The 122,703-nt window shown below is 36.2% G+C and overlaps 12 protein-coding genes and 4 long non-coding RNA genes across 20 annotated transcripts; 9 read left to right on the top strand and 7 right to left on the bottom strand.

The window, feature by feature from the left end:
* The first annotated feature begins 13,131 nt into the window (after positions 1 to 13,131).
* On the top strand, positions 13,132 to 15,381 carry LOC118439055 (cytochrome P450 2E1-like). The gene is made up of 4 exons (XM_035860073.1): positions 13,132 to 13,222; positions 13,566 to 13,686; positions 14,176 to 14,294; positions 15,098 to 15,381. The coding sequence occupies exons 1-4, from the start codon at positions 13,132 to 13,134 to the stop codon at positions 15,379 to 15,381; spliced, it is 615 nt and encodes a 204-aa protein (XP_035715966.1).
* An 84-nt stretch (positions 15,382 to 15,465) lies between these two features.
* Positions 15,466 to 16,372, top strand: LOC118439110. Its single transcript, XR_004837241.1, has 3 exons — positions 15,466 to 15,776; positions 15,941 to 16,017; positions 16,104 to 16,372. It is a non-coding gene; the product is annotated as an uncharacterized LOC118439110 (long non-coding RNA).
* Positions 16,373 to 32,350: 15,978 nt separating this feature from the next.
* LOC118439052 lies at positions 32,351 to 41,830 on the top strand. Its single transcript, XR_004837208.1, has 3 exons — positions 32,351 to 32,365; positions 34,226 to 34,230; positions 41,202 to 41,830. It is a non-coding gene; the product is annotated as an uncharacterized LOC118439052 (long non-coding RNA).
* Positions 41,831 to 45,968: 4,138 nt separating this feature from the next.
* Positions 45,969 to 48,059, bottom strand: LOC110860197 (gramicidin S synthase 2). Its single transcript, XM_022109251.1, has one exon. It carries the CDS (start codon positions 48,057 to 48,059, stop codon positions 45,969 to 45,971), a length of 2,091 nt encoding a protein of 696 aa, XP_021964943.1.
* Positions 48,060 to 50,418: 2,359 nt separating this feature from the next.
* Positions 50,419 to 51,076, top strand: LOC118439106. The gene is made up of 2 exons (XR_004837239.1): positions 50,419 to 50,580; positions 50,659 to 51,076. It is a non-coding gene; the product is annotated as an uncharacterized LOC118439106 (long non-coding RNA).
* A 266-nt stretch (positions 51,077 to 51,342) lies between these two features.
* Positions 51,343 to 55,421, top strand: LOC110860196 (alpha-tocopherol transfer protein). 3 transcript variants are annotated; one of them, XM_035860063.1, is made up of 7 exons: positions 51,343 to 51,779; positions 51,936 to 52,011; positions 52,535 to 52,632; positions 52,695 to 52,848; positions 53,481 to 53,680; positions 54,366 to 54,476; positions 55,099 to 55,209. In XM_035860063.1, exons 2-7 carry the CDS (start codon positions 51,963 to 51,965, stop codon positions 55,105 to 55,107), a joined length of 621 nt encoding a protein of 206 aa, XP_035715956.1. In that variant the 5' UTR covers positions 51,343 to 51,779; positions 51,936 to 51,962; the 3' UTR covers positions 55,108 to 55,209. The 3 variants fall into 3 exon arrangements, with proteins under 3 accessions (XP_035715956.1, XP_035715955.1, XP_021964942.1); XM_035860062.1 differs by having other exon boundaries at positions 51,346 to 51,779; positions 55,073 to 55,421; XM_022109250.2 differs by having other exon boundaries at positions 51,346 to 52,011; positions 55,073 to 55,421.
* A 5,311-nt stretch (positions 55,422 to 60,732) lies between these two features.
* On the bottom strand, positions 60,733 to 61,125 carry LOC110860195 (actinohivin-like). Its single transcript, XM_022109249.1, has one exon. The coding sequence runs from the start codon at positions 61,123 to 61,125 to the stop codon at positions 60,733 to 60,735; it is 393 nt and encodes a 130-aa protein (XP_021964941.1).
* Positions 61,126 to 74,789: 13,664 nt separating this feature from the next.
* LOC118439089 (platelet-derived growth factor receptor alpha-like) lies at positions 74,790 to 83,356 on the bottom strand. Its single transcript, XM_035860119.1, has 6 exons — positions 82,709 to 83,356; positions 82,526 to 82,637; positions 82,354 to 82,453; positions 82,161 to 82,283; positions 81,867 to 82,090; positions 74,790 to 74,893 (listed from the first exon to the last, which is right to left on the bottom strand). The coding sequence occupies exons 1-5, from the start codon at positions 82,779 to 82,781 to the stop codon at positions 81,986 to 81,988; spliced, it is 513 nt and encodes a 170-aa protein (XP_035716012.1). The 5' UTR covers positions 82,782 to 83,356; the 3' UTR covers positions 74,790 to 74,893; positions 81,867 to 81,985.
* Positions 75,950 to 80,782, top strand: LOC110860193. Its single transcript, XM_022109248.1, has 2 exons — positions 75,950 to 80,501; positions 80,727 to 80,782. The coding sequence occupies exons 1-2, from the start codon at positions 75,950 to 75,952 to the stop codon at positions 80,780 to 80,782; spliced, it is 4,608 nt and encodes a 1,535-aa protein (XP_021964940.1).
* Positions 83,357 to 97,560: 14,204 nt separating the features above from the next.
* On the bottom strand, positions 97,561 to 101,326 carry LOC118439116 (serine/threonine-protein kinase 3-like). Of its 3 annotated transcripts, none has more exons than XM_035860153.1 (6): positions 101,012 to 101,326; positions 100,724 to 100,945; positions 100,263 to 100,442; positions 99,752 to 100,187; positions 99,190 to 99,360; positions 97,561 to 99,122 (listed from the first exon to the last, which is right to left on the bottom strand). In XM_035860153.1, exons 2-6 carry the CDS (start codon positions 100,894 to 100,896, stop codon positions 98,193 to 98,195), a joined length of 1,890 nt encoding a protein of 629 aa, XP_035716046.1. In that variant the 5' UTR covers positions 100,897 to 100,945; positions 101,012 to 101,326; the 3' UTR covers positions 97,561 to 98,192. The 3 variants fall into 3 exon arrangements, with proteins under 3 accessions (XP_035716046.1, XP_035716044.1, XP_035716045.1); XM_035860151.1 differs by having other exon boundaries at positions 101,023 to 101,326; XM_035860152.1 differs by having other exon boundaries at positions 100,724 to 101,326.
* A 548-nt stretch (positions 101,327 to 101,874) lies between these two features.
* Positions 101,875 to 102,930, bottom strand: LOC118439108. The gene is made up of 2 exons (XM_035860139.1): positions 102,729 to 102,930; positions 101,875 to 102,652 (listed from the first exon to the last, which is right to left on the bottom strand). Exons 1-2 carry the CDS (start codon positions 102,886 to 102,888, stop codon positions 102,234 to 102,236), a joined length of 579 nt encoding a protein of 192 aa, XP_035716032.1. The 5' UTR covers positions 102,889 to 102,930; the 3' UTR covers positions 101,875 to 102,233.
* Positions 102,931 to 103,597: 667 nt separating this feature from the next.
* Positions 103,598 to 104,367, top strand: LOC118439099. Its single transcript, XM_035860125.1, has 2 exons — positions 103,598 to 103,773; positions 103,831 to 104,367. Exons 1-2 carry the CDS (start codon positions 103,623 to 103,625, stop codon positions 104,217 to 104,219), a joined length of 540 nt encoding a protein of 179 aa, XP_035716018.1. The 5' UTR covers positions 103,598 to 103,622; the 3' UTR covers positions 104,220 to 104,367.
* A 564-nt stretch (positions 104,368 to 104,931) lies between these two features.
* On the bottom strand, positions 104,932 to 109,006 carry LOC110860192 (aminopeptidase N). The gene is made up of 13 exons (XM_035860072.1): positions 108,756 to 109,006; positions 108,527 to 108,685; positions 108,322 to 108,451; positions 108,113 to 108,263; positions 107,912 to 107,942; positions 107,775 to 107,835; positions 107,620 to 107,693; positions 106,897 to 107,543; positions 106,696 to 106,827; positions 106,155 to 106,595; positions 105,914 to 106,084; positions 105,605 to 105,830; positions 104,932 to 105,488 (listed from the first exon to the last, which is right to left on the bottom strand). Exons 1-10 carry the CDS (start codon positions 109,004 to 109,006, stop codon positions 106,444 to 106,446), a joined length of 1,788 nt encoding a protein of 595 aa, XP_035715965.1. The 3' UTR covers positions 104,932 to 105,488; positions 105,605 to 105,830; positions 105,914 to 106,084; positions 106,155 to 106,443.
* A 2,953-nt stretch (positions 109,007 to 111,959) lies between these two features.
* On the top strand, positions 111,960 to 112,609 carry LOC118439125. Its single transcript, XR_004837244.1, has 3 exons — positions 111,960 to 112,265; positions 112,344 to 112,427; positions 112,514 to 112,609. It is a non-coding gene; the product is annotated as an uncharacterized LOC118439125 (long non-coding RNA).
* Positions 112,610 to 116,025: 3,416 nt separating this feature from the next.
* On the bottom strand, positions 116,026 to 117,634 carry LOC118439079. The gene is made up of 3 exons (XM_035860107.1): positions 117,552 to 117,634; positions 116,886 to 117,440; positions 116,026 to 116,801 (listed from the first exon to the last, which is right to left on the bottom strand). The coding sequence occupies exons 2-3, from the start codon at positions 117,289 to 117,291 to the stop codon at positions 116,209 to 116,211; spliced, it is 999 nt and encodes a 332-aa protein (XP_035716000.1). The 5' UTR covers positions 117,292 to 117,440; positions 117,552 to 117,634; the 3' UTR covers positions 116,026 to 116,208.
* A 1,051-nt stretch (positions 117,635 to 118,685) lies between these two features.
* Positions 118,686 to 120,298, top strand: LOC118439094 (zinc finger protein 716-like). Its single transcript, XM_035860122.1, has 3 exons — positions 118,686 to 118,852; positions 119,028 to 119,789; positions 119,858 to 120,298. The coding sequence occupies exons 1-2, from the start codon at positions 118,686 to 118,688 to the stop codon at positions 119,773 to 119,775; spliced, it is 915 nt and encodes a 304-aa protein (XP_035716015.1). The 3' UTR covers positions 119,776 to 119,789; positions 119,858 to 120,298.
* Positions 120,299 to 122,703: the final 2,405 nt, after the last annotated feature.

The following is a 122,703-nucleotide window of genomic DNA, read 5'->3' as shown; positions in this document are numbered from 1 at the left end:
ATACTTATCTAAATATACGCTTACAAGGGGAAGGGCCAAGTGAATTTTCTAAAAATATTTGCTAGCGTAACTTGGACCAAGTCACGCTAGTACAAATATATTTTTGGAAAACAAACTAACCATTTACAACGGCATATATTCTAGCAAAGTGGTGTTAACGCTTACAGGTCCTAGGTAATTTGACACATAAATGTTTTCAAAACTGAAAATTTATTATTTGTATGCCAAGTGGAGCCGGCAAGTCAGTTATGGATAAATTCACTCAAATTTACAAATACAAAGCTTTAAAATCTTTCAGCGGACATAAATACGATTCTTTACAATTTATGTAAACTGCGATTTTTCCTGCGAATTAGCATGATGTACATCATTTCCAGATTTTTGTTGATGTCCTCATTACTGTCGTTGATAAATCCCTCTTGTCAAATTTCGAACAAAAATTCTGACTAAGTTATTATTCCTTCAGATTTACTCCACCACGTTAACAATGCCGATGTCCAAGTCCTTCATGATGGCATTTCTTCAAATTACTTTTCATTCCTTAAAAGAACAAATCTCCCAACCACAGTAGTATTTATGCCAGCCTTAAACAATATCTATATCCATTTATATCACGAAGCTAGCATTAGCCAAATACCGTATGCGCTCAATATTTTCGCAGGTCGGCCTGGACAAAACAAAATTATCCTCTGGGTATCGAACATTCTACTTTGTGAGCCAAATCCTAGAGCAAATCACACTAATTCTTATAGTTACTGGATAACTGTTTCCATTTTCCGCCATTACATCTTTCCATGTACACATTCGGAAGTCTTTGTTGGAAAAAAATGCTGGAAGTTTTTAACATCAACGAAACGAGTATACTCCATTATACTCTCCAAGTTGAAAATAGAAGACACATTAAAGGAATTTCTGCCCCAATTTAATGATGAATCCGAAAACATATTCATTGCGATAGTTCCTTCCACAAAGAATTCGGATTTTACAATGTGCGTCAAGAAACAGTCAGGTATTTTAACAATGGAAAATCTTATGTGCACAATTAAACATGATTTTTTCAAAGACAATCAAACTTTGACGCCGTCACCTTTAAACTTGGTGGCATATTATAATGTGGAAAATCAGAAAAGGATCACAAAACTTGAACTAGCACATTTGTGGAATCCATTCGCTATACAATACGCCCATGACATACCAGTTTACATGGCTGAGGTACTTACGTCCAGCACAAATGCCACGCTAACCATGACAGATGTGATTAGTAATATCAATATATTTATTGAGGTATCTGCTTCCAATCTGGAAATTTCGAACGCACTTCTGGAGTTGACTTCTACTTCTAGTTTTCAATTCCTTACCTGTTATACTAATCCATATATGACTTTCTATTTTTACAAGACCCCATTTAAACCTGAGCTTTGGCTTTGTTTAATTATAAGTGTAAGCTTGACTTGCGTAATTATGTCAGTGTACACGTACTATACTCGCAAATCACTTTCGTTTTCTGTTTGGTTATCATTAATTTCTCAATTGTTCGAAGACTGTGTACCAATTCCAAAATTTGTTGAGAATAAGCAATTTATTCGTCTCATATTTACAGTATGGGGCCTTGCAGCTGTTTTATTGACAAATTGTTACAGCGGACTGGTGATTTCTGAATTTAACGCGCCTATTCATAATGGGGGACCAGAATCTTTCGAGGACTTAATTTGTCGCAATGCCCACCTTCTTGGTGGAGGTGTGGGAGATGGTTTTTCCAAATTTCTGAAGAGTGCAGATTTTGTCAAATTTTACGAGTATTTTAGAATATTTGGTCCTTCACAAAACTGGGCAGGCCGTTTCACATTAAGTGATTGTTATGGCCTACTTTCTCCCCCAGTTAATGATAAAGCATTCCTTTGGAATTCATTTTGGAACAGCCACAGAGTATACCCGACAACATTTAATTCACTACTATTCGAAAAGGTAATCTTTCCAGGTTTTTCTAGAGAGGACCTACTATTCCTTCTTCTAATGAATCCTGGACATAAATTGTTTCCCATGGCTATCAATGGAAGAGTTGTAGACTATTCTATCCAGGAATTACAAGGTTTAGTGGAGAGGGATATTATAAATTGTGAGAAGAAGAGAGTATTTATCGCAATAGGAGAGGATATCCAGTACGAGAAAGACTATCTTTCCAAAAGTTACCCATCGAAACGGTTTCAAACTGGGCATACTCCTATAGGCAATTTCAGGTATGTGTGGCTGTTTATGGGCGGAGGGAGATACAAGGGTACGGATAGTATTTCTGCTGTGCAAAGAAATTTTCAAGCCTTGATCAATTCTGGGGTTTATTCAAGACTGAAGGAGGAAATGCGTGTTAAGAAGTATTTAAAGAGGGTTCCTGTTGAGAACGATACGGTTAGTACTAATAATTTTTATAAATACTGATATCTCCTAGCATTCTAATTTTATGTTGTCAATTTATCCATGTTTATCATGAACTCATCGGAAAATGCCGCCAACAACGACTGCAATTTTGCGAATGAAACAATAACCGTTCCGTATCCATAGAGAGGATAACAGGGTCCATGGAGCTCCCAAACGATTAAGGGAATTCAATTTGCTACGATTCATTAATTTGTAATCGCTGCAATAGCATAGAACCCGCCCTGGCTTTGTACCGTACCCAATCCCCCCTATGACACGATTCTGAAAAAGTCCTGTCTGTTATAACGAAGATTCTCGATAGTATATTCCTCCCGATCGCATTTACTGATGTTCAATCTCCTAATTTGTTTTCTGGAAATCTTCCATATCATGAAGGACCCAAGGTTAACGATAGCCTAGAATTTTTGACTCCTAGAAATAACTTAAAAAGCGTTCACATGACGATACCAATCCAACGAGTTAGTCCTATTTATCCATAGACTTACCATCACTACCTGTATGGTAGAGTTAACCAATCGTCCAGCACAAACCAAACCGAGAACTCGAAGTATTTCCATGTACGCTATCAAACCACGATAAAAAAAAAGAATGCCACTTAAGTAGTAGCAGAGTTACTCAAAGAATCCAGACCGACAAGACATTGGATCGGCTTGATGATCAGATTTGCTGGATCAATGCCAAACCGGACGTGGATAAAGACCCCGATTGGTGTGAAGTAATACAGAAATGGTTGAGAAACAATTGCCTATGGGCAGAGTAGATCTTTTTGCCGGTTTACTGCGCAAACCAAACATGCCCCCAAGTACGACAATCAATCCCAAGATGAGCGAAACCCTGTCAAGAAAATGTGAATGTGTCATTCTTAATAACAACTTTAAGCGTTCTGTCAGAATATTTTAAAATCAGTTTGGGTCACCCGACCTGGTGGTGCAATTGTACTATAGGTCACGGGTTCCCTAAGGGTCATCCTCGTCATTGCACCAATCCAGGATTATGACATTCATGACGAGATTCGCCTGTGTCACAATATTCTGTGGGCCAATCTATGGTACGTCCAAGAATAATAGGCGGCTGGAATTTCCCATAACTAATAACATTGAAAATTGAAATTGGTGTAACTTTTGTAATTTATAACCAATTTTTAAATTTTAAAATGTTTTGGAAACCTTAGGTCATGGTCATCAACATAAATTTCAAAATCTTTGAAATTTTGACCTAAGTGACCTAGAATCAAGGTCATAAGGTCAAAAAATGAATAAATTTTATTAATTTGTTAAGTAAGCAAATTCTTTGGAAAATTCAAAATTTCGAAACCTGAGGAGATTGCAGAAGTGTCCGTAGCCGCCCTAATTGGTCAATAGGTCACAGAGTCTAAATGGGAGTGGTTGGGGGTGTGGCTTTCAGCGACTTTTTGAATATGTTAGCATAATATGACATGCGACACAAATATTTTTTCAGGGAGAAAAGGCCGTTCCGATGGTGACCTCGAGCAAAGAAAACCACACCCCCAAGTGGGTGTGGCTTTCAGCGCTTTTGATGTTAATCATGTAAACCATGTCATGCGACACGAATTGTTTTTCAGTGAAGAAAGGCCATCTCGATGGTCGCCTCTAATTTTGTAAAACCACACCCCCAGGTGGGTGTGGTTTTCAGCGCTTTAGTCATTATCAAAGTAAACCATGGCATGCGATACGAATTATTTATCGGGAGGGAAAGCCCATTCCGATGGTGACCTGAAACAACGGAAAACCACACCCCCAGGTGGGTGCGGTCTTTCGCGCTTTTCACATTATTCAAGTAAATCATGTCATGCGACACAAAATTATTTTTTGGTGAGGAAAGGCCATCGCGACGGTCATCTCAAATTTTAAAAAAACCACTCCCCCAGGTGGGTGTGGTTTTCAGCGCTTTAACTTTTTTTAAAATGTAAACAATGTTATCTGCGAGTCATGAACAATCTATAAACCAAATTTCAGCGCAAAAGGAGGGTTTTGAAAAATCAGTATGGATTATCCATTAGGGTGCCTCCGGATGAAAATATTTTCAATTTCACTTGACATTATTTTATTATAAGCCATCATAGACCAATGTGTAAAATTTCAAGCTTCTAGGACAAAATTTCAAAATCGGTAGTCGTCCACACATACGGTACCCCTCGGTGAAAACTTTCCAAATTTAAGTTCACATTAGAGGCGCCAACCAGCTGAGTTGAACTCAACTCAGCTTGTCAGAGCAAGCTGAGCGGGAAGCAAGCTGAGTTGAGTTGAGGGTCAGAAAAGCTGAGTTGGAGGCAAGCTGAGCTTAGCTGAAAGCAAGCTGAGCTGAGCTGAAAGCAAGCTGAGCTGAGTTGTGTTGGGAACAGAGCACAACAAGCCAGCTCAGCTTGCCTCCAATTCAGATTGTCGGACCCTCAGCTCAACTCAGCTTGCCTTCAAATCAGCTTGTCTGCCCCTCAGCTTGCGTCCCACACAACCTAGCTTGATCCCAACTCAACTCGGCTTTTGGCACCTCTAGTTCACATTTTTTAATTAGAAGCCATTGATGAACTCTGCACCAAATTTCAGCTTTCTACGACCATTTTGAAATTTTGGTGCATAATACCCCCACCACCTATATGACCCCCACCGGTCAACCACTGGACCGATTTCGCTTATCTTCGAACTAGACTCGCACTTTAACCCCATAAACATATGGTGAATATTCAACCCGATCGGATAAGTTTGAAGAGAGTTATCGATAGACAGACAGACACACAGACATGACGGTTACATAAGCCCTGACTCGGGCTAAAAAGTATTTCAGATTTGAAATTCCAATGTTATTAGCCATTGCAAGATCGGCCACTTAATGATTTAGGAATATGGAAAACTTGGCTTTAATTTTAAAAATCCTACCATAGCCTTCATGGCCAAAGTTTCTAAAATTCCATATTTGTGACCTTCCTAAGAAAGGCTTTCTCCAATGAAGAATAATTTGTGTCGCATGACATTGTTTACATTTTAAAAAAAGTTAAAGCGCTGAAAACCACACCCACCTGGGGGAGTGGTTTTTTTAAAATTTGAGATGACCGTCGCGATGGCCTTTCCTCACCAAAAAATAATTTTGTGCCGCATGACATGATTTACTTGAATAATGTGAAAAGCGCGAAAGACCGCACCCACCTGGGGGTGTGGTTTTCCGTTGTTTCAGGTCACCATCGGAATGGGCTTTCCCTCCCGATAAATAATTCGTATCGCATGCCATGGTTTACTTTGATAATGACTAAAGCGCTGAAAACCACACCCACCTGGGGGTGTGGTTTTACAAAATTAGAGGCGACCATCGAGATGGCCTTTCTTCACTGAAAAACAATTCGTGTCGCATGACATGGTTTACATGATTAACATCAAAAGCGCTGAAAGCCACACCCACTTGGGGGTGTGGTTTTCTTTGCTCGAGGTCACCATCGGAACGGCCTTTTCTCCCTGAAAAAATATTTGTGTCGCATGTCATATTATGCTAACATATTCAAAAAGTCGCTGAAAGCCACACCCCCAACCACTCCCATTTAGACTCTGTGACCTATTGACCAATTAGGGCGGCTACGGACACTTCTGCAATCTCCTCAGGTTTCGAAATTTTGAATTTTCCAAAGAATTTGCTTACTTAACAAATTAATAAAATTTATTCATTTTTTGACCTTATGACCTTGATTCTAGGTCACTTAGGTCAAAATTTCAAAGATTTTGAAATTTATGTTGATGACCATGACCTAAGGTTTCCAAAACATTTTAAAATTTAAAAATTGGTTATAAATTACAAAAGTTACACCAATTTCAATTTTCAATGTTATTAGTTATGGGAAATTCCAGCCGCCTATTATTCTTGGACGTACCATAGTGGAATGGGAGTCCATATTCGGGAGATAATATTTTCCTCTTGCTGTGTTTTAAATGACACCAGAATTCAAGATTATACATTAATTGGAAAGGCTTAGGTTTGATAATAATTTTGAAAGTAATCCAGAACGGTCAGATTTGTTAGTGCATTTAAATCTCACCTTGACAACCCGTAAACCCACGTTGTATTTTGCTGACGTTTTACAAATTTTTCTTTAATTTTGTTTTTCGCTGAAATAATTATACCTCTCATAAAATAATATAATATATTACGCGTTTCCACCATGCAACAAAAACTAGCTACTAAAACCATCGTCCCGTAGAGAATAAAGAGTGTTACGATTGGTCCATGTAATCGGATTGGAGGAGCTAATTCTTCCATTTCCAGCTTATTTACAGGTTTTCGGCGTAAATTATTCAGATAGGTATCCCCCTTCCGTAGGTTGTGGTATATTCCCGCTCCAATCAAAGATTTGAAATACTTGGGCACTTTCGACCTCCCTTTATAATAAAATTTTATACTAAGGGTAAATCTCCCCAGGACTTCTTTCCCTTTGTAAAATTTTTTTCGCGGATAGTGCATAGCAAAGAAGTCTAACTGTGCCTGGATTGCGTTAGATTTAGCAACGTAGACCGATTTTCCGCATCCTAATAATTCACCCTCAACACTACTTTGTAATTGGGCGATCGTCTGGTTGGGGCTTAGGTATAGAAAACCCTTCATATGGTGGCCGTATAGCGGGTCGAGCAAATTAATAAATTTTTTTATGATTGTGTTCATATCTGGCATACCTTGATAAATTTCTGAGTATGCCTGGAGTAAATTATCCAAAAAATCTGGATGGTGTGGATACCCTGATATGTATCCATGTGGTAAAGAAAGTAAGTGAAAACACTCTTTTGAGACAAATGGGTTTTCAAATTCTCGAATACCCTTGAGGTAGTGGAATTCATCTGAATTTGGTGTATATGAACCTAAGGTAATTAAATACCACGCAATCCGAGTATATGCGTTTTTGAAGATTCCATCCGTTGGATCAATTAGAGCTAAATGGTTAGTACTTCCTTTTAGGAAGTATTCCTGACTGTCGAATGTTTTAAGTACATCGCTCTCAGTCATCCTTTCACAAACTAAGTGCTCAAATAGGGACAGACGGTGGGTAGGGAGGGGAGAGTTAAGTTCCGAGATCATAATTCCATTGTAGCAATTTGTAAGAATAACAGACACAAGGCACCACGACCCAAGGACAAAACGAAAAAAAATATTTCGTTCAATTTTCACAGGAAGGTGACCAGTCTCTTCAAATATGGTAGCCAGGATGAATAGCCAGGGGGGAAATGAAATACCACTCAAGTTCGAGTAATACTTATAGACTGTCGTAATTGCTATGATTAATGTCAAAGAGGAAACCACGGAAACCCACAACCCCGTCTTGAATGGTGTAATATAAAGTTCAAATGTAATGTATTCGGTTTTATAGCAGGTTAAAAACTCATAACCTGATGTCTCCAGAGTTTCTACCGGATAGTTATAGAATCCCCAAAATTCCTTGACGTCCGTAGCAATAGATAGCCATGATTGAACATTATCGCAGAAACCTCGGAAAATTACTGTCTCATTTGCTCCATCGATTGCGAGTAGAACAATATATTTTTCCACAGAACCGTCAACCGGAATGTCAAATCGGTTTAGCATATTCTTGTAAAACTTTAGCTCAGGGATGTTAGCTAGTCTATTCTTTATACTGCACCACGCCATCAAGGGAATAGGAATATTGTTGTAAAAATTAACAATATTATAATCAGAGCGTGAAATTATTTCCTCCCGACAGCATAATTCTTCGCTATGGTATTTCCATTTTGTACTCGTATCCCAATATTTACTTGACCACGCACATACTTCAAACCTCCCGTAATCCAAAACGAGGACAACGACAATTTTAGCATATACGTACCTAGAGAAACTTATCCGATCACTTATACTTAGATGAGATGGTGTAGCTACAAACATAATGAGAACGTCGTATCCTGTAACTTCCCATCGAGAATGTTCGTCCCAAAAAAACATGTTTGCGTCAAACACGGTCTGAATGTACTTATGTGAATCTGCCTCGGTACCGTATTCGTGTTTAAGTAAGTAAATATTAGAAATTGCAATGGCAAGCTGACACGGGTATGCGATCCTTGACCCGAATATGTTTATCTGTAGTGATTCCCTTTCTTCAAAGTCCGACACGATTTTAGTAGGCTGATTCATGTTGAACCAGTCAATATTAACTATTTGAATATCGTCGTGCAACACTTGGATATCGCAATGGTCTAGTTTGTGATATAAGATTTCAAATATTGGAAGGAAATCTAGTTCTAAACAGATATGGGGAGGACAATGTAGGATACAAAATAACAGTATGGTGCAAATATTGACAAGTTTTGGCATTTTAATTGTTTATATACGCCAATGTAGGAATATGTAGTATGCAAAATTTTTTGGTTACCTTTGCATAACTTGTGGGCAAGCCTTTTTACAGATTTGTATTGTCCGACTCATTTGAAGTTAGGTTTCAGCAAATTTTGGTTTTGTAACTACTGGTTCCCCGTGCAACAGACTGTACTTTATTTAATTCTCATCAAAAATTTGAATGATAAAGTAACTTGTAATCAATTTTTAATATCATTACTCATCTAAGAGAATTATTGCTTCTTGTCTTATCTAATATATTTGTCGTAGGGTTTTGATTAGTGGGTACATCACATTAAGATGGGTAATTGTGGATTTACATACTTAACTTATTGTATTCGATAGATCCTATGGCCCTGGGATTGATAACCAGATATTGGAAATTTGATAGTGATTTGCAAATATACCAGCATTCAATAACAACAAGGTTAATTTAGCGAACTAAATTTACGAAATTTTAGAAAAGGTTGAGGGCATCAAGATACTAGTTTAAGATGGAAACTTATGCTGACAGTTCTATCGGTAATTGATGATTTGAATATTTTAGCATCAAGTTTCTTCTTTCTTCCTTAGCATACGTAGCAATTTTTTTCTCAAAATCAATATTTATTGACAAAATTCATTATTCAAAAAGTTGTAGCATCCAAAGAGAACCCTGCTGCTATAGAAGCCCAAGGTCTCCCTAATACGCGGTATACGACCCAGCGACATTTTTGGTGTAATGACAAATTTAAATACTTGATTGATATGAACGCCATTTGTGGACGGATCCTGATTTTTGATTAGCTAAATAGTTGAATAAAATATTTACCTGGCATGTGTCTCTTTAGAACAGTTATGTTTGTCAAAATTTTTAGTATATATTTTTTGGTTGAAATTTTAATTAGCTTAATGGCTGAATTCAATAGGTAGTTTTATTTTGCCAGAGTCAACTTGATAAAATATTAAACCTCTACATAGATTAATGGACTTAATTTCTATGTATTGGTTGACGAGCTATGATTTTACAGTGGACAAAAAATGTGGATACTACATAGGAAATATTAGCCTCCGGCGCTCACGTATGGCACAGTTATGAAAGAATTGTTTCAATTTTTGCATGTTCCATATATTCGTTGTAATGTGCTAAAAGAAATGTCTAAAATTAATCCAAGAATTTGGGAGATCCAAAATTTGAATAAGGAACATATATCCATCTGTTGCCGATTTGTTAAAATGATGTCTATTTACATACATTTTACCGGCTGGTTATTTCTTGATATGATTTGTGATTAAGATATGATTTGTTATATTATAGAAAATAGACAGTAGCAGGGAATACGTGCAGAATTCAAGTGTATTCTGAACATCATTGCTCGCTATAATGTAGAAGGTGTGGTTCAATCAAATGAATAAGTCGTTTGTTTTTAGTTAATGAAAGAGCCCTGTTAAATTATTTCAAAACAAGCAAAAGTTAACCAAAATATGCCCCCCTTTGCTATAAATTATGCTGTTGATAATTTTTGCAAGACTGTTCATGAGTGAAACATTTTGTATGCATAATAATTAAGGCAATATTTTAGAGTCATCCACAAATAATCCTTGTAAAGCCTGTAATCGAAGATTAATTACATTTACGTAGAAAGTATCAAATTAATGGTCTGCTCCATCACGATTAATGGCACCGTCGTTTTGATCGACCTGCTCATGTAGCACAGTGTATAGTCGCTAACCGCTAGAGGAAGTCTCGTCTTTCTCAAGGGCTTGATCGCTTTCGTATAAAGTGCGGTGGCGAGCACTATTAACTTATATATTTACCCAGCTTTGTCTGTCTGTCAATCGGTTACGGATCCCTTCCATGCTTTATTTTACATTGAAGGGATATCAAAGTGGGGCATTCACATACTATGTCTCTTTATAGCTGTCACACACCATGTGGTATGTGGATGCACTTGCTTGACTAGAAAGAAGCCAAGTGAGGCGGACGCGGACACTATGCTGCCGCGTCCGCGTCCGCCTCACTGGCCGCCTATGGTTAGGTTAGGCTAGGCTAAGAAAACAACCCTACGTTCGCGGACGCGAACGCAGACACTATACTGCGTGTGCGCCACACTGGACGCCGTCCACTTTGGATGTTGTGTTAGGCTGAGTCGGATAGGATGGGTAGGGTAAGAAGGGGACCAAATGAGGCGAACGCGGCTTCATAGTGTCCGCCTGGCAGGTAGCATTAACTTACCCAGTTCTGCCCGTCTGTCGGGAAGCATCCTGCAATGCTATATCTTACATTGAAGGGATAGCAGAGTGGGGGCATTCATGCACTTCGCCGCTTTCTCATATACAGTCTTTGTGGCCTGTGTATGCAATATTGGCTGTCCAAGGCCAGATCGTCCGCGGCAGCCAGAATCTAGCCGGGGCTCTGGCCAGGCAGAGTTACAGCATTGGCCAGATAGTAAACTAGATCGGGCTAGGGAGCCAGTGTCGGGCAGGGGCTCTGGCCTGGCAAAGTTATACTGTAGTATGTATAGGTCGTTCGCGGGGGTCCAGGGGTACCACTATGTCACCTATAGGTAACGTTATATGTGGTGCCACGGGCAACACGATATCGCCTAGTCTAAAATAATATGGAAGACAACCATATTCTCCTTTGTAGAATATTTACGTGCGTCACTAGCTACATTCCGGTCTGCTTGCCATTCCTGTGCATTTTTCCATTTGTGGGTAATAATTGCGTCGTTGTTGTTTCATTTGGGATGGCACGACTCATTGAAATATTTAATAGTTTAGTTAAGGTAAAAATTTATTTTGGGTGTGTGGATGTAAAGCATGTCTTAAGTTACATATAATTCTGTACAATTAAATATAAGGGTTGCACTTGCAAAAAAAACAACCCTGTACTGGGTACTGTACAACGGGGTTTGGACACATTCGAAGCAAGACCCTGTAGGTAATGTTTTGTGAACGCACATAAATCCATATAGTAAATATCATTGTGTGACTTCATTTGCATATTTCGCAATTTATGAAGCCATGCAGAAAATAAAACGTAGATTGAAATTGAAAGGTGCCCAGGGATGGACGAATTAAGAAAGACCTTTGATCTTTTGGACTGCCATTCAATAGTTATAGAGCGAATTAAAAAATCACATTATACCTTATGCTATTGATCTTGTAACAAGGTAACTAACCTAACTTAACTAACTAACCTATGCTACCTAACCTAACCTTAGCAATAACAAAATTTTTGTAATTGTTAAGGTTAGGTTATCCTTGGTCTACGCAGTATCACGAAATCAGATTTTTTCATAGGGTTTTCCAGGCATGGTATTCCGACCCTGGGTTATATTGGGTTGTTGTGCTTCAATGGGTTACAAGTTAATAAAACCGAATGGGTTTTACCATGCTAAATGGGTTGTATTCGAATTTTGCATAGATTTGCTAGAAAAATGCATTTTCAGATTGGCAATTACTTAGACAAAGTGATTACAATGCAATTAAGCAACTTATTTCATTAATATTGTTCGGATGTAAAGCTTATGAAAATCAATGAAGAACGTTAACCTTAACAAAATTGATATTTAAAAAATTAAATTTTTAGACTAGACAAACTTCATATATGCTGAAGGAGGAATTAGATATGCTTGAATTTAATTTTTCAATAGACACAAAATACTTTCTGTTGGAATTGTATATGTATAAAACCCATTAAAACCCAAAAAACTCAACAAAACCCCAAAAAATTCATTAAAACCTTTGGGCCGTAATTTTTTGAATAAAACCCTGGGTGTTTTCGTACCCTGTTTCCAAGGGTCCAAGTAACGCATATATTTTTAATTTCTGGTACTATTAAAAATTAAGCAGGAATAATTTAATCTTTGAAGGGTAAACTGAGAACTCATTTATCTTGATTGATTAACTGGTATTGGTAGATTGTTCTGTGACTTTTTGTGTGATACATGTGATTCTCACAAATTTATTTCTCTGATTGGTGTGATTTTTAGGACTTTTGTGATTTATTGTGGTTTGACAGTCCCCATTTAGCGGTATATATATGAACTATGTAATTTCGCTAAATGGCGATTACTTAAATCACAATAAAGCACACTCCGCTATGATTTCGGGAACACTGCACAAATCCAGAATGTGAAAATTTATGGATGTACTATGTCTACAAAGAAACAGGTTTTTAATCTATGTAAGTAATGAGTTAATCGGACCACTTCTTATGATTTCTCAACTCATCAAGTTCACAATTACTTGAGCAGCTCTGCTTGGTTTTATGGTACTCGATTGTGTCCTTGAAATTTCTCTTTATTTTTGAGACAACACAAGAATTACTTTATGTGATCTACTAAGAAATCAGGAATAAAATATAGATTTCTTGAAATGGTTTGGTTCGAGAGTTTTCTAGTTGTTTTAGTGGTGGTACTTAGTTTGCGCTATTGGGGAAAGAAAAAATGGAAAAACTCACCTCCAGGTAATATCAAGAATAAAATAATTCTGATTTGTTACCTATATTCACAAATAAGAAAATAAACTCTCAAATAAATTGAAAATTTTTCTCTCAAATTTTAAATTTTCGCTGAGGTTTGAATCTTTGATCCAAAAGAATTTACATATTTAATAAAATGAGTAATTGCGCAGTTTATTTTCGTCATGGCAAAGTCAGAAGGGGGAACAATTATTTAACTGTGTTCTGCCCAGAATGTGTTATTTAAACCCTCAATGAAACACTGATTACGAAATAAATTCATAATTTATGCTAATTAAGTTTTAATTTAAAATAAGTTTCTTTAAAATAACTGTCTAAATTTATCCAGGTCCTTTCAGATTGCCCATTGTGGGGAACATTTTACAACTTGATAGTATGCCATTTCGAAGCTATGGTAAATGGGCAGACAAATACGGTCCAATTTGTCGGGTAGATTTAGCCAATACAAGGTACGTCACTGTGTTTCATACTTCTTACCCAAAATGCTTTATCTTAGGACAGATCGAGAAAATGGTGGCCCATGCATTTAATTATCTAAGTGTGGGCAAAGAAAATGTCGTTAAAATTGAACATTTTTGGAATCTACTTAATTTCAAAATTTTTACCTATTCTTGAATTTCAGCATATGTTTCAGCTTATGTACATAGAACTTGAAATATTTTCATGAACACTGTTATTTTCATTTTCACATTTAACAATGCTAGTTTTAAGATTATTAGATTTTAACCTCGTTACTAAGTTATTGTCTCCGAATTTGATATAAAACACGGGATTAGGTTAGATTTTCATAATATTAGTTATTAAACTGTTTAATAACTAATATTTAATTTAAACAAGTTTAATTTAAACAAGTTGTACCAGAGATAATTTTTTCTCAGCATATTAATTAGTAAGTCAAAAAGATTTTAGATTTGAACAAATTTGCTTTTTCCCACTAGATCCGTGATAATATCCGATTTCAAAATGCTGAAGGAAATTTACTCCCTTCCTGCGGCAACAGGGCGGATGCATTTTAGTCGTCTTCTTGATATCGTCCCTGGTGGCGACAGATCACACGGTAAAGTGCAATCTGAAATACAAATTATCTAGGAATGAAAATATCGGTAGTTCGGGTATAATACTAACAATGCGAAGGTGTCAGCGGCTACGCTCAGATTTTAATGCAACCACGTAAATTTGGTAGTGTAAGTCAACACAACCAACGTTTAGTTTTGCACTTGATTGAATGTGACGATTTAAATAAGTTATGAGCGATCAAAGTTTGAAAAAATGCACGATTTTCAGCGTGCGGGAGGTCAGAAATATTTTTTATTCCCTCTCCACCCGCTTTTACGCATTTCCTCCTTCGCCCACTTTCCAATATTTCTGACCTCTCGCACACTGAAAATCGTGCATTTTTTTTAAACTTTGATCGCTCACAACTTATTTAAGTCAACGCATTCAACAAAGTGCAAAACTAAACGTTGGTTGTGTTGACTTGGACGACAAAATTTACGTGGTTGCATTAAAATCGTAGCCGCTGACACCTTCGCATTGTAAGCAAATGTATTTTACCTTTGGGGTTATTTAAAATTAATTTCTGGGAAAAATTGGAATTTGGAATTATGAGCATTGGAATTATGAGCATTACTCGTAACTCCAGCGTATGTAGTGTAAAATGTTTTTGAGTAGCCAACAGCTAATGCAATCTAATGCAGTAAGATTTTCTGGCCTGGCACAAACTACATAATTTCTTTGTTAACAGCACGTTGGTCCATTTGCCTATTTAAAAGCACATTGCTCTTTTTTCGTTTTCCTAGCTATTTTAAAAATTAAGATACTGGGGCTCCATTACAATAAGTGCCACCCTTTATTTTCCAGGCATTGCCTTTAACGAAGGTCCAGACTGGGAAGAGTTGCGCCATTTCACGGCCCGTCAAATCCGACAAGAGGGATTAGCCAGGGACAAGACGGAGGACATGATAATGCAAGAAGTTATGCACTTTATCGATTCCCTCGTCTCCAATGGGGGCGCACCGGTCACCAACGTGAAAGGAAGACTACTTCTTATGACAGCCTGCATTGTGTCTGGATTCACGTCGGGGAGTCGTCGACGAGAAGTTGGGTTGGGTATTATCGAAATTATGCAATATGTGCAGAAGTGAGTGGTAAAAAATCTAAAAAATCATTTAGATGTCGGAGTAGACGAAAAGTTTTAGGTGATATTTATGTAGCAGTAAGAAAAATTTTGAAAAAGCAATGTGTAAAAAATTAGACTAGTCAGTCAGTTGCCCATTTATCTAATCATATTATTATGGCGGAGCTTTCATAATGATTAATTTTTATACTTCTTAATTGATCACATAAATAATTTCAATTTCAGAACATTTACAGAATTACATACGAATTTCCGAGTCCTGTTTTTTCTTCCAATTCTTGCCAAGCTGTTCCCCGTCCTTTCCGGGTATACAATTATTCGCGAGGTTCTCGGCCGATTCACGGCTTGCTTCAAAATTCCAATCGATGATCATTTAAACTCTTACTCACCAGATTTCGACAGGTATTGACAAACCAGCTAAAAATTTTATAAAAATACATTAAATAAGGATATATAGGAGTAAAGTTGTTTTTGTAATCTGTACAAATGGATTCTAAACGCGAAATTCAATGAGCCGTACCAGTGTGTTACCGTTTAAATTAAATTGTCTAAATATTGAAATTTAGAGATTTCACGGACGCCTTTATCACCCAGATGCGAAATACGACAGACAAACAGTCGCCATTTTATGGCAAAGTTGGAGGTATTTATATAACTTCTGAAAAATATACCGTCCTGTACCAATTTTCAACGAAATTAAGTTAATTAATTTACCCAAAAATTGTCTAGAGGATAACCTTCTTGCAACCCTGGCAGACATATACTTTGGTGGGACCGACACAACTTCGACAACTTTGACATGGTTGATTCTGTACGTTTCGAAGATGCCGGAGATTCAAAAAAAACTTCAAGATGAAATTGAGTCTATAACGGGAAATGTGACACCAATCGGTACCATGGATCGGGCAAGGTAAGTTTCTTGAAAGTTACCAGAATTCTTGAAATTTATTTTTTATTCCTCTATAATTTCAAAGCTGATATTTGTAGAGTAATGTATATACACCTTGTGATATGCATTCCGATTCGCAGAGAAATTTACATAAATAATTACACGTTGAAGCAGCGTTTGTTTTAAATTTCTTGTTTTATATTTTTTTAAATGTTACATACAAGTAATACATACACACATAATACATACAAGTAAATGTTACATTCATGTAATAGTCGTCAGCTAGGACTGTAAGTATACGTTACTAAATATGTAACACTGTGTAAGGATCCCGTCCCCATGTATGAGGTGGTTGAGCCCTAGGCTATATATGTATGGTGTATGCTAGGCTATGTATGTATGAGATGTATGAGAATGCGTCAGTCTGGAATAAACCTCCGAGTAGTACGGATCGTAGTCCACCTTCGTCCTGAGTTGTCCACCATCATTGGCATCATCATCATCATCCCCAGAGGCAGCAGCATCTCATCCTGTCTCCTCATCCTTGGCACACCCACTCAGCACCCGAGCATCCCTTCGGCATCCTTGGATCGGAGATCGGATCGACCAGACTCTCCGCCGACATCGACCCTGGTATCCGTGAGTAGTCAGATAGAGAGAGACGTTAGGGGTGGTCTCATAGGGCATTGCATCCCCCATGACCCACGACCCTCACAATTTGGCGACCTTGCTCAGTTTTGCGGAGTTATGAGTTTGTCCCTTTTCCTTTTCTATTCATTTTCAATAAAAGTAGAGTTCAAATTTGAGAAAGTCGAGTTAAATTGAAAAATCTCTATTCGCCCCAGTTCTCAATCAAATCCCCTCGAAACATATGTATGTGCTGAATTTAGTATTAAAGTTGATTATTTTCTCAGATTAAGAATTTCTCAACAATTCCCGAACAATTTAAGGCGAATTTGGACACGGTGTCGAGTCCAATAGCGAAGTCTGCATTTCCCGTGCCCTTGGAAATTTATTCCCCGGCTCCCCCATCGGTCACTGAAGTCGAGAGGACTTGTCCGAACACAAAATCAACGCAAAATCAACCAGCAATTCTACGAGTTATGAACAGGTACGGTAAATTTTTCAATTTTTGTGCGCTCTGTTCATCGTGAGGAAGAAATTTAAGAAAGTAGTACGATTTCAAGAGTAGTTGTCGAATTTTTGCAATCAATTTCCGTTTTGGAGTGTTGCTGGGTGGCGACGCACTCCTGTTTTACAAGTTTTAAAGTAATATTTTATGATTTTGATAATTATTTTTTCCACTGGAGTGTTACATATGTGACGCACTCCTGAGTACATATTCTATTCAAATTTTATTTTCAAGATTTCACATTTGCAACATAGTATAATAAGTTTTACAAGTTTCAAATTCACGTAGAATTTTCATGAAATTTTCACAAAGTAAATCCTCATAATTTCAAAGCGATTGATTTGGTGATACGCCCATAAAAGTTTCGTTCGTCAAAGCATTCACATGTAAATTAGCTGCCACATTCTATCCAGACAAACGAGATAAGGAGCCGACCAGTTTTATTCATTTGACTTCTATTCATTTTAACTTTTGACAAATATTTCTTTTACATTGGTCAGTCCTATTAGATAAGTTTTAAGTATTTACATGTCTGAAAAATTTTTCTTATCTTCATGAGTTTGAATAGTTCGTTGAAAGAGAACCAAAGATTAGAACGTGATCAAAGGTATAGGGATCGCGAAGAGAAAAGATTACAGAATATTATCAGGCCAAAGTCAAAGAGAGGTCGAGGCAAACATTCAGTAAATTTAAATATTTCTTCGAATTCATCCATTATGTCAGATCCAGATGCTAGTAGTCATGCTACAGGTAGCAAGAAGGTACTAGAAAAATTCTCGGATGCAGATAGGAAAGAGATTGAGCAGTATGTACAGCAATGCATCACCGCTTCCCAAGGTACAATTCGAGTCACAAATGTAAATACGTGCATTGAGGTACCCAAATTTGATAGTCGGAGAATGACCTCCAGTACATATTTAGGGAAATTGAAAACTTATTTCAAAGCTCAAGGTTATGAGAGAAGCCAGTATCATATTTTTGTGGCCACTGCTCTCAAAGGAGAATTTAAGTTGTGGTACGATGCACATAGTCAACGCATCAAGTCATGGGATGATTTTTGTGATTTATTCAAAGCAAGGTTTGATAGTAAGGTTGCAGATAGGCAACGAATTAAATATCTGCATACTAGGAAGCAAGGAATGAACGACCCTTGCGAACAGTTTATATATGAAATGGTTGCATTGTCACATCAGATAGATAGGAACGAAGATATGGAACAGACATTGCTTTAGTTCCTGAGATTGGGATAGCGATTGGAAATGAATGTCTGCAAGATTTATATACATTTTTGGATAATCAGCCAGCAAATATTCCTCCTCTCAAAGGTCTTAGAGATGATGGTAAGAATCAGTCCAATTTCAATCCACAAAATAGTCGAGGTCAGAGTTCGAGAGGAAGAGGCCAGTACAGAAATAGTTATGGCTCAAGTTTTCGCTCATATTCGAATGATCGCCGGCAACCACCTACTAATAATAATGGTTCACAACATCAGAATAGTAGTCATAATGCATTCAACAATGCTTCACGAGGTACATACTCGAATGCGAATCATAATTTTGAACGAGGTCGAGGAAATCGTGACTTTTCCAGTATAAAATGTAGAAAGTGTCAAGCGTTTGGGCACATTGAGAAATTTTGCACTAGTCAGGGTGTAGCCTTAACGCATGTAGGTCCCACACAAAATGGGCAGAATCTTTTTGAACAATCGAATAGTAATCAGAATCCATTTTTAGCTAGTAATTCTCAACAGCAGAATAATCAGAATTTAAACTATCAGGGGAGAACCTCGAGAAACTCCAATCGAGGCAGGTCCCGACTTTATTAATGGAGCCAATTCCATCAATTCAATGTTATACAGTGGGTCAATTTAATTCGGTTTTTCAAGGCACATTAGACCCAGGCTGTTCAACATCAATTATGCATATTTCAATGGCTAGAAAAATTAATCATGAACTCACATCATATGCTACAACTTCGCTCAAGTGTGGCAATGGTTCAGAGTTAAACACGATAGGTACCTTAAGTACAATATTTAAAATTGGTCATAAAGAGATAGATTGGACATTTCAAGTAGCAAACAATGTCATTTTTGAATTCATCATTGGTCTAGATATTATTAAGCACTTTGGTATTGTAGTGGATTATCAGGAAAACAGGTTTTATTTTAAAGATTCACCTCATTTACAGTATCCTCTCAACAAAGGCGGAAATCATTTACTTATGTCGCTAACTGAGAGAAATAGTCAGTTTCAGTCAGATTCACAGGAAAAACAGATTGAAGATTTAATTGAAAAATACCCAACAGTAGCTAGGAAAGATGGAAAAATAGGTCATACAGATTATGCAGTGCATAAAATTGAAGCACCAGATTCACCCGTGTTTGCAGAAACACCACGTCATTATTAACGACAAACTGGGGAGAATTATTTTTACTTTCACGAGAGACATAAATTGGGTTGGATGTTGCGGACATTTTAATTTTTTAATTTTGCTTTGGCAGGATGCACGTACACTCTACATACATATCCCTGAGGTGTACAAAAACAAGGGTTATTTACGTATGAGCTTACCGTGCATACGAGAATAAGGTAACAAAGGTACGATGATGTTCCTACATATAGTTATTTAGTCCCTTTGGTCATGCATGCAGCAACGAAATGGAGATAGCATCCTCCTCCTCCAACACATTTACAAATCACTCGTCTCCACTAATGTAATAACATGAATGAAATATTTTATTGCACGAACAAGTCTTAAATAACACAGAGGAGTGTCATCTGGTACTTGCTCGAGTGATGTGACACAACCACGATGCGACATGACAATCCATAGAAAATATTGTTTTACTGCTAGAAATACATTTACATAAGTGGACGACCAACAACTTGAGCCAACAACTGCCATGAAAATGTGCCGGCATGGTTTTGTTACTTTCCACTTTTTGGGGAACAGGTGCATGAGCCATCCAAGTTATTACAAGAGATTGATAAGCAGGTAGATGAATTACTCAAGCATAAACTAATTAGACCATCACGTTCACCTTATGGAGCTAATGTAGTATTGGCTAAAAAGTCTAATGGTTCATGGAGAATGGCAGTAAATTATAAAAAAATTAATTCTATTACTGTGAAAAATGCTCAACCCATTCCAAAGGCTGAGAACATTTTGAGATTACTTCCCACTGGTGGATATTTTAGTGTGATTGATGCGAAATCAGGTTTTTGGCAGATGGGTATGCATCCAGATTCCATTTCAAAGACAGCTTTTTATGCTAATGGTAAATTGTATGAATGGTTAGTTATGCCTTTTGGTTTGAAAAATTGTCCAATGACCAACGTTTCTTTAATGAATAGGGTACTTGAAGGGTACATAATGAAATTTTGCTATGTATATTTAGATGACATAATTATATTTTCACGTACTTTTGAGGAGCATATGAATCATTTAAATTTAATTTTTGAAAGATTGAGACAGGCAAATATTTCTATCAATCTTGAAAAATCTCATTTTGCTAGGCGTGAATTAGTATTTTTAGGACACATTGTCACGCAGAACGGTTTAAAGAAACAACCGGAGAAAATTAGGGCAATTGCTGATTTCAAGCAACCACGAACTGTAAAACAACTTTTACGATTTCATGGTATGTGTGCATGGTATGCAGCTTTCATAGAGAATTTTTCTACAATATCAGCCCCGTTACATAACTTATTACGTAAGGACACACCCTTCAGGTGGGGTCATGAGCAAGAGAAAGCATTTGTGAAGTTGAAGAAAGCTATGTGTGAGGATGTTTTACTTCACGGCATTGATTATAATCATCCTATTCAGATTAGAATCCGAACTGATGCGAGCGACATTGGTGTTGGAGGTATTTTAATTCAAAATATTGATGGCAAGGAAAGGCCAATCTATTTTGCGAGTAAGAAGTTAACTGATGGAGAGCAGAAATTGAATACTCATGAGAAAGAATGTTTAGCAATTGTATGGGCTATAAACAAGTTTAAAGATTACCTTTGGGGAGAAGAGTTCACGGTAATCACGGACAACGAAGCATTAAAATATTTGAAGGCAAATCATGACAAATCTCGGAGATTGACGAGATGGTCGCATGAAATTGAAGCATGGGCATGTAATATTGAGCATTGTAAAGGTATTCATAATGTAGTAGCAGATTGTTTGTCAAGAGCACCGGTTTCTCCAACATCTAGCGAGCCTGATCTCGATGGAGTGGAAAAATCATTCATCCCAATTTTTGGAATAGGTCTATTTGTAGATTTGTTGTCAAAAATTCGCATTGCTCAGTCTTCCGACGCGACAGTCTTAGCTATTAAGCATCAACTTGAGAAAACTCCGATGGCCACGGACAATCTCACTTCATCAAGCATTCACGAGCATTATCAACTTCATGACGGCATTGTTTACAGAATCATACTTCCATTTTCGCATCCGATTGAAGGTCCAGGATGGACAGATATTAATGATTTTAAGCTGTGTAGGGGACCATTGGGGACGCCCAATGAAGCGGGCCACAGCAGTAGAGCTCTCACGCTCAATAATCCGGCTCAGTCGCCGTTCAAAGTGTCGCAGGGTCCATCGTCAGAAAGATACGATGTAGCGGGCACAAATCTGGCTCTCACGCCTCATAAGCATATAAAAGGGTCGCAGGGTCCATCGTCAGAAAGATACGATGTAGCGGGCACAAATCTGGCTCTCACGCCTCATAAAATTGTGAAAGTGTCGCAGGGTCCATCGTCAGAGAGTCACGATGTAGCGGGCACAGAAAATTTGGCTCTCACGCCTCAGAGAAACATTTTGGTACCATTACTACCACGTTGCATGATTAATCATATTTTGAATGAATTTCATGATAGTCCACTTTCTGGACATATGGGTGTTAGGAAAACTAAAAATGCTGTTAAACAAAGATTTTATTGGGAAGGGATGAATAAGGATATTCATCATTATGTACAAAGTTGTGTTAAGTGTCAAGAATTCAAAGTAGAGCGTATGAAACCAAAGGGTTTGCTTGGTTCAGTTCCAGTTGCGAACACAGTTTTTGAGAATATTTTTATCGATTTCGTCGGGCCATACCCCGCAACTCGTCATAGGAGAAATAAGTATTGTTTGGTCATTGTCGATCAGTTGTCAAGTTGGGTAGAATTATTCCCAATGTCTGTAGCCACAGGTAAAAAGGTAGTTCAGGCTTTAGAGGATGGTATTTTTTGTCGATATGGTAGTCCTAAAACTATTACTAGTGATAACGGTTCTCATTTTGTCAATAAGGATGTAAAGAAATTGTGTGCTGAATGGAATGTCAGACACGTAACATTATCGGCGTATCACCCGAATCCAAATCGCGCAGAGCGTACAAATCAAGAATTGGTAAGAATGGTAGCAACTTATCTTGAAGGAGGTCACGGTAATTGGGATATCAATATCCAAAAAGTTGCATTCGTATTGAGAAGTATGGTGAATGACACGACGAAAGTGTCACCAGCATTGTTGAATTATGGGCGAGAAATTCCTCTGCCAATTGATAGAGCGTTACAAGTAGATTCAAATTCAAATCTCAATGTCTCTGATCTTGCAAAAAGTTTACCTCAAAAATTGAAAGAAGTTGTCTCGTTTGTTCAGAGTAATATTCAAAAAGTTCATGCACAAAACAAGAAGTATTTTGATAGTAAGAGGAGAGAAATCAGTTTTAATGTTGGAGACAAAGTTTGGGCGAAAAATCATGAGCAGTCTGATGGAGATGCTCATCGGACTAAGAAATTTCTTCCTAAGTGGATTGGTCCATTTTTTATTCTTAAAAAGTTTGCTGATACATATATTTTAGATATGGAGTCAAGATTAATTCCAAAGAGACATATTTCAGATCTTAAACGTTTCATTCAAAGGAAACAACAAGTTCAAAGTCAAAACTTAAGTTCGATTTCAAATTCTGTTCAAAATAGTTTAGCTAGCTCAAGTTCAAACACTTCTTGTCCAAATTTTCGAGTTCAAAGAGTGAAATCAAGGGTTGATTATTGTCAATTTTATAGGACTAACAAAAAACACTAACTCACATTATTAACCAAACTTTAACAATGAATTTGATCTAATATGATTTATTTTATTTTAATTAGAATTGTGGAGAATACTCCAGAAGGAGGGTACTCCTGCAAATGGACGAGTATTTGCTCTCCTGCAACAATGACCGTCGTCAAGAGAAACTCATAGAATACAAGAAATCGCAGAAAAATCTACCGAAATTCACACCACCACCGACAGATCCAGCTTACGTCCAATATCGTCAAATATTGAATAACTACGTTAAATTTCCAGATCGTATTAATCCAAATTATTTAGAAATATGTACATTTAATCTTAAAAATTTTGTAACTTATGAGAATGTTCTTAATTCAGAACTATTTTTTGTTTGTAATGAGAATCAAATGATTGAAATGGTTGCACATTTAAATTGTCAGAAAGAAATTGCCATAGATTGTGAATTCGATTGTAATAATTTTTTCCACGTGGCAACAGCTTTAATTCAAATTTCGACATACCAAAGAGATTTTGTAATTGATCCTTTTCTTATGTTTCCATGTATAAAAGTATTATTAGAACCAATATTTATGAACAGTAAGATTCTTAAGATTGTATTTTCGAATAATGATGTCAAGGCGTTTAGACGTGATTTTGATGTATTATTTTGCGGTGTTGTTGATGTACAAGATGTATATAAGAGAGTCAATAATGAACAAGAGTTACTAGGATTTGCAAATTTAGTCAAAGTTGTACTAGGTGTAGATTTAGACAAATCATTTCAAAATTATCAATGGTCAAATCGTCCGTTACCTGAAAACGTTCTTATGTATGCTAGAAATGATACTAAATACTTAATTCGATTGTATAATGAATTTAAAAAGTTGTATAATTTAGAAGATATAAATATGGTCATGTCACGACAATGTTGTTTAGAATCATATAATTTTCCGAAGGTAAAAGTCAACGTAGGTTCAGATTTCAAGTATGTATGTGAAAAATTATGTAAAAGTTCTGATGAGAGATTAGATATTGAGTCGAAACGAGATATTTTTGAAAGAGTTTGGAGTTGGAGGTTAGATTATGCAAAAATGTTGGATAGAAAACCGAATACAGTTATTTCACTATTACAATTTAAATTATTAATCAAAGTAAATCCAAAATCAATATCAGAATTAGAGTCTTGCTTAAAATCGTCGAAAAGTTGGAGTAATAATGCAAAAACGCAGTTAATTAATGTCATAAATGGTACAAAGTCAGTTGAGTATGAAGGTATGGATATTGAAGAAGTTATTAGTGATATTGTTTTCAATTCAGAGTCAAAATTTTGTTTCAAAGTAGTTGAAGGTGAAGAAATGTCAGAAATTCCAAGTGATTATTCAGTTGAATATGTATTAGATTGTGGAGAGTCACACGAAACTCCTGATATAGGCAAACGTGGAATACTAACAAGTACTCCTGATTCTTGTGGAGAATTATCCAGTACTCCTGTAGACAGTTTAGGACAAAGAGAACAAAATGAAATGAATTATATTGATGTATCTAATAATTTAATTGAAAATGTATGTAAAACTTTGGAACGTATAAAAATTGTGAATGAAGATGGTGTAAAAGTATTGACTCGAACAGAATTTAATCGTCGTCGTAGACTACGTAAAGCAAGTAGGAATAAGACAGATAATGATAGAAAGTTAAAAGGTTTAGCTCCAATTAGAAGGAAAATTCAGAAAGGTAAAAAGTGGAGAGAAAGACAATTGATGAGAAAAATGAAATTTGTATGAGTTAATGAAGTTCTTTTTTGTGGGGGTGAGTGTAAGGATCCCGTCCCCATGTATGAGGTGGTTGAGCCCTAGGCTATATATGTATGGTGTATGCTAGGCTATGTATGTATGAGATGTATGAGAATGCGTCAGTCTGGAATAAACCTCCGAGTAGTACGGATCGTAGTCCACCTTCGTCCTGAGTTGTCCACCATCATTGGCATCATCATCATCATCCCCAGAGGCAGCAGCATCTCATCCTGTCTCCTCATCCTTGGCACACCCACTCAGCACCCGAGCATCCCTTCGGCATCCTTGGATCGGAGATCGGATCGACCAGACTCTCCGCCGACATCGACCCTGGTATCCGTGAGTAGTCAGATAGAGAGAGACGTTAGGGGTGGTCTCATAGGGCATTGCATTCCCCATGACCCACGACCCTCACAACTGCTAGATGACGATTATAAAAATCACAATAAATCACACTGTGATTTATAACTATGATGAGTGTTACCTGATTTCAGGAACACTGGTTTTACTCAACTTCCCATAAATAGTAAAAAAATATCTGTTCTAAAGTTTCCTATTTTTTCTTGACACTTACAATGCGAAGGTGTCAGCGGCTACGCTCAGATTTTAATGTAACCACGTAAATATTGTGGTCCAAGTCAAAACAACCAACGTTTAGTTTTGCACTTGGTTGAATGCGACGTTTTAAATAAGTTATGAGCGGTCAAAATTTGAAAAAAGCACGATTTTCAGCGTGAGGGAGGTCAGAAATATTTTTATTCCCTCTCCACCCGCTTTCACGCATCTCCTCCTTTGCCCACTTTCCAATATTTCTGACCTCCCGCACGCTGAAAATCGTGCTTTTTTTCAAATTTTGACCGCTCATAACTTATTTAAAACGTCGCATTCAACCAAGTGCAAAACTAAACGTTGGTTGTTTTGACTTGGACCACCAAATTTACGTGGTTCATTAAAATCTGAGCGTAGCCGCTGACACCTTCGCATTGTTAGCAGCAACTTTGATATTATAAGTAGAAATATATGATATGTTTTTAAATACTTATCTTGTAATCTTGCGGAAAGTTCAGGATTGTTTTATTTCCTTCTCAGAACACTATACATAATTTGTACTAATACTTATTCCCCTTTTCCACATAGACTGCCGTATGCCCAAGCCGTGATTGCGGAGACTGAACGATTCGCTTCCGTCAATCCGCAAGGGGCCCCGCACAAGGCGCTGGCTGATTTTGAGTTTCACGGCTACACCATCCCTAAGGACACCGTTATCACATCAAATTTATATTATATTCACCACGACCCGAAAGTATGGCGTGATCCCGAGAACTTTTGTCCCGAGCGATTTCTAACCCAGGATAAAAAAACGTTTAAAATTCGGCCAGAGTTAATGCCCTTCTCCACCGGAAGGAGGCAATGTCCGGGAAAAGGTTTGGCTAAAGATGTCATGTTTCTCCTCGTGACAAATCTATTTCAAAGATTTTGGATCGAATTTGATAAAAATGGACCACCAAATGAGTTTGAGCCCAGGCCTTTGTTGCAATCTACAATAATACCGGGACCGTACGGCGTCATCCTTACGGAAAGACAGGCGTAAAATGGATTCAGAGAACTTATCAAGATTAGCTAACAAAGTAGATTAATATAGTGTTAAGAAAATTTCAATAATTAATTTCAAGATTGAAAATAACCAGTTTGAAATGTATTATAATTTTGAAATTTTTAGAACTAAAAATGCATTAGTTTATACGTAAAAATATCGTGAAATGCAAATTTGAAGCGCTATCGTACATGAGAATTACATATCTTGAGGAATGGAATTATCTAACTCTTGCATTATTGGGCATACAACGCTCCAGAGGACTAAAGCTGGTAGCCATAACCAAACTAGCAGTGCATGGACGTCGGAAGGTAATAAATGCCCCGTGTACGTTGGACAGTATTTACTTGGTTCCATCGTAGTTATGGTGCAGTTCTACAAGTGATCTGATATATGTACGTTTTAGTGTATCTCACACTTGTAGAATGCGTCTTCTCAAACTATCCATATTTAGTAGGTAGGAAATCAGCAGCATTTTCGGTGCTAAGAGATGGCAAAATAATATATAGAAAACTAAATAGATACACGATTTTCTACTTCATCGCACAAGCATAGATTTTTCTTGCAGTCAATAGTCACCCTCCCCAAGATTAATTCGTATTTATTTCGTTTGCAAAATGACGAAAGTTTTTCTCAACCTGTTTCTTACACTTGTTCTTTATCCCCTGTTCGCCTTCATTACAATAATAAACGAAATTATTCGCGGATTTGTCTCTAGTGTTTTAATCTTCTCCAGGTAAGCAAATGAATGAATTTCATTATTTTTGTATTAAGGAATCGTAGCTATGTATTCACACAGTGAAGAGATACTACAGTGACTCTGACCATGGATTTAATGCCGTGTTTCCGATTACAATTTGGAACAAAAAAAATTTTCAAAATTTAATACTGATTTTTTGATACCAATTCCAAACATTCTAAAAATTTTATCACGACATGAATTAAACCAGTGTAGTATGTCATAGCATTTTTCGCCTGCGCAACGTCTCACCTTGTTCGAATATTTACATTGGTATACTTGATAATTGAAGTTGATAAATTTTTTGAGGGATCACCAGTACCTTAAAAAATTGAAGTTCACGAGTTATTCATAAAGTGGCTTCAAAGTACAAACAAACACATATTTCGTCCCTGTTCAACTATGAAAAAATTTTAGGAGTACTTCGAGGGCAGAAGGCTTCGAGGTACAAATTACGAATTTATTGACCTGGATAATTAAGTATTCAAGGGATTCCCTTGAAGGGAACTGGAGGTGTAAATTATTTAAGTTATTTTAAAAAATTAGGAATTTCATTTTGTTTCAATTCACGAGCAATAATTATTACTTTAACAAATCATCCGTCTTTTAGTCCCAAGAGTATAATTCACTATTCTTCTTTTTTTTCTTTTCCTGGTATTAATAACGTATAAATTCATCAATAAGGTAAACATAATGACTGACACCACAGCAGTAGAGTCACACGCATAGGGATTATTTCCCATGTATTAATTCAAATTATTGAAGTGTACTCGCAACTGCTAAATTTACCATAGTCAAACGAAATGTAAACAAAATTAATTATTTCCTCCCGTAGAGAAACCCTTGTCCAAGATGGAATAGATAATATCTTCTATGCCAAACACTTAAATAATCGAGTCGTCCTCCTAGCCTTATATTCGAACAAATGTTTAAACTCCGCCGACTTAGCACACGACCGCGGTAAGTTTTATGACTGCATTTTCAACAAACGGGACGCAGAGGGCAAATTGATATACGGCAAGTTGACGCACACTGCAGTCATCAAATTTGGGTACGCATGTCTACGGGATGACTCTAAAATTTTTGAATTGAAAAACCATGTCAAGGTTTACGACGTCGTGACCCCATCTAACGGCGAATTCTTTACTGAGGTGGAACTTTTATTGGAAATTTGTAAGCAAGATCTAGAATGAATATAAGTATGTAAATTTATTTGGTACATATCAAAATTCAAAATTGTTCCTTGTATTTTCAATATCCCCATATTGCCGCGTGGCGGAACAAAATAGCTGTGTCTTGTAGAATTTTGCCGCAAATTACATAAATTAAAAACATGTTTTTCTAGAATTATTTCGTTCACAAAATAAAAATTCAATTTCGAATTATTTTGACCATTTCTGTTTTTAATAATTATTTAAGATATAAAAATCCTCGAGAAAAATCGAATTTACAAATTCGTTTAAACCGAATTATCTTATTTTAGAGTATGAATTTTTGAGCACAAGTATTTTTAGTTGTTTCAATTTGCGTCAAAAAAAGCAACAGCGATTTAAAAATTCAAGATTTTAGCTAGAAAAATAATTCAAAATGCCTCCACTTGATAAAATGAAAAAAAACAAAAACACGGCTCCTCTTATTTTTGATGGCGAACATACTAATGTTAGCTCTATCAAGATCTGACTTTTACATGAAAAAAATGTACATTTTTAGTCCCACTCCTGTCAAAAACGATGCCTTGTACGAAACCACAATGGGAATTTGTTATTTCCTCGCGTGCAAATGAAGGATGGAAAATTTGGGTCAATTCGTATCTTCCGATGGGATCATTCATACATGGACGGTGTCTCCGTGGGAATCCTATTGGCAGACCATGTATTCGATGCCTGGCCGTCGAAAGAGACTCCATGGATTGTGAATCTCGAAAAGTCATGCATAGACCCATGGAAATTTCTTTACATAAAACTATGGGCATGGTTCCATCTCCCCTTGATATTTGCGGGGGACTTGTACACAAAACTGAACTCGGCCAAGATTTGGGACCAGTGCGATAAGTTTCTTAAAGTGGAGGGATACACGGGAAAAAATAAGATATTCTCGACGCGGCGCTCAATTCAAATAAAAGATATACAACGAGAAGTTGCTAAAGATATGAAGTCTACGATTGCGACAGCACTTGGGAAAACGTTGCGTTCTTGGAATTATGAAGGAAAAGATAAGTATGGTGTCTTCTTAGATAAAATATAGCTCTAATTCTTGCGGAAGTTAACAAAAATATTTTTATACAAAATTTAATTTATGAAAAATATTAGCTTTGGAAGTTGGAAAAAAGTGGATAACTTAATTTTGAAGTTTTTATGCTTTAAGCATACTTAAGTTTACAAAACTAATATTATAAAATTAACTATAAAAACTTATATTTTTATCTTTTATTAGAGGTTTAATTATTCTTTCTGGGATTTGGATTGTGTGCTCTAAGCGGGATCATCTTTTGTCTGTTCTTTTAAGACTTGAATACATTAGATTAGGGGTTTTTCTTTTATTATTAGCATTATTGAGAAAAGGAGACTTTTTCTATTCTTTAGTTTATATTACTTTTACAGCATGTGAGGGTGCTTTAGGTCTTTCTATTTTAGTGACGATAAGACGGACTCATGGAGGCGATTATTTTAAGTCTTTTAATTTTTTTTAAAATTTATGATAGTAAATTTATTTTTTATTTTTTATTTATAGGGTTTTTAAAGAAGTTTAAATTAAATTTAATTTATGTATTAACATTTATTTCTGTTTATCTAGTAATTTACACATTAGTGGGTCAGCCAGAAACGTTTTACTTAGACTCTTTATTTTATTATGACGGGATTAGATTTATTTTAGTGTCTCTAAGAGCTTGGGTTAGAATTTTAATAATTTTTTCTAGATATAAAATTTTTCGTTTCAAGGAGCATACTTTTTATTTTTATAGTTTTGTTTTTTTGTTACTTTTTATTTTACTATTGACTTTTTTTTCGGGTAACTTAATATTTTTTTATTTTTTTTTTGAGGTTTCTTTAATCCCTACACTTTTAATTATTATGGGTTGGGGCTACCAACCTGAGCGTGTTCAAGCAGGAATATATTTTTTATTTTATACGCTCACAGCGTCGTTACCTTTACTTTTATTAATTATGTACTTATATATAATTGGAGGTAGTGTTTCTTTATTTTACAGGGAATTACTTTTTTATTCATTTTCAGGTTTTAATTTCTTTGTTATTACTGCTTTTATGGGTTCGATAGCCTTTTTAGTTAAACTCCCTATGTATTTTACACATTTGTGACTCCCTAAAGCTCATGTTGAGGCCCCCGTGGCAGGCTCGATAATTTTAGCTGGGGTTTTATTAAAGTTAGGGGGCTACGGTCTTATACGAGTTCTTAGCATCACAGGGGTTTCAGTTATAAAGTTTAGCCCTTACTTTATAGGGCTAAGATTAGCTAGAATAATGTTTACAGGGATCTTGTGTTGTCGTTTGAATGATTTTAAAGCTTTAGTAGCGTACTCTTCAGTAGCCCATATAGCTATGGTGATTGGGGGGTTAATAACTCTCTATTCATGGGGATTTATGGGGGCCTTAGTGATGATAGTAGCTCATGGAGTTTCCTCTTCAGGTTTATTTTGTATGGTTAACTTATACTATGAACGAACTGGGAGCCGAAGTTTTTTTATTAATAAAGGGCTTATTTTAAGTTTTCCTATTTTTTCTTTACTAATATTTTTTCTCTGTGCGTCGAATATTGCTGCCCCTCCGACTATTAATTTATTATCAGAGATTTTTTTGATAGCTAGAATTATGAGTTACGATTATATTATACTTTTATTCTTTCCCCTAGGCTCCTTTTTAGGGGCGGTTTTTACATTATTTATATTTTCGTTTTCACAACACGGGCCTTCTTATAACTCACTATATGGGTTTGTTCATTCTAATGTTCGTGAGATTCACACTATTAGACTTCACATTGTCCCAGTAAATTTTTTAGTTTTAGGGTCTAATTTTATTTTTACACTTTACTAAATAATTTCATTTAAATAGTTTAAGAAAAATTTTAGTTTGTGATTCTATAGATGGGGGAGCCCTTTAAGTAATATTTTATTTGGTTTTACCTTTTTATTTAGGGGTTTTATTATTAGTGGCTAGCTTAATCAGTATGCGGTTTGGTCTTTTATATTTTCTTTCTGCTGAAACTATATTTGTTGAATGAGAAATATTTTCTTTTAGATCAACTTCTATTATTATAATTCTTATTTTTGATTGAATAAGTTTGAGATTCACAGGGCTCGTAATATTTATTTCTTCTATGGTACTTTTCTATAGAATCATATATATAGAGGGGGACAAGTTTTTAACTCGGTTTATTTTTTTAGTATATTTCTTTGTCTTGAGTATGGTCTTTATAATTTTAAGCCCTAACATAATTAGAATCTTATTAGGGTGGGACGGACTCGGTCTTGTGTCGTATTGTTTAGTAATTTATTACCAAAATGTAAAAAGAGCAAATGCGGGTATAATTACAGTTCTCTCTAACCGTGTGGGTGACGTAGCTATTCTTTTATGCATTTCATGGCTACTGAATTTTGGTAGATGGAATTTTTTTTATTCGCAGTTTGTCTATTCGTACGAAGTAGTTTCTTTTATAGTTATCCTAGTAATTTTAGCAGCTATAACAAAAAGAGCTCAAATACCCTTTTCTGCTTGGCTACCTGCGGCTATGGCAGCCCCCACCCCAGTTTCGGCTCTTGTGCATTCATCTACTTTAGTTACAGCTGGGGTGTATCTATTAATTCGGTTTAATTACACTTTAGGTATTAATAATTTTTTATTATTTATTGGTATGTTGACTATATTTATATCAGGTTTAGGGGCTAATTTTGAGATAGATTTAAAAAAAATTATTGCCTTATCAACACTAAGTCAGCTCGGGTTAATAATAACATCTTTGGGGCTGGGCTTCTACGAGTATGCCTTTTTCCATCTTTTAACTCATGCTATATTTAAATCCCTATTATTTCTATGTGCTGGGGTGTTTATTCATTCTATAGGGGACACTCAGGATATTCGAGCGATAGGAGGGTTAATGATTTCTTGCCCAGTTACATCTTTGTACTTCATTATTTCTTCAATAGCTCTTTGTGGGTTTCCGTTTTTATCAGGATTTTTTTCTAGGGATATAATTATTGAATTTTTTTTTCAAGGGAAAATAAATTTAATTATGGGATGCTTAATAGTTTTATCTACATTGTTTACATTAACGTACTCCGTTCGCCTTTTGTATTTTTCTTTCTTTAATAACATGGGTAACCGGTATTTTTTAAGTTTAGCTGAGAGAATTAATATGCTAATTCCGATAACATTTTTAATTTTTATGTCAGTTTTGGCTGGCGGGTGGCTTAGAGTTTATCTATTTCCTATGAATTTTATTTTTCTACCCCTGTGGCTTAAATTATTGGTCGTTACTATAATTTTTAGTTTTTTCTTTATTTATTTTTTCTTAGTAGACTTTAAGGTCATAAAGAAAATTAGTTCTACCTCAGGTTTAGCCTATTTTTTAGGTTCTATGTGACTACTTCCTTTTATTTCTACTTTTGCTCTGACTCCTATTATTAAGTACGGCGTAAAAATTTTAAATCTTGTGGACCAAGGTTGAGTGGAATTTTTAGGGGGGCAAGGATTTATTGACAAATCTAAGTTTATTTCTTCCAAGGCAGATGTATTAAATTCCGTAAGAATGAAATTCTTCATATTTAGTTTCTTTATGGGTGTATTGGTTTTATTTTTAGCTTAGTTTATATTTTTATAGCTTATATAAAAGAGCACTACGTTGAAGTTGTAGGGGAAGACTGAGTCTTGAAAATGTATCCCATAAAAATATATTTATTTATTTAAACATTGAAAATGTTTTGTTTTTAATTAAACTAAAATAGAAAAAAGAAAATAACGGAGTTTAACCGTTAAAATTTTAAGTTAGCGGCTTAAATTTGGCTCCCTTTTCTTATTAAAGAGGCTGAGTGCCTAATAGCCATTAACAGTGGCTCGCCGCTTCTTTGGCTTCCTTTAAAATAAGGGGAGAACCCAAATTTTCAGGTCGAAACTGACCGCGATTTTTCGCTTCTTACTAGTGTAAGATAGACTTTTACAGTACTTTCTGAATGCAACCCAGATGTTATTTTTAACTACAATCCTTTATTTTATTGATATACAATATTATTTTCAGTCTAAGGCTCCTTGGTTCCATTCATGTAGAAGTCCCATTAAAAGAATTAAGATGAAGAATGTTAATAGAGTTAGAGTGTGGGCTCAATTTATTGATGTAAGAATAACTGGCAGGGGGATAATTAGAGTAATTTCTACATCAAAAATTAAAAATACCACTGCGATTAAATAGAACCGAAGAGAAAAAGGAAGTCGTGAGGATCTTTTGGGGTCGAATCCGCATTCGAATGCTGAAGGTTTTTCTCGTTCTTGTATATTTTTTTTTGCAATAAAAGAGTTTAATAAAATTAAAATTGTGGGTAGCCCGAATGAGATAGTAAATATTATTAAAATTATATTTATCTAACAAATTTGAACTTTCTAATTGGAAGTTAGGTGTACTTTTTATACTATAAATATACTCTAACCTCCCCATCAGTAGATACTTATGTAAAGAAAAAGTCACACCACGTCAACAAAATGTCAGTATCAAGCAGCTGCTTCAAAACCAAAATGGTGATTTCTTGAGAAGTGACTTTTTATATGTCGTGAGAGACACACAGTAAGAAATGTTGTGCCAATAATTACGTGGATCCCATGAAATCCTGTTGCTATAAAAAAAGTTGACCCATATGCTGAGTCTGAGATTGTAAAAGATGCTTCTCAGTATTCAAGAGCTTGAAGTGAAGTAAAATATACACCTAGGGTGACTGTTAATAGCAGCCCTAGGAATGCTTGGGAAAAATTATTTTCTATAATTCTGTGGTGGGCTCAAGTTACTGTTACGCCTGAACCAAGAAGAATAATAGTATTTAAGAGGGGGACTTGAAATGGGTTAAACGGGAGTACCCCCTTAGGGGGTCATATTAAACCGATTTCTATAGAAGGGGCAAGACTTCTATGGAAGAATGCTCAGAAAAACGAGAAAAAAAATAATACTTCAGATGTAATAAATAAAATTATACCTCAGCGTAATCCCTTGGCTACAATTGAAGTGTGGAGTCCCTGAAAGGTCCCCTCTCGTCTGATATCACGCCATCATTGAATGCAAGTTAGGGCTATAATTATTATGCCGAATAAAAATAAATTTATATTTATTTCTTGGAACCATTTTACAATGCCTGTAGTTAAAATGAAAGCGCCCGTGGCCCCAGTAAGGGGCCACGGACTTAGGTCTACTAAGTGGAATGAGTGGTCTCTTTTTATTATCATTACTTATTTAGTGGGGTGTAATTTCTCTAGCGTATAGCGTTGATAACACCGCAAAAACGTAAGATTGAATTATAGCTACAGCAGATTCTAGGGTTAATAAAAGAATTTGGGTTAAGATTAATCTAGCTAAGATTAAGTTAGAGGCGGCTGCTGTTTGGTTGCCCAAAAGAGTTATTAATAGGTGTCCTGCTACCATATTAGCTATAAGTCGGACTGCCAAAGTTAAAGGTCGGATTACATTTCTAATTGATTCGATTAACACTATAAATGGTATTAATAAATTTGGAGTGCTCTGTGGCACTAAATGGGCGAACATATGTTTGGTATAATTTAATCAGCCGTACATCATAAATGATAATCATAGAGGTAATCTTAAAGTTAAGGTCAAAACTATATGTCTTGAAGCTGTAAAAATGTATGGAAATAAACCCATAAAATTATTTATTAAAATAAATATCAATAAAGAGATAAATGGGATAGTTCTTCCTACTGATGAGTGGGGCCCTAGCAGTATTTTAAATTCATCATGAAGTTTTTTGCAAATTTTTAAGGTTGATAAAAAAAATTTATTAGGGGTGACTCAAAACATAGGGGTTAGAATCATTAAAACAATTAATGATCTAATTCAGTTTAAAGATACAAAAATTATAGATGAAGGATCAAACACTGAAAATAAATTAGTTATTATCATTTTCAATTTATATGGCCGGTTTCGTTGCCACTAAGTGGGGTATTAGTTTGACCAACGTTGGCATTCATATTAGTATTTTTAATATTAGAAATTTTAATTACAGATAGAAGGAATAGCCAAGAGAACAATAAAAAAAGAGGTAGCCATATAATGGGTGCTATTTGAGGAATAAAAAAATGTTTTTAAACCACTTAGTCTTGACAAAACTATATTATAAATAATGTTAACTAATTTTTTCATTAAAAACATTTGTTAAATTGTTATGAAACGGTTTAAGAGACCGACGCTTACTTTCAGCCACTTAATGAATAGTTTATTTAGATATATTTTTTACTCATTTAATGAAGTTTTTTCCTGGAATTGTTTCAATTACGATGGGCATAAATCTATGATTTGCTCCGCAAATTTCTGAGCATTGCCCGAAAAATAGTCCAGGGCGGTTTGTATAAAAATTAACTTGGTTTAGACGTCCTGGCACAGCGTCAGCTTTAATTCCCATTCTTGGGACTGTTCATGAGTGTAAAACATCAGCAGCTGTAATTAAAGTGCGGACTTGGGAGTTCAGAGGGGCTATTATTCGGTTATCAACGTCAATTAAACGAAATATATTTATTTCTATTTCATTTGACGGGATTATGTATGAGTCAAATTCTAAGTTAATAAAATCTGAATATTCGTAAGATCAATATCATTGATGTCCGATAGTTTTAATGGTGATTGCCGGGTTATAGACCTCATCTAATAAATATAATAAGCGAATAGAAGGAAGGCCGATAAAAATTAAAATAAAACTTGGGATAATAGTTCAAAATAATTCTAAACCTTGGGATTCTATTATATGTTGGTCAATATTTGTGTTGTGTATAGTTGAGAATAAATTAAATCCTACAATAGAAATAATTAAAATCAAAATTGTTAGGGTGTGGTCATGGAAAAAGATTAGTTGTTCTATTAAAGGTGAAGAAGCGTTTTGGAACCCTAAAGCCGCTCAAGTTGCAATTTTTAAAAGAATAAATTATTCATTTTTGAATTTTAAGTTACTGCACTAATCTGCCACATTAAAAATGTGTGACTAAGGATAGCTCCGAGTATGAGTGTTCGGATGGGGGTGTATTTTGAAGTCATTCAATTGATGAAGAGTAAATAAAGTTATGGACTCTAGGCGGGCAGTCGAAATAGATTCCCAAATAATAAAGCTGAATAGAATAACGGCAGCTACTGAGGTATACTTCCTAACGAAGATAATACGTTTCAAGTAGTAAATGCATCGGGGTAGTCTGAATAACGTCGAGGCATGCCGTTTAGTCCTAAAAAGTGTTGGGGGAAAAATGTTATATTAACCCCAATGAACATAGTATAAAATTGAATTTTTAGTCACTTAGGATTTAAATTTACTCCTGTAAATAAAGGAAATCAATGAATTAAGCCTCCTATAATTGCAAACACAGCCCCCTATAGATAAAACATAGTGAAAGTGGGCGACTACATAGTAAGTGTCGTGAAGTACGATGTCAAGTGAAGAGTTAGCTAAAATAATTCCTGTGAGACCCCCCACAGTAAATAAAAATACAAAGCCTATGGCTCATATTAAAGTTGGGGTGATAATTAAAGCTCTTCCTTGAAGTGTCGCACTCAGCTAAAAATTTTCACTCCTGTGGGGATGGCAATAATTATAGTGGCGGCTGTAAAGTAAGCACGAGTGTCTACATCTATTCCCACAGTAAATATATGATGTGCTCAAACGATAAATCCTAGAAGACCGATTGCTATTATCGCGTAAATTATACCTATTGACCGAAAGTTTGTTTTTTACCTCTTTCAAATGTAATAATATGTGAAATTATGCCAAACCCGGAAGAATTAAAATATAAACTTCTGGGTGACCAAAAAATCAAAACAAGTGTTGGTACAAGATAGGGTCGCCGCCCCCGGCAGGGTCGAAAAATGAAGTATTTAGGTTACGATCTGTTAAAAGTATTGTAATGGCTCCAGCAAGAACTGGAAGGGAAAGCAGGAGAAGGATAGCGGTTAAAAAAACCGATCAAACAAATAAAGGAGTTCGATCCCAAGTCATACCCTCAACTCGTATGTTGATGATAGTTGTAATAAAATTTACTGCCCCCAAGATTGAACTTGCCCCAGCAAGGTGAAGTCTGAAAATTGATAAATCTACAGAAGCTCCAGCGTGGGCGATGCCTCTTGATAAAGGGGGGTATACAGTTCACCTGTGCCTGCTCCTCTTTCCACCAGTCCTCCTGATAAAAGTAAGATTAATGAAGGTGGAAGAAGTCAAAAACTTATATTATTTATTCGAGGGAACGCCATATCTGGGGCGCCGATTATTAGTGGAACTAGTCAGTTTCCAAACCCCCCAATTATGATAGGCATAACTATGAAGAAAATTATAATAAAAGCATGGGCTGTTACTATTACATTATAAATTTGGTCATCTCCAATAAAAGAACCTGGTTGACCTAATTCCAAGCGGATTAAAACTCTAAATGCGGTGCCGACCATAGCAGATCAAACTCCAAAAATTAAATACATAGTCCATATCTTTGTGGTTGGTTGAAAAAAGTCAACGTTTCAGAATAAAATGGCTGAGTTTAGGTGTTAAACTGTAAATTTAATTACGAGTGGTGTACTCTTTTATTATAATGTTATGTATTCAATTATGAGTTAGGATTGCAAATCTTAAAGTGGCGTTAAGCTCTTAACTTAAAGTTTAAGGCTCCCATCTTAATTAAAGCTTTGAAGGCTTTTAGTTTTATTAACTTAAAACTTTAAATTAATAAAACTAAATTTGATAAAATTAAATTTCCGGTTAGGGAGAAAATGATGAATTTATTAATTTTTTTTACTCGATGAGATTTTTTTTTCAGGGAGGCTAGCTGTTAAAGAATTAAAAAATATTTTAGTGTAAAAATAAAGTGAAACTAAAGAAGACGCAACCAATGTAATTATAATTACTATGGGGAAAGTTTTTACAGCTACTGTTAAGGCGATTAATTTTCTTAAAAACCCTAAGAACGGGGGGAGCCCCCCAAGTGATATAATTAGAGTTCTTAGTACTAATTTCGTTTTAAGATTAATTTTAGAGGAATTAATTTCTTTAATTTTTTTAAAATTTAAAAAATTTATAACGAAAATGATTGGTGATAAAACAAAAAAATAAATTAAAAAATAAAAAGTTCAAAATTTTAAAGACAAAGAGGCTACTATGAGTATTCATGCTGAGTGTGAAATCGAAGAATAGGTTAATAGAATTTTTCTACTTATTTGGTTTAGTCCTCCAAGTGCGCCAGCAGTTGCTGATATAATAATAATAAAATAAGTAAACACACTGATATTAAAATTAATAATTAATATGAATGGGGCAATTTTTTGTCAGGTGAAGATGATAAAACATTTAAATCAAGAGATGAATTCAGTAACTTGAGGAAATCAGATGTGAAAGGGGGCTAGGCCTGCTTTGATAGACAGGGCTGAAAATAAAAAAAAGTTTATTCTTTCTAAGTAATAATTTTTTATTTGAAGGGCTGTAAAGGATGCAGCTGTAATTAAAATGAAAGAAGCGACCGCCTGGGTTAAAAAATATTTGATTGCTGTCTCTGTAGATTTAAAATTAAGGTCTCTTAAAATTAAAGGGATAAATCTTATTAGGTTAATTTCTAGGCCGATTCAACAAAGAATTCATGAGTTAGACGATACTGCCATTAAAGTGCCTAAAAATGTAGTGGTTACAAATGTTAATTGATAATTTTTAAAGAACATTAAAAAGGAAGAGATTTCACTCTTATAGAAGGGGTATGAACCCTTTAGCTTATTTAGGTTACCTTTATATTAATTGTGTGTGTGGTTGGCTAGGTTCATAAAATTTATAAATTAGTTTAAATGAACATTAAATTTTGAATTTAACAGAAATAGTGCAATTCTATTATTTATAAATAAAGGTACAAATACATGATCTATTCTATCAAAATAGCCCTTTTTTCAGGCACATTATTAATTTTTTCTTAGTGCATTATAAGATGTTTTAATGTTTTTTTTTGCGTTAATGAGGTTATGTGTAGCATATGTATATATATATGTATATATATATATATGTATATATAATATATATAAATATTAATTATATGTATATGTATGGTTATTATATATATATATATATATTATTTATATATATTTATTTATATGAATATATTAGTATATACATATGCATAAATATATATATTTATTAATAAATAAAAATATCTATAAATATATATACATATTTTATATGTATAAAAAAAAAATAACGTAACCATCAATATACTTAAAATTAATAATAAAAATTAACGAATAAATAATCAAAGATTCATCTAAAATAATCAATCAATTAAGGCTATAATAATATGTTTAAATTTATTATATATATAAATCTACATATATATATATAAAATATTTAATATAATATTTTTTTAACTATTATGCTTAAAAAAATAGTTAAAAAAATATGGGGGTTTATACTTTGGGCAGAAAAGTTTGATTTTAGCTTAATGATTTATTTTATAAATTTTATACATGTAATAGGGCAGTATTTTATATTATGAAACTAATTTAGGCATAAAAATTTATGTAAATTCTGAATAAATTTTGTGCCAGCATTCGCGGTTATACCTTACGGTTTAATAAATCTTCTTAGAAAATTTAATATAAAAGTTATTTACAGTAAAAAATTAAGTGAAATTGAGTTTTATTTTATGTAAACCTATATTTTAATTAAAACTTTAATTAAAAGACCTGGATTAGATACCCAGTTATTTATTTTATAAAATATCTAAGGTAGTAATTTTTAAAACCTAAAGAATTTGGCGGTATTTTATTCTTATTAGAGGAACCTGTTAGTTAAAAGATACTACACTATAATTAACATTAAATTTTCTTATATACCGTTGTCTTAAGAATTAATTTGTAAGTTTTTTCTAAAATTTTTATATGATTTAAGTCAAATCAAGGTGTAGAATTTTAATGGCTCAATGGGTTACATTTATTTAAATAATGGTTTTATATTTGGTAATTATAGATAAATTGGATTTAAGAGTAATTTTATGTTAATAAAATTGAATTTAGCTCTAAAATATGTACATATCGCCCGTCGCTCTAGTTATAAAATTAGATAAGTCGTAACAAAGTATATTTTCCGGAAGGAGGATCTTGATTAATGTAATATAGCTTAAGTAAAGCATTTCATTTACACTGAGCTTATTTAGAATTGACTCTAATATTATGATTTTTAAAATTATAACTTTTTAATTTAATTAATTTTTTAGTATAGTAAAGAAAATTTAATTTTATATAGTCCGTAGGGGGAAGTTGAAATAACATTAAATATAAAAAATTTTAAAAGTACTCAAAAGGTACCTTTTGTATTAGTGTGAGTTTAATTAATTTTTTATAAAATTTTCTCGAAAAATAAAGAGTAATAAATTATTTTGTATTTGTTGTTGAATTAACATTAAAAATTATTTATAGAATTGAGATTTTAAGTTAAGTCACGATTGTTTAACAAAAACATTTCTTTTTTATAAAATAAAAAGTATAACCTGCCCACTGAAAATTTAAGGGCCGCGGTATTATGACCGTGCAAAGGTAGCATAATCACTAGCCTTTTAATTAGAGGATTGTATGAATGGTTGAACGTGGCTTTGTTTTATTTATTTAAATATATTGAAATAAAATTTTAAGTGAAAATGCTTAAATGACTAATTAGACGATAAGACCCTATAGAGCTTTATATATGTATTCTGTTAAGTATTAAAATTTTTATTAGTTAATAACCAGGTTGTATATTTTATTGGGGCAATAAAAGAATAAAATTAACTTCTTATTAATAAATTTTATTTAATTAATTAACTTCTAAGTATAAAATTTAATAGAAGTTACCTTAGGGATAACAGCGTTATTAAAGTTGAGAGTTCTTATCGACACTTTAGATTGCGACCTCGATGTTGAATTAAAAATTCTTTGAGGGGCAGCATTTTTATTAGATGGTCTGTTCGACCATTAAATTTTTACATGATTTGAGTTCAAACCGGTGTGAGCCAGGTTGGTTTCTATCTTTTAGTTTAATTTTAGTGTTTTAGTACGAAAGGATTAAGCATTAAATTATTTATTTACTAAGTTGGCAGATTAGTGCAATTGATTTAGAATCTTTATATAAAATTAAATTTTACTTAGTAGTGTTTTTAAATTTATTTATAATAATTTTTTCTTATTTATTTTTAGTGGTTGGGGTTTTGGTTAGAGTAGCATTTATAGTGTTATTTGAGCGTAAAATTTTAGGTTACATTCAGATTCGTAAGGGTCCTAATAAGGTTGGCTTCACTGGAATTTTACAATCTTTTGGGGATGCAATTAAATTATTTATTAAAGAGCAAACTATTCCTCTTCTTTCTAATTTAATTCCTTTTTATTTTGCCCCAGTTTTTTCTCTATTTATAGTTATTTTGCTTTGAAGAGTTGTTCCACTTAGTTCTTCTTTTATTAATTTTTATTTAGGGGGTTTATTTTTTTTGTTGTACTAGATTTGGTGTTTACACTTTAATGGCCAGAGGGTGGTCATCTAATAGAAATTATGCTTTACTTGGCGCAACCCGTGGAGTGGCGCAAACAATTTCATATGAAGTCAGAATAGCTTTAATTTTTTTGTCTTTTATTTTTGTGACTGGTTCTTTTAATTTGAATGAATTTCATTTATACCAAAGTTTAGTTTGATTTATTTTAGTGTCATTTCCTATTTTTTTATGTTGGCTAGGTTCTATTCTTGCGGAAACTAATCGCACTCCTTTTGATTTTGCTGAGGGAGAGTCTGAGTTAGTATCCGGCTTTAATATCGAGTACGGGAGTGGTGGGTTTGCTCTTTTATTTTTAGCTGAATATGGTAGAATCATTTTTATAAGTTATTTAGTTAGTTGTATATTTTTTGGAGGCGGTGTGAGAGGCTTATTTTTAGGACTCATTGGCTTTTTTTGTTATTGATTTATTTGAGTTCGGGGCACTTTACCTCGGTTTCGGTATGACAAATTAATATATTTAGCCTGAAAATCCTTTCTTCCTGTCTCTCTTAATTTAATAATTTTTTTTATTATTATAAAGTTAAGGTTTGCTAAAGCTAGGAGTTGATGCAGGTGTCCTAACATAATAGAGAACAATAAAAAATTAATGATTTTGGTATTTTTTGTTTTCTTTAAGATTTCATGGGCGTAATTCTTAACTTAAATTATTAGGAGGCTTAAACTCCTGTAAATTATTTTCAAGATAATTGTTTTATTTAAGCTAAATAATTATTTACATTATTTAAGAATTTTTTCTCAGGTTAAAGTGACTAAAGGTCTTGTCAAAAAATATAAAAAATATATTAAAGTTAAGATTTGCCCTACAAGAATATAAGGGTCTTCGGCCGGTCGGGCTCCAATTCAAGTTAATAAGATTACAATATTAATCATTAATCAAAAATTTATTTGATTAAAAGGATTAAATTGAGTTCTTTTTAATTTATTTTTTTGAGTAATAGGTAAAATTAATAAAATGGCAATAGACACTACTAGAGCAGCAGCCCCTCCTAATTTATTAGGGATCGACCGAAGGATAGCGTAAGCGAACAAAAAATATCATTCAGGTTGGATATGAACGGGGGTAACTAAAGGATTTGCAGGGATAAAATTTTCTGTGTCTCCTAGAAGATAGGGGTGTATTAAAGCTAGTGATACTAATCCTCATATAAGCATAATAAACCCAAATAAGTCTTTAAATGAATAATAAGGGTGAAAGGGGATCCTATCTGAGTTGGAATTAACTCCTAGGGGGTTATTTGATCCTGTTTGATGTAAAAATAGAAGGTGCACTAATGTTATTCCGGCGATAATGAATGGTAGAACAAAGTGGAATGTAAAAAATCGCGTGAGTGTAGCGTTATCTACCGCGAATCCCCCCCAAATTCACTGTACTAATATTAAACCTATATAAGGGATTGCTGACAATAAATTTGTAATTACTGTGGCGGCTCAAAATGACATTTGTCCTCAAATTAATACATACCCTATGAAAGCAGTTGCTATCACTAAAAATAAGATTAAGACTCCTATCGTTCAAGTCATTATATAAGTATACGATGAATAGTAGATCCCTCGTCCTACATGGAGGTACAGGGCAATGAAGAATATAGAGGCTCCATTGGCGTGTATGACTCGTAGAAGCCATCCGTAGCTTACGTCTCGGGTGATATGAGCTACTGTATTGAATGAGATGGTTACATCTGCTGTGTAATGTATACCCGTCCCTTGAAAAAGGACCTTCTCCCTCAAGTGGGCCTGTTTTTAAGGGCACGTCGTAATCCTGGCAAACCGCTCCTGTGGATATGTAGTTAATTTTCTTGTTAGGGTTCGATGCCAGAGCGAATTGGATGACATTCCTTGTTCCCTCAACATTTATGGATTTCATGGCGGCATAGCTTTTAAACATGTGGACATCGGCGGCACAGTGGAATATGGTGTGGACTTTTTCAACGAGATGACAATAGCTGGGATTGTCTTGGATGCCCAACATTGGGAGGGATACATCTCCAGAGAGTGGTGTAATTTTGATGGATTCGTTGTTTTTTAAAAGGTCTGATAAATTGGATTGGAATAACTCTGTCCATTTGAGGAATAGTCTTTCTTTGGCGGTATAATTTGAACCATTTAGTGTTCTTATGAGGCAGAATATTTCAAAGGAAGAGTTATTCACTTTGTTCGATAGCATGATTTCTAGAAGTAAAAATGTCGCCAAATTACCGGGCGTTCCTGTAATTAGAATTCCAATAGTTGATCCCTTAATTCCTTGAAGAGGTTGCTGTGGCAAATTGAGAAGAACTTTTCTCAATTCTGATTTTACTTCCTCACGCAAATAATTGCGTGGTAGTTCTTCGCCTTGTTGAATACTTGCTTCCGATTCGGTAAGAAAGGTGCAAAAATTTTGCAAACTTTGACATTCAAGGAACAAATTGAACGATATACTTTTAGAGTAAGGTGGCTCTTTAATTTTGTTGATAAGGGTAGTCGCAGAGATGGAATTGCCGCCGAGAGAGTAAAATGTGGAGGTCAGATTTATCCCAGACGTATTTGGGAGATGGAGAATTTTCGCCCATAAGGCTGCCATTTCGATTTGAATCGTAGTCCAGGGTGGGGTTTGTTCGACTTCTGAGGGATGCAGGTCGAGCAATCGTTTCCTATCGATCTTCCCACTGGTGGGTGTAATTGGAAACTCGTTCAGAATTGTGAGACTGACCGGAAGAGCGTACTGTGGAAGATAGTTCGCCAAGAAGCCCCGTACCCTGGAAACCTCGAAGTGGAGCGTAGAATCAACGTTGCGTTCAACTTTAGTGGTTGCATAGGCAAGAATTCTGTCAGGATTTTTTGCGCAGACTACGACCACTTGCTTGAATCCAGGATATTTTGCTAATGCAATTTCCACGTCGATTGCCTCCACGCGATTCCCCGCTATATGAGCGGCATGGACATCCCGTCCAATAATTTGCAGGTCGCCATCAGCCCTCCACATGGCGACGTCACGAGTTCTGAGCAAGCATCCTGGCCCGTATGGATTAGTAGTGAAGGCATCCTTCTCCATGTCTTGATTAACAAATTCCTTGGCGAGGCACACCCCACCAATAAATACTTGACCGAGTTCATCAACCTTACAAATTTGGAGAGAAGTTGGGTTCAGCACAAAGATCTGCGTGTTGGGTAACGGTTTTCCCACTGAGAGGGATAACGTTTGACCCGGCAAATATTTAGAACAGGCCTGAACGATAGTAGCTTCTGTTAGACCGTACCAATTTTCGACTGTGAAGGCGATATCCTTGGATAATTTCAGACCTTCGAATTGAGGATAAAGTTCACCAACGTAGATCAAGTGTCGCAGTGGTAGATCGTGCTTGGACTCGATCAGATGGTGCGCGATTGCTGGCGGAACCATGACAAAGTGGAGTTTTTCGGTTTTGATAAATGTTTCCAAGGCTGTAAGATCTGGTCGGATTTCCATCAGTGGGATTACAATGGTGCCGCAGGACGTGAGGAATGGCCACGTCTGCAAGAATGCGGCATCGAAAGAGGGGCTGCTGTAGAATAGGGCGCGGGTTTTGTTTTCCTTCAAGGAGTGGAACGTCCATTGGAAGGTGACACAGTTGATAAGGGCCTTGTTGGAGAGAATAACGCCTTTTGGGCTACCCGTACTTCCAGAGGTGTAATAGCATATGGTGGCCGTATCCGGTGCGGATTATATTTTGCCAGTAGTAGATGTTTCTTCAACAAAAAGGTAATTTTCGAAGTCGATATCCTGCAAGGTAATTACGTCATACTGTCCAACTAGTTGGACGATATTTTGTTCCCTTGCCACTATGATGAGAGGGTTTCCCAAATCGGTCAGTATAGCTTGTACCCTACTAATTGGAGCGGACGGGTCCAATGGCACAGTAATCAGCGAACATTTCAAAGTTGCAATTTGAGCAAGGACAAAATCCATGGATTGTGGAAGGAAGGATACTACGAAGCGATTTTTTTCCAAATTTCTCGCCGTGATCACACCTGCCAACACTTCGGCAGCACTGTTTAGTTCTTCGAACGTCATCTGGTGTTCCCCTTGCTCAACAGCTATCTCGTGCGGGGTACGTTGGGTCTGATCTTCAAATTCTTGAATTAATGAGGTATCAGGAATCCGTACGACAGGCCCGTTTGACCACTGGAGTATTTCATTAGCGGAAGTCTTATTTTCAAAGGTTCCACAGTGACGAGGAAGTCTGTCATCCCGGAATTGGAGCTTTTTCTTGTCAATTTTGCCGTTTAGGGTTATCGGCATGTTATCCAAGAGAATCAATTTGGTCGGAATAGCTGGCAAGGGAAGTATGTTTTTTAATAGTTTTGCAACCAATTCTAACGTTACTACGGCATGCGACGAGGCACCCTTCTGCCTGGTGTAGTAGGCAGTGATTGACATTGTCGTCTTGTCAAATATCGCTGCAGGATTAGAAATGCCAGGAATTTTTGCTAGTGCATCCTCTACAAATCCGAGTTTTACAGTATGCCCACAAATCTTGACTTGGTCATCGGTCCTACCAACTATTTGAATTGTGCCGTCGGCTCTCCATAAGCCTAAATCACGCGTTCTTAGCAGCTTTCCCATTTTGGACGGGACGAACATGGCTTTACTTTTTTCTGGATTTTTATAATACTCCCCAGCGACCCCAATTCCGCCAATGTAAATTTCCCCTTCCTCCCCAATCTCTGTAAATTTTACACCATCTTGTTTAACAATGAAGATGTTGGTATTCGCAATTGGACCTCCGACAGATGGCACAAGTGTTTCGCCTGGTAGAAAAATTTTTGCAGCCTGAACTACACATCCTTCCGTTAACCCGTACTGGTGGTCGATTTTAAACGTTAGTTTCTCCGACAGCTTGAACCCATCCATGCTGGAAATCCATTCACCTCCAAACCCCAGCCATTTTAAGTGGGTGAGGTCGCTCTTGTCCAGAAAGTGAAAGGCGACTGTGGGAGGGAAAAGGGCTACTGTGATGGCTTCCTGTTCAATAAATTTGTGCAAAGCAGCCATATCGGTTCGAATGTTGGGTGGTGGGATCACTACAGTTCCACCGGAAGTAAGAAATGGCCAAGTTTGATTGAATACGGGATCAAATCCCGTACTGAAATAGAAGATTGATCGTTCCAAGGTGTCCTGAAGATTGTAGGTTTCCCACGATAGATTAATTATATTTCGTAGGGCGGCGTTTGATAGGCGGACACCTTTCGGTTTTCCGGATGATCCAGACGTGAAAAGGAGCAGATTTGTATCGCGCGCGGTGGAAGCAGGACGGGGCACTCTAAGACTATCCTGTTGTAAAGTATTGTAGTTAAGATCGTCTAAATATAGCATGGTAGCCTCCCCGGGAACTTTAAACCTAAGTGGAATCGACTTCCTGGTTATCAGCACTGGTCTAGGTAATAAGGCTATGTTTCTGGCCATATTTTCAGAAGGAGTTGCAGGATCCATGGGCGCATGGATAAATCCAGATTTGAGGATGGCAATTTGACAAGTTAGGAAATCAATTGATGCGGGAAGCACGGTGACAACGAAGCTTTCGGTATTATCGAGTTTATCAAATAATTTGATAATCGCGTTGCATACAATTTCCGCCTTTGTGTTGATTTCTTCATACGAAATCCGTTCGCCTCCATATTCTTCGATGGCAATGAATTCACGGGATCTTAGCACCTGCTCCTCAAATAATTCGATGATCGGAGTTTCCCAAGAACATTCAAACTTCGGCCCGAAACTGACACCTGGAGCCTTATCGATTTCAATTTCCTCCATCTACAAGACAAACAAAGTTTATTCATTATCCCCGAAAATATATTCGATTTACGTTATAAATAATGTACAGAAGTAGGCAACGCATTTCCTCCTGTAGAGTAGATTAAAATGGATAAGTTAAAAAAATATTGGAATATTGGAATGGAAAGGTTTACGGCTTTTCCAGTCAGAAGAGAATTTTCTTTTTAATGTGCAACATTTTATTTAGTTTCAAATACGGACATTTTAGTGTACGATCGTTAAGATTTGTTAAATGATATGTGATTTTCACAATATCCCTTCAAGCACAATATACATATTCTTTCCATATTCAAAAAACTTATAACTGCAAACTCGAAAAAATAAAAAATTTACCAGACATAATGTTGCTAATTAATTTTCATTAAAACGACATAAAATTCTTTTATGATTATGCAAAGAGAGTGCAAACTGCACATGCGCGCATCCAAACCTAGAATTTTCAGCTGGAACTTCATTTAACTTTTCCCTAAATTCCTAAAGGAATCGTATCTATGGCTTCTATTTTTTTATGCCAGAGCGATAATTGGATGTAAAAAATTCTCGATTTAGTATACAGTCTATATGGTAGTTTATATAGTATAAATAATAACGTGTTTACTAAGCTATGTCAAAATATATTTATTAAACCCCACCTTTTTAGTAAAAAAAATGTGCCTTTCACTAGTTCTAAATTCCTCGACAGTAATCTGGAAATATACAGAAAATCTGTATCTGTATTCACTTGTTAAATATGGACTTGATGCGCATTAAAATTATAGCCGATTTTGGTTCATGTTGTAAATTTTGAAAATCTAAAACTAGGCTATTTATTGGCTAATGTTCAAAGTTTGACCTTTTTATGCAGAACTGATTCTTATCTATCGTAAAACAAGTGAATTTTAGAAATCGGTAAAGAAATAGCAGAGTTTGAGAATTTCAAAATTTTCTAGATAAACCAAAATTGGGTATAATTTTAACGCGATACCATAGGTTGCACGGACTTCTGATCGACTACCAACTAGTACCTGAATTTTTGGCTGATTTAACGACAGAGGAAGAAGAATGGAAGTAAGTACAGGCATGTTTTATTGTATAAAAATATCCTAAATCTTAAAAATGCTTAAAATATCCTCTGAGAAGACCAGGAAGACCTGCTCACGTAGATGTAAACTTATAGTTGAAACATAACAAAAAGTGGTCAGATTAATATCATTACATATTTAAACTAAGAACCAGTTTCTTATCAGGCAATGCACAGGCCTATGTCGTCGCATCCTGGATTTGTACAGTGCTCCAGGAATCACAGCGGAGTGTGATTTATTGTGATTTATTAATCGCAATTTAGCAAAATTACATAGTTCATGTATTTATACCGCCAAATTGAGACCATTAAAACCAAAATAAATCATAAAAATCTAAGTAGTCATAGAAATCATTTATTCTGATCATCACAAATATCACACAAAAAGTCACAGAACAATTTACCAAGACCAGCTAATCAATCATGATGAATAAATTCACAGTTTACACTTCTGAAATTAAATTATTGCTGCTGAATTTTCAATAATGCCAGAAATTTAAAATATTTGTCTAATTTCGACCCCTGGAAAAACCCTTGGAAAAAATATAATTTCGTGATACTGAACAGATCAGAGATAACCTGACCTTAAAATGACATCATTAGCACGAGGGTTAATGTGTTTTTTTAGGTGGTTGGCAATCAAAAAGAACAAAGGTCTTTCTTCTATCGTCCATCCTTGAGCACCTTTCAGTTTCCATCAAATTTTTATGCTCTGCACGGATTCATATATTGCGAAATATATATGAAAATGAAGTCAAACAAGGATATTTCTCACCTTAACTTTAAATATTTATTTATATACGTTCACAAAACAGAGTCTAGCTCCGCATGCGTCAAAACCCAATTTGGGCAGTGTCCCGGGCAGGGTTGTTTTTTTCAAGTGCAACCCCTATATTTAATTGTGCAGAATTATACGTACATTAATACATCTTTCACATCCATACACCCAAACTAATTTTTTCCTTAATCAAACTCATAAAAAAATTATTAGTCGTGCCATCCCAGTCGCACGTGATACCAGAACGACGCAATTATTGCCAACAAATGGACACATGCATGCACAGAAATGGCAAGCAGACGCGAAGTCATACAACATGTAGCTAGTGACGCAAGTAAATATTCAGCTAACGAGGATATGGTTGTCTTCCTTATTATTTTAGATAGTGCTCGCCGCCGCACTTTATGCAAGATCAAAGTGTTAAGGGGATAGTGTAACATGAGGAAACTGTGGAATAATGTCTCCACTCTTCCGCAGTCATTGATTTTGGGTATCGAATGTACCCGACTTCCATCCAGGGATTCAACCTTCGTTCATAGAAAGATTGCTCACGTCCCTGGCGACACATATGTTATAACAAAGGAATCAAATTAACGAGTTAAAACAAATTTTGTGTTATTGTGGAGGACGGAAAATCACGAATTGTTTTCGTATTTTTTTACGTAAGGTCTTCCCTTAATTGAGGCAGAAATCATACTAATCCGGTCAGCAATATCTGCTACATATCTTGTTTTTAATAGGGCTCACCACGGGACGGGACGAGCCGGGATTTGGTCATCCCGTCCCGTCCCGATATCTCTATCGGGACAAATAATCGGTACGGGACGGGACAAATCTTTACACCGTCCCGTCCCGAATCCCGTCCCGACCCGTCCCGATCGGGACGGGACATCCCGGTATAACAGCTTTGAAATGCAAATGATATGAATTAAAATATTTTGAGCAAATTAAATTAATTCATACAACAAAAAGCAAATTACGTAACATGTAACAAAGATAAAACATACATTGTGCTAATTAAAGCAGGTTAACCAAATATTTTGTTATAACACACGCTGAAATTTTAGTCATAAAATTAGAATTATTTTGATACCCAGGCTTTCAAACACAAGCAATCTTAAACAGTTTCGTCAAGCATTAATTTCCGGTTGCAATCCAGTAAGGATTTACATTGTCAGTGTCATCGGTTGAAATGTCATGTCATGACATAAATGTCAGAATTGTGTAATAAATGTCATAATTCTAAAAACATTGATATTTATGGCATGACAAATTGTCATAGAGAAAAATTTCTCCAAGGCTTTGCTTTAAATTTTTCAAATTGTCATTTAGCTTGTATTTTTTCACGATACCTACTACATAATTTACTTTGAACAAACAAATCCAGTAATAAATTACTTTTGTTGCTCAATTAGAAAATTTAAATTAGGAAATGAATTATAAAAGTCATATTTGTCAATTTTTCATAAATGTCAAAATATAGACATATATGACATAAAAATAAATGTCAGACATTTATGGCAAATATGACATATCAAATATCATGACAATGTAAATCCTAGTAAAATAATCTTTTCATCGAAATCCCATTGCCACTATTGTAAATTCCGGATACAAAAAAATATTCCGGGGTAAAATAGAACTTTCGGGATGTCCCGTCCCGGTCGGGACGAGCCGGGACGGGACGTCATTTATCCCGTCCCGAGACCCGACCCGTCCCGAAGTCAATCGGGACGAAAAATCCTATCCTGTCCCGTCCCGAAAGAGCCGTCCCGACGGGACGGTACGAGATCATCCCGTCCCGTGGTGAGCCCTAGTTTTTAAGCGTTGGTAGTAAATATTTTGCTGCGGTAAAAGTGAGGTAATATCCTTAATTAATGAAAATAATATCAATTGTTTCCTGCGGTTGAATTTTCATAACACGTCCGGCATTATTATTACAATTATTATTATTACTTTCCAATAAATTGGCGAGTGGAACCATATTAATTAACTTTAGAAGATTATCATTTTTCAGCCCAATTGTAAGAAGTTGGTTCAAGACATGGATCCTACAGCTATCGCCCTGTGTGATTTTAAAGGACAAATTGCCAGTATATAAGCAGACTTATGGTCTGTGCATTGTAACGAGATCAAATCCGGGTTACGTTTTTGTCGGACTTTGGGTATTTATGTATGTCGGACACCAGTATAAAGTCCGGAAGTCGGGCGGAACGATTTGAAACATCACTTCCATGTTATATTTTTATTTTTTATAATCAGTTTTTTTAACTGGAAGAAAAATCTGGCAGAAACAGATCCTCCGTTAAGATAATTAACATTTGTTGCAGTAAATACTTAATATAAAGGTATTATAAAGTCGCCGAAATTTTTTTTGCCACTTCCGGTCAAAAATGTTGGCGACATAAAGTGGAAAAAATCACTTTTTGCGAGCACTATTTTCCATTTATTTACCCTATTCCAGCGAAACCTTCTGTCGCACGAATTTATTGAGAACCTAAATAATTTCAGTATTAATTCGTACCTGCCGCGTCACCCTTTAAGCAGAATTTTATCTCATTTCAATGCACCGTGTGTAACATAATTATGTCCACTCTAACAATATTTTCTTGACAGAGCACGATTTGTCAAGATTTAAATGTATCTTTGATGACCAACTATTGCTCGGATTCCTTAACGGAAAAAAATTCGACGTTAGCTCAGCGCTGGGATGTGTCAGTACAAATAAAAAATACTTTTGTGCAATTTCAATTATAATGATTAAACTAACTTTTAGCTCAATGACTATGTCTACGTGAGGACAACAAAACATCAAACTTGGACAAAGACGAACCTACTCCCATCCGTTGTGACGTTCCCGTTAGGAAAAAGATTCAACATTTTGAAAAACAAGGATGTCAAAGGAAATCTTGTTGTTATAGATTCGGGCAGTAATTCTGATACAAATATTACTATGGTTGCTGCATTAAGACCAGATCAAAGTCTGCAATAGACATCACAGCTGGATAACCTCCCATGCATTTAAATAGAGATAACTGATTCGCTGGGGCAAATCCACCCTGAAAAGGAGACTTTCATAAAAGTGTTATGCTCTTCAAGTCTGAGGTGTCTAAAAATAGAAATGGGACAAAATGAAGCAAGGCCACTTATTTGTGACAAGTTAGGCTTCACGTTACACCCAGTGTATGAACAATGGTTGTATTGATATGGCTAAACGAAGAATTCCATGCTCTTAAGATACCCCTATTTCCGCACTATAGGTGTTCCCACGAATTTTTTTCATATCATATCATATAAACCTATAACATATCCAAAGGGGGTAGAATTTTGGAACATATATATGCCATAAGACGGCTTCCTTAGAAATATTATAAATTTAAAACATGCGGTCTCTTAAAAACCGCAGTGCACCTTTGGACAATTTATCGGGTTTTATTATCCATTTAATTCGCAATTTTCCCTTTAGGATTATAAAATTTATAGTGCAGACTTTGATCTTGTTTTAGTGCACAGACTATTAACCGTGGTTCATAATGCAATCAATTCATTTTATTACATTCAGATCTATGGCACACGACTAGTACAACTTACGATGAAATACTAACGGAAATGTTGTTCGTTGCGGATGAACTGATCAGAACATACTTGGTAGACTCGGAGAGCAATGAGGTCACCCTAATTTGTGACGGTGAAGGACTTAGTATTCGCCATTCCTTGATTAGGACTCCGTCCCGAGTAATGAAGATGATGGATTTATTATTGGTAAAATATGGCTTTGGCCTTATCGATCAAGTTTTTGTAAAAAAGTTTAGTAGCAGATACGAGTAATTGTTGTCCAGGCAGTGTTCCAACCGTGATTAGCACAATTTAAAAAATTAATATTCAATGTGATTTTTGTGGTTTGTGTCATTTTAATGGTCGCCATCCAGCAGGGTATATGGAAGCTATGTAGGGGATAGTTCATTAGTGGTGGCCTAACTTAGATAAGTAGATATACCTGTGCGAAAATTCAAATATTACCAAAGCCTCAAGCTATCCATACATACGAATGTATGACGCTCTAGATTGGCAGATTTAAAAAAACATACCAGGCCTCTCGGTATCACAATCTACACGCAAAGTGATTAGAATTATCTCCAGGATTTTCTAGAAGTAGTCCTCTATGTCAAAAATTCAAGAAGGACATATTTATTTATTATGATATCAAAAAGCAACTTTGCATTTGAAAGGCCGAATGAACAACGTCTTGAAATTGCTATTTGGTGACTATTAAAATAACGATATACAAATATCACTCCTATCTGATTGATATCACTGTAAACAGATTTCGGGAACACTGTATACGGCCATCAACTAACCTCAAATCAGAATTGCATCAATTTATTAAAAACTCATGGACTATTAATTATTTGATGATTTTTATATGCAATTGAAGGTTTATTTGCAGAAAAGTGTACCTATTCGACCTGCTGGGATTCATCTAATTAACGCTGGGCCAATTATATCCTTTTTATCCCGAATTGCGACAGGCTTTCTCCCCGAGAAAATCCGCCAAAGGGTATTTTGTCACAGCAACTTATTTAGAGAATAATAGACATGGGATGCAAAGGTGCCTGCACCGCCAGTCATATTAAAGTCACATCCGAAAGTAGTTTGTTCGTCATATAGTACCGTCAAGGCGACATAAAAACACTAAAAAAATTTTAGTACCATAAAAAACCTGCCTCTAACCATGGGCAGTTGCCTCAAAAATTTCGAAATTTGACAAAAACTTCCCATCTTCCTAGAGATATTTGTGGCCCTGGAAACCCTATCATAATCAAATTTCAGATATTAACCTCGCTTAAGGCTAAACCCCAAGTATTAAATTTATATTTAATCCCTCTTTTATATCTCTCTTCTCATGGTTCCAAATTTCCAAATAAAAATGATTTTTTTGATAACGCCGTGTTTGAGGAACCTGTTGAATCAGAGGGAGGTTTTTTTGGTTACCGTAATATGTAATAAAAAATTAAGGTTTTTAGGTCGTCTTCTCGAATAAAATAGCGAACAAACTAAATTCAGAAATAGCTTTGGTATATTGAGAAACCCGAGACGGTGCAGAAATCTTGACAAGTATCGCGTATAGAATACATTAATTGAGTATTATTACAGGTTTTCATTCATCCAAATTTGCACAGTCTGTATGAACATGTCCCAAAATCCATCCTGCCGGCTGGAATTGGTGGTGCCTTAAGCAATGAGGAAGCCATTGAAGAGGATTTGGGACAAAGGATTGAACACCGAGACGAATTTTATCGGCTGATGTTCAATATGTAAATATCATGGTGTATATCAAGAAAATATTTCCTTGCCTTGCAAAAAAAAACATCAATTTCATGTCATGTGCTCGAAGATATCATTTATAAAGTAATTTACACTTGTCAAATTGTAAGTATACAGAAGGGGTTACTTAAATACTTAATAAAAATTAATTAATTTTTGGCATTAAAGTCTTAATCAGTTTTTCGGGTGCCACTAGCCACGTTGTAAGAAGCGACTGCAATAGAGTGGATCATTTCTTTTTTAACTGCAAGAAACGCATGGGTGCAATAAAATCTTTCCATTACAGTGGTTAATAGAGCATGTTCCTACACGCCGTTTCGATTTCTTGCGCCTCTTGGGTTTCTTGCATCACAGGATTCTTGCCACGGGCACCAAAAATAGGTAAGTTAGTATACATTATACTATATTTAATAATAGTGAAGCGTATTAAATAGTTTCCTTTAAACGATCAACGCTATTTTCAAAAGGAAAGTATACTGGAAACTGATTGCATAGAGTGAATTTATGTATATGCTGAAGAATTTCAGTCTTTGTAACAAACACTTACCTCGAGATTTTGACCACCCATAAACACTTCGTGGTTAGGTTAGGATGAATTTGGCAACTTACAAATCCCTGTTTTGGCACAGGCACACCTACGGACTTCTGTCATCACTATCATCTATACGGTCATAACAAAGCTTCCGAAATTTCTTCTCCGTTATCATTGAGCAAGGTTTACATACATCAGGGTTTCAGATTCTAAAAAACCCCGGGGTTTTGGGGTTTTTTAGATTTCGGGGCTAAATGCAACAGTAGAAATTGTGAGGCTTATGTATTATAAAAGTATTTATAATCAAAATATATAATAGTTCTTTATGATAAAGTCCCTATAATTTCAAAGTTTCCATACTGTTATCTCCAGTTTGCAAATTTATAAATTGGATTAAGATTTGAAGGACAGTAATTTGGGAAAATTAAACGCATGTAGCACACAATACTCAAAATAGTAAAACAGGACAAATTTAATAAATCGAAATAAGTTTATCGACCTATTTGACTAAAAATTTGAATAGGATATATTCCATGTAACCAAGTTTCATTTCACCCCAACACATTTAAAAAACCCCGATACCCCCGATACCCCAAAAAACCCCGACAAAGCTTTTTTTTAAAAAAAACCTCGGGGTTTTCCAAACCCTGACATACATTTTAAAATTTAAATAAATTAGATATAATTTTTTTGCTTCAAGTTATACTATACTAATCGAACATATGCAACACAACAGCCCAAATGTAAAGTCTTTTGAAAATTATCTTGTGAACACTTTAAAGTTTATTCAGTTTTACTTATTTCTCATTTAAAATACATAAGCCGACAAACTCATAATTATTTTTAAAGCCGTGCAGTGTGAAAATTACCACAATTTTTTTTTCTGGTGAAAAACCAGAACACTGATTATTAAAGAAGTCAGAAGTTTCAATATTACCGTATTTTTATTAGGTGAGGCAAAGCCGGAAAGCTGGGCCCCGTCTCAAAAAGCATATGTGAATATGCTCAAGTGGGGCCCTGCGAAGCATAAGACTGCATTCGTGCTTGGTGCTGGAAAACTCTCACAAAGTTTCAGCCAAAACGATGCGTCTAATCTAAAAATGACAAGAGGCAAAATCTTTACATAATTCTCTAACTTAATTTCCTTTTTCTTCAAATTTTGAATTCTGTGCGTCTTTCTACTAGAAATTGAATTTTCAAATTTTCAAAATTCAAAAGTCTGATAAAAATTTAAACTTTTAAATTAGCATAATTTCACAAATTAATGTCCTGAATATAATCTATTTTTCATCCATAACATGAGTTGACCTAAAATAATTATTGAATACGTGATAGACCAATTAAAGATTTTATGCAGTGTACTGTCAGAAGTAATATGTAGCTAAATGAATACAGTTCACACATGGTGCTATGGTAGTCGAGTGGTGTTGGGGCAGCGGGCTATACCCATGGGGTCCGAGTTCGAATCTCCTCAGATCCCAGTTTTTTTTGCAACTTTTTTTCGCATTTAGATTATGATTTTTCTATAAATTTTTCATAATTTAAATTTTAAATTTAAAATGTACTAATTTTTAGACCGAGGCAGGGCTTATGTGACCGTTATGTCTGGCCATCTTACGATAACTGTTTAAATTTATCCGATTGGGTTGAAATTTTCACCATATCTTTATGGGGTGAAAAAGTTCGAAGATTAGCCAAATCGGCCTAGCGGTTAACCGGTGGGGGTCACACATACAGAAGTACAGGTATTATTACCAAAATTTTAAATTGGTCGTGGAAAGCTGAAATTTGGTACAGAGGTCATTAATGGTTTCTAATGAAAGAATATGGAGTAAAATTTGGAAAATATTCATCTGGAGGTACCCGATGGGGAATCCCCCCAACGATTTTCATATATTATCCTAGAACCTTGAAATTTGCCATATAGGTCTCTGATTGCTTCAAATTAAACAATATGAAATTAAATTTTAAAAAATCACCCTGGGTCAGCCATACTGATTTTTTTAAGTTCTCCGATTCAGTTTAAATTTGATTAGGAGATTGCCAGGGTAGAATGTAGGCTCTCATTACCTTTAGTCAGCCACTTTTGGTCATTGATTACTTTTAGCCAGTTTTCACCGGCCAGTGGTAAAAATGACTTTGGCCGGCTGAAACGGAACACTTGTTGGTGAAGTGATGTCTAAAAATTAAACCCGAATAAAAACTAGGAAATAAATACTTTTACAAAAAAAGGAATCTTAGGTTCGGCATCGCGATAAAAACAAGAAAACAAGTTTATTGTAGGATAATAACGTCGCCGAAATATTAACTATAGTTAGCGAGACTAGCAGTATTTGCTGAACCGCTGGCCAATTACGTTCCGTGGTTATATTATTTTAGTACGGAAAATTTCGTTATCCATTTTGTGCTTTATCCATACAACATTAATTTTTCGTGTTCGTTCCTTTTCCTTGTAAATCAATTTGCTTATCAGGACTCACGATTCGCCAGTAAAACTAAGAATCAAAGCTAAATTTTGAAAATAATATACTTGCACCCAAATAACATGCGTAATTTTAAAATTAAGTTATTTCTAAGGATCTTATGTATTTGTGTACATAATCCGAATGTATTGCATATCATCAAACATGGGCCATATATTTACGTGTGGAGTATGTGAATGGATGGTACATAAAGTTGCTATGATCAATTTTATAGTTAAATTTTATGAACTCGCCAATAAAATCCTACCGGAAGATTTGTAAAATATTTGAATATATGTAGAGTCGTCTAGATAAAAATAAATATGTCATTAAGAACTATGTAGAGAAATTGGCCCGCGGTTCAGCAAATACTGCTAGTCTCGCTAACTATAGTTAATATTTCGGCAACGTTATTATCCTACAATAAACTTGTTTTCGTGTTTTTATCGCGATGCCGAACCTAAGATTCCTTTTTTTGTAAAAGTATTTATGTGTAGTGTAGTCCACACGTCCCAAATCTCGGAGATTTATCTGATATAAAGTAGGGCAGAACATATTTGTGCATGTCCATATTCTGAGCGTCCCAAGCTAGACGGATACCTGACAATGATACATTCTCAACTTTATTGTAGCTGATAGATTTACAAGTCAGACATGGTATGAACAGGGGTAAGTTGAGACTGTTCTCAAACAGGATCAGTATCGCAGTTCCAATTAACTCGGCTGCCCGTCTAAAGCATGCAGCATCGCGGTGACGAACGATTTGACCAAATACGTAATCCTGTCGGAATTCCTTACTAGCTATTTCAGTCAGATTTTCACACTTCAACCATTTGTCAAACCGTATCGTCCCATCTAGCGGAATGAAAATTGCTTGAGGTCGTGTCAATTTTTCCAGGGCGCGAAACTTGATCCTTTTGAATGCAATTATTTCCGTCAAGTTTAGGGTTCTATATGGTGTACTACAAAGGACAAACTCACGCAGTGGTGTGTAAGCGTTGGCAACCCTGACTGCATCAAAATAAGAAAACTCAACGTCCACATGGAAAACCTTGCCACACTCTGGAGAGAATATAAAAGTTAGGTCGGCATTTTGAAATACATCGCCCCAAATGCTCGATGCTTTTGAGATATCATAACACACTACAAATTCTGCAAATAGGACCAGGAACCATTGACGCAACATTGCGAAACTTGGCGGATTTAAGATCAATTCAAAAATGTACGTTGAGACCGCAGTAGGTTGTCTGAGTTAAAAGGGAATGGTAGTTTTTGATGTCGTAATGTTAGTTGTCGTTTGTCTACATATTTCTAAATTTTTCAATGGATATTCTACCAGGTAACTGAAACGAGGCGATTTGACATTCGGCGTCCAAGCAGCATGAATTTATATCCAACGATGCCGACTTCGGTGTGGTTGTCATACTTATCTATTGGCTTCGCAGAAACGGGTCAATTAATTTCGCGATTACTGCGAATCGATCAATATTTATCCACTAGAGTATTTGTTGGTGCCGGTGGCACCAAACCCGTTCAAGTAGTGAGTGAGCCACCACCATGCGAGAGACTCTGTCTCTCGCATGGTGGTGGCCGCCCGACTGCCCGTCCACACATACTATCCTTCCAATGCTAAGCTCGCCAGCATTGCGGGATGCGTTTGGTACAGACAGACAGACAGACAGACAGACAGACAGACAGACAGACAGACAGACAGAACTTGCCTAACATATAAGTTAATTATTATAGACCTTGCAAGAAATTCTTTGACATCCATTTTACCACCATTATTTCGTGGCCGTTGTCACGTACATAGGCTACCTATTTACCTGACCACGACGATTACAGCAAGTAAGTAATTCGATTTCTTAATTATTTTGTTTTATAAACTATATATCGAGTTGATGCTCGTTATGTATTTCTCATTATGGATTTACATATACGCAGTTACTACTCTTCTCAGAAGTAGCGTGACAAAATACATTGGAAGCTGATGGCATCCAATTTAAGAATACTGACACAGCACAGAATGATCAAGCACAATTTTAAAATATATCAATTGCTTTCAGTCTTAAAGTGTTTATTACAATTTTTCCTAGAAATGCTATACATAATTGTTTATGCCTTAAAATTCCAAATTGTTTATTCAGCCGAGTATATTTAAGCTGGCGTTATAACAGTAATAAGTTTAGTAGTGTGTTCCAATTCTAGAATGTATTTTAAATTTTTTTAATGTTTACATTAGCCAAGAATAATTTTGGAATTTAGGATAACATGGTAGGATTAATGTTAGATAGTTATATATTTCTTGTGACTTTCCATGATCAGTGTACTGATTAACAAGATATAAATTATTCATTGACAATCATACGTAGAGTTTTCTAATAAATTAGGTCTATACTCAGCAGTTCGTGTAAACTGAAAAAATAAAGTTTTTTTCAATGAATCACAGAGATTTTAAAATTTCACTCATTTACCCACATATATGGTCCCATCTATCAATTCCATCTCTGATAAGCTCCTCCATTGCATTGGTGCGTGTAGACGTGTCCATCCCCATTGCTGTCTAGACATCCCAACGTGCCCCCACTTTTGAACTGGCCCCCGCTAATACTCCACCTTTGATATTTGCCCCCATTGCACTGCCCCGTGTAGACTTCCGTCTTCATGTTGCTGTCGAGGCACATCCCTGTCGCCACGTTGCGGACGGTACTATCCTTGTAGAGTTGCCATTGTTGAAAATTTCCGCCGTTGCAGGACATTGCGTTCACCCGACCGGTGGTGTCGCTATCGAGGCAGAATCCCGTCGCAGCGTTGGTAAGGCGGCGAGATTCTGCGGAGAAAATGGTCGCAGCGAGGAGCAGAAGGGTGGAGGGCAGGTGGAATTGCATGATTGTTTTTTTTAGAGTATTGTTAAATTTGGAGTGAATAACTAATTAGTCTGGGTTTCTCTTTAATATGAGAGGATTCTAGTTCACTGGACTGTTTGCGGTTCCAATGGAGAGCGTGAAGGCAATTAAATGTGATAAATTAATATTGTATAAATTTCTCCATAAATAAATAGCTACAAAGGTATAATTATAATAAAATGAATTTGAATGGGCCATATGTTAACCCAAGCATGGTTAAATAACTATTTCGTAGAATTTTTTAATGACATGTTACATATTCATCGTATCTGAGAATTAATGAATGTTCTAAATAATTACTAGGGTGTCGGTAGGAAATTCAATTAGGGTCACGTACAACGAGGTTAACGGTTGGGAACAGGTTTCTTTCTGGAGCTGTCGATTTAGATTTAGCTACAGTATTCCTTGCATCAATTAGTTGAGTTGTCCAATATAGGCGGGTTAAATATTTCGCGCGTTTGGGTATGTTCTTATTTAAATTTACATGCCAAATCTTGTACAAGTATTTACCAAGTTGATTACTGTTATTTCGCCTAAGTAATATAATCCTTCTTATATTTCGGCATACATACATATTATGAGTTTAGTCCTTTTACGCACCTTAAATTTCATATTTTTACCATATCGTATGAAAACTCTAACCATTAATGTATTAATTTCGTAGGGTGGATTATGTATACATCCAAATTTCAGTGCGACCACATTGGACTATTTGGTTGCGTTACGTCATGTTAATCATATACACGGGAATTTCCTTTATAAATATGCATGCTTGATATCAAATTTCTCCCAGAGTCCATCATTGCATTATTATCTACCAATATACTTACGCAGGTTGGGAATTTTTGCTAAATAAATAATTTCTTCATTGTATTTATGCAAGAGTGATCAATTTATTCCAATAATATTTTCTGGCTACGTGCACAATCCATCCTTCCCTGGGGAAAGTAGTAGTACTTACATACCCAAGATAATACATAAGTCGCAATTTGAAGTATTAAACTTTTGTCAGTTCGTAATAAGATTAAGGACTAATGCAATTTTATGCCGAACCAATGGCTAATATACCCGTGTTGTCTGTCCATCGGATCAAATGAACACGATGTAAACGTTGTATATTAATCTATATTGTATTAATTGTATTAATACCATCCAATAGACTTAAGCAGGTTGGGACTTTTTCTAAATAAATAATTTCTTCATTGCCTTTATGGAAAAATCATAAATTTATCCAAATAATATTTTCTGGCTATCTGCAAAATCGAACCTTAACCGAGGAAAGCGCTAGTAGTTACTTATCGTAAATAATAAATAAGTCAAAATTTGATGTCTTCAACTTTTGTCGATTCCTAATGAAATTAGGGATTAATGTAATAAGCCCTTATTAGCCCGAACCAAAGGCTAATGTACCCGTAGTGTCTGTCCGTGACAAGCCACTGGACGAACCAATGAACTGAGCTGACCAGTGTTACCTATTTCCCAGTTTATTTTGATATTTCCCATCCCACCTGGGAAATAGGTGGGAAATAGGGGAAATAGGTGGGAAATATGGGAAATAGATGGGAAATAGGAAAAAATGTAGAATATTTGAAATTGTTATATATGTAAGAACTAGTGGGAACAGGAATTACTACAATTAAATATATGCATTCACAAATAATTTAATCTTTGTAAACACTTATTTTTATCTTTATTTAACCGGTCTAACAAAAAATTTGGTATTATGTGATTAATATTGTTTAATCTTGTGAACTAAGTTTCTGTGAGTAATTTTCGTTTTCGAGTAAGTTTTGATTTGTCTTCAATTTCCTTTCTCAAACCTCGGAAACAAAATGCTAATTTCATAACTTTTTCTTGAGAGAGTCGATTGCGCTTACCTGTTTGAATAAATCCGTAAGTTGAAAAGACTCGTTCTACAGAAGCAGTGCTAGACGGGCAGTTGAACATGGACACTAAGAGTTGCACAAGTTCTTTAGGAATTGCCTCCTTGTGTTGTAAATTCGTCCACCAAGTGGCAGGATGAGATTCCTTCATTACAGTTTCATTTAAAGACGCTTTAGGGAATACAGTTTGATCCTTTGCCATGAAACTTTGAGCAGTGGTTACAAAGCTAGCCCCCTTAAATAGAAGGAAATCGGAGGCATCATCTCGCTGTTTAGCAGATCATAATTTCCCTGCATTAAAATATAATATTTAGTAAATTAAATACGGCATGATATTAAGATTGAATTTTAATTATCTTAGAATTTTAATTATTCATACCTTGATAACGAGGATGGAGCAAATAAGCTACGAAGAAGAATGGAGCAATGGCTAAGTTCATTCTAGAAATTACTTTGTTCTTATAATTCGAAAACGTTTGGCTGTTATAGAGTGTGAGCCAAGAATGGACGGCGTCAGCAATGTTTGAACTATCAGACTGGAGCTGTAAATAAATAAGAGATTTTAGGTACCGAAATTTGTTATTTAATACTAATTCGACTACTTTTAATAATTCCACTGATATTTCTTCCATTTATGCAAGGACGTCTGTAGCATTTCGGAAAACCGGTAAATTATTAACAATTTTGATTACATTAGCCGGACACACGCCAACATCCTGAGCTATTTCGATATATTTTGTCCTGTTACTCAGAAAAACTCGAATACATTCCAAATGACTTATCCAGCGAGTTGATGCTGGAAGTTGTGGCTTCAGTCCGTTTTTTTCTTCCAAAAGAGCTGACGGCGTGTGATGATCACGAAAAAATTTGGAAACCTACGAAATTTTAGAATCCTTTAATTAAATTAATTATTTAAAATAATGGTTAAGTTTGCCAATAGTTGATTATGCTTGCCTCGTTTATCTTGCCTACTAATTCTTTGGGTGTAACATCCTCACATAGCTTATTCAGCATGTGGGGAGAGCATCCGTAGAGCAGTAAATTTTCGTGTTTCATTAACAAAATTTCTCGCATTTTTATCATAGTGGAGCAATTATCTGTTGATCCAGCAACAACCGTAAGGCCCATCTCTTGAACTTCATTCATAGCCATTTCGAATTTGTCGGCGCAATATTCTGCTGTTTTCTTCTCAGCTTCACAGTCTATTGTGTTTATCAAATAAGCTTCTCCATTACATACAACAGTGTGCGAAAGTGTTGGAGAATTGTGTATGTCACTCCAAGTTGGAGTGACATACACAATTCAAGACGGTTGGAGTCTCCAACCGTCTTGAATAAGGGTCCCAATGTGTCCCTTAAAATCATTCTTCATGTTTTCACGCAACTCGTCATAAATGGTATCCAACAACGGCCCTTGAAGAATGTGCTCACTGGGTGGTTCGTATCCTGGTCGCATTGTGCTACATAATTCACGCCAAGTCCCCAGATTGGCTGCGTTGAAAGAAAGATTTGCCGAGTACCAAAATTTAGCAACTTTGAGGTCAATTTCTTGCTTCTCCAGTTTTGAATGTGTGGTTCTTGTCACAAATTTGGTGATCTTCTTTTGATTTTGCACAATGATTGCATTTTCACATTTATTTCGTGGCGCATCTACTGATTCGATCAACTCCGTTCCAGTTTCTTTACGGAAAAAATAAATGGGAGTTATATAGCGTGTTAAATAAATTTTGTTTGAATAATAATTGACACAAAATACCTAAATGGTCCTTTCGATGAGTACATTTTTCTACGTGATTCCTTAATCGGTCGCTTTTCCACTGACAATGTTTCCACATTCTTTGCACTTTTGTATAACTTTTTGGGATCCATCGGAAGTAATTGTGATTTCTGTAAACATTGACCAAATGTTGTCCTTCTTTTTTCCACCGAAACGATATTTTTTAGGGTCTTGTATTGATCTATCGGATCCATTATCTTCGCTAAATTCGTCATCTAAATCCAAAACTAGGTTGCCTGACAATCCACCAACGTCGTCACTCATAATTAGTCTAGTAATATTTAAAAAAATAATCTGGTAAATGAGAAATATTGTAGATAAATTTATTAAAAATCTAGAAGCAATAATGTAGCAGTAATTTTACCTGAAATTTGTCGTCAGTTATGCTCTTTCTCAATTTCATATATTACTTTCAAAACGGTGTTATCGTAAATAAAGAATTAAATAGTTTGAGAGAAGTTAAAACACAATCTGATGATGAGAAAAGGCAAGAAAATCAAAGCACTGCGCTCAGATTTACTGACGGGGTTACATTAGATGATTCAGTATATAATTATAGCTATTTCCCAGTATTTCCCATTGAAACCGATATTTCCCAGGACGGGAAATACCACCTATTTCCCACCTATTTCCCAGTGTGGGAAATACCAGTCCGGAACACTGGAGCTGACTTTAACCAACTCGGTCTTAAAATGACCTTTGATGCTCTCAAATAAATGAGTTAACTCGGTTGAGAGGCTGACTGCTGGGGGTCAGATAGGTGGTGGAGGTTTGATGCACAAAAATTTCAATGTAGTGCTAGCATTCTGAAATTTGGCATGCAGATTCCTGAAAGCTTCCAATAAAATAGTATGAAGCAAAGTTACAAAATTTTTCTCCTTGAAAATTTTCCCCTATGGGGTCTACCCCACCGATTTTAAAATATTGTCCTAGATGCTCTAAATTTAATAAAGGAATGTGAAGTGAAATAGTCAAATACAAATTATTGTGTGATCCAAAAAAAATTACCTTTATTAATCAGGAGAGTTGCACTTATTTATACAGTACGTATTTAAGTCGGACAATCAAAACTACACATTATGTAGTTGGTAAACTCTCATGGTTCGGGCTATGCAAAGCTGTACTGGGAGGTTTTTTATTCAAAATCAATAACATATAGATTGTGGATAGCACAGTTATTAAAAACCCCATTTCAGGATTTGCAAACACAGTTTGTTTGTCATTCTCTTACAAAGAAATAGATAAGAATGATCAGGAAAATTTATTTTATACCCTATGTTGTCCCCAAGATTAAGAAACTTTTCAAAGTTTTCGTACCTCTTAATTCCCTTCCATCTATTGAATATGATTTAGTTTCCACCGGATTATGGATAAATTTGGCCACGTACCAATCAGTGTTTAAATACATGCACCCCTACGGAATTCTGGTACAGGAAAGAAAAGTATTTTTAAGAAATTCATCCCATTTTAAGCGCATATTTTTGAAAGTGTCCACCGTTCTTATAATTATTTTCTGGTCATTTACGTCCTTCCAACTTCTTTGGAAATTCTTTCATTATCGTGAAGGAATGGGAAATAGTGACCTCGACGCGATAAGAATCTTTGTCATGTTTTACAACACTTTCATAATTCCCATATTTGTCCAGACTAGTGTGATTATTGGGTTTGGACCTGATTTATTTTGCCAAGTCTTAAATCCAATTGTGGAATTTGGGGTGAAAATAAGAGGTAAATACTGGCATTCATCCTAAAAAGGGTTGAGCCGCCACAAGAATTTGAGACACAGGAAATTACATTGCTTTTGGTTTAAATTTTGAATTTTTTCAATATTTAGGCATAAATTTAAATGTATGGAAAGCCGAGATACTTTAGGGGAGCACATATTTTTTGATAGTCTCAAATTTTTGTTATTGACCTCATATGGATGTATCTGTACAGTTAACAAATGTTTTATGATGTATTTACATAATTTTATTAATTTTTCAGCTTTAGGTAATATTGGACACCAAGTTCCCCAAAATAAAAAGTTGGAGACATTTTTCCAACGGGCTATTCAAGTTTCCCCCTTAATTCTTCCATTTATGATTACTATCTTAGTTTGGCTTAGCATTGATCCTTTCTATGTTTTCGAAAAGGCCTCGACTTACGAAGAATTTGAATTTATTATAATCCCTGCCAGAATCTTGACACTAATCTGGGTCACAGAGGCAATAGCCGCATCAATATGGTGTTTAACTACCGCAGCCCTGATAATTTTAGCGTCATCGACTCAAATACTGGCCCGGTGTGGGAAAATTTTGGAGAAGACGCCGAACTCGAAACGAAAGACCAGAATTATTAAAATTTACAAAGAATTGCAAATTTGGAATCGCTATATCAACCAGAACTTTGCCTATTACGCTATCCCACCGATAGTATTTTTTGGCTCGTGTACTTTAATTTGCACGAATTATTTTACTATGAAATTCCCAGGAAGGATTCCATGGATAGCGTATTGGATTGCCCCGTGGACGAGTATCTTTGGATTCTCCATGATGATGATGGTACTTCCGGAGGCGACGATGTTGTGGGACAGATCGGTTAGATTTCTGGGAATTTTGAAGGGCCGGTGCTACTCGAAATATGAGGTGAGGTTGTGCCACTCCTTGGCCAAGGTGGCGATGGAGGTTGGACCTTTCGGGCAATTTACGAAGTCATGGAAGATGGCGATCGTGTGGAATATTGCGAACTATACGATGAATGTATTATTGGCGTTTTAATTGATTCCATGCTAGTAAAGAATAATGATTTTTTTAACTGTTTCTAATATTTAGTTAATATGTTAAATACATGAACAATGTTTGGATTTTTATTATTTGTAATTAATTTTTTATTCATTTATTTTTTCATCACTCCATGGGTAACACAAAAGTATGTGATGAAGAAATGTTTGTGCATGATTATTCAGAACCAAGAAATTGTGCAGATAAAATATTATACGTATCGCTTAAATCGATTAGCTAAGCCATCCTGTGTGTGCAGATCGATTAATTTTTTTCAGAGTCTGGCTATTTAATAAAATTCAAAGCCTGTAATATTTATCAGGTTGTTGGCTGCCCTTTCGCTTAACGTAATATAATTCTCTTTAGATATTATTCAACATATTTTGTGTTTGTTATTTTGCTCACTTTACGTAAAGAATTATGTATATACTTGTATTGCAGGAAACGATAATAATTAATTAATCCACATTTCAGATAATGCTAGAATCTGTAGTTTATATATTTTGCAACCATTTGCGACGATTTAGATGGCCAATGATAGTCTTAGGTTCTTAACATAATGTTAATCGTCATATAGGGAACTTCCTTTACTCCTAAATATTCATATTTATGGTTAAAGGCCAGTATTGCATTATTATTGCATACTCTAAATAATGTACAATTGAGAGGGCTTGAGACGTTTCTGCATAAATAAATCCTTCTAAGTCTTCGTGTATACATATATTTAAGAATGCTCAATTAGATATTTTCCAACTTTCTGCAAAATCTAAGAACATCATAAATTTTTAACAACCTTCGTTGTTTCCAGGATTAGAAAACTTGTCAAAGTTTCCTATTAAATCGTGCAATATGAAAATTATCGCAATTTTTTTCTTCTAAAAAACCGTAACACTAATTCTTAAATGTCTATTTTTTAACTCTAACCGTTATATGGGTAACATGAAACACCTTATTTTTTAAGATCTCCGTACACAAATAAGCTTTACACATTTCACCAAAACGCCTAACCACCAGTATAACTCCAAAGACAACACGCTTCCCCAGAAGAACCACAGTTGTTCTATTTTCTATTAATAATCCCACCAGCCCGAGACCTATCATAACTCCACATACAACAAAGACCGGACCGATTAAATATATCGAGACGGGCGTCGACTCATGAAATGTCACTGGCTCCTTTACATTCCCCAAGTACTTCTGCACAGCTTCAAAATATTTATCTTTTCCAAAACGATACTTTATTCTCACAAGCGACTTACCAATCAGGATAATTTTATCCCACAGCTTCCTCAAACCAGATTCTTCTACACGCTGCCATTCCTTAACGAAGTAATGATATATAAAATTTTTACACCCGGCTATCGATTCTATCGTTCGAAATGGTGAGCCTTCCCTATTCACAACAACGTTACGGTTTCCCAGCAACCTTATGTGTTTTACAGAAAATTCAAACATGTTTTGAGGATATATTAAGGCGATCGGTTTGTAAGTTCGAGTAGAATTTTCCCAGATTATTTTTTGCACCATTGCGCTCACTGATTTACCTTTTCCGACAATAATATTTCTTTGCAATTTAATTAAAACTTGTTTGAATTTTTCACTGTAATATTCATTCGAGAGTAATTTTGGGATTATTCGTCTAACCAGGTAGGACTGTAGAGAACCTGTTTCTTCGTTGTAGTTAAAATCCATCCCGACGATAGGAATATTCCAGCTGACGAGCTCCTCAAACCCACGTGGGGTATTGGGTGGCCGAAGGACCGAAAAACATGAATAGATTGAGCCCTGATACAAATTCGCGGTTAGGACAAGATTTCCAAAAAGCCACAATATGATAATTAGTACACTGATTTTTCCTATACGATAAGCTTTTCCGGTACTATCGCCAACCTGACCAAGGAAAATGAACGTTATGGTGGTTAACTTTTCTACCGCTGTGGCAATCCAATCAGCCTCGGCGTGATTTGATTTCCGGTGTGCTAGCCAGGTCAAAAATCCCGCGATCGTAATTATGCTGACTAGGAGACATAACCAAGTCTCTTTATCGAACGGGGACACAAAGGTTGCTACGACGCTTTCTGGTGCGGCGGGGTTGGTAATAGTTACAAAGTTGAATAACCGGAAGTAAACTTGATAAACGGAAACTCCTGACATAATGTTCACATAAGTATCGGAGAACATGCGACCAAAGCTAATCTCAGAATAATATGTATCATTCATGAACTGATATGGTACTTGCAACATGGTCATATTATACTTTTCCACAATTTCTATCGCCGTGCACAAGTCAGAAGTTTCAATATTACCATATTTTCCGTAGTATAGTCCACACGGCCCACCTAACTGAACTGTATTGTATATAAAGTAATGCAGGAAATATTTGTGCATGTCCATATTCTGGGCGTCCCAAGCTAAGCGGATACCTGGCAATGATACGGTCACAAGTTTTTTGTAGCTGATTTGTTTGCAAGTCAGACATGGTATGGACAGGGGTAAGTTGAGACTCTTCTCAAACAAGACCAGTTTCGCAGTTCCAATCAACCCAGCTGCCCGTCTAAAGCATACAGCATCGCGATGACGAACGATTTGACCAAATATATAATCCTGTCGGAAATCGTTACTAGCTATGGCAATCAGGATTTCACACTTCAGCCACCATTTGTCAAACCGTATCGTCCCATCTAGCTGAATGAAGATTGCTTGAGGTCGTGTCAATTCTTCCGTGAAGTGAAACCGCATCATTTTGCGTTGAATACTTTTCGCAGGGTTGTGCATTCTATCTGGCATGCTACAACGGACAAACTCTCGTAAGGGTGTGTAGGCGTTGACAACCCTGACTGCATCAAAATAAGAAAAATCAACGTCCACATGGAAAACCTTGCCACACTCTGGAGAGAATATAAAAGTTAGATCAGCATTTTGAAAAACATTGCGCCAAATATTTGATGCCTTTGAGAAATCATAGCATATGGCAAATTCTGCAATGGCGATAACCAACCAGTAGCGAAGCATTACTAATTTTTGCGGATTTAAGATTTCAATTTAAACATATTGAGACTCGTTAGATTTTTCAAGTTAAATATGGATGTTTTTCATGTCCTAATGTTAAACAAGTATTCACTGAACGGGAAATTATTATCGTGTGTTATAGTTTTTAAATCTTTCTCATATAACACCAAGGTAGATACCAATATGTTCAATGTGTATTAATCGTACTAACTAGTAGTAATACTTATTTCCACATAAAAGTATTGTAAAACAGCCGTTAAAGAAGAATCAAAGTCTTCGGGGTTTCTTATTTCCTAGTAACTTGGTGAAGATGGTGGTTGTCTTACAGAGCTTGATTTTTTATTATAGGCAGTCAGTTTACCTTAATTTTGTGGACGAAGTTTACGTCGGTGAATGTTTTTGGTGTTTTTAACGTGTTCCCCATCCTTTGTTGATAAGGAAAGAAGTAGAAAATAGTTTTCAATTTTTGGAAACTATAAGCACATTTCATTTTCACTTTTGTCCCCTCGAAAAAAAAACTTTACAAAATGATTAAGTTAAATTTTTACACATATCTATGGAACAAATTACGTTATTCCCAGGTAGGTGGAAGAACAACCTACTTAGAGAACCAGTTAATTTCACAAGACCTAAACCTGTATTTGTCTGTAATTATCTTTAATGCTCTATACCCTTTGGTCGGGCATTCTCTATTTATGATAATTAAACTCCACCACATAACGTACTAATATAAATTTATCACGAATCGGTATGTATTTCGTTTAGACGATGAAATCTTATTACGACTATTAATTTCAATGTACACTTTAAGCATTCGGTAATTAATTTGCGACTCACAATGCGAGGTCCCCAACGGTCCCCCACCGATTTCAATGAAACCGGTCTTATTTGATAGACCAACTAATACGAATAGAAGTTGCCATAAGTACCCAGCATTAGTACTGGAGATACAGCGTGTCAAATGTCACAAAATTGAACGGCCGCCGAAGCGAGAGAGGGCCAGCCAACTCCGCTCGCTCACCCCAATTCCTCGCTTGTGCATACAATCTCGCTGAAGATTTCGTTCTTATTTATTTTTACGAAATTCCGGATTTTGACTATTTTTTAATATTTTATGGATTTGTTAAATTCTCTGTTCACGTTTAGCAAGATTTATTTTTCGCAATAAATAAATTTGTAATCATTAGATTAGAAATTTATTTAGAAAAAATTATTTTAGAAAATTTTAAAAATTTAAAAATAATTAATAATAATAATAATAATAATAATAATAATAGTAATAATTTAAAAAATTTTATTTAAAAAATTTATTTTGAAAAATAAAATTTGTTAAACGTGAACTGAGAAATTTACAAATCCACAAAAAATAAAAAATAATTAAAATCCTGAATTGCATGAAAATAAATAAGAACGAAATTTTCAGCGAGATTCGATGCAAAAGCGGGGAATTGGGGTGAGCGAGCGGAGTTCGCTGACCCTCTCGCTTCGGCCGCCGTGCAATTTTGTGACCTTTGACACGCTGTATCTCCAATACTTCTGTGCATTCAAAACAGGTCCCTTATGGGAACTCCTATTCATATTAGTTTATCTAAAGTATGAGTCCTATTGAACCGGACAAACCGAAAATGCCTGTAAAAAATAACCAGTGGTTATATTTTGACGAAAATTTGTGTCATAAGTCTTCATATACTCCACAAGACCCCTTAAGTCTCCAAAGGTCCATAAACTTCTCCCCTTCCAATCCGGAGCAACTTTTATCTGGCCGACGCCAAGAGTGCCCTGCCACTCGTTTTGGGCACTTTCATCGAGATGTTTGACCAGATCTGACGAAATGGAATTAAATTTTTTGCAGGATATCTTCGCTTACAGTATTCTTCTTTACACAAACTTCAAAATCTTTCAATTGATCCGGCCTGCGACAAGTTTGGGGCGTTATTCTGTTTCTTGAAAAAATCAATTTTTTCAGCTCCCAGATACTCGGCCACTTTGCATACATTATGACATGTTACCATATACGGCCAAAAAAGTGCATCATGTTTTTTGATGAAGGGGATTAACTTCTCTCCCAAACATTCTTTTAAGCATCGATCAGAGCTCATTGTACCTTTTTTGACCATACGTTTTGAAACATTCCCCAATGAGTCGACATCCTACCTCACTATGTGTTGTTGACGATATTTTCCGTTTGGCTGAACTTATAATTAGTTAGGACTGATTTTTTGCTAGTCCCTGAGTAAAACATTAATTCTGAAAAGTCTTTTTGGTTGGCCGGACAATATATCTCGTCATCCATGACGAGAATCCTGGAGGATGGTGGGTCGAGTCGTTTTTGATTTAGCTTGTGACAGTGGTTTTCGACCATTTTTCTTGATTTTCATTGAATTTTGATGCAGTTTTTGTCTTAATTAATCAAATCCCCGGTTTCCTGGAATTAATTCTGTGTAAAGATGATTGTGATGTTCCAAGCCCTTGTACAGAATTTCGCTCAGATATGGCCGAACTCTTGTTTCCTTCGAACCTACATTCGAACCTCGAACCTACATTTTCTCCACTTTCTTGATGACTTTATGTGTTGCTACGCCAGTAGGTCGACCTTTTATTTTTTTAAATTCAGTACTATCGGTTACTTCAAATCAAATTATAATACAAAAAATCATTGAATTTGAAATTCTTCCAGTTTTGAAATTTCTGTAGGTCAACTCCCGATCACGCGCAGTCACTTTTTCGTGGTAGTGGCAGGCACGTTTCGCGAGTTCCTCGGGTCTTTTTGACCTCATTTTTTTAATTTTAAAGATAATTAACTTTGGTTTTCAGATTTGAGATACTAGTTAAATTTCCCATAGTAGCTGTGGTAAAATTATTCGTATCGCTCATTATTTTAGTTTGGACAATACTTTGCATTTTATCCGGTTCATTAGGACTCATGCTTTATCAAATAAGATGAGTTTCGTTGAAATCGGTGGGGGACCGTGGGGGACCTCGCATTGTCAGTTTGTCTTTCTAGCATTAAAAACTCGCGGAATCTGGCGGAAATAAGAAATAAATATCGGCATCGAGAAACACATTGCCCAATATATTCCAACCCTTGGCGAAATCTGAACATTATGCGTATGCTTCCAACACGAGGACCAACTACCTGCGGGAGAACATTTCGAATTTCCAGAGATTGGTGAACTGAAATTAAATTAAATTTGCGATACAGAATAAAAAATTAAGTCTAAGCTTTTTTACCAAATTCTTGTATCACAGATCTTTTATTCGTTCGGTTCTATAAAGCGAATCTAAAACGAGTTGTAGAATTTCCGTGAATTTATATACTATGATGTTGCCTTAAGTATGATGGTCATTATTCTAATATATTCGCAGAAAAGGATCAATTAATTTCGCAATTGCTGCGAATAGATCAATTTTTGTTTGTTATTAGTATGGCCCATTCCAAGGAATTTGATATTTTAAATGCTTATTACCACCATTGCTCGGTCGTCGTTGTCACGTAGGCAGCTGCCTACGTGGATATGGTAGGCTAGTTATCCTATTTCTGAATTTTATTATTAAAATTATTTTATTATTAATGTATTGTACAATGAGAAATTCTCATTATGTGTTTATGTATTTCTCATTATGGATTTATACGCAATTGCTACTCTTCTTAGAAGTAGCATGACCAAATAAATTGGAAACTGGTTGCATAGAATTTAAGAATCCTGCAACGGCACAGCATGATTAAGCACAATTTTAGCCTTAAAGTTGTAATTCCAATTTTTTCAAGAAATCCTGGATACGTGCAATGACATTCTCTACAAAATATTATCTCATATTTTTTGTGGTATGGCAAATCTTTGCGTCTTCCAGATTTGGTTTCGTTGAAAAGCTGCATATACGTGTAGGATAAATATATTTATTAATTTAAATACATAACTTGAATAATTACAAATATGCACACTGACTACGGATCCATTCATGAAATGCTTACAAATATTGTTTCAAATCGTTAAAAGAGGTCATTAGCATTGACATGACGGGATTGCTTATTTTTACGGCATCATCACTACAACTTATAAAACAGGCGAGAGAGTCTCTGGTCCGAAGCCGATCTTAGTGCATGTGCACTGAGCAACCACCACCACCCAGTCCCAGTCCCACCGCCAGTCCCACCGCCAGTCCCACCGCCAGTCCCAGTCCCACCGCCAGTCCCACCGCCAGTCCCAGTCCCACCGCCAGTCCCACCGCCAGTCCCACCGCCAGTCCCAGTCCCACCGCCAGTCCCACCGCCAGACTGGGACTGGACTGCATATGGAGACTGGCTATTGAGAGTGCAGACTGGAGACAAATAAAAATACACAAAGAAATAAAATAAATTAACCAATTTTTCCTGGGAAAATTTACATCCTTTCGAAGAAATTGCATCCTTTCGAGGAAAATTTACATCCTTTCGAGGAAATTGCATCCTTTCGAGGAAAATTTACATCCTTTCGAGGAAATTGCAACCTTTCGAGGAAAATTTACATCCTTTCGAGGAAATTGCAACCTTTCGAGGAAAATTTACATCCTTTCGAGGAAATTGCAACCTTTCGAGGAATTTGCAACCTTTCGAGGAAAATTTACATCCTTTCGAGGAAATTGCAACCTTTCGAGGAATTTGCAACCTTTCGAGGAAAATTTACATCCTTTCGAAGAAATTGCAACCTTTCGAGGAAAATTTACATCCTTTCGAGGAATTTGCAACCTTTCGAGGAAAATTTACATCCTTTCGAGGAAATTGCAACCTTTCGAGGAATTTGCAACCTTTCGAGGAAAATTTACATCCTTTCGAGGAAATTGCAACCTTTCGAGGAATTTGCAACCTTTCGAGGAAAATTTACATCCTTTCGAGGAAATTGCAACCTTTCGAGGAAAATTTACATCCTTTCGAGGAAATTGCAACCTTTCGAAGAATTTGCAACCTTTCGAGGAAAATTTACATCCTTTCGAGGAATTTGCAACCTTTCGAGGAAAATTTACATCCTTTCGAGGAAATTGCAACCTTTCGAAGAATTTGCAACCTTTCGAGGAAATTTACATGCTTTCGAGGAACTTTCGAGGAAAATTTACTTCCTTTCAAGGAATTTGCATCCTTTCGAGTAATTTGAATCATTTTGAGGAAATTTGCATTTTTAGTTGGTATCATATATTATATTGTATGTATTGTATGTATGTATGTATGTACGTATGTACGTATGTATGTATGTACGTATGTATGTATGTATGTATTGTAAGAAGTAAATGGTAAATTATTTTATTTAGTTTTAAATTATCTGTGATTCCACAACGTGGCCGTTGTGGACTCAAAATCTGTTTATACGTTTAGTACTTGGCTATCCAAATTTTAAAGTAAAAATGGGCCCAAAAAGACAACAAACCGACGAAGAGCGGAATTTGCAGCAGGTCGAAGCAAAGAGACGTCGTGCTGAGGCGCAGCGTTTACGGCGAGCAAATTTGACTGATGAGCAAAGAAATCAGCATAGAGAACAAAATTCTCAAACAAAACGTAATCGTATTGCAAATATGTCAGATGAGGAAAGAAATCTGCATAGAAAACAAAATGCTCAATCAGAACGAAATCGAGTTGCAAATATGTCAGATGAGCAAAGACGCCAACGCCGAGAAAATGATGCACAAAATACAAGGAATACGCGGCAAAATATGACAGCTGAGCAGACAAGTTTATATCAAAATGTTCATAATATGCGGTTAAGTACCTCACGAACAAGAGTGCGACAACGGAGTTTAGCTGCAACAATAGCAACAGCACTAACTGATAATTTTGATGAGACTACTATTCCACTACATTCATGTGGGCAATTAAACTCAGTTTGTCAGTTCTGCCAAGCTAAGCATTTTGCAAGCGAACGACCAACAGATGGATATTTCAATATCTGTTGTAATAAAGGCAAAGTATTTCTTACACAAATACGTCAATCTGAATTTTTAAAAGACTTGCTAACAAATAATCATGAACATTCGAAAAACTTTATGGAAAATATTCGATCATTTAATAGTTCACTGGCATTCGCATCTATGGGAGCAAACATAGCTCCGCCACCTGGATATGGGCCATATGCTTTCAGGATTCATGGCCAAATTTACCACCGTGCTGGTGCATTAAATCCATGCAATGGAGGACAAAGAAAATTTGCACAGTTATACATTTTGGATCCATATGAGGCCAGTGAACAAAGATTAAGAATGTCTGAAAATTCAAAATGCAACCCTGATCTTATGAATGAACTTAGCCAATTTATGACTCAACAAAATCCATTTGCGGATGCATGCAAAATGCTGCATGAAGTTGAACAAGAAAGCATTGCAGATGCTCAATTACATGGTGTTGAACCTTCAACTGTTTCCATGGCAATAATTCAAGATCGCAATTCTGACTTAAGGCGCTATAACGCTCCTCGCACAAATGAGGTAGCCGTTATTTTTCAAAATGGAAATGGGGATCCGCCATTAGAAAGAGATTTAATTATCCATTGTAGGGTTACTGCCGACAATCCAGACCAACGAGCCTGTCAAAGGATAAATATCTTGGATCCTAATTTGGAACCAATGACTTATCCATTACTGTTTCCATATGGAGACCAAAGCTGGGGACTTAACATTCGTCTCCAAGATAGACCAGGTGTCTTGCGAAATAGACCTCAATCAGCTAACCCAAGGCAAAATGTTACTCAAATGCAGTTTTATGCATATCGATTTGCCATTAGAGATGCATTTAACCCTTTCTTAAGTGCTGGAAAACTTACTCAGCAATACATAGTTGATGCATATGTAAAGACTGAAGCAAATCGTCTTAACTACCTAAGACAGAACCAGAAAGCACTCATGGCCGAAAGTTATCAAGGTCTTATTGATCACATTGGTTCAGTTGCTGAGCAGCAAGGACTAAATCCTGGGAAACCTGTGATCCTTCCATCTTCTTGTCAAGGAAGTCCCAGGAATATGACTCAGAATTATTTAGATGCAATGGCAATAGTTAGAGAATATGGTACTCCTGATTTGTTTATAACAATGACGTGTAATCCCAAATGGAATGAAATAACTGAAAATCTGGGGCCTGGCCAAAGTGCTGAGTTTAGACCAGACTTGGTTGCCCGTGTTTTTAAAATTAAACTGAAAGAACTTTTGTCAGATATTTGTGATAAACATGTCTTAGGAATCCCTATTGCCCATGTGCATGTGATTGAATTTCAAAAAAGAGGCTTGCCTCATGCCCACATGTTGATAATTTTGAAAAAAGAGTTCAAACCTTCTGATTGTGATAAAATCGATAAATTAGTTTGTGCCGAAATTCCAAATATTGAGACTAATCCACGTCTTCATGAAATTGTTACCAAGCACATGATTCATGGACCGTGTGGAGTACACAATTTGAATTCTCCTTGCATGGACTCATTAACAAACGAATGTACAAAAAAATTTCCAAAGGCATTTCAAAATGCAACTGTCATCGAAGGAAACAAAGGTTATCCTTTGTACCGTAGAAGAAATAACGGCATATCCGTTATGATAAAAAATAAAAGAATTGACAATCGATGGATTGTACCATACAATCCATCGCTATCTTTAAAGTACAATTGCCATCTAAATGTCGAAGTATGCGCATCAATAAAGAGCGTGAAATATCTTTTTAAATATGTCTATAAAGGTCATGACTGTGCCAACGTCACCATACGTGAAGAAACCACTCTTCACCATTATGAAATACAAACCTACATGGACTCAAGATATGTTAGCGCCCCTGAGGGAGCTTGGCGACTTTTTGGCTTTGAAATGCACAAACAGTCACATACCATTATTAGACTTGCTGTGCATCTTCCTGGTAATCAAAGTATAGTATTTAATCCAAACGATGTTGCCCAAGCTGTTGCTAATAATGAACATCGCCATACTACCTTTACTGCATGGTTTGCTTTAAATAGTACTTTACCAAGTGATGAGCATTGTTTATATGCCGATACCCCAAAAAAATATTGGTTTCCTCCGAATTTGCGAGTCTGGCAAAAACGCAAGCAGGAAAAACGTGGGGAGAAAGTCATCGGACGTATGTATACAGTTAGTCTCCAAGATCATCCCGAAAGTTATTACTTGCGGCTTATGCTTTTGCATGTAAAGGGAGCAACATCTTTTGAAAATTTGCGTACTTTTAATGGTGTTCGTTGTGACACTTTTCTTGAAGCATCCAAAAGAATGGGGTTATTGTCAAATGACGAGACGTGGGACAACACCATGGCTGATGCTGTTATTAGCAGCATGCCCAGACAATTGCGTGAACTATTTGCCACAATTTGTGTATTTGCTTGCCCACCTAATATACTTCAGCTGTGGGATAAGTACAAAGAATATTTGATTGAAGACTATAGCCGTCACCCAAACCATGATGCAGATTGTATTCAATGTGAGAATCTCGCTTTACGGGATATACAAGATATTTTTATAATACATGGCAAAAGTTGTAATGAATTTGGTCTCAGAACTCCACCCACCAACATTCCCCGAAACATTGACGATTATTTTGATGTTGAAGCCGAAAGAGAACGTGGGGCTGAAATGTATGAGACCTTAAATGATGAACAAAAGGCAGCATTTAATACAATCATTGAATCTATAAATTGTAATATACCGCAATCTAGATGCTTTTTCTTGGACGGTCCCGGTGGGAGCGGAAAGACATACTTATACAAAACACTTTTAAGTACTGTACGAGGTATGGGAGAAGTTGCACTTCCTGTTGCATCAACTGGAATTGCAGCAAATTTGCTCAAAGGTGGAAGAACATACCATTCCCAGTTTAAATTAAAAGTGCCTTTGGATGAGACGTGCACATCCTCTATTAGACAGACTTCTTCTGAAGCTGAATTAATCCGAAGGGCAAAATTGATAATATGGGATGAGGCCACTATGGCACCAAGTATAGCCTTGGATGCAGTGGATAGATGCTTAAAGCATCTCATGGAAAACAATTTACCTTTTGGTGGTAAGGTTTTGTTACTTGGAGGTGATTTCCGACAAACCCTCCCTGTGGTTCCTCATGCATCTAGGGCCGCCATTGTTGAATCGAGTGTAAAATTCAATAAATATTGGGAGCACTTTAAAATTCTTAAGCTCCACAATAATGTTCGATCTGAAGATCCTGAATTTAGCAAGTGGCTAATTGATCTTGGTAATGGTAGTTTACCAACAACCGAAGTTTTGCCTGATGATGTCATTGAGATTCCAGAAAATATGATACGCACTGATTCAATTGTTGAAGAGATTTTTGGCAAGAAACTTACTGTGCAGGATGTGCACAAATTTTCTAAAATGGCAATCCTTTGTCCAAAAAATGTTGACGTTGACAAAATCAATGAAGATGTACTTGATATCCTCGAAGGAGAGAAAGTCACATATCTAAGTTCTGATTCGATTGTTGATGAAACTGATGTGGATAGACAAAATTATCCAATAGAGTTTTTACACGATCAAACTTCATCTGGCATGGCACCTCACAAGTTAAACCTAAAGATTGGTGCAATAGTTATGCTACTTCGCAATTTAAATACCAAACACGGCCTTTGTAACGGTACACGTTTAATTGTGAAGGAGCTTAAACCTAACCTTATAATTGCAGAGGTTTTGACAGGGCCTGCGCAGGGAAACATTGTTTTCATTCCTAGAATTGACTTAACACCTTCTAACCCAGATTTGCCATTTACTCTTAAGAGACGGCAATTTCCAATAAAATTGGCCTTTGCTATGACAATAAATAAATCACAAGGACAAACCTTGGATAAAGTCGGAGTTTACCTCCCTGATCCTGTTTTTAGTCATGGACAACTGTATGTAGCATTGTCTCGGGCAAAAAGATCATGCGATGTCAAGATGAAAATTGTTGATGGCCCTTTGCAAGGTAAACTAATACTTGGATCTGATAAAATTTACACGAAAAATGTATTCAAGGAAATCTATAATTTACAGTAAATTGATTTCTGGAGCTTGCGGTGGCTCTGACAAATGTACCGTCAGTACTTTCAAAAATGAGAAAGTCAGGGGGCAACACACGGAAGGGGGTCCACGTCCCTTGCCCTGGGTGGATAAGTAATTCATGGTATATTAATGTACATGTTTTATCCAGCGAACGCTTCCGTACCTAAAGTTTTAACATTTTCTGCAATTGAAAATTCGATATAACTTAATTTGCAGGGTAAATAAAAGTTTGCGCTTTCATCAACTTTCTCTTTTTTTCCCGTCGATTGACGGGCTTATATACTAGTTTAAAATATAACGAGGGCATAGAAACTGCATAAATTCTGCTTCTTCCCTTACCTATTGATGCATTGAAGTGATTATATTCACACAAAGTATTATTGCAAATTCCAAGCGATCTGAACCCCGAAATATTGCAGGTGCCGTTGATCATCCTACAATTCCTTGAAGAATGATTTCAACTCCGTAAAGGATAGTCTGTTTTTTGGATCAACACTCCAATAGTTTTGTAATTGCTTATATCAGGAAAATAATACAAATGTGTTTGAATGTCTACATATGTAATCAATTTCAATTTATCCAGTCAAATTTTAAAAATAAATCCAAAATTTTTAGCGCAATAAGTATTTTCAAGTCCCGACAAAGGTCAGACTTTTCGTGCATGTGAGGTACGGTTTTTTTATGAAATTCGAAAATTTTCTCTACAGTAGACCGATTGTGTTTAAATACTAGGTGATTTTGTGGTGCCCATGGCACCACATGAATTATTAAATAACTTCTACATTTGCCCAGATCTTTCCTTCCGTAAAGTATTTATCCTATACGCATCTGTTTAACCGTGTGTTGCAGCGACAGTTTCCTGGCTAGCTTGTAAGTGTTCGTTAATCTCTTTCCCTAGCTATGGCCAGATTCTGGGATGGCAGAAGATCTACCTTATGCTCTGGCTTATTAGTGAGCTTGCTCAGTCAGAAATGCGGCCGACGATCTGGGCTTGGACACTCTTACCCACCGGCAAAATTCTGCAATCATTGCTAACCAATGTTGCATTCACAGGCTACGTATAATGGACGTATTGTTTGAGCTCCCCCCTTTGCTTTTTCTTCGATGCAAAATAAGACATTGCAGGGATGCGTTCAGGACGGACAGATGGATTGACGGATAGAAAGGACTGGGTAAATATATAAGTTTATGTTTTTCAAGTATTTTCTACTGTTGATTTCTCCTGTCCAACCAATATAAAAAATATGCCTCTGTACTTCCAGAAGAAATTTTATGTAACATGCCTTACATTTTGGAATTTGCAAACTCCGGTTGATACGGGAATAGTTGCCCTGAGCGAAGTTGAGTAAGAAATTCATTGCCGTAGTGGATTCCTGGATACGGAACTGCTCCAGCAAAGAAATACTCCTACGCAGTTAATCCAAATGACCGGACGTCCGAACAAGAGAATTTCATTATCATTTCAATGTCTGTCAAACTTTCTATGGCTGCCCATTTCCAAGCCAAAGGTTCCTTTACAGTAGCACAACTTTATTTATGGATTTAAATAAATTGATAATAATTCTAAACTATGCCTGCTCACCTGGCTGTGTTTTGTGTAAGTCGGGCAAAGATAATTTTTTTTAGATAAGCCAAAGTCTGCAATTTTTGATGTTTTGTTAGGCGAGAGGAGAACATTTCGTGCCGCCACGTCGCAATGGATTATCTAGAGTAGAAAGCCAGCTGATAAATTAACCTCTATTTTATTTGAAATTCAAATGTCTACGAAATTTTACATTTTTGCTTGCAATGTACTCCATTCCCCGCGCTGTTTCGAACGTCCGTTGTATTAGGTCCTTAACCCGCAAGGGATCCTCAATTGTGCAGATGTACCCACTGACAAAATAAAAGACAGCACAGTTATAGCCCCCTAATAGCAAATTTTTTAAAATAAATGTGTGTTTGTACCTCCCCAGATCAGGAGTTTGTTGAAACTCATTCCTTAAATTGTGTCTGTTTACCCTTAAATATGAAAGGATACTTCCATACCGGCAATATTCTACTACGATGTGTAGCTTCCCTGAAAAACCAAGAACGTCACAACACAACAAATAAGTTATAAAAATGAACAACAATTATATTACGACCTACGTCCTCTAACTTCCGTAGTGCACGCCCCAATCAGGTTTACAAGGTTGCCATGGCTTCCTATATAGTGCAGCATCTGGAGTTCTATGAGCAGCGCCTTCAAATATACAATATCTGCCGTGGACGCTACAGTTTTTACAGCAACAACCTGACAATCCACGATGTTTTCTCCATATGATTTTTTTCCTGCCTCAGAGTAAAGTTCTACCTTGTAAACTACTCCAAATTCCCCGCTGCCTAGTGGTGTCGCCTGATCAATGTGTAACCGGGATAGGGGAATTTCGAAATTTCTCACGTACGGTTTAGCTACGGAAATTTTGCACAAATATTGTAACCACGACTAAACTAAACTAAATCGGAGTTCCTACAAAAATATTGCCCTTGCCCGAAAATAAGTTTGTCCCATTTGCCGTAGCATTCCCACCAAAGAATTCTTCCACTCTGCATCCGACAGGACGGCGAGAACTTTGTCGACTGCTCCATTTCCAGCCATTTCTTTAAGGAAATACCAAACAGTCCAGAACATGTAGGTTTTGACCAATACCCAAACAATGATAATTAAGAGTTTGGGCCAAAGGATGAGATAAAAGACCCAAAACGTCGCCAGTAAAGGAAGGAAGAGTGATACGGATAGAAGAAGCAACTGCGAAATTGTTTTTCTATCTCTCTACAGATACATATTTAGATACATATAGTTCCTTAATACATATGTAATGAAAACTATGTCTCAGCACACCCTTGTAGCAGCCTTGTACAATCGGACGGCAAGCGCGATAGAAATAACCTTGTACAAATTAAAGTACACCGCGATTACCACTTGGACTGCAAAGTATTTAAATAAAATTAATCTGTCTGTGGAATTAAATGGAATCTTGCTACATATTTATGTACCGTAAAACCATATGCGTCCATCCTTGTGAAAAGCGTTGACAAGAGTTTCCACATCTCTGAGAGTGGATACAAGTTCCACTACAATGAGGGCGAGTTGCACACCCTGATGAACACATTTCAGAATTTTAGATACTATTCAGTTACTTTGAGCTTATTGAAGTGGACAACTTTACCACTTCACCGACTGCAAGAGCCTTCACTGGCCCCTGTAAAAAGAAACCCATGCAAGGCACTTGTAAACGTTTTGTTGTAGGGATACCCATTTTTTTATTTTTTTCCAATCCTGTTAGCTAAGGGTTTAAGTAGCAGAGAAATGAGAGATTCAAATGATATTTTTTTTACATTAGAACCTGAATTTAAGTTTGTTCTACGGCGAAGTATGTAACTTCCTGCTGACAGATTGTATTACAATTTGATATCTACTTCCTACTAAACAAAGCACGTAGGAGATAACAGGTTCATCACCCTCGGTGAAGTAGTGATCTAGGTTTGTTATCTGCCAAGTTGTCACTCAACTTGTTCAACATTAAACGTACAGTGAGTCATCGCAAAGTTTTTATCTCCAATCTTGAGGGGACTAATTTGTTCACATCAAAAATTAAGCGGACCCGTATTTTTTCTCTTTCGATAATGCGCCCTGTTAGAGAGGAGCTATTTAAGCGCCTGGTGGAATATTCAAATAATTTTCAGCCGAATTTTCCAATTCAAATAATCAAAAACATGTATCAGAGCCAAATAGTTTTTGGGGTTTTTAAAAAGTTCAAATTTTGCCGAGTTTGGCTTTTTTTCAAAATTATTAAAATTCCAAAAACTTATAAAAATCCGGATTTTCGAAAGATTTTGAAAATAAGGGCAATTATTGAATACGGTTCAGTTCATTCCATCCCACCTTGATCTGTAATAACAAATTATCATTAATATTACACATCAAAATGTGAGAATTGTATGGAGATCACGAATATGAAGTCAGACTCTGGAAATATTAAGTTTTAAAGAAATTAGCATTTTTCAAAACTAAATATGAAACATTTATTATTCTACTTGCTAATGGGAAGAGAATAAATAAAAAATATTCTCTGCGGGCGACAAGTATAAATAATTAATTCAACCTCATCTCCATCAAGTATTGCGTGTTATCTAGCTTATTTTTTGTGATCCGCCTAGAACTCGTGTATAGTGAAAGATTTAGTAAAGCAAAATGCGTTCGATTTAGGGCTCTCCACGGGACGGAATGATAACGTACCGTCCCGCCGGGACGGGTCTTTCGGGACGGCACAGGATAGGATTTTTCGTCCCGATTGACTTCGGGACGGGTCGGTCTCGGGACGGGATAAATGACGTCCCTTCCCGGCTCGTCCCGACGCGGACGGGACTTCCCGAAAGTTCTATTTTACCCGGAAATATTTTTTTTGTATCCGGAATTTACAATAGTGGCAACGGGATTTTGGTGAAAAGATTATTTGGGACGGGACCGGACGGGATACGGGACGGTATAAAGATTTGTCCCGTCCCGTACCGATTATTCGTCCCGATAGAGATATCGGGACGGGACGGGATGACCAAATCCCGACTCGTCCCGTCCCGTGGAGAGCCCTAGTTCGATTTATGAAGAAGAAGAACATTAGCATATTAAAATCATGTTAGATAATCAATAAGATTGGGGTACCGCTGGCCTGTCTAACTTTCCTTATATAGTGTTTTTCATGGTTACTTTCCCAACACAATTCGGGATACATGAGATAAAATTCGAAGCAGATTAGTAATATTCCAGATTTCTAAATTTTTAATACACAGTAAACGTTGATTGAACGTTGGCTAAATACTAAACTGTAAGGAAAAGTAATTACATACACCGGAGTACCCCAAGCTGACAACAATGTACAGTTAATTTAAGATAAAATTTACAGAAATTTGATAGCATTATTTTTCAAGTTTTTTTTTGCAAATCTGGCTGCCATGTTGCGTCTAAACATACTTTTCACAGTGCTTATTACCATAGTCAAATGCAATACGAATTATGTCTCATTTTCTCAAGACCGTATAAGCCAACTACTAGAAAATATTACAAATTGCGACCTGCAAATCCTACACGACGGATCTGAGATTTCTAATCACAATATTCCTACAAAAGTTGTGTGGTTCCCTGAATATTCAAACATCACACTAGATTATCGATTTCTTGCAACAATTAATTCTTTAGAGTCCCGATTTGTACAAACGGAGAAACTGGTTTTTATCTTGGCAAATGTGTTTCTTAGATCTCACTCTGATTACTCCAGATTTAATCTAAACTATTGGATTTCAACAGCTATAACCCATCACACCTACCACGTTGACTACTCCGACGAAAGACCAACGAAGAGGCGTTTCTTCCAATATGGCAAAAATGTGTTTGTCGTACTTATTTCTATGATGACAAGCAAAGAGTTAAAAAATGTCCTCCCATTTTTTAAATTTCCAGAAATATCTTATACTTTCATCGTTGTCGTTTCGTATTTAAACGACAAAGCTAATCAGCTATGTGCTGTAACGCAACTTGTTATCGGTAACAGAGTCTATCAGGCAGATTGTCTTCAAATTCCTGAGTGGGACAAAAGAATACCAATCATTGCTAACTGGCCAGGCAAATGGTGCCTGGTAACACCATTGTCCACGGTAAATGTTGAAAAACAATACTTTATGTCCGCCAAAGTTCTAAACCCATTCAATCGTTCAGATATTTACACGATGGGCGAATGGGTTCAAACTGTATTGTCAGCAGTGAACGTTAGTATATCTCACAGTTTCTACTGCACACTAAGGGAACCCATGTTGGAATTCAATTATAAAAATAATCAAGTGGATTTTATGTCGAATTATGGGGAATTAAGTATCGGAAATTTTGTATATATCACGCCGGTAATCCTAATTATAACGAGAAGCAACGGATTCCAGTACTTCACTTGTTACAGAGAACAGTATACTACGTTCAAAATTTACATTACCCCATTTCAACCCGAACTATGGATTACATTAATTTTCACGGTTTCTTTTCTGGTAGTTGTAATTTCGGTTTATAAACACTATGCCGGTATTTCCTTTTCTTGTTGGCTTCTAGTTGTTGCAACGATATTTGAAGAAGCGGGACATGTTCCCGATAAAATGGAGAAAAAAACTTATTTCCGCTTATCCTTCGGGGCTTGGTGTTTAATGTCCGTAATCCTGACAAACTGCTACAACGGCTTAATGATTTCTGAACTTAACGCTCCGCTTCCTTCTTGGGAACCTAAGACTTTTCAGAATCTAATATGCAGTAAAATGTCTATGAATACGACCGATAAAATGCTAGACCCCGCTTGGATACAAGGTGTTAATCTTTCTGAACCTACCTCCAGCGCAATAGATCGAGTTGCGTCGTATATTTTTCTAATATTACCGTATAACTCATATTCCCAAAAACAAAGTAATCCTTACATAACCAAAAATTGTTTTCAGCTCTATTCATACCCGATCAATGTATATAGAGATATTTTTGATGCGTTTCCTGAATTTGTGGGGTTTCTTCTTCGTGTGTTACATTTCGATCATAGAGTTGATTGGGTTAAGAGTACTTATTTTAGAAATCTTTACAACCTAGTTGTTAATCTGATACAACCGACCCATTCTCATTATACGGACAACTTTAATTTCACGGCGTTCGCAAATAATCTTACCGAACTTCAACTTGTGACTGAAAAGGAGATTATAAAATGTGGTAAAAGCGTTTTGATAGCCCTTTCGGACGATATAGAAGCGGACTACGAATTTCACAAGAAGAGTTACCCTAGGCGTAGATTTTATAAAGGAAAAAAAAATATGCCGACGTTCTTTTCCGGGGAGGCAATTCGTAGTGAGGGACCCTCGAAATTGCCGGTTTACTATAAAGCTCTGGTGGAGACAGGTCTTCGCGGAAGGGTTGAGGATGAAGTGGTCGCTCGAAAATATGTACGCCGGAAGCCGGTGGGTACAGAAGAAGTAAAAGTGATAGATGAATATGAGCCGCTAGGGTTGAGTGGAGCATTTTCGACATTTTTCGTCCTATGGGGTGTTGCAGTGTTGATAAGTTTTCCGGTGTTTATGGCTGAAATAAGGGAAGGTATTTTGATCGGGATCAAATGTATTTTTTACAGTATATATTTTAAGTTTCAAAAGATTCGTAGAAAATTGAAATGCAATAGGTAAAATCAAGTCAGTCGAAGTTTTTAATATGACCGGTTTGGTTATTGAGGTGATTTGCGATACAAACACATATTTCTTGTCGTCAATTATAAAAAAAAACATAGACAAATGTACAAGTTTATGAGCAGCGAAGTTAATTTTTATTTGGCTTATAAGTAATTTACGTAATTAAGAGAACCTTTACACGAAAACCATTGTAGGTTTACATATTCGTTAAATTGTACACACGGGGATTATGACGACGGTACAGTTAACTAACAAGAATAATAAGGTATTAGCAATTGTACATAAATAATGTTTAAGGAAAAGTATATCGATCATTTTACCTATTATAGTAAACAATATATGTTTCTCTTTCTTGTTCATTATTTATTGTTTGCAGGTCATAACGTTTGCTTATGTAAAAATGGCGATAATCTAATTAACACATACACCTACCGAAGTATCCGAATATAATTTGAAATTATTATACTTAATTTATATTTACCGTCTAATAAAGCAGTTGACGCATTTTTCAGAAATCTTTATCTTCCAACCCTTAGTCATAGCGTTCATGAATGAAATGCAATGACATTCCCTTCAAACTTATTATCTCATTTTTTTGTCGCAAGACAAACCTTTGCGTCTTCCAGGTTTGGTTTAATTCAAAGACTTTGCTATTCCTTTGTGATATGGTTTGAAAGGGTAGGAAGACGACAAAAAATCTGTCCCTTTACATTCTTTTCACGGTGTAGAACAAACCTTGGATTTCTAGGAAAGGTCCATTGTTTGCAACTTCCACGAAATTCACGAGTATGCTCAATTAATAGGAATTGCCAATATCAAAACCGTCTTATATCCTGAATATGATTTGGTTTGTCAAGATAATTACATTGGATGATTAAAACAGTTCAAATACAATATGTTATGGAGAAGTTTGCCAATAGTTTATCATTAAAATTTTAATAACGTACTTAAATAATTGACGTAGTCGAAAACAAAGAAGATATGATTCCTTTGCTAGCATATATATAATTCCAATGGAACGCTTCAGTGCAATCTGAAACGATTAGACTATAAAGTATTTACGATCAACCGAATATTCATTTGAATTGGTAAACCCTTCTACACCATGGAAAATATTGATTAAGATAATTCATTATCCCACAATCATTTAAACCTTCTATAATAACAAGTCAATAATTCAAAACTAATAAATGTTATAAATAAAAACCTAATGAAATTGGCAACCCATTCGTACCTCGTCATTGCAACCATAACCGAACCCCAAATAGCTGAGGCAAATCGCTTAGCCTCCATATTTTGCATAATACTACGAAAATTTTCAAAATATGACCAACCGACATATGTATACCCCCATTAGGTCATACCTGCCCACCTCACACGTTCCCCTGGTCAGGCTAATTTTACAGATATCGTCATCCTTCTACCTCATTCCCATCTACTACCCCTGGTCGAAAGGCAGTAGCCCGATATCTTGCAAATGGTCCAGGACACATCATTTCACCTTCTTAGCGTCCCTGCTATTCGATGCAGTCCACGTTGTTCTATTTCTCACCTGGTTCATCTACATTCAGGCAAACCGGGAAAAAATTCCGTTGTGGGGTATCGTTAGCCTGGCATATTTCATGGCCACCATCGCCATTATTGGGAGCCTAAAATGGCTCATTTATCAGAGAATTGATGAAATAATCACTCTACTGAATCAGGTATTTCAATTAGAAACGTTTTCCCGGGCGCAATTCAAACTCCACGTCCGTTCCCGCGTGACTGCAGTAGTGACCATCATGATTGCAAGTACCGCAATACCACCCGTCGTCATGGTTATGTTGCCATGGTGGTACGAGTACATGCCGCCGTTTGTGAGTATTCGAAAAATGATTTGGAATGGAACATGGCTTGATGAGGGAACCTCAAGCGGTTGGATTTTGAATTTTGCGGTCAAACTCAGCGTCGCCTTGTTGGAGGGATTCACTTGGATGGGTGCTGTGAACCTGGGCTCGTTCGGGGGTTTAACCCTGTTCATTTATGCTCCGGTCGTGGTGGAACTGTGGATACAGGTCATGGAAAGGTATTTATTAAACAGTTGTGTGAGATTTATTAGGGGTTTTTGTACATATAAGATGATAAAAAATAAGTCGAATTATTAAGTTATAGACGTCTTGAATGGTTGGTGTACGAAAAACATTTCTTTTAGAGATTCCGATAATAAGTAGTTGGAAAAGACTATATAGTGTAACACCGGGTTTCGGCACCATTTTGTGACACTCTGCTCACAGATATGAGAGGGTGTGCCCTAATCCTTCGAAATATCGATTGATATTTCGTCCTTTTTATGCTTTCAATAGAAATAAATCGTGAAAACTAGACTTTTGGCGATTTTGGTACTTGAATATATTCTCATATATAGAGACAATTTTATATCATATAGAAATAGCTTTGTGGGAGAGACTTAATATAGACTGAAAATAGAAACTTCAGAAAATTTATTTTCTAGAGAGAGAAGAGAATTTAGTCCCGATCGGGAAGAGAGCTAAAACTAAACTTAACTTATGGAGGAGTGAGACGTGGCGTGGAAGACTTTAATTCTCGTGGAATTGTGGGCGTTGCAATGCCCCGTCTCATTCTTAATTAATTTTATTATCTATGCTAAATAAAATTATAACTTATCTATAGCAAGGTGAGGGTCAAATCATGCCATGAGAATTTGTGATTCGCTGTCACAAATGCTTATGGTTGCAATAGTAACAAAATTTACATGCATATTAATAGAAAATACTCCGCCTAGTTTTAAATAACTCCACACGTTAAAAATAATATCGAAATCAACTTAATAAATGAATTAATTGCGTTCTCCCTTGACAAAATGCGTCATAATCGAGCAATAAATCGACGTCAGATTAACCAATTATCTCTTTGCAAATACTGATAATTTTTTGGTAGTTCTTCCATCCTTATTTACAATATAGCTCTGGTTTTTTACCTAGCGTAATTTAGCAAGTGTGCAAAACTACTTTCCCATAGTTTAAATGTACAATTTGTCAACTGTGTTCAATATTTTTTCAGGAGACTGTCACACTCCGCCATCATATTCAACCCAGAAGAGTATCGAATTGCCCAAACTATGCAAAATATCAACACAATATCAGCCCAAAAGCCATTGACAAGCTTAACGATGGGAGGCACCATGATGGCGGAAATCACGCTCACTTATACTCTAATTAGTTCTTTCAAAAGGCTCCCAACATTTGTCGCGGTGTTTTTCGTAGTGGTCGTTTTCGATTTCTTTGTCTGCCTCCACATCTTAGCCTACTCCATATCACGGCCGTATGTGGCGTCTTTGAAATATGTGGCAAATGTGAGGCAAAGGCAAACAAAATTGGATAAATGGCTAGTCAGATTTCTCAAATCCTGCATACCGCTCAAGTTCCCGTTGGGCGATGGCAATTTCTTCGACAAGACGACCGGCTTGGTGATCACTGATGTCTGTGTGGCACAAGTTGTAACGCTGTTGCTCATGTGAAATTTGTGAATATAGACATGCTGCAAGGCTTGGCGTTATGTTTTTGCCGATATGTTACATAAATCATATTTAGCTTACAATAGTGTATGTAGAGTGGGTGTTGCAAGGTAAAAACGGTTATTCAGGAAATAATTTTACTATTTAGTATTGAAAATTTGTCTAAATAATTTTAATTAAGTTAAGCTAACCCTTATTCATCTTTGGTTAAAATTGTTATTAGACTTAGAATGTTATTTATGTATTAGTAAATATTTAGATTATATGTAAGTATGATATATTTATTCGGTTTTGTACATATCGGAATTGTATAATATATCAACACTATTGGATTGGTTTGTCCTTTTTCACTTCGTCTCAAAATTTCGAACCTCCTGCCACTATAATTTGAATATAGGTTTCAGATGTGAAATAATTGATAATGAGCGTCATTATTCATACATCTAGCACATAGAGGCTAACCAATAACCGAGGTTACTAAATAAACTTTGCGCCGTAGTGCTTCAACACGTTTTGCACAATGCAAATTTCATTCGTAAGCTATAAATGACATCCGGTATTGTTGTAAAATGAATAAAGTATTAACAATTTGAATCAAGCGATTATTATCAACTTTTTTTGCTGCAGAATGTAATCATTAAATCCACAGTAAATCCGAATTTGATCCTCAAAAATCAACACGACTTCAGTTGCCTTCGTAACTCGGATTGCCTCCCCAACTGCAACGTCTGCTTTCCCACTCCCCTGTGATGTTTTTTCCGACGGATTGAACACCCACGATGCCAACGTGAAGACAAAAAGATTCACAAATACCGAGTCAAGCATAATTTCTGGGAATATTAATTTAATCTCAATCTTCCACACGGGTAACGCATCTTTGATTTTTCTGAAATAATGCTTATCGTAAATTTACTGTTTCTGAATTTGAGCAATTATGCATTTCTTATCCGAGATATGAAATTCTGATTTTACACCTCCATTTTGAGCCAAAAAAATAAAGTTTTTAGCAGTTTTACTGCATATCTTTGTGATCTTTATTCTAGTCATAAGGGGAAATACACCCACAATTCACCAATGTATTTAGAAGGACAAGCATTGCATTAGATCTCATACATTTCTGTATTTCTTCATGCGGCTGTCGTAGTCATAGTGACGGAAGGCATGCTATACTTATACATTCATACCCCAATTACAGAAATGTTCCAAGATATCCCTACATTAGGAGTAGCGATACCGTTTGTGTAATACAAAAATCTTGCGTCACCAAAGCTGTACTTCTATCAATGAAATTGTTTCCCATCTTGATTCTCATCGGTTGTAAAGATATTATCGCTTTCCGGTTAACTTTTGACAAATTCTTCTCCATTTTCCAGTCCCCGCACTGTTTCGCCGACTTTGTTAGCAGCTGTGCGGCAAAAGTCTCAAATACCATGCATGCCGTGACGGCTATGAGTATGAGGTACGGATACGTCATGATCCCTTCGGATGGCAGCGTCCTGAAAAGTTTGATGAGGACGAAGGTGCAAAATATTTGCACAATGGGAGCCATTATTAGAATTGATGGAATGACCTGGGTAGATCCAAAGTGGTTGAGCTCCTTCTCAAGGACTTGGAGACATCGGTATATTTGAATGCGTGTCGTGAGCTGAATCCTAGAAGGGAGTGTCGTTTGGAGTGAAAGACTAAAAGAAATTAAATATCACTGTTTAAGAATAAATTGGTCAGAGTACAAAAAGTGGATATGCCTGAATCTGAAGTAAGGCACGTCCAAGGTTGTAGTCATTTATAGCAGGGTATTAAGAAACTTCGGTTGAGAAAAGAAAAACCCTACTAACATTCCGGACAAGAAGGAAGCGAAATATGTTTTGAATTGTGCGATAAAGTTAAAATACCCTAAAACTGTACAATATTATCTCCAAAAACTTACTAGAATCATGGGGGACATTGTATGGTAGTCAGGAAAAATAACAACTGAGTAGGAGGTCACATGCTGTCCAGGCCAGAATTCGATGCCCGTTGGATATGTTGCAGGTCTGTATAATTCAAAGATACGTGTATGGGGGTTTTACTCCGTAGGCGCATTTGCGTAGTCTCCACTCCCCTTAAAGGTTAGAAAACCATGAAAAATCTGATTTTGACATGTTTAAACTGTCACCAAAAGTCCAATTTTGCTCGGATTTTCATAACTTTTGCGTTTGGTACCAGATAAAGAACGTCCACTAAGTTAAGGCACTAGCTGGAACAATTACTTACAAATTTACAGATAAGTTTAGAAATTTGAAAATATTTGCATATGTACATTAGCACACCCGTGGCTTTCTAATGTAGTTAATAGTTTAAGATTCAACACCCCCACTATCGACCTGTGCAATTTTTTATCAGGGATTTCTCATAAAATTTTTTGACCCATTTTTTCAACCTTTCGCGCTAATTTTCTTCCATCTACTTTTGAATTTTATAAGGATATCGAGCACATCGGTAAGCCTAGAGTATGGTGACTTCGAAAATGGATAGCAATTTTAAATCGGATGAACTTGGGGTACATTGGATGCGTTGACATCTTTAGGCACTAATTTGATGTTTTTAATTTTGAGGTACTCGGTCACTTTCTTGGCGTAGTGACAAGTTGAAAGGGCAGGCAAAAACAAAATCTTGTCATTTTTATGAAACTTGTTTATAAGCTGTGGGCCACTTAAGATTGAGCAGTCTCACACTCAGCTGAGTTAACCGATTTTCATAATTTTTGATTTTTTTCAATATGGCCAATCTAGTAGTAACCAGGAGAGATAAAAAAGTGGCAATAAAGTTATTGCACAGTGAGGGACACTCAATCAGCAAAATAGCGTCTGTTTTAAAAGTGTCCAGAAATACCGTATCAAAATGGATCAAATCGGACACTTTAGAAGACAAACCAAGAAAACCTAGACGCAGGCTACTCTCGCCAACATCCAAGGCTCAAATTAAGAGAAATTTGTTTGAAAAATGTGGCAGTTCTGTGCGAAAAGTGGTGAAGAAGTTAAACGAGTCAAAACGGTATCGAGAAAAAGGAAAAACTGTAAGCCGTACAACAGTTCGACGTCATATTAAAAGTCAAAATTGGGGTGTAACAGCTTATAAACATCCTGTCAGACCCTTGCGAAGTCAAAAAAACGTTCAGGATCGTTTAAAATTTGGCGAAAAGCTGAAAAATGAAGGTTTTTTGGATGCCGGAAGACTGGGTAAGGAAAAACGTTCCCATATCTTATTTACAGACGAAACTTGGATCGAACTTAACCCAGTAGGAAACCGACAAAATAAGAGATATTATACAAACAATAAAGAAAATGTGCCTGAAATTGTGACCCCAAAACACGGACTCAAAGTTATGGTAGCTGGAGGATTTTGTGCACGTGGCGTCACCGAGTTACACGTAGTGGACAGCAAGTCGGTGAACGCTGACTACTACAGAGAGAAAATTCTTCCTGTGTATTTCAAATCTCTACAGGACAGGTCTCTATTTCCGTACCAAAGAAAAATTACTTTTCAGCAGGATGGAGCCACACCACACACTGCAAAAAAATCTACCGCATTTTTGCAGAAACAAGGTTTTGATGTCTGGGGAAAAGGGGTGTGGCCTGGAAATAGTCCTGACCTTAACCCAATCGAAAATCTATGGTCAATTCTCAAAGATTCAGCATACAAAACTCCGGTACCCACTACAAAACGACAATTAATCGCAAGATTCCAAAAAGAATGGAAGTTACTTCCGGTTTCTACGTTAGAAAATTTAATAGAGTCACTCCCCAGACGAATTAATTCAATGTTAGAGGCCAATGGGGGATCGGCCAAGTGCTAGTTACTATCCACAAAAAAAAATATCAAGGTAGGTTCAGAATATTTAAATTTATGACTGTTTGAAATTTCGTAATGTAGGCTGCTCAATCTTAAGTGGCCCACAGCTTAAGTGCTTCCAATCCAGCTTTTATACAACGTGTGAGATAAATGGGTCGCCTAAAATTCCCTTCAAGAATGACGGGATCTGAAATTTGGCCGGCCCTGGATTTGTATGGTATAATGCCATATTTTTCTGGAAATTCATCTTTTTTTCTTACTTTTTCCTCGTTTTGAACTTCAGGAGGATAAGAGCTTTGAAAAAAATGGCACCCCGGAAGAATTTGTGGGTTAAACGTGGCGTACGATTCGTTACCCGTGATCGCCAGTTTTCCGAACATTTTCTTAAACAATTCCGGACTCCGGTTACGGATCCCTCCTTCTTGTATCTACCTGTACTTTTGTGCTATTTTCTTTATTCCTCGTTTGAACCTCAAGTCATGGGCTTTAATTTGTGATAAATAGCTTCTTGAAATTTTGAACATGTTAGAATCAGCGACGGTAGGTATTTATGGACAAGGTTTGAGCATTTTTTTCTTCATTTTTTTGACTCTTTTGATCTATAACTTTACAAGGCGACCGGTTTGAATAATGAATTCGACATTTTTTGAATCACCAAACTATCTAAAGTTATAATTCAAAACAATTTTTGAAATGCATACTTGTTTAAAAAAGTACTAGTGATTTTAAAATTTCTTTTTTTCGTATTTTTACAAAACGCAATCACTCATTTTTCTTGCAGCTTATTTTCAAATAAACTTTTTATGGCCTTAAACATGTTTAACGAATAAGTGTCATATATCAAATTAAAGCTATTGAAATGGGCTATCAGAAAACGGATACCAGGATTTTTTCCGAATGCATGTTCGCCCCTACCAAACGTTGCCACAACTAGTGCCTTAACTAAGAGGACGTTCTTTACTTACTTTATCATATCCAGTAACCAATTAAACTTTTTTTTAAATTTTTTTGTTTTTTTTTGAAGACAAACCCGTAGACAGGAAATATTCAAAACTTTTCAAAATTGTCAAGTTTGCTAAACCTAATAGAATAATGTGTGAGTAAATTAGCCCACGCAATATATTCACATCCATAAAGAATTTTTTAATCCATAATTAATCAGTAAATTAAAATATCTTACGTTGCAAGCACGTCCAAATAATCGAGTATGCCCCCCGTCGCCACGAGGGTGACATCAAACAGCATAAAGAACCCTTTGAAAGCCACCACGGCTACGTAGTATCCATCAAGAAACATGGCAACCACTTTTATCCCAGGCCACGCCGAAGTCATCTCGCCACCACAACTTGTACAATATCCAAACCCATATCCGAGATAGGGTGGGCTGCACGAATTTTTTTGGAGACGTCGTATCCTCATCAACGTTATTATTATGCACATAGCGTTGGTCATTGTTATCACGTAACGTAATATTGTATTGCGTCGATTTCTGTGGAGAAATTCTGATATAAATTAATAATTAGATAGTTCTGTAGTTTTGTAAGTTAAAACAATTTAAATACGAATAGCCCGTTTTGTATTTATGCATCTTTGTTTTTAAACTAAGCAGTGAGCGAACTGCGTCGAGTTGGTGTCTGTGCTGTGGACAAGGAATTGAGTATGGGAAAGAAACCAACATATTTATACATATGTCAATAAAAATGGTATTGCGTAATTTAAAATTGCTGGGTTTTAGTATACCCAACTAAGATAAGACCATTAAAGTCGTAATCTATATGCATTCATCAAGGAATCATACAACCTGGGGTTATGCTTAATTCAGAGGTATTGAGGTTAAAGTTTAAAATAGATTCCTCCTGGTTTTAATAATTTTAATGCAAAGAAAAAAATTTTAATTTGCAAATGCAGGCAGTTAGTGAGAATTTGTTTAATTAAAACACAAAACGCTGGCAGCATAAAGTACTGTGTTTTTGGGCGTAGATTAGTTATTTAGAGTGGTAATCCCTAACTGCTTTCTCGAATCATCCATGAATACTATAAATGATTAAATAGTGTTGAGAAACCTTGTTAACAAAAGAAATTGACATGGACCCAATCAAAAGTTACGACATTTTTATTTAAAAATATGCATGGGTTCAATTCGGCATAGTTAGCTTCTATTTTGTATTCAAAATTTATTAAAAGCCGTTTTCTGTAAAATGTCTTTGTGTTTCATTATTTTTTAAACAATTTTTGTAGCCAAAAATTGAACTGCGGAGTTGGAGTTGAATTTTTCCAGACACAAATATCTGAATAATTTGCAATGTTTGTCTGACATTATCGAGTAAAAGCAACTATTCCCTGTAAAACTGTCGAATACGAAACTATTGAAATTGAGAAAATATGCCAGTAACACAAATAATGCAATTTCTTTCTAGACTCTTATTCAATTTTATTGTGAGCAGGTTGCAGTGTGTTTGTAAAATATTTACAGGCATGAAAGTGCACTATAACAATAAGTATTGAAGCTGGAAGTAGAGCTTGTGCATTAGTTGTAATTTAGTAATATCTTTTTTGAAACAAGAATCATTGCTTGAGCAGATTGAGCTTTAAATTTAAATACTTACGTAATTCTTGTCTACTTGTACAACATTGCCCTTTTGAAAGTATGAAAGTACACTAGTAAATAATAACAAGCCGGAGGTGGCACAACCGTATTTTATCCTAAGCAACGTGATTCATAAATATGTGGGTACAAACTTTAGAAGAATTAAAAGACGGTGGACTAACATTTTTTTTAAATTTCTATCCCTAATCTAATTACTATTTTTATAAACTAAGGTATTTGATTAGTATCATCAAAGCACCAAATCTCTTCCGCAAGTTGTATTACATATTTGTTGTAATCAATTTTTTTCAATTCATTTAAACGTTGAATTGCCAGTAGATCTGTGTTCTGAACGTTACCATATTTAAGTAATCATGCACAGAAAAAGCCTCACAAATTTCTGTGGACTTGTTTTTATATAAAACAAAATCCAAGGCTGTTCTCAAAGCTTTTGGATTCCCTCATAGAAAGTCGACTAAACGCCCATACACGCTTTCTTCCTTTCCTGAAAGAAGCTCCCGTCCCTCGTCTGATTGATTACTCACTCCTGCCAAGTACTTGGCAGCTCCAAAACTGCACCGATTGTCCCTTGCAGACCTTGAATCTTCCCAATATTTCTTAATAAAGGCCACACCAACCTCTTTAGCGAAGGGATGCACTTCCGTGTAAACAACGTCGACTAAGCCATCGTCAGAGAAGTGTTCAAAGTGTGGTAGATTGCAACCAATTAACACTATTAGCGGCCGCCTTCTTCCATACTTTCTTAGGATGTTAATAAATTCTTGGAATCCTTTGACTTGCTCATCGCTATAATTTAGCACTTTAATAACCATAAGCCAAGGTTTCTTCAAGGTCTGACATTCTTGAATAAATTCGTCAATTTTTTCATTCAACTGATCCCCATTCAAGTCCTTGGGAACAGTTGTTTCCATCTTGTGTCTCAATTTAGTTAGGAAACTGAACGGCAATATTTTTCTAAGTTCTTGAAGATACGGTAGTATTTTAAGCTTTGTATTTGCAAAATATGTGGCGGAATCAATTTCCGCATTGTTTCCCGAACCCAAGTCCAATGTTATCATGGGCGCGTTTGTAAAGCCTTGGTGTTTCACAAGACTATTTGCTAATTCGTAAAGCACCACACGTTTTCCTACACCAGCTCCGCCACTAAGGAAAATTACTGGGACGTCGACATCCCCTGCGGTAGCAGTTTCCAACTCCGTAATGTATTTACCAATGCTGAAACTACTTGCGGGAAGATTGAGATTGCCCATTGGAAGTAGCAACTTTTCAAGTGGTACAGATCTCACGTGATTATCAAACCTTTGCACTAATTGTTCTGCAGTAGGACGCAGAATCTGGTTGTCGGACAGCATGTCAAAAATTATCTTGCTCTAAAATAAATAAATAAACATCAGGAATATTATTCCAAATGATTTCGGTTTTTAAAAATGTATATACTTGAAATGGCATAGATTCTTCAAAATCTTTTGGTAACTTAGGATCTTTATTTCGCATATTAGTTATTATCTGCAGACGGGTCGATATGTTTTCGAAATTAATGCTGAGTTCGAGAAATATGATTCCCAAAGCGTAAATATCCGTCTTGGCGTCGAATTGGAGTCCAGAATGCTATAAATTCAGATTTTTTTTCAAAAAGCGCTTTTTTGAAAAACATACTTTTTTGCTTAATTAAGCGGCTTTTTTGCTTAATTAAGCGGATTTTGTGCTTATCAAAATCGGATGCTTTTTTGCTGTTTTGCTTTATTGAAATTTTTAACATGGTAGTTATATAGTACGCTGCTAGATGGCGACTGTTAAAATAGCAAAACAGCAAAAAATCATGAGCAAAACAGCAAAACAGCAAAAAAGTATGTAAAAAGCAAAAGCGCAGTACAGCCTTCCATGCTTTTTTGCTGTTTGGCGAACACTGACTCCAACGTTGATCTTAAATAAATTCCAGTCACCCATAGTGAGAGAATGTGGGCTAAATAGTATCAAAAAATGGGCTGCTTTAGTTTACCTGTTCTGGGCTCATATATATCTCGGTTCCTAAGCCAGATTGACTCGCAGAAAATTTCCCGGATAGAAATGCATGTGTATTTCCATCGACAGCCTGATTTATACTCTGTGATTCCTTCCCTACTTTAGCCAAACCAAAATCCCCAATTTTAACAATTATTCCGGAAGAAACGGAATCTTGATTTAGATAGATGTTATCAGGTTTGAGGTCTCGATGAACAATTTTTCTGGAATGGACGAAATGCAGTCCAGACGCTACTTGTGATACAAAATTAATTGAATTAATTAAAGTTCTGGTTCTATTCCTTTGCATCCAATCACGAAGCGTGCCTAAATTGCAGAGTTCAGTCTGCAGTGAGATGCACGCTATTATAGGAAAGTTCAGGGGGTTAGATTCCACATTTGAACACGAATTTGGAAGGGGCAACTGCTGTTTCCTGGAAATATTTTATATAAAATGAAAAATAATTTTTTTACCAATTTTAAGAGTCGTCGAATATTTGAAAATATACCAAATCTCCCACAACGGATCAACTTCATCCCATTCTTCCTGCTGTCGCATTTCAAAGCCAACTCTTAAGACCCCCACAACATTGGGGTGTTGTTTTTGTGTACTAGTATCAGGACTTCCCACTTTCAGAAAGAATTTGAGTTCTGCCATTTGGTCTGTTGCTGACTTAACTTCTGATCCGCTATCAAATTTCATCACAAATTAATGAGGGAAATCACGTCACCTTCGTAACTGCGTTAAGTTTGTAAACTTACGAACTTTTATTTACGAACCAAAAACATGCCTTTGACGTGCGTAAGTTTCGTAAGTCTAATTTCCTTAGAAATGTTTGTAAAAGTTCGTAAAGTTTGTAAACTTACAAACCTTACGCAGTTATCAAGGTTACGAACGTTGTCGTGAGTTCCCTCAATGTCTACGTAGTGTTTGTTGCGACAAAAAATAATAAAATTAAGTTTGACTTACTCGTAGGAATTGAAGCCTTGATACAACCTTTTGATTGCATATTTAACATTTGTTCTTGTGTGCTCTGCTTCTACTACTAATCCAAAGGAACCAGAACCAAGAATTCTCAAGACGTTGAAGGGTTGGCTGGAAAAATAAGTTATTGTGAAGGGTTCAAAGTTTACATCATCCATGGTATCGCGGGCTCTTAATATTTCCCTAAGTTTTGAACGGGATAGACGTCTAAGATTTATAAAAATTTATGCATTAATTAAAGAAGACTAGATTAAGTTATTTAATTAATGTTACTTTGTATATACGTTATTTAATGTAATGTACAAACACCAGGCCAGCTGCTATAAGCGAGGACACGTATTTAGTGAGACGTAAAATTCGTTGTGCACATACTCTACCTTGTGTTTGAGAACAAGGTACATATGTGTAGGTTTTCAGATTGCATTGGTATGGTGAAAATGGTTTTATCTGCAAGCGTAGATTACATTTATTGTCAGAATTGATAAAGAAATGGTGGATGTTAAAAACTAAGACCTTAACTGGCTATAACTATACCCAATCCACGAACGAAAACGAACGAAATGTATTAACGAAGTAAATGCACTTGATAAAATATACATAGTTGATAATTTTTGTTTATTAACAAATCTACAGCGTGATCAGGGCAGAATTTTTTTCCTTGCCAAAAACTACAATTGTGCTGTAAGATCGGCATGACGACATATCCAACATTTGCATAATTAACTCAACGACAACCAAGTATCACAAATATTCCTTTAAAAAAATGCTTTCGGATGAATAATGTATATGACTCCCCCCCCCCGGATATTGTTATTATCACTGTCTAATTTAAATACATACATATATTCACCAACTGGTGTAAATTTTCCCTCATGAATTTATTTATGAGTAAACTCGTCCCAATGTATTATAAATTTATACAAGTTGGTATAAATATTTATTTACACTGGACAAATAGCACTGTCCCCGGGGCATTTACACAAAGCGCTTATCAGTATTTTTTGCAGTGCAGAATTGTAATATTGTGCTAAGTGCAATCAGTGATTGCTGGTAATGATTGATCCGAAAGTTTAGTTCATTCCTTAAACACTACATTCAAACTTTTATTTCCATTTATTTTATAGGCTGATGCAACTAAATGTACAATACAATTTGTATTATTTTGTCTTCTTGTGCAAGCAGGAAAGAAGCCACTTAAGTATTCAACTTGGTAAGTTTGCATGCCAAAATTGAAAATTCGAAACTAAATGGATGAAATAATATTTTCATATCTGACAACATACATATAAGTAAGCATTATGAAATATTGATATTATAGAAATTAATTTTTATATAAATATTATTTTGGTAATATATAACCTGATTTACGAGATATTGATGTCAAAAAGTAATTGGAGTCACAACAGTTTATCTTTCTGTATCCCTTTGTATTTGTACTTCACTCACTTATTATAAATAATATGCTCTTATTCAAATATTTTCAGCATATACAATTTTACCCCGCCAACCATTTAACTCTATCCACAATTTTTTCCACCATTGCAGCATACACCGCCTTGGTGCACCGCTTGGCCTGTGACCACCCAACCTTCCATGACTCACCGTTGAAAATCTCTTTATATAAAATCACCAAGAAATTGCTTGCGTCCTCCTTCGTTAAACTGCAGATGCTTGGGGTAACCTTATTATAGCAGGGGATGTGAGAATCGTACCCAATTCTTTCAAATTGTTGACATGTGTAATTGTTCACGTCGTAAACGACATTAGAAAGGGTGAGGGTCATGCTTGACTTCACCAACGAATCTTGTAAGCAGAACCGAACCTCACTAGTCCAATTCTTCCCCTGTTCCGAGAAGGAGGAAGCTTTCTGGAGAAACGCGTCGCAATACTTGTACCCGGATGCGAGTGGGTAGCCTGATAAAAAGTGCAATATATATGTTTAAATTTATATTTTCCAGGATTTTTATTCTGTAATGGTATATTTATTTACCAGACGGACCACACTGCAATTTCGTCTCTATACACAGATAGAATGAACAATCGTCTCGGATAGCCTCACAGTGGGTGGCATGTTGACCATGTGACGCCGTAAAAAGGAGAGTAAGTAGTACGAGGGATGATTTAATACTCAAAATTAGTAATTTACTCATTTTTCTGATAGAGTAGTGAGAGAAAACTTTACTGAATTTGAGCAAGGAATTGTTATTCTGGGGACAAATAAGGAGTACCTTCCTTTTATGCAATTTATTTGCTTCATTTTTCCTATTTGCTTTAGCTGTGCGATATTTAGCTTAGGAAATATTTGAACAGTATACAAAATCTTATAATCTTTCATTACCATGAAATTAAAGGATCACCACAAACACCGTATTTTAAGTGATCCTTTAATTCTGGATTCCATAATTTAATTACGGTGTGTCACCCGCAACATGGAATACAAAACATGAGTATTCTGTCCATATGGGAATCGTTATACATCAATCAGGATGATTACTTGGTAACTGGTGGTAAATAATTTCGAAAGTGTTGGACATTTGTAACAAATGATTTGTTGATGGATCACTCTTAAATTTTATGATCACAAGAATTTCCACAACATCGATTAACTGATCTGCTAACTTTTATCTGATTTAGATACTGGCATTACTATTTAATTGATAAGTGTGCGTTCAACACAAGTACTTAATTTAATATACGTAACGTTCTTGACACAGCTTAATTTTACCGAAATTGCTAATAAAATGAGGCAAATTAAAGGAAATTTATTACAATTTTTGTGACATAATCTTCAGCGGCATCGTAAACTAAAGATAAAATTCTCTTCATAAATAGTATCCCAGCCACAACAAGTTTCACTCATGTTATTTCCTTCAAAAGTAACGAGATGACGTTCATAATAACCATTTTAATTTCTTCCACCCTTCTCGGGCTCTCTACCACCCAAATATTTCCCAACTTGACCGGTTGTGAGCCGAAATTGGGGGACTGCTCATTTTTTAGATGCATGGACAACACTATCCCTTGTGGAGACGGAGGTACATAATTATCAAAATTGTAGTTATTAATTTAAAAAAACTTTGCTGTCATTTCAGGATACGCACTTGGCTACGGGATAAAAATGTGCGAAGGCTTCCAAAGAAAGAAGTCGTCATTTTCCCTCGCCGGACAACAATGGTTGGACGACGTGCTATTCTGTGAGCAGACAGCCTTGCAACCATGGTCTGTCCCAAATCCGTTCTACACTTGTTCTACACTCGAGTCTGCAGGGGCGGTGCACCATAGCAACTGCTGGACCAAGTCGAGCCCGACCTACTGCTCTCTATCACCAGAGGATTTGTCCAATTTCTTGGTGACAGCGAGACAGTCGGTGATGCCTCCTGTAACGTTTGCTTCTCTAATTAAGCCATGCGATGTTGTGAGGGAGTGCGGGTTGGATTTCTATGACGAGGTTTTGTTAGATACGTTGCTCCGGGTTGATTAGGAGATAGGGCCCAAATAAAAATTAGGTAAAGTATAACAATATTTAATATAATAATAATTATTACGCATGAATGCACTTTCTACAAAATAAAAAAACTGCATTATGTCTTAATTGTATCGATGAGAAGTGCCGGTATTCTTGAAATAAAATATTGTCGTAATAAATCAAGATGACCTAACCATTGGGTAATCATTATTTTTCATGCATTTTAGTTTGTTTAAAATTGCTTCGTTTTTATGCTAAATAGCAGGCCACTGCAACAGTAGTTATAAGACAACTTTTTTTTTCTGACTTATACATATTTAACCGATAGCGTCATGTCATGTGTTCGAAGATCAAAATATACGTGTCACAAATTTTTACTAATGGGTGTTCCTGCTCATCACACGTTTCAAAATCATGCCAGCGGAGCTGAGTGTAAATCTGGGATTTTCTCCAAAAAGAAGGAATATCAGTGTAATCACAGGATGCCAGTTCCATGGATCTTTTGGGTTTCGAAGCTGATGATGAGCTTCTAATGTTGTTTGCGTTTAAAAAGTTCTCAATGAGGAATGATATGCAATTCGGCCAGGAATGCGCCAAAATATGTATGTACGCAGCATGGGGGCGACGTAAAGAAAATGTTAAAACAATTCATAGATGTAAATTGTAGTTACAATTTCCCAAATATAAATGGTTTTTATAATCTCAGATCACCCTGTAAATGCTTACATTTAAAAGAAATCCACATGTTTATTATAGTCAACTATGGGGTTCAGTTCTTACGGAATTAAATTTATAGGCTTAAAAACGAATTTATAGTTAAATTCTGGCTGCATGAGAAGAAATAGGTGTTAAATTCTGCTGTATGATGTTTCTTTAGAATAATTTGGATACCGTAACAAATGCAGAAATAAGAAATGTAATTGATGGATAAATTAATGTTGCAGAACTCGGGGTGGTTGCAATGGGAGTTGTTTCACTAAGGGTGGTTGGAGTAGAGAATGTTGAGAGAGTGGTTGTTGCAATGGAGGTTGTCACAGTAGGCGTGGTCACAGTGGGCGAGGTTTCAATAGAGGCAGTTACATCAGGAGTGGTTGAAGTGGGAGTGGTCGATGTCGGTACGGTCCCTGTTGGTTGCGTTGTCTGATGTTCTGTCATCCACTCGTAGATGGACTTTCCAAACCTTATCTTCCACGCAATGTTGGATCGAATCATGTTAAAGTACGGATATAGAGATTCCCTGATATCGACAAGATCAGCCGCCTTATCCGTGACAAATTGTAGCAACTAAGCAAAAGTTCCAGAAATAAAATAAACCGATTTCAAAATTTTAAGAATCACGTACAAAAAATAAACATATGAAATATTTAATATCAGTAAAGATGTACATAAAACTTGCATACCTCATCCAAATCTTTATGCCTTGACACGTGCTGACCCAAGCTGGCGATGATGGCCCTAATCGGTTCTGCACTTCCTCCCCCAATGCGATCAATAATCATTCTATGCTCATCCTTAAGGAATTCTATCACGGCAGTGCGACCCTGGTTGTTCATGGCGACTCTTTGGAAGACCAAAAGGGCATGCGCTTTTTCAATAACAGAATCATCTAAAGCCAGTTCGAGGACGCTAGAAGTGTTATTATGATACCAATTTCTTTAAAGATGTTACAATTAAAATTATTATTTTATTCATTGATAACAGTTACTTACTAATACAGAGCTTGAACAGTTTTCAAGCACGCCAATGCGTTCAAATATCTCAGTTTTGCTGGATTTTCAATCCTAGTAGTATTATACTTTTCCAACATAAAAATCGTCCCGTTAATACCGTTATTAGCAACAATTGAACAAGTTATCGAGGCTTCAATGTCCCTTGGGATCCTGCATAATTACTATTTGTACCAATTTTTATAGCTATGCCGGTTGTAATTTTAATACCTATAATTCTCACCTTCCTGCCATGCGGCGTAATGCTGCAACGCATAACTGGTACAAGAATTAAGTCGGAGCGCGCATGCCCAATCGATCAGTTTGGATCGTAGAATTCCAGCTGCACCTATATGGACGGTATCGTTTTGTTCAATGCCGATGCGTTCGAGGGCAAGGTTTAGACTGCTAGATAAATAGTTCTGGAACGAGATAATAAAAATTATCGTTATTTGTATTCTTTAATTAAAAAAGATAATGAAAAAATAATTAATATACTCGTCGTAATGCAAATGCCTACAGTCAAATTTTAATCATTTCACCCTATAAGCGTCGATTTCTTCTTGCGACTGCGCGAATATATAGCCCTGTCGTAATTGTGTAAATACAACTTCCCACACGACAAAATGATCTTCTTGGTCTAAGTATTCCGTCAAACTTAGAGCTGTCTCGATCTCTACTTTACCTAAAAATTAAAAAGTACCATACATTATTATGTAAGTTATTTCACCCTGTTTTAGTAAAAAAGTATTTCGGTAAAATTGTGACTAAATTGCAAGTGTTACCCAAGAATGCCAAATTAAAGTAGTCATCCAACAATTGACTTCTACTCAAAGGAGATATTTTTGTGGCATCACTATTCAACTGTTTGATAATAAGTCCAGTGAACCAGTCGTCGTATAATACTCTGTAATAGCCTGACAACGGAGAAAACAAGATAGCCTTGGTGCACAAAATAAATTATACTAGATTCCACAATAATTCACCTGTCGCATCCGCATTGACCATGATCCACTTCATTATATCATGATTCATTATCTTAATCGGAACATCCGCCTCCAGCCAGATTTTCGGGATCCAATTCTCCAAAACTGGGGCGTCCTGTGTCACCACGGTGACGGGAACCCACCAGAGGGCAACACTATCAGGATCGGCATACCGCTCTTGAGAAATGTAGACACTATCCCGATCTCTTACACTCACGCGGACAAGGGGATGACTCTTCTGCAGCGTCCACGAGTCAAGAATCCTCTTAACTGTAACTCCTTCCGGAAGTCGGTTGTCCTCTTGTGCTGCAACGTTCAAATAGTGGAACAAATCGTCCCCAGTGACCGCCTGGTAGGTCTTGTTGCTCAAATAATACTGCAGCCCCCTTCGATATGTCGGTTCCGTGAGGAAGTTCTCTGTCATGCGGTTAACTGAGGCTCCCTTTTCATAGGTTATTCCGGTAAAGTAGGAATCCACCTGGTCTGGAGTGACGGCATCGTTTACGATGGGATGCGAACGGGCCGAAACGTCAACTTTCATCGAGTACTGGAAGGCATCGTTGAGAATAAACTCTCGGTGGCGAAATTCCGGCCGGACCGCGTCTACGCCGAGGAAGGAGACGTATGTAGCGAAGCCCTCGTTCAACCTGAAAAATTAATATTTTTAGGTACTTAATTTGAAATTTTTTAATTTCGTCTTGAAACTAGAAAAGTTTTATGCACCATAGTTCATCCCACCATTTACAAGAAACTCGGTTGCCAAAGTTCTGATGGGCTAATTCGTGGGAGATAATGGTCTAAGGAAATATGGATTTTGTAAATTTTCAGGCTATTAATTTTTTAATTGCATTGAATTGAGTAAATATTTAAAAGTTAACCGTCAACAAGTTTTTTCCAGTTTCCAGAGTCTCGTCGGGGTAATAGATAAGATAATCTTCGCTGTAAAAAATTATTTAAGGATGTCTAATTAAATTGGCGAGCTTGCGTAAATAAAGATAAATTGTGTAATTGATACCGGTAAATGTTTAGGCCATAGTTTTCCATTGCTAAAAGTATTAAGGTGAATGATAACGCAGCATGACAATGGTAAAGATAAGGCATACTTAATTACGTCAATATGTCGAACATCACGAATTGATTAAATAATCGAATGACACAACTGCTCCACTAAACCGACATACTTACGTAATTATTATCAATTTTTTTGCAAACTTACCAGAATTGTAATGCGGTATATGGACCGAGTCCATTTTAGGCATGCGATACGTCGTGCCGAAATATGAGTCAAAGAACGTTAACAATTTCGCCGCAATTTCCGCCGAGTAGTTGCCACCACCTCGTGCTATGACGGGAGGAGGGGCATAGGTCTAAAATTTGATAAAAACATTGAAAACACTAATTAATTCTAAAAAAATCTCGCCTCACCCTGACAGGAAAATTAGCAAGTCCTTCCGGCGCTTCGATGTAGTCTAAGTCGGAAACAATCGTGGCAAAAAGATACGTAGACATGGGAACAGTGGGATTAAAGGTGGTCTTATTCCAACCCGGAATTGAGCTATTGAGATACAAATTTTAGATTTTAATCTAGATTCTTTTTTATTTCAAATATTTAAATTTCCCGGGTACTTACAATGGTTCGACAGTCGCTATGTCACTGTTTCCCAATACCGTGGTGTAATTCATTTTATGGATAACTTTCAAATTAAAGACGGCCTTCAATCCCGGCTCGTCGAAGCAGGGAAAGAGCTGTCTCGCGTGATAAACTTGCATTTGTGTAGTGGCGATACGTCTAGTTGACATGGAAACTTTAAATTTTTTAAATTTTTTTAAATTAATTATGAAACTCCCACACTACTTACTTCATTGTTCCATCTGTCCCAGTGTAATAGCTAAGATACAATCCATCCCAGCTAGTTGTGCTGATCGGGGCTAAATAAATTATCGTCATTTCATACCGATTTTCCGGAAGTAGCACCACATCAGTCGTGACGGTCATGAAATGTCTGTCATCCCCGGAAAACAGAGGTTCTCCCACAAGACCAATAATTTCCGTGGTATCATTTAAATTTGTGACAGAAATGGTGTAAATTTCTAACACGTTGGAATGCATGGTGATCACGCTTGTGGGGTTGGCCGGACTGAAGTTAATCGCCACCTTACCCCGCACTGTGTACTGGGTCCCGATGCCAGAATCTTCTTCATCGAGGAGGACATGGAGTTCCAAATCGTATTTGTGGGGGATGTAGGAATCGTTGAGTCGGTAACGGGGGGATAATTTAGGCAAGGAGGAGATACCGTGGGGAGACTTTTTATAAAGTCCTGGAAATCCGTGAGCCGTTTCGATTTGTAGGGGTGAAAGTGACACGGGCGTTATGCAGTACCCGGACAATAAGGGGTGCAAGAAGGGACATTGTACCGTCGGTGGGAGAAGATTATTGAATAGATGGACAAGGCAGTCAGATTTATAGCAGTCACTGTCACCTTATCTAGCATTTGATTGTGTTAGTTAATGTACAAGCGTTGCCAATCTTTTGCGATAACGTAGCAGAGTTATATATTTATTATCTGGCGACCATTGACAATCGCGAGGAATAGTTCGGCATGTCATTTTAACGCTGTTGTAGATAAGGTGATTAAACCACATTGCATAACACATTTTTTTAATAGTTATTAAGTTTACAATGCTTAACAAATTCTTCGATCATTCTTTATGTCCGCAGTTTAAGAGTTACAGGGTGGGTTTTAAGTTTGTAGTGAATACAATAAAAGTTGTGGGTATCAATCAGCCAAACCTTATCAGAGCCGGAGTTCATCGTAGATGTCCACGGCGAAATAGCGATTTATGTGAAAAATAATCTAGCATTTCATCATTATTATGATAGCTATTGGAGTTAAATACTTTTTGATTAATGTTTGACACTAAATATCTAACGATTTATCAGTATGTCAACGGATGTCATAAGTAGCAAGGTATGCGGATATAATTGATAAGAATAATTTTTTATCAAATTTAAAACCAAGTTGGACAGTCCAATCCTTTAAATTACGAATTTAGCAATTATATAAATGTAGTTGTATGTATGTCCCACCAGGAAGCTAAATTGATTTGCGATAATTGACCCGTGCAAAATAAGTAATTAATTTTCCTGTCAAAATATACAGGTTTTAAGTAGAGTTGCATCATATTCTGAATCATCGATTACAAATTGATAACCTGATTTGTGGATAAAATAAAATTCGTTCCTACCAAAATCGTCATTCTTAAATGTAAATATAGAATATTGCTGCGTTTATTATCTTGTATTTCGTGCATTTATTCTTAAGAGAAAAGTGAGGTGAGATAAGTAAGCATGACTGATTATATTAAAAAATTATTACGGATGCAGTGAAGTTTATGAATGCTTTCCCACTTCATGACCATGCTTTAAAAAATATTAATTACTAGGTTATTTTGTGGTGTCCGAGGCACCACTGTAATTCCTAATATGAAATTAAATATTATAAGCCAAATACATTAAAACAGCGTTCGTGGCGAGTAAATGTAAAGGATACGGCAGCCCTTCCCGTCACATAAGATGTGACCATATTTTGGTCTTGGTGGTAAACGAATATTAAGGGTACGGCATTTTACCGACGTAGAATATTATAACAATTTTGCTTAATAGAAGAATATGTATCCCACATGTTTTTCTGTGTGGCAAGCGAAGTTGTCCTCCTTTTTTTGAGGTCCAAAGAATTTTGTAGGGATATATACGTATAATACCATATCAACCAATAATGGGTAAAAGTTTTACCCATTATCCGGTCTTACGGTAAAACAAGCATGACAGAATAAAAATTTGTTAATTTAGTACAAGGAAATTGTGCCGAAATCGGATGATGAATAATTTGTAACGTTTGATTGCCTTAGAAAATGCGAGAATATAAAGAAGCCAAATATGTACATACGTAAGCATGATTTAAAAAAATTATAAATATACAAGGCGGTTTTGTGGTGCCCGTGGCACCACGATGTGGCCTACGATGTAAGCTTGAACAGCCAGAGCCACGGCCCGACTCTGGCTCTGCCCGACGATCTGGCTGCCGATCGGGCCGACGATCTGGCTGCCGATCGGGCCGACGATCTGGCTGCCGATCGGGCCGACGATCTGGCTGCCGATCGGGCCGACGATCTGGCTGCCGATCGGGCCGACGATCTGGCTGCCGATCGGGCCGACGATCTGGCTGCCGGTCGGGCCGACGATCTGGCTGCCTATCGGGCCGACGATCTGGCTGCCTATCGGGCCGACGATCTGGCTGCCGGTCGGGCCAACGATCGGGCCGACGATCTGGCCTTTGATGTGAAGTAGAACAGCCAGAGCCACGGCCCGACTCTGGCACTGCCCGACGATCGGGCCGACGGTCGGGCTGGAGATCTGGCTGCGGCCGACGTTCTAGCCTTGAACAGCACTATGCGACGTAATATGTGAGTGCCCCTTTTTGCTATCCCTTCAATGCAAAATAAAGCATTGCAGGGATGCGTTACAGACAGACAGACAGACAGACAGACAAAGCTGGGTAAATATATAAGTTAATAGTACTACACATTATTCCGTGTATTGCAAATTATGCAAGATTTATGTATTTACATAAACTAAACTAGAGTATATATCAGCATTGCAAAATGCTAAATTTTCCTAGGATAATTACAAGAGTATATAAATGAGTTGAAATATGGAGAAACTAATAATCTTAGCCAACTTGTTCTCAGAAAACTTTTGAATTATATTTCGACAATTTGATATATTCCTTTCTTTGAACAACTACCTGTAGTTCTGGTATGATTATTAAGGCATCATTGCGTGCAAAATATATAGATTTGTTTATAATTATACAGGTGAATGCAATCAACCAGAAATTTCTGCAGAAAAGTAATATACATCCCAGACAACAATTCGTAACTCTTTCGAGTATAGAATTCGTTACGAATATCTCGAAAAAACACCGATTTCGAAAGCATGACGAAATCGTAGTTAAATCTGTACCAAAATAATTAAGAATTCGTTAAGAACTCGGTTAAAATATTCAGTATCGAACTGAATAAAAAATCGTTACAAACTCGTCCCGATTTCGTGAGATATTCGTCACTTATTTGAGGAACTCGAATTTATACCGAAATCATAACGAATTGATCGGCCATTATATTTGCTGACCAATTTCTCAACAGTAGTGTTTCAGCCCTTGTCATGGGTTGAGGTCCTCCCATGACATCGTCTTACAAATAGAAAAAAAAAAGTTTAAGAAACAAAAATATTGTTTCTAACAATAAGTTCCCGGATTCTCCTGATGCCTCCCACTCAGAAAAGGAAGCCCACCCACAGATCGCGACCGTAAGTGAAAATTATATGTAAGCTTGAATTCGCATTAATTTTAATTCTTAACTAATAATTCATTATGTTTTTTTATAGGAGCAAGATTGGATCACCACAAAGTTCATATTCCAACGTGACCCTGGACCACGGCATATGACCGTCTCTCAACCAAAGACGAAGGTATGTATATGACTAGTTTATACGATCATCGTATTACGATGTGATAAATTTCACATATTTTCATCACTAATCATGTCATTATTTAGGAAGCAAGAGCTGCCCCATCAACCCACTCCAGGCGTCATCTATTTTGTCATCTGATTTCTGGTCGTCCTGATCATCGTATTAATTTTATTGATTCGAATTATTAATCGTATTGTTGTTTTGTGTGGTAATATGAAATCATAATTCAATAAATTAAAATTATTTAAAAAATCCGAAATTCATGCGAATTATTTCGAACTCGTTGTGAATTCGTCATAAATTAGTCTAGAATTCGTAACGATATCGAAAACGGGCATAATTTATACATTACAAATTCGTAAAGATTTCGGAACTATTTCGATGCGAACTCGGCTACTGAAATTCGAAGAATCGTAAAGAATTCGAGGTGATGTTGGGGACATTTAGTAGTGATCTCGTACAGATTTCACAGAGATCGTAACGAAATTGGTACCGATTCGTTGTCGAAACTGCTCTCGAAAATGTCTCGAAAGAGTTACGAAATGTTATCTGGGATTTATTTAGATATTTATATAACCTAAAAGAAGATAGTAACTACCTTATGTGGTTTCTTCAAGTTTGCATACGCCAAGTATTTCGCACAGCGTCCGATATACTATTAACTAGCTCCATAAAAACCAAAAACTTATCATGTTACTCAAATTTCCTAGTATTTTCTCATTGGCAACAATTTTCACGTTGACGCCCTGCTCAGTTTTTGCGAATATATGGCATAATGCCTTTATCGACGCTGATCTGTACTTCATATTCACTCCGGAATACTTCAACAGCGTTGTAGACTTCGAGAATGAGTTCCCTTATTTTCATCCCGTAATTGCAAATAACGCCTATACCCCGCTGCGCTTGGAACTCCTCTATCACACAATGTACAAAATTAAGCACCCGCAAGAAAACTATAATAATTTAGAAAATTCGTCCAGATATAAATGCATCTTTGTAAGTCTAGAATCGACAAAAGGTGAGGAACAAAAATGCGAAAATTTGCTCAACCTTGCCGGTATTTCTTTACGACAAGAATATATCTATGGTTACCTTAACAGTCAAAATGATGAATGTCGGGAATTAGCCGCTATAAATATTGGCTCCGCGAGACTTGTAATTTTCCAGTTCAGTTTACCCTCCCACATTCTTGTTCCATGCTTAACATGCGATACAAGCGCACCGAACATAATCCCTATTAATACTATTTCCCACCGCGATATTCAAAAAAGTTGGGATTTACAGAACAGGAATATGCACAAATTTGCAGTACTTGGCTACGTATCTGTCAACTCAACATGTAGTATATTCATTAATGGATTTGTTAATTTCAAATATGTAAACACAAACATCTGTCCAATGGCTGCAATTGGTCATAAGTATAACTTAACTGGTCTTAAGTACGGCGTCGGCGAAAAACTGCTGGAAAATTTTAAAAATAGGAATTTCGGACTCGTTGCAACCTCAGGTACAAACGAATTAAACCTATTTACGTACTCCATTCACCAGGTTAGTTATACGTACATTAATTTCGTAACAATTACCAACCCGCCATCCGCGTCTGTCGGGGTGGAAACTTTTAGTTCCCCATTTGACACAGGAACCTGGGCGTGTCTGCTGGTTAGTATCTTGACAATATTGGTATTTTTAATGTACTTGGATGCCAATCAGATCAATGCTGTGGATTTCTTGCCTGTCCTGGCCGGAAAGTTGATTGTCATTTTATCCATTTTGCTCGGCCAGGTCGACGAAAGTATGGGGAAGGCATACAGGACTGGAAAAGCGGCATTTGTTATTATAATACTGTGGCTGTTGTTGGATAAAATGATCTAATATTAGGTATTTAGGTTAGCTATTTCAAGTAGCCTTTCATAACGGATGTTTATGGCACCGACTTTATTGGACCTTTGTACAGTGTCAGCTCATTCTTAGCATTCCCATTCTTGGGAGAAGGATTTAGCACTTCCTTTCTATTTAGGTCAGACACTTTGGAAAGTGTCGTGAGGAACAGTTTCATACATTTATTAATACATATTCTATTACTCATGATGTCTATATAATCATGTTGCATGTTGACAATAAATTATCAGTCGATTGGCAACCGTCGTGTTGTATCGTTGTTCATTATTTACCACAGCTGTTTGGGTATATACTTCTCATGGCGAATTTATACCAGGGCTCGATATACTCATATTTCGCGGTCATCTTTCCTCCCAAGACACCGCGAGGTATGGAAAATATTCTCGATTGGGATGCTCACATAGTAGTTGCCGACATGTTTATTGATGTTGACACTGGCGTAATGAGTTCTTACCTGTTGGCGCAAATCCTGCCGGAATTAATCTCGAGCGATCTCGGTCAGAGTTTAAAATTTACTGAATTCCTGCAAAATTTCAAAGCAAGGATTGTCTTGGCGATTAAAGATCAGCCGGTAACTACTTTGGTTGATAACGTGATCGTGCCAGAAACCACGGATTCTCCCACTATTATTTACTTTGCTCGGGAAGACGTAATGGATATGGAGATGAATGTTTATAGGACGTTAGGAAATCGTTATTTTGCTCAAAATCGGGGCGACTCCCCATTTAAAATGGTGGAGTTAGAACATGCCAGTAGAAATTTGCTGTCACCATATATCGCGAAGGAATGGAGACGATTGGACGAAGCAGCTTTGATGCAGAAGTGGAACCAAGTTCATAAAATTGCACAACTGATACCTAGTACGAAGACTTGGATGAAGAAAGATCAGTATTTCAAAATTGTGCAAGATTTTCTTGGAAATCCGAGAGAACCATTGACATTTCATGAGGCAAACTCTGTCTCAGTGGAACTTATAAGACCTGTTTTTCTCGTTTGTGGAGTTATCTTTGGAATTGGCTTATTTAGGTTTCTTGTAGAAAATCGAAAAGCTATAAAACACGCGGGGACTGATGCGGTGCATGGTATAATTAGAGGTTGGATTTATCTATCTAAAAAGATAAGTATGATGATTGTTCAAATAATGAGAATTCGGGCCTATTTTACTAGTAAATTATAAATACTAACAGATATGCGTTGGTCATTGCATATGGTTATTTTATTTGCCTCTGTTCATATAAAATATGCTTATTATTTTTACGTATTTATTTTTATTGAATCTTTAAATATATAAGTACTAGGTTATCTTGTGGTGCCCGTGGTACCAAACCTGATCCCGTCACTAATTTGTAAAAACTTATTTATATTAAAAACTAAAATTTGTTATATAATTATACCCAGTTTCTGCATAATCTCATCTGATATTCTTAATTAATTATCATAGCTCAATCTGTATAGTTCAGCTTATAATTATTCTGCGGACGAGTCATATTTCAAAAAGTAGACAATCAACATCTTTATTTTACTAATTCATTAACTGATTCTTGCTAAATAAAAAGCAATTTAGCAATAATCGGATCTGGTTAGTTAAATACATTTATAAACATTATTCAGATCATGCATATGCCAGCAGTTACATGTAAATATGTTAAAAACTAATTGTAAAATAATAAATAATTAGTTTTAGCCCAGGAAGCAATATTCCACAACTTTACTTCTTTATTCGACCAATACTTAAATTAATATAATTCAGGTACCCAACCTTATAATTTTTTACGGGAAGGAACTTTAACAGTAATCGTGACCAAATCGTCTTGCCCGTCGGGCGTTGTTGTTATCTCAATTTCATTCAAATTTCCGCACACTTTCTCAATCGCTTCGATCAACTTGTCCTGCAACTTGCAGGCTGCAAGGCTTCCTTCTTTTTAAAACTTGCAGACGTTTCCAACTCCACCCACCCTCCAGTATTTTGCATCACAGTATCTACCTTATCCGTCTGCACGGCCAAACCATCGCCCTCCTCCCCCCACTTGGCCCCACTGCCCACCATTTTATTAAAAACATCTCGCCAATCTTGTACCTTAACGTGGACATCTTCCCATGGAATGAAATCCTTGTCACCCAAGCCATTCTTTTCCCTTAGTCGAGCAACCCCCACCCTGTAAACCTTTTGGCAGAACGTCCTCAACTCGGCTTCCTGTCCGGCCTCACTTCCACTAAATGCCACCGTCTTTTCCGCCAAGATCCCCAGTACGGCGTCGCTTGGTTGGTTTGCCCATTTAGAGGTGGACTTGAGCAGCACCTTTCTACACTGCAAGGTAGAGAATCGGTCAGGGATGTGAAGAAATTTTAACCCTCTTTGGAAATTCCACTTAGCGGAAGCCCCGCTTTTCTTATCATTACTGACAAAGACCAATAGAAATTTTCCAGGTGTCAATTGATCAATTTTTTTCTTAAAACACCACCAAATAATACCTACGGAATTATTAAGGTATTAGTCAAAACCGTTGTTGGCTAAGATATCAGTAATTAATTTTAATATCACAATAATTTGCTCACTCTCATACAAATCGATCTGATCATGGCAGAAAATTATGGTATAGTCGCGCTCCTCCCCTTTCTTTAGCGCGTCTATGACAACCGTGTAAACGAAGACGTTGTCGACCGCAACAAAATTCGAATCAAGGCATTCGCGACTTGAAATCTTGACCAGTCCGACGTTTGCCTCTTTTCCCTGGATAGACATTTCATTCCTTATCGCCTTTACGAGAAGCGGCATGATTTCGGAGTTCGTTCCGTGGAGGAGAAGCGCTTCCGCCATTTTTTCCCGGAGCTGCCCCGTGTTCTCGTACACGGGGCGATTCAGAAATGGTGTGATGATGTTGTCCTGCAGGTATGCGAGCTGTGGTTCAAATCCTGGATGAGTCTCTCGAATCGTGGAGAAAGTAGGGGGTGCAGGTGTCATTTTTGTTGTGGGAGGAATCTTGACCTCTTCAGTGGCATCGAGAAAGACTTCTTCTTCTCTTCATCGGGCTGATTTCTACGACCCCGGTGTGTTTCCTTGAAGATGGATTTAATGAAATTTGCCGGGTTTGGGAACATTGTTGTTATTTTCTGGAGAGAAATTGAAAATAAATTAGTGATAACTACATAATGATAAGAATTATACAGTATTTCGAAAATTGTAATTAAGTATACTTATTTAATTACGAATTGAATTTTTACCTTGAAATTTACCTAGCAAAGAAATCAGTTGGTGGAAGGCAATCATAAAATGGCGAGCTTGATGGCTGTCTCCTTTATCTTTTAAGGGAACCCAATAACTAGGATGGAAATAGCCTGGTACATTTTACAAAACTACTTATGTGGATATGTGAACCTTTCGTATAAGGGTAGATTTTTTCCGTCCCTTAAGGACTGCGTAGCATTACTGGATATACAAATGTGTATTTGGAGAGGCTGACATTGCCACGATAATTTCGCCTTATGAAGATATGTCAAGGGAAGATTGGACGGTTGTATTACAAAATGCAACCAGCAGAAAATCACCATCAGGTCAATACTCTCTAACTCTGCTTGTATGTACATGCAGGAACTATGCATAAAAATGATCATCGGTAAAATTACACTTTCTGAATGTCTATTTCGTAAATACTACATGTTAGCATAAAAAGGTGCATTACATAATTACACACTGTCAAACAAATTAACGACTGTGTACTATGTACATACGCAGATATTAATCAAATTATGGCATAATTTGACATTGTTTCGATTTAAACCCCACTGTCCAAAAAAATAGAACCCTGTTTTTCTTAAAAATGCCCACTCCAAGGTTTGGAGTCCAAAAACCATTACATGACCCTACAAATACCAATTGGTTACCCAACTCTTTATCTCGAACTTTTAAGATTTTGCCAGTAAAACTAGTATTGAATACGTAGAGAAGCTTACTATCAGACGAAATACTCATCCTGAAACATTAATCACTGCTAATGCTCGTATATACTTACTATGTACTTAAATAAACTTTGTTTTAAAATATTTTTAAACCTTGAATTTCTGTGCTTAAGTAAATATTTCATGCACAACCAAAGGAAAGGTTTAGGTGAACAACCTGGAAGGGACGAAATATTTCTTTCTGTTTATAAATAAGTTACCCTACCACTCATGCACATGCATGCCCAAATCTGGTTCATTCACACCTTAGTTTTGTGATTCTTTAGAATATTTTTTTCGTACTCTCGATGGCATATTCTTGTTAATTTTTTCTGTGAATTATTATTTTCTCTAAGGAATTTATAGGTAAATTCCGATCTTTATATTTCCGCATTAATTTAATTAATCCGCTAAATTAACATGAACATATTACACGTCGTTAAGAAAACTGTGTTAAACCAAGATAAGAAGTTTAAGTGCGAATTCTGCGACAAATATTACTTTAGGATTTATGACAAAAATGCTCACTTGAGGCTAGTCCACTTGAAAGAGAGGTTATTCCATTGCAATTTTAAAGCATGCGATAAGTAAGTAACCGAACAAAAATTTTGAATATGAATTTAAATTTGCAAATTTATTATTCTTGCATTGAACAGTAATTGATATAACACGAATTTTCTAAATATAAATTATGAAAATTATTATTTTTAACTATCTTAATAAATATTTACTAACTAATCAAAATATTCCGGTCACCTCAAGATCATTCCATTCCGCAAAACAATTGGAGACCCACAAACAGGTCCACCTCCCTCACGATAGCAGAAAAAAGTATGAATGCACCAAGTGCCCGGAAACGTTTCTTCTAGAACAAACTTTTCGCTCCCATTTGGCTTCCCATTCTGGTGTTAGGTTCACGTGCGAAGTACCAGATTGCGGGAAACGGTTTGCTTGTAAACCGAAATTAAGGAAGCATACGCTGCGTCATACCGACGTCAGAAGTCACAAATGTGGTATTTGTCCTGGAAAGGCGTTCAAGACTCTGGTTGAATTGCGCGCACATCAGAATAATGTTCACGCTGCTGTTAAATTGTACAAATGTGAATCCTGTTGGAGATCCTTCGCCGTGAAGAGCCGTCTGACGAGGCATGTCAAAACTCATGATGCCAACAGGGCGAAAACGAAGTGTCCTCAATGTCCCAAAGAATTCAGTTGTCCTGAATCTCTTCGTGTTCATTTTAACTCAAAACATCGGGAAAGAGATCAAAACAAAAATAAATGTTTCGTATGTGGAAAGATGTTCGCTTTCAAGATTTCCATTAAATCCCATATAAGAAATGTGCACGGAGCCGGGGAACAAGCAAAATGTTATTTTTGTTCTAAAACATTTAAAACAAATAATATAATGAAGCAACATCTTATGACGCATACTGGAGAAAAGTGTTACAAATGTGACCAGTGCGAGGCAGAGTTTGGTTGGATATCAGGCTTGAGAAGTCATAGAGTATAAAAAATATTGCAATGGTATATTTTACTAGCTAATTCTGCATTTCTTATAATTTATGTATCATTAATTTGTTTTTCATATGCAGGAAATACATTCAAATAACCGAACCAGAAGAGAATGCCCACATTGTGGAAAACAATTCCTTAACCATGCCCATTTCCGAAGCCACCTTAATTTACATCTACATAATAATGGACGCCGTCGTAAAGTAATTTGTGAGCTTTGTGGTGAGCAATTTGCACGGCGGCATTGTTTACAGGAGCACATATCGGCAAAACATACACTGGAAAAAGCATTTGCGTGCAAATTATGCAAGTTTGAAAGTGTATATGTAGGGTGTTTAAGGACACATGTGAAATTTCAACATGGCACAGAGAGACGCATTTCGTGCTATTTTTGTCCAGCTATGATAACTCAAAGGCAAATCCTTTATCATTTTGCGAAACACACGCGAGAATTGCATTTGCTTTGTAGGGTAGAAAGTTGCAGGCGGAGGTTTAGAAATTATGAAGGGAGGAAGAATCATGAGGAGATAATTCGTGGAAATAAAATTACGGAAAATTAATTTGAGTTGCATTATATTTGTTAAAAATGAGATATTACAAATATTTAATTGATAAAGTTTCATTTTATGAATTTTACTGATATAAATACATTTTATTGTTTATGTCCTAAAAAATAAAATTTACTCAACCACTTATTGGTAATGTATCAAATAGGAAAAATTTATAAGAAAAAAAATTCATAATAAAATATAACTTGAAAAAGTAAAAGATCTAAGGTGAGGTAAGTGCACTTAAAAGTATAAAACAAGCCCCCCTCACCCCTTAACATTACCTCGCCTGGGCTGATGATCACAAAGAACGCATTATAATCATAATAACCAATGGCTATTAGCTGCGCCGTTTTAATTATGTTGAATCATTTCTAATTTGAGCAAATTTTAAATAGTTGCATTTTAAAACAGAGATTTCCGGATAGTTTCAGAAACTGTCTATTAACAGGATTTGCTTATTTTATGTTTCAAGGAAGAATTCAATTTCCACATGTCATATCTATCTATCGCATATCATATCTAATTCTAATGAATATTAATTTTGTAAATAAGGATTATTTTTTCACAATGGATGAGTAGTTATCATCAGCCCAGGCGAGGTAATGTTAAGGGGTGAGGGGGGCTTGTTTTATACTTTTAAGTGCACTTACCTCACCTTAGATCTTTTACTTTTTCAAGTTATATTTTATTTTATTCTTTTTCTCTGTAAGAATTAAACCCATCCATCATTTATCGGGTTGCACGAATTTATGGAAACAGTTTTGTCGCTCTACATACTCATTTTGAGAATTTCAATTGTAATTCGCATTTTATTCAAAAATTAATGCATATTAAATGGCGAATAACAATCCACCAATTACATATAACGACATAGTGTGGGTGTAACTACATGGTTACTATATGGTAACCAATGGGTAATTTTTTTAATAAGGAAAACTCGGTGGTTTTTCGACCAATCGAGTTGAATTTTTTTTTCCACTATATAAATTGGGTGCGGTCTTTCATAAAATCAATAACCCAGCTATGTAGCTAGTCTCCTTCATAGAAAAATCGCATTTTCAAAAATTCCCCTCCACTAAAACTTTTTTCAGGGAGGTCGGATCGAAAAATCCCTTTCAATAGCACTAGATCATGTCCATAATTGATTTTTAGGTCTCTTGACATTTTTCTCTAAAACGCACCCATTTGGCTGTAGAGCGTGCTCAAGGTTTCAAAGTGTCGACGGAATGCATACTAAGGTGTAACTGTAACCATGGACTTTTTACCTCACCTTAGAATAAATCAAGCCAAATTAAATATGTTTATCAAAATTTTAATTATTACGACCCATTGTTTCTTGGTCTCCGCATTGCCAATGATGTCGCATACATATGTCCGTAGCTAAATACTTGTCCTTTTAGCCGACTTCCTTGTTGTTTTCGTTAGACACTCTCGAGAAAAGGAAAACATTTCAACAGTCGAAATGAGGTCAATTTCACCTCACTCTACATACGCAAATTGCTCGGGACGAAGTACTTAAATGCAGAAGAAAAAGGAGTCAGGATTTTCGGAAATTTATTTTAGTATGTAAATCTGGTGGTGGAACGGTAGGTTGAAAATATAAGTAAAAAAAATATGTGATACAATTGTATTGTACTAATTTTTGGCCTCCATAGTTAAATCAAGACTTAAAAATTGCCTCACTAAATTCCCATCCAGCTTGTGGACATGTATGTTCGTTGAGGTGACGTGTCCATGACGACGTGTCACAGTTTTATGATTATGGTAGGTAAAAAAATAAGGTGAAATTATTCACCTATCAAACGCAGAAACTTCACTTAATTTACGACTTTTCTTAAATATATTCTAGAAACAATAACCAAAAAAATCTTAATGGACAGATAGGTTACGGAATATTACGGAAGAAGTTTCTGAACAACAGGTAAATAAATAGGGCTAAAAAGTAATCCATTATTTTTACCTTGTGCCTGATTTATTAATCAGCAAAATGAATATTTCCTAGAACTGACCGGAAGAACAATAAGCAGAGGGGACGAGATGACCATGTCAACCAATTTAATAACAATATTTCGGAGAATTAATGGAAATGGTACATCATTACAAAATTGGTCTTGTATACACAACTTTGCTTTAACATCGATTTATTTCAGGGCTTGTGTTTCCTGGAAAAACTTTCTCGACTCAAACACAATTACTATCTTTGACCTAGACCGGAAGTGGATATTTCTACTCACACAATGGAAAAAGTCATCCCCTGATGAAGATCATGGTTTCAGCCTAAGCCGAGGTGGAGGTGAAAGTTAAGATGTTTGAGTTTCATTAGTTCCTGATTGAACATTAATTAGCTTTATTCCTAAATATTGTCATGCATGAAC

This window comes from Folsomia candida, unplaced genomic scaffold, assembly GCF_002217175.1.
Source record: "Folsomia candida strain VU population unplaced genomic scaffold, ASM221717v1 Fcan01_Sc030, whole genome shotgun sequence".
Classification (NCBI taxonomy): Eukaryota; Metazoa; Arthropoda; class Collembola; order Entomobryomorpha; family Isotomidae; genus Folsomia; species Folsomia candida.
This window is presented reverse-complemented; position numbering and strand designations above follow the sequence as displayed.

Bases quoted from the DNA above. Each gene is read 5' to 3' on its own strand.
- LOC118439055 (XM_035860073.1), top strand. From the start codon at position 13,132: ATGGTTTGGTTCGAGAGTTTTCTAGTTGTTTTAGTGGTGGTACTTAGT. The intron at 13,687-14,175 runs GTACGTCACTGT...TTTTCCCACTAG, and splicing joins GTAGATTTAGCCAATACAAG to ATCCGTGATAATATCCGATT. The intron at 14,295-15,097 runs GTAAAGTGCAAT...TTTATTTTCCAG, and splicing joins TGGTGGCGACAGATCACACG to GCATTGCCTTTAACGAAGGT.
- LOC110860197 (XM_022109251.1), bottom strand. From the start codon at position 48,059: ATGGAGGAAATTGAAATCGATAAGGCTCCAGGTGTCAGTTTCGGGCCG.
- LOC110860196 (XM_035860062.1), top strand. From the start codon at position 51,963: ATGGATCCTACAGCTATCGCCCTGTGTGATTTTAAAGGACAAATTGCC. The intron at 52,012-52,534 runs GTATATAAGCAG...TTTTCTTGACAG, and splicing joins TTTTAAAGGACAAATTGCCA to AGCACGATTTGTCAAGATTT. The intron at 53,681-54,365 runs GTAAAATATGGC...GTTTATTTGCAG, and splicing joins AGATGATGGATTTATTATTG to AAAAGTGTACCTATTCGACC.
- LOC110860195 (XM_022109249.1), bottom strand. From the start codon at position 61,125: ATGCAATTCCACCTGCCCTCCACCCTTCTGCTCCTCGCTGCGACCATT.
- LOC110860193 (XM_022109248.1), top strand. From the start codon at position 75,950: ATGGGCCCAAAAAGACAACAAACCGACGAAGAGCGGAATTTGCAGCAG. The intron at 80,502-80,726 runs GTAAACTAATAC...TGTTTTATCCAG, and splicing joins TGTTGATGGCCCTTTGCAAG to CGAACGCTTCCGTACCTAAA.
- LOC118439089 (XM_035860119.1), bottom strand. From the start codon at position 82,781: ATGCTGCACTATATAGGAAGCCATGGCAACCTTGTAAACCTGATTGGG. The intron at 82,454-82,525 runs GTACAAACACAC...TTATTTTGTCAG, and splicing joins CAAACTCCTGATCTGGGGAG to TGGGTACATCTGCACAATTG. The intron at 82,091-82,160 runs GTGAGCAGGCAT...GCTACTGTAAAG, and splicing joins CTTACACAAAACACAGCCAG to GAACCTTTGGCTTGGAAATG.
- LOC118439116 (XM_035860152.1), bottom strand. From the start codon at position 100,896: ATGGATGATGTAAACTTTGAACCCTTCACAATAACTTATTTTTCCAGC. The intron at 100,188-100,262 runs GTATATTTTCAA...AAATATTTCCAG, and splicing joins GATCCGTTGTGGGAGATTTG to GAAACAGCAGTTGCCCCTTC. The intron at 99,361-99,751 runs GTAAACTAAAGC...CTGAATTTATAG, and splicing joins TATATATGAGCCCAGAACAG to CATTCTGGACTCCAATTCGA.
- LOC118439108 (XM_035860139.1), bottom strand. From the start codon at position 102,888: ATGAGTAAATTACTAATTTTGAGTATTAAATCATCCCTCGTACTACTT. The intron at 102,653-102,728 runs GTAAATAAATAT...ACTTTTTATCAG, and splicing joins ATTGCAGTGTGGTCCGTCTG to GCTACCCACTCGCATCCGGG.
- LOC118439099 (XM_035860125.1), top strand. From the start codon at position 103,623: ATGACGTTCATAATAACCATTTTAATTTCTTCCACCCTTCTCGGGCTC. The intron at 103,774-103,830 runs GTACATAATTAT...CTGTCATTTCAG, and splicing joins TATCCCTTGTGGAGACGGAG to GATACGCACTTGGCTACGGG.
- LOC110860192 (XM_035860072.1), bottom strand. From the start codon at position 109,006: ATGCATTCCAACGTGTTAGAAATTTACACCATTTCTGTCACAAATTTA. The intron at 107,943-108,112 runs GTAAGTTTGCAA...TAATACTTTTAG, and splicing joins TATACCGCATTACAATTCTG to CAATGGAAAACTATGGCCTA. The intron at 107,836-107,911 runs GTATCAATTACA...AATTTTTTACAG, and splicing joins TATGGCCTAAACATTTACCG to CGAAGATTATCTTATCTATT.
- LOC118439079 (XM_035860107.1), bottom strand. From the start codon at position 117,291: ATGACACCTGCACCCCCTACTTTCTCCACGATTCGAGAGACTCATCCA. The intron at 116,802-116,885 runs GTGAGCAAATTA...ATAATTCCGTAG, and splicing joins TCAGATCGATTTGTATGAGA to GTATTATTTGGTGGTGTTTT.
- LOC118439094 (XM_035860122.1), top strand. From the start codon at position 118,686: ATGAACATATTACACGTCGTTAAGAAAACTGTGTTAAACCAAGATAAG. The intron at 118,853-119,027 runs GTAAGTAACCGA...GGTCACCTCAAG, and splicing joins AATTTTAAAGCATGCGATAA to ATCATTCCATTCCGCAAAAC.